Source organism: Mustela nivalis (genome assembly GCF_964662115.1).
Source record: "Mustela nivalis genome assembly, chromosome: 2".
NCBI lineage: Eukaryota > Metazoa > Chordata > Mammalia > Carnivora > Mustelidae > Mustela > Mustela nivalis.
The window spans coordinates 1,801,644-1,941,945 of record NC_139021.1 but is presented as its reverse complement, the minus strand read 5'-3'; the positions used below and the strand labels follow the sequence as shown (position 1 = coordinate 1,941,945).

At 63.2% G+C, this 140,302-nt stretch overlaps 1 protein-coding gene across 1 annotated transcript; it reads right to left on the bottom strand.

Annotated features, from left to right (window-relative positions):
* Positions 1–53,651: 53,651 nt before the first annotated feature.
* TSNARE1 (t-SNARE domain containing 1) lies at positions 53,652–140,005 on the bottom strand. Its single transcript, XM_082720614.1, has 14 exons — positions 139,706–140,005; positions 131,881–132,069; positions 112,146–112,259; positions 105,908–106,057; positions 104,404–104,898; positions 95,143–95,220; positions 94,357–94,426; positions 83,809–83,899; positions 81,549–81,623; positions 81,071–81,130; positions 71,958–72,116; positions 62,929–63,001; positions 60,980–61,438; positions 53,652–54,825 (listed from the first exon to the last, which is right to left on the bottom strand). Exons 1-14 carry the CDS (start codon positions 139,971–139,973, stop codon positions 54,227–54,229), a joined length of 2,880 nt encoding a protein of 959 aa, XP_082576740.1. The 5' UTR covers positions 139,974–140,005; the 3' UTR covers positions 53,652–54,226.
* Positions 140,006–140,302: the final 297 nt, after the last annotated feature.

Genomic DNA, 140,302 nt, shown 5'->3' with positions numbered 1-140,302 from the left:
CGACGGCCCCCTCAGCCTCCGCCCTGCTCTCCCTCTCCCCGCGGGCTTCTGCCCCATTCCCGGGGCTCCCTGGTGCCCTCAGCGGCTCTGGGCAGTGGGGCCGTTCTCAGGAAGGGCGGGAGGAGGGCGCCGGGCCTCTGGGGCCTGAGCCATTTGCCCACGGGCAGCTGCTAAGCGGGAGGCCTAGATGGGAACCCACAGGTTCCACAGCAGGAGGCGCCCCGGATTGATTCTGGAGGAGGCCAGCCTCCTCCGTCCGCGCGGTTCCGGCCGTCCCCTCCCTGCTCCCCTGGGGCCTTTCTTTGCAGCAGGACGGAGCGTCCCTGTTATTTAATAAAGTTGTCAGAACAACCGATCTGTGCCGTGTACACAGCTCCTTCCCCGTCTCTTACCAGATTCAATAACCCCTGGGAGTGTTCCACAAAGACAGGAGAGTGAGAGGAAGCCGCAGTCTTGTGGGAGCCGCGACGCCCTGCGTCGGCAGCACCTCAGGCCAGCAGGGAAGAGCTCCCCTGGGGAAGCTGGGACAGCTGCTCTGGGGCCAGGGGAACTGGCCAGGGGCAAGGGCAGGAGCTCACAGGGAGCCCGTGCAGGTGGGACGGATGCAATCAAGAGAGACTTCCTGGAGGAAGCAACACCACAACTGGGTCTCGAAGCATGAACAGGAGCTTACCTGTAGAAAGCGGGTGTGAGGGCCTTGCACACCAAAGAACACTGCGTGTGTGTGGCCACAGGCCAGACAGCAGGGGCTGTGGGAGAACCCTCGGTGACTGAGTGAGGTACGTGGGGAACAGTCAAGGTCACAGGCCAGATGCCCGGGTGAGGTCCTCGATGTCACTCTGAGGTCACTCAAGAGCCACAGGATTTCACGAGGGGGGTCACTTTCCACGACAGGCTCTGGGCCCCGCACCCCACAAGGCGGGAGGCAAGTCTAGAAGCCCTGGGGCCTCCCGCTCACTGAAGAAGGCAGTGGGGGTGTGCATGCCCTGAGGGGGTCCCTCCGCACCCACAGGGCTGCCGGGTGTCAGCCTGATGGGAGGCCACATGCCAAGGCATGCAGGTGCTCCAGAAGCCAGGAGGGGCGGGCGCAGCTTCTGCCAGAGCCTCTCAGAGATGCCGACCAGGATGCTGGCCGCTGACGCTCACATCGTGCTTCTGAGCCTGGGAACTGGGGCGGCAAGCACGAGCTGCCCCAGGCCTGGGCCGGAGCGGGGCGGACACAGGGACCTGAGAACACGAATCAGCAGGGGCTCGCTCCCAACACGCCCTCCACCCCACTTCTTCCCATCGGACTTCTCATGATCAGACTCTGCTGCCCCAGGACTGCGGGGCGGCGGGGGGGGGGGTTCCCACCCCGGTGGACACGGGCCCAAGGGCCAGGATGCCTTCCTGCCACGCTGAACAGGGCCTGGGGCTCCTGTCAAAGCCTCAGGGGCCATATCAGCAGCCATGGCTGGGTGTTTTATGCTGAACATTAAAGATATTTTACACGGGAGATTTAATACGGAACATTAAGAACCATTGAGATCACTCATATCAATTGAAGATACAGTAATTGAACCCCATAAAGATTACTGAGAAGCTGGGGGAGCGCTGAGGAGAGGCAAGTGGCGATAAACGGGCCCTCCCCCGCTCCCACCCCCAGATCGTTCACTGCAGACGCGCACCGGTCTCTCTCGGAGACAGAGGGAGACGGGGACCCACAGCACGGCAGGTGGGCTGCAGGGTGCCCCTCTCGGAGGGCCTGGAGCTTTTGTGCTTTTCTTGGGTTTCTTGATCAAATATTTGACAAACACAGCAAAGGCCCAAAGATGCTGCAATTTCCTCTGAAGAGCCTGGATATCTCACTCTGTCTCACTGTACTCTGAGCCCTGGTCTCACTCTGGCCGTCTGAGCCCGGACCCCGGTCCCATGCTGAGCCCTGACCTCCGTCCCACTCTGAGGCCTGACCCTGCTCACACTGAGCCCTGATCCCAGTCACACTCTGAGCCCTGTGTGTCCTCATCCCAGGGATGGAGAATCTTCCTAAGGTCACCCACCGGTGCTCTCGGCCCCTCCCAAGTAGGCTCCCTGACCTCAGAGAGTCTGACTGGCGGGGGGAGGAACAGGAGCCATGGAGAGGCAAGGAGCAGGAGAGACAGGGGCGGGGAGCAGGAGAGACAGCTCTCAAACAGCTGCCACGTGTAGAGCGCTGCACCCCCGTCACCTCCCAAGCCCAGGGCCACCAGCTCTGACCCTGGGTTTCATCACTACCTGTCTGAGGCCCTTAAGCACAGCCAAGTTCTGTTCTCAGATGTCTCTCCAGGGACCCTCGGTGCAGGATCTCTGCCCTAATCGGAGTGTGTACAAGCCAAGGCCATTGAGACCAAGCCCTGCGACTGGGTCCAGTCCCTCCAAGGACCCTCGCTCGGCTGCCCCTGACCCTAGTTCAGAAAAGCTAAGAGGAAGGAAAGCGCATGGCCTGTCTGGTTTTGAAACCCTGTCTGTCCCCGCTCTGCGAGACACGGGGCATGTCACTTACCCTCCCCGGGCCTGCTTCCCCCCAAACATGGGATGATGATGCCCTCAGGTTCCTGGAGGTGAGGGTCATCACAGGGGACCCCGTCAGCTCTGGACAAGTCCCTGGAGCAGGCAGCTCTCACAGGTGGGTTTTCCCAGCTCTCCAGGCCTGCGTGCCGCCCAGCGGCAGGGACCACGGCAGGCGAACGGCCCGAGCCCCGGCCACCCTGCCTGAAAGACGTCCTCCCGGGCTCGCAGCTCTGCCCCACTCCCCCCGGGCCCACCCCCAGCCTGGCTGCCTGCACAATCTCATCTATTTCATTTACAAGCTGGTCTATTGCCTGATTCATCACTGATCCGTCACCCGGAGGGATCGATGCGTCGTGGGGCACCACATACATAACACCTGGTGTGTAATTGAATTCGGGCTCCCTGGCATCTCCCCGCTCGCCAGCCGGCTCGGGAGCCACTGCACCCCTCCCCGCACAGGGGACAGGAACGCAGGGATGGTTCCTCCTGGCTGCAGCCTCCCAGAATGAGGTTCGATCTCAAGGAGGACCTACAGGGTCAGGGTGGGTCAAGGGGCAGGTGACTCGGGTCCCCGGGTGTCCCTGCCGTTCTGCTCTGACCCTCGCTTGGAAGAGCTCCAGAGGCCAGGTCCCCAGACCCGCAGCCTGGCGAGTAAGGGCAGAGGGCGCTGTGCTCATCAAGAGTGAACCTAATCGTCTCATGCCATCTGCTCAGAACGCCGAGGGAAAGCCATTACTGCCCCATTTTATGGATAAGGAACCCGGAGTTGGAGCACGAACTTCCCCAAGGTTGCCGTGCTAAGGAAACGGCAGAGCCTGCTGTGAGCCGGGGTTCAGGGTCCCAGGACCAGGCTCTCGCCCCCATGGAAATGAACCTGACCCCTGCCCACACCCGCAGCAGGGCATCCGGGCAAGGGCCAAGGGCAGGAGCCCGGCAAAGCAAGGCTGTTAGGTCTCCATTGGGGTGCAAGTGCGATGGGGCACTGTGTCCTCTGGCGGGCATCTCTGTGACTGGCCCAGGGCCTGCCCCTTGCTTGGCCGCAGCCCCACACCTCCCAGCCCAGGGTCCCCAGCTTCCCCGCCGGCCTTGCTTGCCGCAACGTGATGAGGCCCGAGCAGGCCGGAGGACGCCCTCCCCTCCCCCAGGTCTTTCTGGAAGCACACAGGGCTGACCTCCCAGTGCCGGGCTCGGCATGGGGCTCCCTCTCAGGCCCCCTCCTTCCTCACATCCCGTTATTGATTCTCTTCCGCACAGACCTGGCACACGCGATGATAATGGCATCTTGGCTGCTGTGAAGATCTATACCCCAAAATAGCAAAACAATCCCCATCACGCAAGAATTTTTCAGGCAGAGGCAACGCAGGACGGTGTTCTCAACTGCTCCTCCACAGGAACCTCATTTACGGACCCGGCTATTCCTGGGGCCGCCCAGCAAATCTGCTCGGGGCCCTGGGAAGCTGTTCCTCCCCCAGGACAGGCCCAGGCCAGGGTCGGGGGCGGGCGGAGCACGGCGACCGGAGGGACCAGACTCTGCGCCGGCTCGGCCGCTGCCCCCGGCTCTGGATCTTCATCTGCCAGGCGAAGGGGACCGACCCCTCGCCCCACACGTGTGTATGGGTCAGACCACACCCCACATCACAAGAGAGGCAGGGACACGAGCTGCCCAGGTCTCCCAGGGTGGGCCAGATGGAGCCAGGAGGCCTTTCCCGCAGGCTTTGAGAACGGCTTTCGTCACACATGTGCACGCACCCAGAAAACAGTTTCGTGTCACATTTAGGTGAATGGCCGAGGAGTCATGGCCTCTTGTCACCTGGTGGCCCGCCCGCAGGGTCGCCGCTGGCTGTCTGGGGGCCTGGCTCCCCATCCCTCCCACCAGACGTGCTGGGACAGAGCGCAGGGCTCGGCGGGAGAGCGATCTGCACACGCACCCCAGTCTGGGCCCCAACCTCCGCTCCAGGGCCTCCCAGCTGTCGGCACTGGGCAAGTTCCCATGCCATCCGGTCCCTCTGCCCCTCTGTCCCTCCGTGTCCTGTCTGGAAACGAGGGCTGGAGATAACGCCTGCCTGCAACCCAGGTGGCCTGTGCCTGGCACAGAGTCCGCCCCCAGGCGCGGACCCCAGAGCAGACAGTCCGCAGGAGGGGACAGCGGGAGGGGGGGAGCAGAGGGAGCGGATGCATGGGAGCGGGAAGGGCTCTCCGGACACGACCCCATGGGCGGGGGGACCCAGAAGGCCGTTCCAGCGCCACGCGTGGCCCACTCACAGATTATCCCAGCTGCGAGCCCCCGAGACCTCAGGCCCACCTTGCAGATGCAGAAACTGAGGCCCAGAGAGAAGAGCTCCCTGCAGGCGTACGGCCTCCCGCCCACCTCCCTCCCAGGTGGGGACCCCCGAGCGGCACCCGCAGGCCAGGGTTCCCGCCTCCCCTGGCGCCCTGGCCGCCCCCCACCAACCCCGCAGGCAGGGTCGGAGGGCGATGGTGGCGCCTGCTGGAGGAGACGGGGGACGGGATCAGGGGCGGAGGGACCTGGAAGGGAGGACCGAGGGAAGCGGAGCCCGAGGCCGCAGCTCCCGGCACAGCCTCTGCGAACGGCAGCAACTCATTACCCTCCTCCCCTTGATGGGATGATCTCGAGGACAATTAGTCTCAGAATTACTGACGGAGGAGAATGTTGAGAGAAAAATAAATTAAAAAGAAATGCAATCGAGCTGTAATTGTAATACAGTGTATCATAGTCTATGGAATCACAGATACAAGCTGGTCCCTTGTCAATTGATTTCAGCAAGTAAACAATTTGGGTATTTAAATCGGAAAGTCACAGGGGAAGGGAGCAGGGGTTTGGCTAAAGGGAGAGCGGACAACTCCAGGCCCAAAGTTGGCTCTGGGCCTCCGAGGCTACTGGGCCGAGTCAAGCACTCGGCCGGAACGAGGTCCCGTGCTGCTGCCCTGCCTGCAGTTCGCGGGTTGCCTCCCCCAGGTGCCCTCGGAGACCCCAGCCGCCTGCTCCGTGACACCCCGGCCCCCCCGTGTTTCCCCTGCGCCTCCCACAAGTTCTGGCTTGTCTGTTTACAAGGACGGATCTGCCACCGCCCAGGAGAAGGCAGGGGTCCCGGTTCACTGCTGGAGACAAGCGTAGGCGGGAAGACACACGGCTGTCCCGGGGACAAGCGGATGGATGAGTGGGTGGCGGGGGCGCAGGGGCAGATGGGGGTGGGCTGGATGGCTGGGTGGGCGGCTGGGCGGGCGGGCGGGGAGACAGGCAGGTGGATGGACAGATGGGTGCGCGGACAGACACCCGCACAGATGAGAGGCTGGTGAGTGTTTTCTGAGCAATCGATACCGTGGCCCCTTCTCGTCTGTAAGATTCTGCGCAGACTCTGGAGCCTTCCTTAGCTTCCGACCAAGAAACCCTTTCCAAAGCCGAGAGGGGCAAAGCCACGCCTGATGCTCACGGGACCCACGGGTCTCCACGTCACCTGCAGCAGCGGGGCCTTGAGCGCGGCGGAGGCCCGACAGGACCCCCAGCGTGCCCGGGACCCGAACGGCCTGCAGCAGGGGTGTGTGCTGGAGCGTCTGCTCCCGCCCTCCGAGCCCAGGGACGCCGTCCCCCAACCGTACGCCCTCCAACCCAGGGACCCGCCGCGTCCGTGCCTGAGGGAAGACTATTCCCGCTTGCAGTGGCAGCACCGGCTCTGGGCCGAGAGAGCCGAGACGGCCACCTGCCCAGTGCCATCCAGGGATGCGATCATGCCCAGGTGACCGGCCCTGTCAAGGGCATGGCAAGGATGGAGGGAGCCCAGAGCCGGTCCCGGAGCAGCGCGGGTTCAGGCGGTCGCACCGAGGCCCTCAGAATGAGGCCCGGAGTCCCACCACGGAGGAAACACCTCCAGCTGGCTGAGGCTGAATAAAGGGGTGTTGAGGCCGATTGTATGTTCCCAAAGCGGTGCCCTTGCCCCTCCAAGCCATGGACCGGGTCTCCTTGCCCTCCCCGGGACCGGACAGCCCCAGGAGCACTGCGGGGCAGGGCTGCCGAGACGGTCGTGTTTTCTGCTCTCGCTCCCTCCGGGCTCTCCCTGGACGCTTGCCCAGCCAGGGCGCCGGGCTGAGAGAAAGCCCTGACCGCGGGAGGAGCCCTGGGAGGGTGTCCCGCGGCCACAGCACCAACCGCCCGCATGCGACCCGGCCTGGCTTCGGGGGACCCAGTGCGGCCCCACAGGGCCTGTCCCCCTGCAGATTCGGTCCCTGCCTGACTCAGGCAGGAGAGGAATGCCTGGCACCCGCCGTGAGTGCCGGGATGGGAGCGGGCTGTGTCCCTTCCTTCCTGGGCCCCTCCCTGCCCCACCCCAGCACCCAGGGCCCAGCTGGGGGGCTAGTGTGCTCTCAGCCCTGAACCACAGGGTGTTGTGAACACAGGGCCGGGGAGTTCGCTGATGGCTGGCAAAGAGCACATCCCGGGGGAGAGGCAGGTGCGCTTGGTCTCCTGGGTCAGATTCCTCAGCTTGTTGGCCTGAGCTGTAGAGGAAAGGTCGGTGGGGTGTATGTCTCTCACTGTGTGCAGCCTGAGCTGAAGGGACCCCTTCCTGCGGCCCCCAGGAGTCTGGCTCAGCTGGGGGCTCTTCCAGACCCGTGGCCCCTAGCCAGAGGGGCTGGATGCACCCGGAGCCAGGCCCTGGGCAGAGGGTCCCCACGGCATGGTCCTTGTGGGCTCCCGGATCAAGGACAGTGCCAGGCCCAGCCAGGCTGGGAAGAGTCTGAGCTGGACCCTCCTCACTCAGCAGGCCTGCCCTGCACCCCCACAACCCCTACCCTCTCGCCCCCCCACCCCACAGAGGTGCTAATAGCCCTGCTTTGCAGAAGAAGAGCCAGAGGCCCTGGGGGGGGGGCGTGCAGGATGGGGACCCAAGGGGCGGCCAGGTATGGGCTGATGAGAAATGGGAGAGGGGCTGCCAGGGGTTCCTTGAGATGTGACCCCAGCACCTCACGTCCTCCCGCTCTGGGCTGAAGCCCCTCCCCCAGCCCCTCGCTCCCCCAGAGGCAAGTGTGACAATTCCACCCACCATGGGGCTCCCATAAATCCTGTCTGGCCGGGGAAGGGGAGTGAGACAGACCCCAGTCCTGGCTCTGCCGGTGTCCCTCTGTGGGCCTTGGGCTGGGTTCTGGGAGGTGCGTCTGCAGGCGGCCTCCCTCGGGCTGGGGCTCCTCCGTCGGCCAGTTCTGCTCCCGGCCTCCCTGCCGCGCCGGACCCAGATGCTGGGGGCTGACACCTCGCCCTTGAGTGGGGAGGCCCCGAGTCCCGCCCGCTGGTGGCAGCGGCCCCTCCATCAGCACCGCCCCGGGTGCCCTCTCCCTGGCCCTTGCTGCCCTGGCCCGCCCACCTGAAGTCCTCACCCCAGGACACTTGCTCCCTTCAGGGTGCCCCAGGAGAGCGACCGAGCTGCGGGGGCTGCCTGGGACCCTGTGTACCCCACGGGGACGCTGGCCGGCCCCCCACGCCCATTCCCGGAGGCAGGCATCCAGGAGGGAGGCCCAGCCTGTCTCCTCCCCAGCAGTCAGGTTCACTCCCCACCTCCCCGCAAGCAGCTCATGGGGGGGGGGGGCAGGGTGGAACCTCAGCGCAGGGCCTCACCTTGCAGCACCTGAGGGGGGGCCGCCCACCAGGATCTCCTGGTCCCTCTAGCCCCCAACCCAGGCTTCCCCTGCCCCCAAGGCCCAGCCAGCAGCTGGGCTGAAGTCCCAGCCTGGGCTGAGCTGCTGGCCGGTGTCTGGCAGCTGCCCTGAGACCAGCTCCCCACGCCTGGAGCTGGAGGTGCAAATTCAATTTGCTCCTGACACCCCCCCGCGGAACTCCCCTGGGGCCGGGCAGCCGGCCAGGCCCCAGGCCGCTGCTGCAGGGCGGAGGAGGAGTCCATGGTACTGGCTGGGGTGGGGGGGTCTGTCCACTCCCGCCTGTCCCCACCGCTGTCACTGCTGCCCACACCTCTGTGCTACTGCGTTCCTCAGCCCCTGGAGGAGGAAGAGCTGAGAAATGCAGAGCTTCACAGAACGGTTAAAATCCCTGAAGCCGTCTTTGGAACAAAGCACCCTGGATCCCGGAGGCTTTGGACCCTCTTCTGTGGAGGATGGGGGCTGGGGGGGGCAAGTGGGGAGGGGCGGGGCCCTCTGCCCCTGGCCCCCTGCTCCCCGCAGGCCTTTCCAGAATGCCTCTCCCAGGCGAGGGGCACCTGGGGGGCAGCCACACCCCTCGGAGTCCTACTGGGGCCTGGGAAGGGTGCTGCTGACCCAGTGCTGTGCCCTGGGGGCCTCAGCCTGCTCCCCCCACCCCCACCCCGCACCTGCCTGGCACCCACTCCCCGTACCATGAGAGCAGCTGCCTCTTGCCTTCTCCCGCCCACAGGGGCCAGGCCATGCGCCAGGCCTAAAGGCCTCTTTGACTCTGGTCCCTCCCATCTGGGGGTGCCTCCCCCGCTCGCTGGCCCCTGGTCCATGCCCCCTCAGCTGGGCGTCAGGAGCCCAGGAAGCACCTCTCTCCCAGAGCTGCGTCCAGCCACACCCCCACCCAGCCACTGTTTCCAGAGTGGGGACACCAAGGTCCTGGGAGGGCTCGTGCTGGGTCCTCAGGGAGAGAGGCCCAGGGCCCTGCTGTGGTGAGAGGTCAAGGCTCCGACTGGGAGAGCCCCAAGGGAGGGGCAGCACTGGAAGGAGAGGCAGCCCTGGACCACCCCATCTGTGTTTCACACCCGCGTCACCACACCGCCTGGCACACACACTCATCGTGCGTGCACACTCACTCACACATGCTTGTGCACGCATGCACACTCACACACGTGCACACTCACGTTTGTGATACACTCATGCATGCACACACACATTTGTGCCATGCACACGCACTCACTCTCACACTCACACCGCTGCCGCGGCCTCTGCCCCCCACTGCAGATCAGGCTCCAGGGATCCCAGAGCCGGAAAGTTGCCTCCCACTTGATGGACAGAGGCCAGAGAAGCAGGGAGTTTATTAGGGATGGGGGGGCAGCCAGAGGTCAATGTCACAGTGGCGGGGTCAGCGTGCTGGTGGGAGGCAGACCAGTGGGAGACTCTCCTGGGTTGGTGTGGGCCAGGTAAGGGCATTAACCTGCAAAAAAAACAGGTTCCATCAGCTCCCACCTGGGCGCATCCCTGTAGGGGGGAGGCGTGGCTGCCGTAAGGTGGGAGGGGGCCGGCTCTGACTCCCACCTGGCTCTCTCCACCATGCCCCGCTTTTTGGGGGGAGCTGACAGCTGTCCCGCAAGGCAGAGTGGGGTCTCTGATCCCAGGGCGTACAGCAGACGGCACTTGCCTGGAATGTTCTGAGCGCCTGGCATACACCTGGGGTTCTACCTGAATTATCTCATTTGTCCCTAAAAAGAGCCCTGTGGGGTGGGGACCCAGTCTGTGGGGAGGGCGGGAGCTGGGACCCAGCTGGACCCAAGCTCTGACCTGCTCGGATGCTCCGAGGGAAGAGAAAGTGGGAGTGGAGGGAGTTAGGCTCCGAGAGCCCCACCCCTGCCCCCACCCCTGCCCCTGCCCCCAGCACGCCTCTTTCCTGCGCCTCACCCCTTCTCCCTGGCCTCCCAGCTCCAAGCCTGGGCTCTTGTTGAAACCTGGCCCAGCTGGAGGGCCTCCGAGCAGGGCTCCAGCGATGACTTCTCGTCCTGCCAGGTATCTGGGACACCAGCTGCCAGGGGAGCCCCGGGAGGGGCGGGCGGCATCCACAGGCAAAGCACAGGCCACCAGCTTCCATCTCACAGAGGCAGCGAATGACGGTTTCAGTGTGAGATTCCCCAGATACTGCCCGGGATGCTCTCACACTAGATCACTAGTTCACTGTGTAAGTTCACCGTCCACTGGGCTCTGCTGGGCCTTGCTCAGGCCGGCACTTACGGCAGGGGTGTCCACCAGGCTGGGCTGTGCCTGGAGCCCCTCAGAACCCACTGTGCCCTGCCCCTACCACATGCAGTCACGGAACCCCGGCACTGAATTCCGGGGAAGAGCCAGCTGGGCCGAGCAGAAGGCCAAGTGGCCGAGTGGGATCCGAGCCCGAGTCAGTAATGCTCGCGGCCAGCCGTCACCAAGAGCACAGAGCCTGGCTCCAGCACAGCCTGCACCCACCCCATGCAGACCTTCTTGGGGGCCCACACCGCTCTGCGCCTGCCCCTCAACTCCCCTGCCCTAAGTTCCCTCCCACTCTGTGCTAGTCTCTCAGCAGGGGTCACGGTCACAGGGCCAGCACATCCACACACCACGCCAGCCATGGCCATGCCCGGCTCCAAACAGCCCACTGCCCCGCTGATACTGGACTGAGACTAGACCCTTAACCTGCATTCAGCCCCCCTAAAATGTGGCCCTGGCCTGCCTACTTTCTCCACCATGATCAACTGCTCGCTGCAGCCAAACATAACTTTCATGGCTCGTGCTCTCTTGTCTCTTAAGGAGGGTCAGATTCCGGATCAGCTTCATCTTGTGACCAGGGTCAGGGCTCAGTGTGTGACCAGGGTCAGGCCTCAGAGTGTGACTAGGATCAGGGCTCAGTATGTGATCAAGGTCAGGGCTCAGTGTGTGACCACGATCAGAGTTCAGCATGGGGCCAGGGTTAGGGCTCAGTGTGGGACCAGGGTCAGGGCTCAGAGTGGGACCAGGGTTAGGGCTCAGTGTGGGACCAGGATCAGGGCTCAGTATGTGACCAGGGTCAGGGCTCAGTTTGTGACCAGGGTCAGGGCTCAGAGTGTGACTAGGATCAGGCTTCAGTATGTGACCAAGGTCAGGGCTCAGTGTGTGACCACGATCAGGGTTCAGCATGGGGCCAGGGTCAGGGCTCAGTGTGGGACCAAGGTCAGGGCTCAGTTTGTGACCAGGGTCAGGGCTCAGAGTGTGACCAAAGTCAGGGCTCAGTGTGTGACCAGGGTCAGGGTTCAGTGTGCGACCAGGATCAGGGCTCAGAGTGTGATCAGTGTCAGAGCTCAGAGTGTGACCAGGGTCCCGGCTCAGTATGTGACCAGGATCAGGGCTCATTTTTTGACCAGGGTCAGGGCTCAGTGTGTGACCAGGGCCAGGGCTCAGTGTGTGACCAGGGTCAGGGCTCAGAGTGTGACCAAGATCAGGACTCAACATGTGGCCAGGTCATACTCAGTGTCCACCCTGGAACATTGCCTTCTGATTGCCTGGGGCCAGTCCCCCCAGGAACCCACCTGGCTGCACAGAGGTGACTGAGAGATTTTTTGGAGCACCGGTGCCACACGGACCCCGGGGGCCCGAGAGGGAGAGTCCCCACCTCTCAGGTCACTCACTGCCAATGTCCTTCAGACATGTCATTCTTCATCCACTAACCAGTCCGCTACCCTCCCATGATGAGGGGGACCCCAGCTACTGGGGAGATGGGGGCCCAGATCCCGCAGGTGCCCTGCTCTGGTGATGTGCCTGATCCCAGACTCGTGGGCCTGCTGGCCTCCTGACAGAGTGACCAGGCCTGACAATGCCTCCGAGGCCTGGCCCTCCAACCGTCCCCCTCCCAGACTGAGGCTGGTACAAGTCAGTCCTGTCCCAGGAGGAGGGGTCTGGGGGCCTGGCAGGGGGACACCCGGGCCCATACAAATTCTGCGGATCCTTGCCCGTGACACTCTCTGAATAGCTTATTAGAAATTAATATTTAATTCTCTTATGTGGATTTAGCTTAATTATTCAATTTATTATTGCAATTACTGAGAAGCGCCCAGAAGCAAAACCGCTTGCTTTGAGCAGGGAGACAGCAGAAGGGGAGGCCTTGCCACGTGCAACCTAATTCGCAGACTTTGCCCTGGGGGGTTCCTCCTGGTTCCTACCCAAGGGTCCTTCTCTTCAAAAAACACTCTCTCCTCTGGCAGCATTGAGTGGGGCTGCCCCCTTCCAAGTGTCCTCCCTTTGGTGGGCAGGACCCCAGCCTCTACAGGGGTCCTGAAGGCCGAAGCCCATCTCCTTCTGCTTCGATCCAGAGGCCACAGCCTGGAGAAGCCAGATGAGGAAGAGCGGGAGGAGGAGAGCCTGAGCCCCGCCCAAGTGGTCACAGCCATAAGGGAGGGACTGTCCCACGGACAGAGCTGACACCCACGCTCTGCGAAGCTCCATGGCTAGAAACAGCAGGGCAGGGACCCAAGCGGTCCCACCATCACAGACAAGGTCTCTCCTCAAGCAGCGCCACGGGCAGGAGGCTCACACTGCTCCAGTGAAGCCCCAGGGCCTCTCCCTCATGCTTCTGCTGCGGCATGTTCCCTGGGGAAGAGCAGGGGTCCTGGGGTGGGCAAGCTCGGGCCTCCTGCTCCCTGGTGAATAAGGGCCACTGTGAGGCCAGTGTGGCTGGGAAGTGTGACCCTGAACCCTCCCCAAGGCCGAGGTGGGCTTGGCGGTCAGGCCTGCCTCTAACCTTCCCACCTGGGAGGAGCCCCTCAGAGCCTCAGCCAGCAGCCATGGCTACAAGCCCCCATCTCCCGTCCTGCTGGCCCCTGGGGGTCCGGTGTCCTGGTACAGTCCCTGGGCTGCTATGTGTTCTAGTGACTGTGGTCACTGAGAGGACCACACAGTCCACTTGGACAGGGACGGGCCCAGAACCACGAGTCATGGGCACCAAACCTGAGGCCCATGGGAGCTGAGGGAGGAAGGAGGGGGGCCATAGAGAGATGGCAGGAGCAGGGTGCCCCAGGGACAGGGAGGTGCAAGGACCCTCCCTCCAGGAGTGGGCCCGGAGTCACCCACAGGCCTCATGCGTCCCTCCCTGTGACAGGGACAAAGGCCTGGAGGCTCCGACGTGGGGGATGGTATCCAGGCCTGGACATCGGGGTCAGCAGGGGAACTCAAACCCCCACTTCTGGGGAGATCCATGGGGCGGGCAGCTCAGGGCCAGTCTGGGGACAGTTCTTAGGAGATGGGTAGGGTCAGCTAAAAGGAGAAGAATTAGAAAAACCAAGACTGGGCTGGGGGAGGGGGAAGAGGGAGGAAGCGCACAAACTCGGTGCTCCGGAGGCCGCACCAAGGGCACGCACGGCCTCATCGCACCCCAGCTAGGTCTTGGCGTCCCGAGCCCACGGAGGATGAAACGGAGACTCCACGCACGACCTACCCAAGGCCACAAGGTTAGAAACCAAAGTTAGAAAGCCAGCGGGAGTTCGGCCCAGGTCCTTTGACTCCAGCCCCGCCCCCAGCCCCGCCCACCAATCCTGTCCCACCATCGCCCCAGCCCCACCCAATCCCCGCCCCCCGCCCCGCCCCGCCCACCAGCCCAGTCCCGTCCGCCCCAGACCCACCCTTGGCTCCAACCCCGCCCACCAGCCCCGCCCCGCCCACCAGCCCCGCCCCGCCGGCCGGCCGAGTCCCACCCAGGCACCACGGGGCGGGGGGTAGATCCCGGCTGGGACCGGGGAGACGCGACGCCCTCGCCACGCCGGCTGCCAACTCCGTCCTGTCCATCAACGCCGCCCGCGCCACGCACACCCGTGCCGCCTTCCGTGCTGCCCACCGGCGCTTCCGTGCTTCCTCCTGGGGGAGCCGCTTCAGCGCGGCCCTCCTCATAGGGCCCCCGTGCAAGCAAGGGGCGAGGCGACCGCACGCAGAGGGAGGGGTCTGAACACTGGTTCCGGCTCCCTCGGGCCCACCAGAAAGAACTGCTCCAGACAAGGGCCCCAGAAGCCTCCAGCCTCTCGGCCCCTTCGCCGGCCCCTCCCCTCCCACTCAAGACCCTGCACACCCAGCCCCAGCCAGCTCTTGCCCGGGTCCGCCACCCACCGTGCCCTCACACCTTTGCCTAGGCCGAGCCCTGGGCCTGCAGTGCCCTCCTTGTCCCACAGAGGAGCCTATACCCACCTCTCAATACTCGGCTCCTCCAGGAAGCCCTCTGGGCAGAGCTGGCCATCCAGTGGCTTCCACTCTGCCCTGGCAGTTTAGCACCTGAAGGGCCTCCCTCTCCCCGAGGGTGGGAGCTGCTCAGGGCGGTGCTGGATCTGACCACACCTGCAGCCGGCAGCATCCAGGGGCTGGAGTATTGGCGGAATCACATGGCCAGATTACTGACCTCAAGCCAGCTCGGAGCTGGGCACGTGTGCCCTACCCTAAGCAGTGGGGAGGACAAGACACAGCCCTGCTGGCTGGAGGGCCACATGGGACCCTTGGCGTGAAAAGGCCAACTGTGTGTCATCTCCGTCCGCCAGAGCAGGTACACGGTAACAGGAACACAACTGCGGGAGTGCTCACAGGGACAGCAGAACAGTCAGTATCACCGAGAACAGCCCCCCACCCTGGACCCCGCCAGGCGCCTAGCAGGAGCTCTGGACGCAGGACCTGGGCCCCAGGGGACAGACTTCCACGGGTCAACTCCTAAGGAGCCCCTGGACCCCGGGGAAGCCTCCAGCATCGCAGGCTGGCTACAATCTCAGCAGGCATGCTCGCAGGCTAGGGGAGGGCCGGCAGGGCTGCCCAAAGTCACCAGATCCCAGGGGTCAGGACCGTCAGGTCTTTGATCAGCTCAGCACAGAGAGGTCATCCAATTCCTCCCCCAAACGTTGCCACCATGAATGACGGTGCCCCGACAATGGGCACCCCTTACCCATCTGGAGCCACAGACCTGGCAGACCTCTGCCGGCAGACCTGGCATCCGGTGTCAGGTCACACTGAGCCGGGAGCCTGGCTGTGGTGTTCCCCGCTGTGTGACCCGGGCAGCCACCTATCCTCTGCACTGGGGTCCCCTCACAGCCCCAGCTCTGGAGGGCTCACCCCGCCATGTTGCCCACTTTTGAGCATGGCCCATCATGGTTCTGCAGGCCAGTTTACCCATCGGAGAAATGGGGACACACTCCATCTCCTTCACGGGGCTGTGGAGAGGATGCAGGGAGGTGGTCCCCAGGCAAGGCTCTGACCCAGTGCTCGATGTGGAGACACCCCCTCCCAGGGTGACACACTTGGGTCCCGATTCCAATTACAGCCTGCGGGAAGGGGAGCGGGCCACCAAAGGTCTTTCCTGACTGCACACGGAGACACATGCATGTACATGCAGACACACGCATGGAGACACGCCCACACACATAGAGACGCATGTGAAAGGCACATGGGTGTGCACTGCAGAGAAGCGTGGGTGCAGACCACATCCCCCCACACGCACTTTCCAAATGGAAATCGATGCCTTCAGCTCAATACTTCACAGCTTTCAGAAAACATTAAAAATATGGTTTGCTATAAAGCTCCATTTAGCCCCTTACGTTTTTTGTGCGCAAGAAAAATACCTCATTGATTGTTGCCTAGATACTGTAATCATCTATGTCTTGGAGCCCAGCCTGTGGCTCCAGCAGGGAGCCTGGAACCCAGGACAGGCACCTGCTAGCCCTCCGGGGGCCTCCGACCTTCCCCCTCACACACCTCCTTCGTGTCCTGTGCGTGGCCTGGTGACCACAGACGGCTAACCCTAACCCACACACAGTCCACAGCAACCCAGGTCTGACACGGAGACAGGTCCTGGGCCCAGACACTGTGGTCGTGCGCGCTCAGGAGGACAGTGGGGAAGGGACGCCCCCAGATCCCAAGGACTCTGCTGCCTCTGCAAGGTCCCTCGACCGAGAGCTGGACGGCGGTGCGCCAGAGGCCGGTCTGCCCGGCGTGCTCTCAGGTTCCTCCTGTGTGCCAGCGGCACCCCGGGAATGAGGGACACCGGGCTCACTTGCAGCCTGGGCCCTCTGCCCCTGGGACCTGAAGGAGTCCCAGCTGGGCTGCAGGGGTGGCGCTCTCTGTCCACCACCAGACACCTCATGCTGGGACCCAGAGTTACCCCAACTTCCTCTTCCAGACCCCACATGCCGAGCTGACTCCGACCTTCACCCGGGAGAAGCCTTTTCACCAAATAACCAGGCCCGCACGTGCTTTCGGGAACAGGGCCCTTTCCTGGGTGGGGGAGGGGCTCCTACAGAGGGCAGGGCTGAGGCTGGGGCGGGTTTAAGTAGGGTGGGTGAGCTGACTTGTCCCACCTATCGTGACCTGGGCCTGCCAGGACTCAGGACACCCAGTCCTGACCACGGATTGTCCGCACGCTCACATGCTGAGCTCCGATCCTGGTCACACGCTGAGCCCTGACGCTGGTCACACACTGAGCCCCAACGCAGTCCCAGACGAGCCTTCATGCTTGCCGCACACTGAGTTCAGGGACCCTGGGGGTTGTGAGGACCCCAGGGTCGTGGGCCACACACACTTTGGAGAGACCCTAGCCTGGACCTCGGTGGCGCCTGCTGGGTGGCAGCCGCTGTCCCAGCTGAGCGAGCGCCGACCCCGACCAGGATGGAGGCCGCCCCAGAGCTCTATAGATGGGGAGCAGCTGCACTCACGGGGGTGGTCACAGCCATGGGAGCGGGTGAGGGTGCCCAGCGGGTGGCCCAGACAGTGGGTGTGCCATCGGGGGCGGCTTTGCCCCTCCGAGCTGCCGGACGGCACAGTCTCACCCCGAAACGAGCAGGTGCGCGGGGCTGTCTCAGGCTTCTTCCAAGCCCAAGAACAGGGAACGGAGCTCCTCCCTCAGAGGCTGCTTTCCTCTGAGGAAATAATCCTCCCCCACAACCCGCTTTTGAGTCAAGCCTTTTCCTTCAGGCAAGTGCTGTTTATGCTCAGCTGCCTTTGTCCTCAGAGAGGGAAAGAGGACAGCCACCCCAGCCCCACTTCTCTGGGGCTGAGCAAGGGCCCCATGCGAGACCCTGCCCCTGCCCCCGGGTTGACTGTGGGCGGACTGCGTCCGGGGCGCAGGGCCTCTCTTCTGGCCTGGCTGGCAGCCTCAGATGAGGTGTCCCTGCGTCACCCAGGACCCCTGGCCCACAGCCGCCCTTGGCTCCCTCTGGCCCAGGAAAGGGCTCCAGAGCGCCGAGCGGCGGTGTAGTCTTCACTGCTCCCCGACCAGGAAAGGGAAGGAGGGAATCTGATGGAGAGAGGCGCGCTGCAGGAGTTAGAGCCCCAGGCCCGGGGGGGGGGGGCAGCAAGGGGAAGGTCCAGCCTTTACAGCCCCTCCCTGCTCTCCAGATCCCTGGGGATCCGTCTGCTGGGCACCCAAACTAACCTTCTTCCTAGGCCCATCTGTGTGGCCCTTGCAGACCATCACCACCCTCCACCCCGCCATGCAGATGTCAGTCGTGGCTTCAAGACATCAAGATGCTCCTGGGTGCCTGCCCGGCCTCTTGTGTCCTACTTCTGACCTCAGCACAGGAGGCCGTGTGTGACCAAGGGCAAGCCCTGAGAATGGACCAGTCTCCCCTGCAGAATGGGATTGCGGGGCTGGTGGTGGCCTCCCCCCTCCCACCGAGCCCCACCTCGTTGGCTGAGGGGCACCAGCTGTGGACCCTAGCAGGAAGGGACTGGGCACAGGCTCACTGGTCCTGAGCCCCAGATGGGGAACCCCTGGAGTGGGGAGGCAGGAAGCATGGGCTCCCCAAGTGCCCTGAGGAGGCACTGTCCCCACCAGGGCAGCCCCGAGGGCCTAGTACAGAGGCCACCTGGGGCCCCGCCCTTCCCAGGGCTCAAAGGCCTCTGCCCCCTTGGGAGCTCACCCCACCTGGCCTACTGCTAGGGGCAAGCTGCTGACCTCGCCTGCAAAGCAGGCCCCGCCCACAGTCCCAGCCCCCGAGAGGCTCCTAGCACTGGGAGTTCTCTCTGCGGGTCTGAGACTTCAGCAGCAAACCCATCTGGACCCCACTGGACCCACAGCTGCTTGGGACTTCCACATGTTCCCCTTACTACGAACAGCGAAAGTTCTGTGGCAGCACGATGGAGACACCGAGTAGGGGGGTGCCAGGGGCTGTTGGTACCTGGTATGTTCCCAGGGAAAGCCAAGACCTCTGAGCCCTCCTGGCCGCAGGGTTCAGCCAGGTTGGGACCTGCCTACCTCGGGGTGCTGGGAGGACCAGTCAAGGTGACGCCGTGTGTGTCCACAGCGGGCCAACCACCAACGCGTCTCCCTTCCCCACCCCCACCCCCGATGCTCCACACAGACCGGGAGCTGGCTCCTGGTTCTCCTGGTGACATCCCAGCACAGCCTTAGGGACAGCGTGACCCAAAGAGATGCTGCCTGCCAAGGACAAGCCTCAGACTGCCGGAGCTCCCTGTCCCTGACCTGGCATCTCAGCTTTGCTAGGGTGGCTCTGGACGAGAGAGCAGGCCTGTCTAAGACAAGTCTGGATGCAGGATCCTGAGGGCCCCGGACAAGGGAACTGTCGTGGAACTTCCTGCACCCCCTCGCCTCCCCCCACAATTGCTCATGTACTGCCCGCCACAGACACCGTCACAGGCTGTGGGGGACAGTGGGTGACAGGGACTGGGAGACATCAAGGGTGGCTGCGGAGCTCAGCAGGGCCTGCCTGCCCCTCCCCGAACCCATCCCACAGCCCCCGCAGTGTCCCAGGGACAGGCCCCCGGGGGGCTGGACCACAAGGTGGCCAGAGGACACACAGGCCCCTTCCCGCCATGGCCCTCACACCGTGCGCCCCAACCTGCAGCCAAAGTCCTCCTTGTGTAGCGCTTGCCATGCTCTGGATGTGGAAGCCAGCCTCCAGGGGCCCATGGTCCTCCCTCCGTGGAGCCACACCCTGGGGGATGGCCTCTCCCACCAGTGCGGCCGGCCCTGAGGGAGTGATGCTGCATGGTGACCAGGGGTAGCTCTCAGGGACCTGCCTCCCTGTGGGCCTCACATAGGGGGAGCCAGATTTGAGCCGGATCCTCCTGCCCCTGTCGGGCCCCCGGGTCACGCGGCCCTGAGCCCACACCTGCCAGCACCTTCGGAGAGATGCTGAGCAGAACTGCTGGCCAAACCCCTTCTGAAACCTGACTCAGAGAAACTCAATGTAGGAGATGGTGATTGCTGTTTGGGCCACGAAGTTTGAGGCCTCTTTGCTGCACAGCATAGAGAACCCTGGTGCCTGCTCTGCATGTGGCAGTGGTCCCACTGCTCTGGGTCAGTCCCGGGTCGGCCCCGGTTCCTGCCCAGCACCCGCCCTAGGGCTCAACACCTCCGCTTCCCGCCCAACACCCCCCAGCAGCCTGGCTCCCCACCTTCGGCTCCAACCCCTGCCTGCTGCACGCCCCCAACACGAGCTGCTACCGACCGCCCCAGGGTAATGGTCAGGCAGGACCTGGCAGAAGTCAGTGCCTGTAGGAAGGTGAGCTCAGGGTTGGCCTCGGCCATGGGCTCCAGGAAGACAGGCCCCACCTGCCATGTCACCTGCCGGGTGGCTGGGGCCGAGCCTGTGCCTGACACAGAAGACCCTGGACAGACAGACAGATGAGCCGAAGGGCAGCAGGACAGAAGACGCAGGAGCCACTGCAGCACTCGCTGTTGGCAGCACTACTGCCAGAGAGAGGTGGCCACGATGATGATGAGCAGCAGGACCGTGACTCCAGACGACAAGAAGAGTAGCACTTGGCCCTGCGTCTCTGGAGCTGTTGTCATGGTGATGAGAGCCCCAGCCTCCCATCCCGGGGCACAGGGTGTCTGCCTGCCTGGGGCTGGGGGCCCAGGCCAAACCCATCCCCTGCAGGCGGCTTCACATTGAGCTAGTGCGTGTGCTCAGCCAACGATGGCTTGGGCTGTCAGGTGGATGTTGGTGCTGTCTATTCATCTATCCATCCATTATCCACCCACCCACCCATCCATGCCCCCGTCTACCCAACCATCCACCCACCCGTCCATCCATCCATCCATCCATCCATCCACCCACCCATCTACCTAACTCTCCATCCACACACACATACACCCACCCACCCACCATCTACTTTCTCAAAACCATTACAGGGGTGTGGGGGGAGTGAGGCACAGAAACAGCCATGAGGGAGGGAAAGGATTGGTGGGGACAGGGGGAGTCGGCAGCTTCTTAGAGTAGGTGGGACTGAAATTGGGTTTTGGTTGGGGGGTGTCCACAATGAGTTTTTGAGGGAGGATCCAGTCCCACTGCAGGGTGGCGTGGGGGACCTGCTGGGCGTTCTGCTGTTCAGCTTCCTCAAGCTGCCTCAGTGTCATCTCCGCTTTGGAAGGAACCCACACACCAGCCTGAAGACAGCCGCCATCTGAACAACCCTGCTTCCCAGCCTTGAGCTATTACTACCCTGGGTTCTAGGTCAGGACACTGGGCCAGAGAGTTAAGTGGCCTGCCCAGGACTTCCAAGATGGTGTGTACAGCTCTGAGGCTCAGGTCTCTCTGCCCCCAGCTGTTGTCACAGGTCGCAGGCCAGCTATTTCGGGGAGGGGACAGGGAGGAGCCAGGAAGCCCAGAGTGAATGAGAAGCAGACCTCCAGTTGCTCACAGCTGGGGGTGGGAGAGCAGCAGAAGCCCACCGCCCTCCCAGCAGGGAAAGGACATCTGAGCCACGGAGCAGTTCAGCACCCAGGACAGCGCCGTCTCCAGGCGCCTGGCCACGCACCCAGGTCCTTAGTGCAGACACACAAGCAGTGTCCCCAATCAGCAGGACACCTGCCCTTTTCTGAGCCTTCGCTCATGATACCCTCACCCGGAGCTGTGGGGCGGGTCCTGTCAACTCCCCAGTCTACAGATGGTTCAGAATGGGAAGTAACCTGCTCAAAGCCACCAGTTTATGAGCTGTGGGGTCAGGATTCGAACCTGGTGCCCAGCAACACAGCCAGCTTTTAGCCACCCCAGGCACTGCGCAGAAGGGCTGACATCAGAGATGTGCCCTGAGGTCGGTCTGACTCTCTGCACATGTCTGGTCTGCTAAAGGAAGCTTGGAACACGTGGGACCAGTTACACACTTCATCACAAGCCACCTGCACGGATCTGGTGCCTCCAAGGGAGGTGATGGGCTGTACAGAGCACAGCAGCTGGGGTCAGACAAGTCTCCCAACACAGCCCAACCATGTGACCTGGGGCACGGCGCTGGCCTCCCCGAAGCTCCAGGGCCTGGCTATCCCATCTGTGCAGCCCAGGCAGAGCCCAGCCAACCGGACCCTGCTCTGGCCTCACATTCACCATCTGCCAGAGTTGTGTTCACACCTCCCCTGCCCGGGCTCAGACCAGCCTTCCTGGACAGCAGCCAAGTGCCCCCTTAGATGCGATCAGCACTCGGGCCTGTCCCTCCACATCTACCCTCCATCCCTGCACCTCGTTGCGGAGGGGAGGAGAGGCAGGGAAGCTGGGAGCCACCGGAGCAGCTGCAGGGACTGGGCTGGGGTGGAGCACGATCCCAACATGACCCTCCAAACCTGCGCTCAACTTCCACCAAGCGTGCCTCTTTCTACCCCAGCAGCAAGCCGCTGGGCCTCTCCACGGACGTCAAGAGGAAGAGACAGGTGGGCTGACAGGCAGGGCCCAGGAGCCAGCAGACACATAGGCTAGGACATATGATAGAGGCGGAGGCAGTCTTTGATGGGGAGCTCTGCGGACCCAGCCTGTGGCTCCCCTCCTGGCACAAGGCATAGCCCCACCCCTACCACCCCTGCTCCAGCCCCCCAGCACCTGCTGCCTCCCCAGCAGTGAGGGAGCCAATGCAGAGATACCGGCTCCTGCCGGCAGCCGGGGGCCGGCTGTCCAGGAGCAGCAGACCTCACTCAGTTCAGCGTCCAGTAACAGGACGAGCAGCAGAGGGTAGGTCAAGAGTCACCTGAGGGGTTGACCTCTCGGCTCCCCAGACACCTTCTGGTAAAGCCCAGACAGACTTCCTTAAGGAGAGGAGATGGTTTTCCCATTGGGCATCACTCCCTCTGAGAAGGGAGGGGACATCCAAGGCCACACGAGGCTCGAAGAGCAATGGAGCGGGGCGATCTGGAAAGGCAGGAGGGCCCAGGACCCAGGCGGGGCTGCCAGGTGGGTAGATGGTTGGGGCCCCAGAGCAGCCCCCCATGAGCCCTCCACGGCCCATGCTGGGGAGGCACCCTTGTCCATATCAAGCCCTCATGAACCACACGGTGATCACTGCCCTGTTCCAGTGGTCAGAGGGCAAGTGCCGATGGGGAGGCCACAGCACTGACCTGGGCAATGTGGTGGCATGGGCTGAATTGTGTCCCCTAAATTCACACGCTGAGGTCCTAGCCCCCAGGACCCCGGGGTGGAGCCTTCGCGGAGGAGATGGTGTCGGCGAGCTCGCATGTGTGAGTGCGAAACCACGATGACCAGCCTCCTCCGAAGATGGGACGTGTGGACGCAGATATGCAGGCAGAGTGCTGTGCGGACATGGGGACGGCGGTCTGTCCACTAGCCAAGGAGAGGAGCAGGTCCTCCCTCACGGCCCTCGGAATGAGCCATTGGGGCTGCACCTTGACCTTGGACTTCCGGCCTCCAGAGGGTGGAACAGTAAACAGTGGGCGTTGTGGCCACTCGGTCTGTGGTAATTAACAGATCCAGGGCCGGGTCCAGCTCCTCGCTGACCCTAGAGAGTGGCCTCCTGATGGAGAGCTCAGGGACTGAGCCAATTCTCAGCCTCGTCCAGGCCAGAGAATTGGCCTGAGCAGAGCTGTCCCTTCCTCCTCTCCCAGCCTGCCCTGAAGCCCTCACTGTCCCGGGAACCCACGGGCCCCACCCCTCCTCTCCTGGGCCTCCCAAGTCTGCCAGGACCAGAGGGCCTGAGGTCCCGCAGTACAGGGCCACAGGTCAGTTTCTGCAAGCGAGGCTGGAGTCCCCCAGCCTCTACCCAGGTCCCGTTCCCAAGACACAGAGTCCACCCATCCCGATGGCTGCCTCCCTCGGTCCTGCCGGGGACGGTGCTGGGCACTACGCACCGACCGTGACCCTTGGGACAGCCGGTGTCAGAGAGCAAATCCCGAGGCCGGGCAATCCCAGCCGCTCTACCAGACCCAGTGTGGCGCTGGGACAAAGCGGCTTGGGGACCAGGCAGGAAGGAAAGGGCAGGGACCCCAGCCCCACCTACCACCCAGGTGTGGTCTCTGGCCAGCCTCCACCTGCTCCCCCAGCTCTGGGTGCTCTGGGCACCTCCGTCCCTCCAGACAGCCGCTGGGATTAATCACTCTTAAATGACAGCCACGCACCGAAGGAGCTGCCGGGGCTGGCGGTGGGGGGCCAATTAACCCGACTTACGCTCTTGACTGGGCCCAATTACTGTGGGCTGTACGGGTCAACAGTGTCCCTGGCTGTAATTGTGGAATTAATTCATGGCCTGGGGAGGAGCTCCACCTTCCTGTCCCCGGGCCGGGTTCACTTCCCGCCACTCCGCAGTGGTCCCTCCCAGGCTGCTCCTGGGTCCAGTGCAGGAGGGGTGGCTGTGGAGACAAGTCTGAGTCACAGGCACCATCTGGGAAGGGGGCTTGCTGCCAATGTGCCCTTCACTTGGAGAACGCCCGCTCACTCTCCAGAACCCAGCTCGGGCACTGCCACCACCTCCGGGAGGCCTTCACCCAGCTCGTGCTTCCTTCCGCACATAGCCTGGGGCCGCTGTGGCCGGCTCAGCCCCTTCCTCCCAGTAGGACCCAGGAGGGGGTGTGGCCAACTGCTGCCTGAACTAGGCAAGGCTTCGTGGAAAGGAGAGGGCCAAGGGCTTGAAACCCGCGGTGTCTGCCGTGGGTCCTGCGACCCTCAGGCCTCCACAGGTCCCGTGTCCACCATGAAGGACGGGTGCTTGGCCATCGGCCCAGTGGGCACGCACCCAGGTGCCACCCTCTGCCGGCTCCCCTTCCACTAAAAAGAGGGTAGTGGGTGGACCCCCAGCACAGCCTGCAGGGGTGCAGTGGCCTGGCTGAGCAGAGTGGGGGAGTGCCCCCCACCCCGGGCCCATACAGTGGTGCTCAGGTGAGAAGTGAGGCCCCAGCTCCTCCCAGCCTGGGTGAGGGGACGGCAGGAGGGAGAGGGCTTTAGGCTCCCACCCCACCCCTGTAATTCTCTGGGACTGGAGGGCAGCTGAAGCTGGGGTCAGAGCAGGGGCGGGGTGGCCAGGAGGAGGGTGCCCCACGGCAGGCCCGGAACCTGGGAGAGCTCTCTTCAAAGACAGGCAGGCCGGCCGGGGGGGGGACACCGTGTCCCCAACACCGCTGCGTGCCCCAGGGAAGGTCGCAGGGGTTCACACCTGGGGAAGCCCCCAACATGCGCCCACATCCTTCCAGACAGCATTTTGATGCCGCAGCCTCAGAGGCAGCGCGACGCAGGGACCCCACACAGTGGGGTGTGCCTTCCCCACAACAGACAGAAAACAAAGCAAACCAAGAGAAATTCAAAGAACCAGCGTCAGTGCAGGAGAAGGAAACTCACAAGGGCGAACACAATCCTCAAAGAGCAGAGATGCCGCCCCCAGGGACAATATGGAGGGGGAAGGCCTGGGCAGCAGAGGGTAGCGGGGGGGGGGGAGCGGTGGTGACCCCCAGAGCCCTCTGGGCCCCGCCCCAGCCCTCCGGCCCCGCCCTGAGTCCTCTGGGCCCACCCTTCGCACCAGCTCACAAGGTGGGTGCTGGCCCCAGGACGTGAGGGCGGAGTTGCTGCCCCAGGACAGGATCCGTCCCTGAGCCCCGCCCCACCGCGCCCTCCGCTCATGCCCCGCCTGGTGGGAGTGTGGGGTGCGCAGGCCCAGAGCAGCTCGGGCAGGAAGGCCAGGATGGGCCTGGTGCTTTGCCTACTTCCCAGCAGCCTGACCAGCACCGGGGCAGGGCCTGGGGGCCAGAAAGGTCACAGGTCCAGCAGGCAGGGGCGGGCAGTGAGCCAGTGACAACCGAGGCTCCGCAGGCACGCTGCACACACTCGCCTGGACCCCCACCGAGAGACGGAGGGGCTTGCCCAAGGAACTGCACACTAAGTGTGGCATCAGGCCTTGAGCCCGAGGTCAGGGCTCCCAGCCTCCCTCCTGGGCCTGTGCACGGGGCCGGCACCTTGTCTCCCTCCAAGGGACGGGAGCCCCAGGTTGCTGGCTCTTCAGTCCCTGCTGGCCGCTGGAAGCTGTCTGGGGCAGTCACTCCCCGCTTCCTGAGACTCAGTACCCTCCTGTGACAGTTGGGGGTGTCCCCGCCCCTCACGGCTTCTCTGAAGGTGGACGCTCGCGTGGACCCACAGGGCACTTATCCCCTCAGCCTCGGGCTGTTGGGGACCTGGAGTCCCAGGCCAGCAGCGCCCGCAGACAGTGGGTGCTCCCTGAAGCCAGAGCCTTCTCAGGGGTCCGGGCAGCTGGAGGCCTGTGTGCTGGACCCGAGGTGGGCCCCCACCCCTGGGCTCTGCTGTCTCGTGGTGCAGGGATCCAGAAGGGCTCAATGGGGGCGTGGGGGGGTGTCCTGGAACCCTGGCTCCTGCAGCCGGAGACTCCTCAGGGAAAATGTAGTGAAGGGAAGGGAGGGAGGGGTTGGCAGGAGTGACGGGCGACGGGTGACGGGCATTTGGGCATCAAGTGCTGGCTCTGGACTCAGTGGGCCAAGGGCACCCCCCCTTGTCTGCAGGGATCTGGTCCTGGTGCCTGTCCCGGTGGTCCTGGAGAGGATGCCCAGGTGTTCGTGGCCCGGGGGCTGGGCCGGCGGCACCTGCACGCGACTCCTGGGCCAGCCTCCATGCCCCCCGCTACACTGCTCTGTGCCCGCTCTCAGCCGGGCGCTCGGGCCCTCTGCCCCCTGGGCCCCTTCCCTCTGACCCACCGGCCCCCTCATTCTGTACCCCCACCCCCGAGGCTGCCCAGCCCCCACCCCACTCCTCTGAAGCCGCTTCCCATGCAAATGTGTTCAGAATACATGACATTTCAGAAACATCTATTTGTATATATTTAGACTCCATTTCAAAAGAATTATTCAAAATCGGAGCCATTTGGATAGATGGGTGTGGAACGGATTGTTTCTTAAGTGTTCACGTTAAAAATACCATGTTTTCTAAGTGGATCACAAATGCTGTAATTATTGAAATGGGCACATTCTGCTGGGGAAAATTACCGAATCATGACTTGATTTACGGATTCTGTGTCCCGAGGACACGGCACCGGGGCACCCGCCCCAGGCAGCGCTCTGAGGCTGCGGACAGCGCTCCGGGGCAACCACGCTAAAGGGGCGTGGGGAGCCACTGACAGCTGGTGGCTTCGCCAGCAGCTCCACTGAGACCCCGAGCACCTGCTCCCAGCGGGGGCCTGCCCTGGGGGACGGAGAAGTCCTGGTGTGAGGACACAGGTGGAGGCCAGTGACTGAGGCCGAAGTGGGAGCTGGAAGTTCTGAGGTCGGGCAAGGGCCTCGCTCTCCAGGGGCCCGGGACATGGAGGGGCTGGAGTCGGGGTGACCTGGGCTCCCGCCCAGCCCTAACACGCGTGTGCTTGCTCAGCTGCAGACTGGCCACAGTGACCCCACTCTCACAAGGAAGGAGTGGGGAAGGGTCTGGAATGGCACCTAGAATGCCCCGTGATTGCCGTGGGGCTCAGCTGCAGGGGGGCGGGCCTCAGCCAGGCCTCATCCTCGCTCTCCTGGCCCCTCACCCCAACCCCTCCCACCCCCACAAAAAGCTCCGCCTGTACTCCTGCTTCTCTGAGCCTCATGCAAGGCCTCACCAGACTGAGTCCTCTTCCCTCAATAGGGAGCCCAGCCCTGGCCCCAGGGCCTTTGCATGGGCTACTCCAGCTGTGTGAACCACCCTAGACCCCTCTCCCGTCTGTGCATGTCCTGCACTTTGGGGGATGACCCCTCAACCCCTGCTGCTGCCCTCTGGGATCAGGAAAGCTGGGGCTGGTCTCGGCTCTCTTCGGAGCCCCTGACATCTGGTGGGTAGGGCTCAGTCATGCCACGCAGCGTCACTGGCGGGGACCGATGTAGACCAGGGAGCCAGACGCCACATACTGCAGACCTCACTCGCTGGCTGCAGAGAGCAGGCTAGGGGACCACCCTCCGTGCATGCGTACAGGAGTGAGGCCAGCATCCCTTTGAGGGGTGCCCGAGGCTGCCAGCGAGCGGCGTGTGTGCCACATGCCAGACCTAAAACGGGTGCCCTATCAGGGCCGGTCCCTCCGGTGGAAGGTCTTGCTGGTGAATGAAACCCAACCCGTGTTTTCATGCCACCCACTGGCTTTGTCTGGACCCCTCCCATCTGGGGAGGGCCCACGGGTGGGCCCTCCCCTGGCCTCAGGGGAGCGAGGTTGGAAGGCTTCAAACAGACTCCCCGCCGCTGCCCCACCCCACCACTTGGGGGGTCACTCAGGGGACAGACACGCCCAGCCTGTCCCCAAGGCCCCTCCAGGCTTCCGAAGGCCACCGACTGGGTGCCATGAGTAGGTAAGGACGTGCGGGCCCTGTCGCATAGCGAGCCCCCTGTGGCATCAGAAGGGGGTGCACCAGCTGAGTGCGCCATGGGGAGACACGCAAGTGGGAAGGTGACTGCAAGACAGGCCCCAGGAAGCCGTCGGGGCCACAGGGGGTGATCGTTGCCTGGAGACACGACACCATTGTGCCACTGTCAGCACCACGTCTGGGGGGGGGATTACGGGGAGCTCACATTCTGTTTGATTTTTGTTTTTGTGTTTTGGCTACAAAGAGCTTCTGTAATGAAGACAAAAGTCTGGGCAGGGAAGGCTTTCGGGAGTCACTGCTGCTCTTCCCAGCTGCCCCAGGAGAGTGGGGCAGGGAGTGTCCCGGCTGGGACCCGTGCCCCCAGGAGGTCAGGGCGGGGACCAGCCCCCAGGCCCCACCCTGACCTCAATCCCTCACGTCCGCCCTGAGTCTCCCGGGGCAGCCTCCTGCGGGCACTAGGCAACCTCTGAGCGTGTCAGACACGGAAACCCACCGATTAGCCCCCTGCCCCTGCCCTATCCCTGTGACTCAGTCCCCAGGGCCCCTCCTGCTAGAGGCTCCAGGACAGGGGAACAAACGAAGATCCCCACAGACATCCAGCTCCCTAGCCCCCAGCCTCCACACGGGTGTCCCCTGTGTCCCCTGATGAACGGCCACTCCTCCCCCGAGAGCTCCAGACAACCCCTGACTCTGGGCAGAGTCGCACCGATACCCGATTGCCCCAAGCTCCTCCCTCATTTCCAGAGTTCATAACAAATACGCACTGCCCGAGTGCCGGACGATCAGTGCGGAGGCCGCAGCCCTGGTAGAAGGACCCAGGTAAAAAGTGGACTTTCAGGGAAAACCCACAGGGTACAGCACTGCGATGGAGACTAGGAGAAGAAGAGGCAGTGGTCAGGGTTGGTCAGCAAAGGCATCACTACGAAGCTGACTTTTCCGTCCAGACCAGAAAACAGAAGGGGAGGGAGCCAGCAGATTTGTGAGAACGGTCCAGGCAGGAGGGCAGCACATGCGAAGGTCCTGGGGCACAGGGCACCTGGGTATCCCTGAAATGAGGGGGCAGCACTGGTGTGGTCTGAACAATGGAGAGCAGAGGTGAGGCCTCGGTGCCTCAGGACCTTGGCATGTACTGTCCACACCACCTGGGGTGCTCATCCCCGAATACCAGCCTAAGCCACACTCACCTCCCATAGGTCTTCACTCATTTGGCAGCAAGACCTGCCTGTCCTCGGGGGATGCGTCCCTCTTCATGCCGTGCCCTCCGCTACTCGTCCCTCTCTGCTCAGTCATCCGTGTGCGGTACTAGTGTCTCTGGGACTCCTGCTCACATGCAGCTCCCCCGACTGGACCGTCCACTCTGCGATGACAGGACAGTGGCTCAGAGAGGGGCTTGTGTTTTTGTGGTTGCTCTGGTAACCGTCACCCTGTCAGGGGTCCGCGGCCTTCCACGAGCTACTCCAGCTAAAGGGCCCCTAGGAAGGCAGCTCCCACGGCACACACAGGTCTCCCAGCTCTGCCCCGCCGTTCGAGCTGGTACTGGACCCCCGGGTTCTCAGTGTCCTTATCTACAAAACATGGTAACGCCGGGTATCGTGGACTCAAGGGAGGTGGCACATGTGGTCCCTGGTGACTTCAAGCCATAGACACGCACACTCTCCTCCTTGCTAAGAACCTCCCGCACGGGCATCCTTCGGCGTCCTGGGGAACCCCCCGCATGACCCCAAGTAGCAGCGGGAGGAAACGCCGCCTCTTGGCCGAGAGTTGGCCTCTCCCCCAGCAGCGTGCACGTGACGATGCCACGGGGGCAACCGCGGTGCTCCCAGCGCCTTCCTGGGCAGGGGTCAGAATCGGGGTACAGGCGGGTCTGAGACGATCAGCTGTCGCTCGTCCTCGCCTCCCAACCTGCGCCGCGGGCCTGGACCTGTGCATCCTCACCTGGGGTGGCGGCCAGCCCGGCCCGTCTGAGGGAGCCCAGCCACTTTATCCAAAGGGGGGTTCTAGAACCCCCTTGCCCACTGCGTGAGGCCCCCTGCCCCCCACCAGCCTCTTCTCTGGGAGGAGGGCCCGAGAACCCGGGTCTCCATTACCCCAGCCCCCTCCAGGCTGCACGGGAAGTGCTCGGCTCCCCTAGACCCTGCGCCCCCCATTACCACCATCGGGCAGCTCCGGACTTCTGCTGGCTGAGCTCCGCCCTGAGGGGCGTCCAGCTGGGCTACGGAGGTCCCACCTGCTGCTCAGCCCACTGGCCACTGGCATTCCCCAGAAGCGCGCCCTCCAGCAGAGGCCTCTGTGGGACACAGCCCTTCCCCGCCCCCCAGGTCCACCCCCCACTCCTCCCGCCTCCTGCAGACCCCACCCAAGTTGGCGCAGCGCAGACACAGATTCGCCAGGCACTAGCAGGGCCTGGGGACTGGAGGAGAGGCGCGGGTCAGGGCAAGGCTCCCAGGGGAGGTCCTGGGGGCGAGGGCAGGTGGAAAGAGAGAAGATCCACACTCTGAGGTCAAGGTCGGGCTGAGTGCCCTTGGTAGCCCAGCCATAGTCCTCGGTAGCCATATCCCCCTGCCAGCCCCGAGCCTGTAAGGACAGGGCCTCCTGGGGCCACCGGGAGCCCCTGCCTGAACACCAGAGGCCACAGCAGCTGCCCAGGAGCCGACGGGGGGGCAGGGGTCAGACAAGGACAGTCAACACAGTACACAGCTCCACCAGACGGAAAACAGGCGAAACCGCCATGGAGGGCGGACCACGAGCCGTGGGGGCAGGGGCGAGGCGAGGGCGAGCAGGGAAGTCAAGGCCTCAGGGTGGGGCTCCCCGGGGGGTACTTGAGTCGAGTGGGGCTGCGGAGGGGTGCATCTGGGCGGAGGGAACAGCCAGAGCAAAGGCCCCGAGGCAGGAACGTGTGGGTGTGGGTGAGGAACTGCGTGGCTGGTCCCAGTCCATGCCTACACCACGCGCTGAGTTCTCAGAGACATGGCAGCCCGGGCCTCAGGACCCCCGCCCAGGGGGGACCCCAAAGACGTAAGCAGGAGAGATGCCTGGGGAAGCCACGTGGGGAGGGCAGTGAGCTTGCTGCCCCCAACGCCTCCTCCAGGGTGACCCCCTGGGATTCCCCCTCCTGTGCCGGAACAGGTCTGCTGGTGAGGACACCCCGACTTACGCCCCGACCTTACCCCTGACTACCCTCACAAGCCATTAACGAGTCGGCGCCTCAGGGTCCTCTTCTGGAAAGGCCGAGCCCACCTTCCTGGGCTGGAGGGGGAGGACCAAGGTCACCCATGGTGCGTGCAGAGCTTGGAGCGTAGGACAGGGTCCCTGAGCAGAAATGACAAGTGTCCGGCTGTCGCAGAGGCTGCGGCCACCATCGTCATCACCCCCGACGAGAGGCCAGAGAGGAGGGGAGGAGCCGCGGCCTGGAGGGGCTCGCCTGTCCCGTCAGCGCCAGACCCTCCCCGCCGCCCCCCACGTAAGGCAGCGCTGGCAGGAGGCTCCCCACCCCCGAGACTGCTGTCCCCACCCCAAGCCTGTGCCTCAGAATTAGAAAGACACCGTTTGATGTTGTTTCCTTTGGTTTCTGGTGAAAAGACCCAGACCGCATTGGAACAGCCGGAGTCTACGGGGAGACGCGACACACGGAACACTCCTCAGCACAGTGTCACTCCTGGTGCCCCCTCTGGGGAGGGGTGCCTGCAGGCTTCCCCAGCTGTTCCCACCCCCGGATTCCTGGCTCGGGAGGGGCCGCGCCAGCACACCTGTCCCGTGCAGGCAGACCCCGACCGTGGACTCCAGTTCCGCGGCCGACCCCACGCCCCGGGGAATCCTGCCACCCCGAGACCCCACAGGGAGAGCTCTTGGGGTGTGGCCAGTCCCGTTCGAGGTGGGCATGGTCCCCGGGGACACCCCTGCCTCAGAGGGCAATCCCGGAAGGCTGGCCGGGGACTCCGGGGAGCGGGCTGGGCTGGAGCCAGCAGTAGGGCAGCCTGCTGGGCAGGGGGGACGCCCGAGGACCAGCCAGCTGGACGGTGACTGCCACCTCCCGCAGGGGGCCGGGAAGCCAGACCCCGAGGCCATGGCCCCGGAGGCTGGGAGAGCAGAATTCAACGCTCTCCAGAAGAGAGTCCTGATTCCAGCTGAAGCCGAGACCCGGACGTCAAGCAAGACCAAGGTCGTCAAGCAAGGAGGAGAGCAGCCCGGAGAGAACAGGCAGACGACCGAGGAGCACGAACACGAGCAGGACGGGCCGGTGTCCGGAGAACGCAGGATACGGCCGTGGGAAGGCAGCAAGAGGCCGCTAAGAATGAGCAGACATATCTAAAAAAGAAATAAGCTTTTAGAAATGAAAACCGTAATTTTTGAAGACCACCGGCACCACGGATGGAGACAGCGTGTGAGGAAGGACCGTCGGCGCTGGTGGAACCAATGGCGACGAGAGTGCACCGGTCTGAAAAGCACAAACGCAGAAGTTTGGAAAATCCACACCCGGTGCCTGGGACTCAGTCAGTTGAGCGTTCCACTCTTGACCTCAGGTCTTGATCTCGGGGTTGTGAGATCCAGCTCTGTGGTGGGCTCCACACTCAGTGTGGAGTCCGCTTAAAAAAAAAAAAAAAAAATCCAGACCCGGAAACATCATGGAAACATTGCAGAACCTAAATGCGGAGACAAGATGTTAAATTAGCCAAAGGAAGACAGATCCCGAAGCAATCAAGGTAGACAGACTGCAGGCCCCATGGCGATGGGGCCCGGGAGGCCCTGGGTTAAATCGCGCTCCAACTAGAGGTGCTCCCTGAGCCACTCTGTGGCCTCACAGACACCAGCCATCAGAGGGGTCAGCAGGGAACCACGCGATGGAGACACCAGGACGGAGGAGAAAATCCCAGAAGACATGAGATAAAGGAGCGTCCCTGGAGGGTCCACACGACCTCCAGCTGTGCAAGCCCTGAGGGGCGCTGGCCACGCGAGCACCAGGGCCCGGGGCCCGGGGGCAGGAAGACAGCACGACCGAGGCAAGCAGAGGCGCTCGTTCGCTTGGCCGGAGGGAGGCCCCCGGGCTCACAGACCCCCAGGCGCGAGCCTTGCTCAGGAAGGGGCCACGGCCTGAGACCGGGTCACAGGGGGGACACCTGGCAACAGTGTAAGGAAAACACAAAGTAGAAACGGAACACTTCTTAAATAAAAGAAAAACATGAACTAATTTTTTGAAAATGCAGCTGATTATAGACCCGTGACAACGACGTTGGGTGAGATCAGCGGTTCGATCCTGGACTTCTGGACACGGTGCTGGGATCCCCCGCGCAGGGTCCGTGCTCCGCCCGGAGCTCCGTGAGCGCAGGTTTGCGGACGGCGGAGCGTCCAGCACGGAGCGCCGCGCCCCGAGGGTGACGGCATAACAGGCGTCGAGGGACGGATCCGCGGGCGGCCAAGGGGCAGCGACCGCCGGGGGGTGCGGCCGAAGCCCGCAGTCACTCCGCACTCTTTCCGACACGCTTGTGTACATCAGCACCGGTTTTCAAAATAACAGTTAAAAACCAATTCTAAGAAAGGAGCGTCCGCAAACAAAGACAAATACAATCCAACGACGCGGGAGAAACTCGAGATGAGGCGGCTAGCACGATCGAACCCACCGGCGGAGAGACAGGGTCACGGCCCAGTTCTTAACTCCAGGCAGAACCGATGTGTCCGAGGCCTCGAGGCTCGGAAATACTGACGCCGAGAGAATGGAAAACCGTGAAGACATGAATCCCACGGACGCCACGGGGAACGGAAAGGCTGCTCCGTGGGTGGAGAGCTCCCCTGGGCCAAGACGAGACAGAGTCCCTCCTCGTACGGAGCCTGAGACTTCCCGCCGCAGCACGCGGAACGCCACAGAGCCACGGCGGGATGGCCCCGATCCCACACCCCGCACAAGCGTTCAGCTGGTCACAGGTCGGGTGGACCACGGAGGCCACAGACACGGAGATCTCAGTTAGCAAGTGACGAGTGATGAGCTCCCCGCGCCCTCTTCTCACACGCACGTGGGGCTCACAGTCGATTCTCTAAGCTGTAAAGCAAGTTCACGCATCTCAAGGAACCAGCATCGCAAAGGAGACATTCCCCGAGCAAGATGCAACCCTTGGAAGGTCACATAGCAGGGGCGCATTTCAAACGCCCCCGCGTCCCCGCGTGTCACAATCCGCTTCCTACTAACCCACAGGGCACGGCAAACGCCCTGCGGACAGCGCGCATTAAGCTGAGCCAAGAGGACGGTCCAGGGCGTCCCGTGTGGGGCGCAGGGAGCGCAGCCCACAGGCGGGGGATAGAGAGAGCGGGGTGCGAGTGTCGGGCCGTGGCAACAAGAAGGAGGGGTGCAGGACGCACCCGAGGGAGGGGAGGGGAGAGGCGGCGGAGAAAACGGCCCACAAGCCGGAGTCAGCACAGAGCACGGAGGCCCGACACGAGCGATGGAGACCAGCTCCAGGGAGGCTGACGAGGGCGCGACGATTGTGGACGAGCCAGGCCGGCGGGGCAGGTGCAGGGTAGGGACAGGGCCGAGGGTGCGCGGGGACAGCAGGGACACGGGGGTGCCAGCATAGGGGCACAAATCCTGAAGGAAGCACGGGCACGTGACAGCCTTCCATGACACCGTGACAGTGGATTATTGTCACGGCTACTTGCTGTGGCCACGTCGGAGATGCCCCAGAGATGCAGGAGGCTTCGGTCCGGACGTCTGCTTCCGCCCCCACCCCCGGCCAGGCTCCCCGGCGGCGGCAGAGGCTGAGGACCCGTCTCACAGGACACGAGCGTGTTGACACTGCGAAGCGCCCATCGCCCGTGCAGGACTTGACGCCAGCGACCACCCCACACCGTCCTCCAGCCCTTCGCGAACGTCCTCGGTCTGACAACAAACATGCCCCTTTCCCGACAGGGCGGTGCCGGGCGCGTCCCTGTCACAGCCAGCCCAGACACCACCAGGGCTGCCACCACCGGCCCCAGCGCCGTGGGGAAGCTGGCGTCGGAAGGACACCCGGGAGAGACACATGGGAGGGAAAGCCGAGGGCTGAGCAGAGTCGGCAGACACACGTCCTCCATCCACGGGACGGCACGCGTGTGCACGCCAGCAACGGGCTGGCCCGTGCACCGTTCCCATGAGCAGACAGAAACACGCGTTTAGGGACAAACCTCTGAAAAGATAAGAAAGCTACAGGCGGAGGAAATCATGGCTTTAATGTTTCGGCAGCATCGAAGTCGGCAGAAACGCGGAGAGCGACGCGGCGTTCGCAGACGGGAGGACCCGGCGTCGTGAAGACCGGCTCTCCCCAGACAATCTCGAGCCCGTCGAACTGCCAGCGGCGGCCCCGACGGAACCTGGAGTCGGGATCGGGATATGCGTGGGGGGAGCCAAGGGCCGGGAAGGAGCCGTGTGGCGAGGCCGGTAGGCATCTCTGAGCAGAGCCGTGGGCCCCACTCCGGGAGGCGGGAGGCGGGGGAGGGACTCAAGGAGGGGGACGAGGGCGCGGCACCGTGGAGCGCTGGAGCCCGGCACGCCCCCGGGGTTGGGGCAGGTGGACGGGGGAGGCTTCTCCCCGCACCGCGGGGGCAACTGTGTGTGTCGAGGAGGAGTGAGTGTGAGCAGCAAACGACCGGCAGCGTCTTTCAGACGAGTGTGCACAGCGCCCGGGAGTCACCGAGAGACCCCACGGGGACGGGCAAGAAAAGCTGTAGCCGGGCGGGGTGTCTGGCGCGGACCCGCAGAGCCCCGGCGTCTACGCGGGAAACCCGTGCCCATATGTGTGTGTCTACATTCCAGAAACCATTAGGAAGGAAAAAAACAAACAATCCAATTTTTAAAATGGGCAAAAGGCATGAACAGACTTTTCGCAGCTCAGGAAACACAAACATAAACATATGAAAAATTCCAGCCTCGTTAGTGATCAGGGAAATGCAAATGAAGACCACGATTAGATACTATTTAACACCCAACACACTGGCAAAAATCAAAGAATCTGACATTGTCAAATAGCGGGTAGGCAGAGCTCTCCCACGGCCACGGAGAGCGTGGCGGCCGGCAGCGCGGGGCAAACCGGGACCGGCCCGCGCTGCCCCGTGAGGCCGACGCGGAGTCGGAGCAGGGCCGTGCGTGTGACCCGAGCGCCGGAAGCACGCCACGTCCCGCTGGGAGTCGCTGTCTCGCCGCTCTAGGTCGCTCTGCGTCCCGTGAGACCCTCGCGGCCCAGCCCAGCGCAGGCCCGCGGACGACTGCTGGGAACGAAGCTCAATGAAACGGGCGAAGCCCTGGACGCAAACGGCCTCATCATTACGCACCTAAAGCGAAACGAGAGAAGCCGTGGTCTGGCCATCAACACCTTCTACCAACACCGTCTGTTTAAAGTAACACGAAACCGAGGTAGGTAAGGGCCGGGGGGATCACAAACAGGAACTTTAGGGAGAGCTTCTGGGGACCAAGCGGAGGGCGGGGCCGAGCCCACGGACGCGCGGGTGTGATGTGGGGCACGGGACCGCAGGTGCCGCCCGCAAGCACCGACGTCGCGCCCCGCGGCTGCCCTGCGATGTGTGCCGCGTAGTGGGTCAAACAGCTGCTCGGAAAAGAGCATGAACGCCGACACAGACGGCTGCACGACTGTGACCACACAGCAGCCCTCCCTGTCTGGGAACACAGGTCAGGGTCCCCGGCCCCATGATCCTGATGTGCCAGGTTCATGCTTCTCGCCGTCCAGTGGTGCCGTCCGCGAGCCCAGCGTTAGGATCCTGACATCCCAGCAGGAGAGTCCCCGACTCTCACGTCCTGAAGACACACCCCATAAAGGTCCCGGAAGGCATGTCGATGGCCAAGGCCACGTGGGGCCGTGCTCGCTGGCTGGGCCTCCCTCCCCCACAGCCCCTACCCCGCACTCCCCGCCAAGGCGGCCCCTAAGACAGTGGGGCTCTGGTCCCCACGAGAGGCTCTCACCGTGCAGATGGCTCAGGGTCCCTTTCTCTTGGGCTGAGCCCAAGACTCCCCAGCTGCCGGGTCCCTCCGCCCAGCCCCAGCCCAGCCCCGAGCAGGGGCCAAGAGCCAGTTTCCCAACCCCTGCCCAGTCCCTGGCCCGCAGACCGCTTCCTGCCTCTGCCTCCCCCAGACGTCTCTGGGCATGGCCCTGGCTTCCACCCGAGGAGGGAGGCAGCCGGACCAGGCTCTCAGCCTGGAGTCCAGCGGACAGATTTGGAATTTGGGGGAGGCCCTGAGCCTGCTTAGGGTTGGCCCTGTCCCCACCCAGACTGGGACATCCCAGGGCCCCCCGAGCACCCGGTGGGAAGTGTCCACACGAGGCAGAAGCTGGTTGGTCGTGAACCCTCCCCCGCTACCCGCCGGCACAGCCTGGGCTCTGCACACAGGGCGAGCCAAGAGGGCGAGCCAGGAGGGCACGGGCTGCTGCCCAAGGCGGCCGCACCATGCCCTCTTCCCTCCGCCCACGGAGCCCGCGTGATCTCCACAGTCGCACACCTGTGTGCGCAGGTGCCGGCGGCAGCCGGACAGCACCTTGCACCTGCGGCTCTCTGCTCCTCGGCCAGCATGGACGTCAGTCCTGGCCCCCGTGCATCCACGGAGCCTGGAGCCCGGGAGCCCACGGGGCTGGAGGGAGGGACAGGCAGGAGGTGAGGGCTCGTCCGGGGGCCTGAGGATGCGGCGATGGTGCTGACACCTGCCCAGGGGGTGGGGGACAGAGTACAAGGAGAGCCCGGGAGAAGTCCTGGGAAAGAAAATCCTGGACACCTAGGACTGGGGGCAGTGGGCGGAGCCCCGTCGGGGCGGGACTGAGCCGCTGGGGAGAGCTAGGATGGCAGGCCCGGCAGGGGTGTCCGAACCTGAAGGGTCACGGAGGCTAGCCGGGGGCGGGGCGGGACTGCGGCCCCTCCCTGGAGCTGGAAAAGCCTTCACCCCCCAGCAGAACCGAGTCCAGGGAACGGAGGCACGGGCTGGCGGCTTCTCAGACCCCCCAAGACGGGCAGGGCCTGGAAGAGGCCAGGAGACGAGGGAAGATGACAGCCGGGGTGGGTGGAGGGTCGCGGCGGACACAGGCGGCGACCGTGGGGATGCGGGTGTTCCACACTGTTCAGGACGCCGCGGCCCTTCTGCTCCCGCCCCCCGCAGCAGGTCTGGCTTCTGGATCGCGTCATCCCAACAGGAGAGCAGGAGTGTCTCACCGCTTCCACACAGACCCTGGCAAAGCTCACGTGAGTGTCGCCGGCCACCCCACTCCCCCTGCCCGGAGCCCGGCGGTGTCTGGGGTGCTGCCCGGCCAGTTTGCGCCCTGGAGTCAGAGCACAGGGGCAAAGCCACTACTATCCTGCTGTGGACACGAACACAGACCCAGCCTTGAGCCAGCAGGGTGGGGGGTGGTTCTGATACTACAGCCACACAGCCTGACAGACAGACGCAGGGACACAGCCTGACAGACAGGTGCAGGGAGGTGCGGGACGAGCTCCAATTCACAGAACAAAGGCCGGCAAGTCCGGCCACCGACCCGCTGTATGGGGTTCTTAGGATCCCGGCTCCCTCGTTCAGAGCAGACAAGCAAGGCTCTGGGCCGTGGGAGACACGGGGTCTCAGGATGGGGGGGCGGGGGCCAGTCACAGAGGCAGGTGGCCCCGGGCTCCCAGAATCCACGGCTCCGCTCCCGTTCACAGCCCAGCGCCTCCCTCGGAGCTTCACATCTGTCCTCGCCGCACCGTGGAAAGCGCATTCGGAGGGGAGGTGCACGCTGGGGGCTCACTGGGGCTCCTGACCAGGCCAGCACGGGGCTGTGGCACCTCCACTCCCTGCAGAGCAGAAGCCAGGTAAGCCCCGGCTGGTGGGTGCTCCGTGGCAATCCCGGACGAGGCCAGATCCCAGGCCCCTCCCCCGAGCAGGCAGCCGGCGGGCTGGAGCAAAGGGGCGCGGCGGTCCATCCCCGCCTGGTCGGCCAACCCGCCGCGCCACTCCCCCTGCAAAGGCCCGTGGGCTGCAACTGTCCTGGGAACACAGGCATCCCTGGGCTTTGGTTTTTCCTTGAGAACCTTTCTGTCTGTCCTGCTGACAGCATCATTAACAAGCCCTCGTGGGCGTCCTGGAAGCAGATAAGAACCAGGTGCAGAACACAGTCGACGTGGTCCAGGAACACACAGACGTGAGCTGGGCAGAGCCGGACGGGACGGCCACCTGGTGCTCCCGACTTCCCCACGGGCAGGGGGTCACTCGGGAAAGGGCAGAGCCCCACACCGACAGCCTGACTGACCTTCCCGCCGGTGCCCCTCGCAGAGGGCGAGGGGGAACCGCTGCTCCCCCAGGCCCGGGGTCTGCACCCGGCCAAAGAGGACACAGGGACCCTGGAGGGTGACTCGGTGCCTCTGGAGGGAAGGCGGGCTCTCCCGAAACCCTTCCTTAGACCAGAGCGCATTTCCGGGACGGGAGTACTGAGCCCCATGAACGCACAGGACTGGGGGAGGAGCCCGAGTCAGGGTCATCGGATCCAGGCTTCCCAAACCCCGCCTTTGGGCAGGCCTGACCCCCCTGTTCTCAGGGACCTCATCCCACGACACCTGCTCCGGGGGCTTCTCTCTCTGTGGTTCCAGCACCCAAGGCTGAAGGGGGGCACCAGACCCCCAAAAGGCCACGATCATGAGTCGAGAGCTCATCCTCCCTGACTGGGGGATCAGGAGGGGGCACACTATGAGCCCCCCCCCCGTCCACGTCCCTGCCCTGTCCACGCCCCCACACGCCCCACGACGGGGCCCACCGGCAGCTTCAGCACCCGCGGTTCGTCCACTTAGGGCGCACCACACTCCTGCCTGTCCCGTGGCGAGGCCGCAGGACGGCTCTCTAGGGAGTCAGGCAGGCCCAGGAGCGCTCCCGTCCTGGAGACGCACCCCTGGCTCGTTCGGGGAGCAGGTCACATCCTCCGCGGGCCTCACATGCCTTCTGTCTGCAGAGGACGCGCTGGGAGAGGCGGCTTGTTTGACGTCCGGGCCGTGCGCTTGGCTCAAGTCTGTTGTTCTCCGTTCCTGCTGTCTAGAGATAAACAGACACCGATCCGTCTTCCCAAGGAGGCCAGACAGATGACCCATTAGGAGGAGCCAGGGTGGGCACTCGCGGCCATGGACCCCCAGGTCTGCCTCCAAACCACTGCATACAGGAGTGACGAGGGTGGTGACGACCATCGGGAAGCCAGCGCGCCAGAGCAGGCAGGAGGAAGGGCTGGGCTGTGCCTCCAACCAGCTGTGTGACCCAGGCCAAGTGGCTGTGCCTCTCTGGGCCTCTGCTCCTGGGGTGTCTTTGGGGCCGCGATCCTGCCCCACTCCGAGCCCGAGGAGGTGCCTGCGGCAGTTGTGTTCGGGGCAAGAGAAGGCGCCCATGTGCACTCAGCCCCCGACCGGCTGCTGCCTGCCCGAGTCACTTCACAGCCGAAACCTGGGAGGGAGGCGTTTCCAGATGAGGCAGCACGGCTCAGAGATGGGACTTAGTTTCATCAAAGTCTGGGAGCAGGTAACCAACCTGCTGGGAAGAGCCAGGACTCAGGCCAGGCCATTTCCAAGCTTTGCTCCTTCTCTGGCCACGAGCTCGCGGGGACACTGGGGCGCGCTGGCTTCCCGATGGTCGTCACCACCCTCGTCACTCCTGTATGCAGTGGTTTGGAGGCAGACCTGGGGGTCCATGGCCGCGAGTGCCCACCCTGGCTCCTCCTTGCACTGGGCGGGTCTCCCACCCTCCCTGCCCCTTGGCTGCTTTATCTGCAGGATGGACACGTCACTTCTGCCCTGCGTCCTGCCCAGGACAGGTGTAAGGCTCGGCTGAGCCACGCAGGGACAGGCTTGCTCTCCATCAGGCCCTGCCCAAGTACAAGGACCACGAGGACGTGCAGAGTTGCACACCAGGCCCCCTCCTCCCTGGCCCATGCCCTTCCCACCCGAAGCACGGCACTCAGTGGCTCACACCAACTGGCCTCAGACCCGGTGCAGCTCCCCCGAGTGCGGGAGGCATATTAGGTCGCTGGACTGGGCCGACGTGGCTGGTCGGAAGGAGCAGCCTCCGTCGCAGGAGGGGCTCCGGAGCCGCACAACTGGGCAGCCTCCCGGCCAGGCCTGGGTGTCACCTTGCGTGGGGACGCAGCAGGTGCACTCACAGCCGTGGGGACGCAGCGGGCGCACTCACAGTGGGGCCGGGACGCGGCCTGCCCCTCCTTCCTGCCACCTCCTGCCCTTTAGACCCAGGGCTGCCCTGGGAAGAGCCCAGCCTTTTCCAGAAGACGGGAATGATTTCACGCAGATATTCCTGGCTTTTTGCTGCGCGAGCAACACAGTTCTGTGTCTCCTTTCCCTCCTTTCTTGGCAGAAAGGGCAGCAGAGCCGTGGGCCCTGGTCCCATAGGCCTGGCAGCACTGAGGTATTTCAATGAAACCCAACCTGCGTCTGTCTGCAGACGGCGGGGCTCAGCCAGCTGGACCGAGAGGCTCCCTGCCCCGAGGCACTGCCTTGCCCAGCACCGCTACACCTTCCCCTTCCCGCCCATCCTACCCCACAGCCTAGCTGACCAGCCAACCCCCGTCAGCCCCAGAACAAGCTGCCGTGCCCCAGCGGGCCCACCGCCCCTCTCCAGCCTGCCTCTACCAGCTCGAGGCAACATGCAGCTTGAATACTCCCCGAGCTTCCAGAAAGCTCCAAATCCCCATCTGTGCACAGTGGGTGGGAGCGGGGCTGCCCCGGGGGGCTGTCTGCGCCATTGCTCCCTGGCCATCTTCTCTGGGTCTTCCCAGCTGCTTGCAGAACACCAGCTGTTTCCTGACCATCTGGCTCCCTGGGGAATTCAGAGAGCACGGGGGAGCCTGGCCTTCGGAGACCTGGGCTCAGAGTCTTCTCCTCCACTTGCCAGGCCCGTGATCTCAGGCAAATGCAAGCCTTTCCTGAGTTTCTGTTCCACATCTACAAACGGGTGGACAGCAACACATTGTGAGGGGTGCGTTGGCCCAAGAGTGTGGTAAGGAAGTGGGCCACACTCCCGGAGCTCCTGGTGCTGTGCTAGGTGCCCTGTGCCCTCCATCGCCGGGCGCTGCCCCATGGGAAGCTCTGAGGAGACCACGCAGGGCCCTCTGGCAGGCCCTCCACCCTCACTCTGTGCTCAGCCCTCGGCCGACCCCCAGAATGGCCGGGAGGGGCAGGACTGTGTCTTCCCTCAGGGAGCTGGAGGCCAGCGGGGAGGGGTGGGGCTCTGACGTCCAGAGGAAGCCACTGGACATCATCCAAGGGGAGAACAGGACAGGGTGTGGTCCTGCATGCGAGGCCACGTGGCCAAGGACGGTGGCACTTCCAGAGCCAGGACCACATCTCAGCCTCCCCGTGTTGCCCACCCGCCTAGGGTGGCCTTCTTGGCAAGGCAGGAGCTCTGGAAAAGGCAGCCACTGTCCCCACTGACAGGAGAGCTGACCGTGGAGGGAGGCTGAACAATGGACCATGCCCTCCAGTGCTTGCAGGGGAGGGACATGGGTTGAGACAATGCCCTCACACCGAGGAGGCCTCTGAATAAGGTGTGAACATCTCAGCATGGAGATTTTTATTCCATTTTTCCAATGCTTTTCACCATGCCTGGTATAGAAGCCTCATAGTGACCACCATCATCGCCACCACCATCGCCACCACCACCACCACCATCACAATTATCTCCATCACCACCATCACCATCATCACCATCACCACCATCACCTCCATCACCATCACCACCATCACCATCACCACCATCACCATCACCACCATCATCACCACCATCACCATCACCACCATCATCACCACCATCACCATCACCTCCATCACTATCACCATCACCAACACCTCCATCACTATCACCATCACCAACACCTCCATCACCATCATCACCACCATCATCATCACCACCATCACTATCACCTCCATCACCACCATCACCACCATCACCACCACCATTACCACCACCTCCATTAGAATGAGTCACGGTGCCACGTGCTTCGCATGCATCCCTGAGAGCTGTTACTGATACATATTTTACAGAAAAGGAGAACGAGAAGCAGAGAGCTTATGCGATGCGCTCAAGGTCACACTCAAGGAGTCATTTACAGAATTGGGTTTGGAACTGTCTGACCCAAGGGACCATCTTCATTTGTTTAATAAGTAGCAGCGGCTGCCCCTACTCTGTACAGCTCCTGGAGAAGGGGGTGCTTGCTGGGAAGGAGACAAGATGCTGGGCCGACTCTGGGCCTCGAGAACATGGTTGCTCTGGGCCACAGGTACTGGAAAGAAAATAGGCTCATTTGCATGTAATTTGCATACAGCTGCTGAAAATAAGCCCAGATTCCCCATCACTTAAAAACTGCATTGTTTCTGTCTTGAATGGGACCTTCCCACGCGCACACCACCCCCAGTCACCCTACTATGGGGTTATGTCCCCTTGTCACCCTTCTGAAGGAGGCAATTCCCCACTCGGGGGTGACCGTAGACAGGGAACCTCCTCTCTCTCAAGGAGCTAAGTCTTCCCACGGCCCTCCCGGCTGAAGCATGCAAAGTTGGATGGAGGCAGGGTGGGAGGCTGCGTTCTCCTGCAGGGGAGAGGCTGAGGGGGACCACCTTGCCTGGGTAGGTGTTTTGTGAGCCGATGACTTCCTTGACAGCAGACCTAATGCCTCTAAACACCTGGGCTGGGCAGGATGCCAGGGGCTGCTTCCACGGGCAGGCTGGCTGCCGTCTGCCTGGCCCAAGAGCCTCTCGGGGCCTCCTGCCTACTCCGGGCCAACATCTTCCAGCCCCGACCCTCCCACCTGCCTGCCCCTGGGCCAGGGCTCAGGAACGCTGGGCAACTTCCCTGCTGCTACAGCTCTCCCAAACGCAATCTGGGACTCAAGGCTGTTGGGCTTGGAAGAAGCTGGGCTAGTCGGGGCCCCTGGAGGCTGCCCCCCTGGGTGAGATTACAGAAACGCTTGTGAACAGGTTCTGGGTCTCTCTGGAGATCCACCTGAGACCCGGGTCTGTCTGGGAGATTGGGAGGTGCGGCCACGCCCCTCCCTCTATGGCGGCCCGGGTGGGGGCAGCTCAGAGGCTGCAGGTTGGGCCCGGGGCATGCCGCTCTTCTGTCCGCGGGCCGGCTCCCTCCATCGCTCCCAGCCCCCATCGGCTCATGGCAGAGCCAGCCACCTCCTGGAGCGGCCCTCCTGGCCACTTGGCTGGTGCCACGCCCAGAAAATGGACCAGTTCCGCCTCCGTGCTCCGAACGCTGCCCCAGGAGGCCGACAAGTGCTCAGGGGCACACACCATGCACCCACACACGACACGTGCACCATGCCTGGGCGTACACATCCGCCCCCACACAGACAAGCATGCACACACCCCCCCGCACAGACAGACGTGCACAGACAAGCATGCACACCCCCCCCCCGCACAGACAGACGTGCACACCCACCCCCTCACGCCCTCCTCCGCACAGACAGGTGTGCACAGGCTCACCGCCACCCCCAGGGCGTGCCTGTGCCTCCAGGCTGGGTGCAGGTGCTCCTGGTACCTTGCACAAGTCTCTCCCTCACTGTGCAGGGATCACAGGCATCTCAGCTCAAGGGGCTGCTGTAAGGACCGCATAGGGAGGCTCCCCCACCCTAGGGGGCAGACCTTTCCTGCTCTAAGATCCCTCCTTTGGGAGGCTTTTCCAAATCTATCGGAGCCATGCTGATTTATCCGCAGTCCTTGTCTGGCTCACGTGCTGGCACTTAATTAGCCACTCTCTCTGGCCCCTTCTTCCGGGCCTCAAGGGCACGCCCTGACCCTGGCCCATGAGACAGGAACACAGTGGCCAGGCCAACCGGCCGCCCCAAGCCACCCCTCCCAAAGCCCGGTTGCCAGCACCTGCTGGCCCTCCCAGAGCGCAAGGTGGGCGCCCATTTGCTGGAAGAGCGCAGCAAGTCCACAGGGAGGAGGCAGCACCCAGGGCTCACGAGGTCCGGTCCTTCTGAGCAGGACTTCTTCAAGGATCAAGAAAGGGTGACGCAGCCTGTGCCTGGGGGGGCCGGAGGGCCACACACCTATCGCTGCCTCCCTCCGTCAGCTTTGGGGGCACCGCCTGCGGGAGTTCACTCTCACCTGGAGCGGCCGAAGCCACCAAGAGCCTGGCCCCAAGGCCCGCACACCTTCCTGCAGGCTCCCCAGGTCCCGACCTGAGGACGCTCGCACTGCCGGCCCAGAGACCAGGCGTGTCACCCCAGGTCCCTGACATCCTGGACGCAGCACGGCAGACACAGAGGAGCGGGACCACCCCCAAAGTCGGGATGAGCCCAGGCCTCAGACGGCTCCGAGTAGCCAAGGACACTGTGGGGCAGGTAGGCGGGGGGGCTGCGGGGGGCGCGGGGGGGGCTGGGCCACATCCCCCCTCCTTCCTCGGGAGGACACCGGTGGCTCTGGCCCACAGCACAGGGTGTTATCAAACCCTAAATGGATAGATTTTAATCTCCACCTAGGGCTATTTTTCTGCCCGGTGCTCTCGCCTGGAGGAGGACTGGGGGGCCAGTAATGCTGCGGCCGGGAAAGGGCAAGGCTCTGGGGCCCTCGGCCTGAGGCCCAAGTGCACACAGGGTCACCCCTCCCCACCCCCCCACGTCCCCGCCAGCTGTCACCCAGAACACAGCTCACATCTACATCGCTCAGCAGATGGAGGAGAGAATCTGTAACAATCTGATCAGGAGAATGAGATTGTCCCGTGTTCTCTGCGCCCGGGGAGTCACACGCTCTCAGGCCTCCGCGAAATCCAATTGCTGCTTATTTAACCTGCTCAGCCTCCAAATTAAAAGGCAGCCTCCCCTCCCTGTCCCCTGCCCCCACCTCTCCCCTCCCCCCGCAGCAGGCTTCAACGGCCCACTGGGCTGCCGTGGTAAGAACACCCTGTCCCCACGAATGCCAGGAAGAGGCCCCCACCGCCTCCCCTGGGGCACCGTGGAGCTGAGTCACGGGGAGGGCAGGGGCAGCCGGCCTTCAGGGACAGGGCACGCGGCTCCAAGCCGGCCAGACCCCGCACCCGCAGGCCTTGGAAGGCTAAGTCTCCCTCCTCCCCGCACCCGGGCTGGGGATGACTCCTGGGCCCTGACAGCCGGCAGGCACCCAGCAGAAGTCTCTGCGATTGTAACCAGATCCAAACCCCGAATTTTACAGAGAAAATGGGAAAGGTCAAGGCATGGTCATGGGAAAACCAGCCCAGAGCCTGAGCCCCTGGGAAGCTCAACAGACTTGTGAAGGGAGAGGAGGGGAGGGGAGGAGGGGGAGGGGAGGAGGGGGCGGAAGGGGGCAGGCGGAAGGAAGGGAGGGGAGGGAGGGAAAAATTAAGGAGCCGCTGGCTGAGCAAGCCGGTGCCAGCTGGGGCTGGGGCTGGGCCACCCTCCCTGGACAGTCCCGCCCCTCCCTGGAGGCGCATGAGCGGGGGCTGGGCCAGGTGGCCCGAGGGGTCCTGGGCCAGGCCTACCCTTTGCTCGATGTGGATGAGCTCAGGAGCCCCAGCTGCACCGGCTGTGTTAGTCACCTGCCCAGGGGGCCGGCCCCAGCCGTGCCTCCCAAGGCCCTTCAACTCCCGCCCTCCCCACTGCCCAGACGAAGTACGGGAGGACTTTTATTGAGCACCGACTGCATGCTGAGCTCTGTCAGAGGCGCCAGGTGGGGACCACCGCCATAACCCTGCCCGTGGAGCCTGCATCCCACTTGGCAGAGACAAGTCCCCACGGCGGCATCAGCCGCAGGGGGCACGCATCGGGGAGTCCTCTCTATAAAGGGCAGCAGTGGGCAGGCAAGGGCTGGGCGGCAGGGAAGGCGGCCGCACTGACGGAGGGTCCGTGACGGGCAGGCTTGCTGGGCTCGTGGGGAGGGGCCGGGCAAGGGGCCGCCGCCGAGCTCGTGCTCCACGACGCGGCTCCTGGCGTCCGTCGGATCCTCGTGGCAAACGCGAGGCTCCGGCAAGGCAGGTCCCCTGGTGCAGCGTGGCTACGGCTCTGCCGGGGTTACTGCCTCTGCGGTCCTGGGACACGTACGCAGTCCCAGGAAAGGCGCGTCCATGGTGCCCCTTTGCAGCAGGCCCATCTCTGAGGATCAGGAATCTGTGAACCCCCCTCTTTTCCTGGCCTCTAGAAGAGTCTGTAGAGGCTGGACCTCTTCCTTGAAGGTCGGGGGATGGGGGCACCTGAGGGTGTGCACGGGCTGCCCGTGCCCCGTGACCCGCGTGCCTCTCCAGGAACCTGTGTGTTTTCTACGTTGAAACGGTGCTGGCATCAAACCTTCATAGAATGCTCCTGTTCTGGGATCTCGGCTCTTCCTTCCTGGGTCCATCTCACGAGTGGCTGGTCTACGGTCCCGCTCTCTCCGGCGTCCAGGAGACTCGGCCGTCACTCCCTCGGTGTGCCCTCGTCGCCTCGTCGCCAGCGTCCCCCCCGCCGGCTCGCGGGTTTGTGCGTCCTCCTTCCTCCGGCTCTAACCTCTGCCTCCCGTCTGCACGCGGTCCTCCGGCCGCCTGCCTGGTTGTGGCCGAAGCGTCTAAGGCCACAGACTTCTTCCGCAGGTCCCCAGAGGTCCCCACATCGACGAGTCCTTCCTCGACCTCTGAGCTACGTAGAAGTCTTTTTAAACTTCCCAACATACAAAAAACGTATTTTTCTTTTACTACTTACACCGTCAGTTGCATTTCTCCAGCTGCGTGTTCTAAGCATCGGGGTGTGTTTTGTTCTTTATGGACGCCCTGAAGTCTGCCGACACCTGGCACCAGGGGGTGAGCACGTCCGGCACACTGGGTGCGGGGGAGGGAGCTGCTCTGGGGCGGTCCGGGCTCCGCGGGTCGGGGGACCCCGGGCTCACTCCCCGTTCCTGAGCCCCCCGCAGAGCCTCCCCCATGAGGCGGGGCTCCCCCTGGCGGAGGGAGAACCTGGAACTTTCTCATCACAGGCTCAGAACCCACAGGCACGGAACCCACGGAACCCACGGAACCCACGGTCCTCCCTGGGCGTGGCCCCCTTTCCCGTCTGCCGGATGCTTTTCCTTCCACGTTACTCTTGTTTTCTCTTTTTTATTTAATCTTTGCCTTTTTTGCTCAATAAGAACTTGTGTTTGCTCAATTGTGTTCTCATTCCGTTCTCACTGGTTGGAAAGCCCAATCCCCTCTGAGTCCTGCTTCCAAGGGGACCCCTGCCTCAGACCTCACTGTGCTTTTCACTGATCCCGTGAGATCCCGAGATCTCGTCACGTGCGCTCTGGCCAGCGCCACCAAGACCCGCACACCACGGCCCCGTGGTCCCCCTGCAGCTGCGCCTTGGCCACCACGGCATTCATCCTGCCACCATCGCCACAGGGCCGCGGCTCTGACCACGTTCTATGTGGGGACTCACATGGCAGGGACCCCGAGCCCGGCCGGTCTGCTCAGAGCCCTCGCGCCGCACCACACCGCATGGAGACACTGTGCTTCCACGGCGAACCAGGAAGGACATTCGGCGCTTCCAGTCGGGGACTCCTACAAACACAGATGCTGCGGACGTCTGAGTACAGGTTTTTGGTGAACGGGACTTTTTACTTGCCTTGGATAAGTGCCCAGGAGTGCGGTTGCTGCGCGGTGTATTTAAGAAACTACCTAACCAGCTTTCAGAGTGGCCTCCCTGCAGGCAGTGCACGGACAGCCCAGGCTCCCCGTGTCCCCACGTCTCGCCTTCTGCCTCTGGGGCAGGTGTGCGGCAGGACCCCATTACAGTTTTACGCCGCATTTCTCTAACAGCTGGTGGTGCTGAATGTCTTCTCAGGTGCTCACGGGACCATCGAAAATCTTTGGTAAATATCTGCTCAAATCTTCTGCCATTTTCTCACTGAATTGTTTGTTTTCTTACTGTTGAATTTAGAGAACTCTTTACATATACAGGATACAGGCCCTCTGCTTCTCTCCCTGAATAGTTTGTCTTCCCAGCATCTTCATAGGGCGTAAGTTTTTAATTTTGATGAAGGAGTTTTTACCGTGTGTAATTATTAACAGAAGCCAAAATTAATCCATATTTAACTTCCCTACGAACAACATGAGATGAGAAAACTTCAGCAGCTCTTCCCATCGGTTACACTACCTGTCTGGGTGTCGGTCTGAGCTCTCCAAAAACATCGCCCCACGAATTAGACACTATAATCATCGTTACTACCTTATTACAAAGTAACTTCACTATTTCACAGTCATTTGTGGTCCTTGTGTCCCAGGCCGCCTCCGTCCTTCAGACGTCGCGCTGGGGAGCGCCTCCTCCTGGTGAGCCCACCAGGCTTTCACCGGCGCGGACGCTCCTGCGTTAGTCTTCGTCCTCGGCGGGCGTTGTTGCTGGCAACAGAACTAACGCTCACGGTTATTTTCCGAACGCTTCGCAGACGGCCATGCCGGGCTCCGGGCTCTGGTTGTGGCCGTGATGTGGGCGGCAAGTATACCAGTCACACTCGTCCGTTCCACACGGACGGGATCCCCTGCCGTGGTGCTCCGCGGCTTCTCCCCGCGCGGCTGGGACAGCAGTTGCCTCATTTCTGCTGCGGGGTGTCCCCGCGCCCACCCTGTGCCTGCCTGGCCCACGCCCGACTCCGGCCCTCTAGGCCCCGGTGACCACACTCTGCCGGGTTCCGCGCTCTGCAACACGCCAGCCACTCCGGGTGTCCCCTGGTCGCCGTTTGTCACGTCCTCTGCCACCAGATGCCCAGGCTCGTGGCCGTCCACGGAGCTCTTCATTCTAGAAGTTGGAGGTGATCTTTTTCAGGCACACGTGGTCACTTTTGATAATCTCTTATCGCCCATTGTTGTGATTTCATCTTATTTTAAAGCATTTCACAGCAACCACCTGCGGCACAGCCGGCTAATTCCTGCAGCTAATTTTCGGCGCCGACGGGCTCGGCGCCCCAGTGGACACAGGCCGGGCACCCGGGACAGCGGGAACCACTCTCCTCCCGGCCCCAGCGGCTGCAAGTCCGAGCCCAGGACCCGGGCACGGGTGGGGCTGGTGCCCGAGGCCCCTCTGCCGGCGCGTGGACGGCATCTCCTCCCCGTGTCCTCACACGGTCGTCCCCCAGTGCATGTCTGCGTCCTGCTCTCCCCTCATAAGGACACTGGTCAGCGTGGATAAGGGCTGTCATCCTCTGAGGGCCCGGGGTGAGGACTCAGCACGTGCAACTGGGGACAGAGCTGGACCCATTTGGGGCCTGTTTTGTTATCTCTGCAACTGGTCCTGCCTGCCTGGCTTTCTGCTCTGCTGCCCCATCACATACAGAGTGGCCTCCAGCCGTGGGGTCACACAGGCCCCTCATTCTGTGGGCCTCCCACAGGCCTCACTGGCCGCTCCTGCCATGAAAGGCTTTGCAGGTCTGGGGTCTCAGATCAGTCCTGAACTTGCTCCCCACGCCGCACGGTCTGGGGTCTCAGATCAGTCCTGAACTTGCTCCCCACGCCGCGCGGTCTGGGGTCTCAGATCAGTCCTGAACTTGCTCCCCACGCCGCGCTTCCCATTAGGGCTGTTTCCTTGTCGCTTCCTGGCAAGGCGGCAAAGCACCGGAGCTGGGGGTTTCCAGGTCGGACTGTTCTAGCAGGAGGGCCGCTGGGATGGCTAGCCCCGTCGTCCGAGGGCAGATGTGCCCAGCTGCCCGCACACCCCGCAGCTGCTCCAGGAGACGCCGAGGCTCCCTCACCTGGGAAGGCAGCGCAGCGAGGGAATGGGGCGAGAGCCTGCGGTCCTGACCCGGGCTCCAGGCGTCACCCCTGCACCCCAGACTCCTGCAGGAGGGTGCACACAGGTGACCTGCAGCGTCTTCCCGATCCCGGCCTATCTGACCTCTGTGCAGTCGAGCCGCAGACCGGCTCCTGTCGCGGCCACTGACCCCTTCTACATGCCCCACACTGGGACCGTTTCTTCTCTACCCCACCGGCCCCTCCGGATCCCTCCCCTGGCATCTGTCAGGGCAGCCTTCCCGCTCTCCTCCGTGGGACTGCTCCTGCCTTCTCTCACGGCCCTGTCCCCCTCCTCTCGCACAGGGTCCTCAGAACCCTGTCCCCTCCACGCCCCTTCCCTCCTCAGGCCCCACAGCCCCAGCGACCCCCGTGCTGCTGGGACAGCCCACTCATGCACCTGCTCCCGAGCACCCCACTGCTGGGCCCAGGGTCACCTGGGACGGCCCCAACCCTGGCTTCACCCCCCACCTGCTCGCTTCCATCCTGAGTCTGTGCTGCTGGGGAGCGTGCGAGCAGGGTGTGCTGCTGGGGAGCGTGCGAGCAGGGCAGGCTCGAGGCCGGTGGCCGAGCTCAGACCACTGCAGTCCCACCTGGGAGGGGGGCCGTCCTTTCACTGCCTCCTTCCCACGCTCCCCAAGATTTCTCTTCCCGGGACACTCTGACAGCTCCTGTCTAATCCGAGATCACAGCTTTTTCCGAGAGGCCCTTCAGGCTCCCCTGATGCATCCCTGAGAGGAGGTTCCAGAGCCGCAGGGGTGAGGGCGGCACCCCTCCATGCACGGCCAGCCTATTCTCCCTGGGCCGTGGCCCGGCCTCCTCGTGCGCACTGACCCGTGGCCTGCTGACAGGCCTCCCGCGGTGGTGGTGGTGGTGGGGGTTCCTGCAGCCAGCCTGGGCCACGGGCATGCGACTGAGCAGCGCCCGCAGGCCGCATGAGCCCGAGGACCGCAGAGCCGCCCGCGGCGTCGACTCACCAAGCACGGACTGCTTCTAAGTAAACGTCATCCCGCCCGTGTTCTCCAAAACAAGCCATCTGGGCTTTCTGTCAGATGCAGCCAAATCTAGTCTAACTTAAACTCAGGAAACACTTACCCGGAATGTATTTACTTCTAAGTATTGTTTTCTACGGCCGACCGTGAGCTCCGCAAGCACAGGCTTCTGGTCTGCCTGGTCACTCCTGCATCTTCAGCACCTAGCACGGGGCCCGGGCCAGAGGAGGCTCGTGGTAGGTGTTACAGAAATAACAGGGTCAGGGCTCAGGGTAACCTAGGTTAGGGTCAAGAATATAACTAGGATGAAGGCTCATAGTGTGACCAGGGTCAGTGCTCAGTGTGGGACCAGGGTCAGGGCCCAGAGTGGGACCAGGGTCAGGGCCCAGAGTGGGACCAGGGTCAGGGCTCAGTGCGGGACCAGGGTCAGGGCCCAGAGTGGGACCAGGGTCAGGGCTCAGTGTGTGACCAGGCTCAGGGCTCACTGTGTGACCAGGGTCAGGGCTCAGAGTGGGACCAGGGTCAGGGCTCAGAGTGGACCAGGATCAGGGCTCAGAGTGGGACCAGAGTCAGGGCTCAATGTGGGACCAGGGTCAGGGCCCAGAGCAGGACCAGGGTCAGGGCTCAGTGTGTGACCAGGCTCAGGGCTCGGTGTGTGACCAGGATCAGGGCTCAGAGTGGACCAGGATCAGGGCTCAGAGTGGGACCAGAGTCAGGGCTCAGAGTGGGACCAGGGTCAGGGCTCAGTGTGGGACCAGGGTCAGGGCTCAGTGTGGGACCAGGGTCAGGGCTCAGTGTGTGACCAGGCTCAGGGCTCGGTGTGTGACCAGGATCAGGGCTCAGAGTGGACCAGGATCAGGGCTCAGAGTGGGACCAGAGTCAGGGCTCAGAGTGGGACCAGGGTCAGGGCTCAGTGTGGGACCAGGGTCAGGGCTCAGTGTGTGACCAGGCTCAGGGCTCGGTGTGTGACCAGGATCAGGGCTCAGAGTGGACCAGGATCAGGGCTCAGAGTGGGACCAGAGTCAGGGCTCAGAGTGGGACCAGGGTCAGGGCTCAGTGTGGGACCAGGGTCAGGGCTCAGTGTGTGACCAGGCTCAGGGCTCGGTGTGTGACCAGGATCAGGGCTCAGAGTGGACCAGGATCAGGGCTCAGAGTGGGACCAGAGTCAGGGCTCAGAGTGGGACCAGGGTCAGGGCTCAGTGTGGGACCAGGGTCAGGGCTCACTGCATGACCAGGGTCAGGGCTCAGTGTGGGACCAGGGTCAGGGCTCACTGCATGACCAGGGTCAGGGCTCAGAGCGGGACCAGGGTCAGGGCTCAGTGTGGGACCAGGGTCAGGGCCCAGAGTGGGACCAGGGTCAGCATCTAGAGGGTGACCAGGCACAGGGCTCAGCGAGTGACCGTGATCAGAGCTCGGTCTGAGACTGAAGGTGTCAGCCTGCATCACAGAGGAGCAGCGCTCACAGCCAGTAGGGAGGTGAACGACCACCTGGGGGGCATCTTTTAGCGGACGGAACATCCATCCCCTCCATCCAGAGCGAAGATGAACGAGGCTTCAGAGCCGGCATGAAGACGGACCTGAGGTTTTAGCAGAAAGAAGGCTTCCCGGGGGGGGGCCGTCAGAGTGAGGCTGCCGTGGGCAGCCGATGGCATCATAAGCCCCACGGGGGGGGGGGGGACGGCGGCTGGGCCACGCCGCAGGGAGCAGAGAAGAGATGGCGCACTCTTCTGAGACGAAGTTACTGGCGTGCTGCTGCGCCGCGGCGAACACAGGAAACCAGAGCAGGGTCCCGCCCAATGTGCTGGTGACACTAGTCTTGGCCCTGCTCGATGCTGGGCTTCCCTGAGGCCCGGGAGCCGGCACACCGTCCCGTCCACGCCAACACTTGAGGCTGCCACTTCTGGAGAAGACTTTTGCCCACAGCGGTCAGGAGAAGGAAGCCGAGGGGAGAGGGGCAAAGGGCACGCGGCCCAGGACCAGCGAGGACCTGGGGTTCGGGGAGCCCTGCCCTCTCCTGCTGGCCCCTGCGGAGCTGTGTGGCTGCAGCCGTGTGACAGGGGTGGACACCAGCTCCCTGAGGGACCCTAGCACGGGTGCGGCAGGTCGCCCATGGAGCAGATCTGAACACCCCGCCAGCGCTCGGGGCTCCCTGCCGGGGCTGAGCACAGCAGCGGGTTGGCGGGCATCATCAGCACGGCTACTGCCTTTTTTTTTTTTTTTTTGGTTATTTTATGCTTATGTAAGAAAAATAACTTCTTTGTGAGAAAATCAGGAGGTACAAAACAGCATCCCACCCAATACAGTACCAAGTCCCACATACGTGTCCGTGTGTCTCTCACACCACAGATCTAAAACCAGGAGAAATGACAGCAGGCCTGCAAGACGTGGTTCCCTTGGCAGGATCGTGGAAAGCGTTGGAGCGCGGCCCACAGAGCCCGTACAAGCAGGAGGAGGAGGCGGCTTGCAGGGGGGCTATCCAGGTCGGGGGACGCTGTACCCCTGCGGCTGTCCTCCAAGGCACGCAGCCCAGCCGGTGAGAGCGCGGGACGGGAGTGGGGGCTGGGCTCAGCCCCGCCCCTCTGCCTCCTCCAGCCATAAGGTCCCTGAGTAGATGTCTGCCCAGGACCCACGGGCCGGCCCCAGAGCCTTTCCCTGCACATCATTGAGCCCCACAGACAACGCCCATGAAGGTGTCCTTCGTCCTCGCTGGCTCCATGGAGGCCCAGCTAAGCCCAGCTGCCCCCAAGCCCACCTCCCAGAAGGGCTGCAGTCCCTGCTGTGGCCCTCGGGGGGTCAGACCTCCTCCTCCACCTTCAGGATCATCCCTGAGAAGACCTCCAGGCCCGGGTGGGGGCGCTGGGGGCTGCCCCGGGAGCCTCCGCTGGGCCCGCAGGCCGCTCTGCCAGCAGGGGTGCCGTCCCTGACGGGGGGTGAGGCTCCCGGCATGGGGCAGGCCTCCACCAGCTTCTCAAGGGTGCGGTTGAGGGCCTCCATGCCGTCAGCCAGCCGCTGGTTCTGCTCCGCCAGCCTCTGCAGCAGCCGGTTCTGCTGGGCCATCAGCACGCTCTGCTGCTGGGACCAGTGGGACAGCAGGGCCCCCTGTCGCCGCTGCGAGTCCAGCAGCCGCTGCTCAAACTCGGAGGCCTCCCCCGCGGGCCTCCAGGGGGGTGGGGGTGGTGCGGTGGGGGTTGGGAAGGGCCCGAGGGCCCCTGGGAACGCAGCCGCAGGGGGCACGGAAGCTGGGGAGGCCGGAGAGGCCGGCGGGGAGGGCGAGGACGTAGGCGCGGGGATGGTCCCTCGACGGTCCGAGGGCTCGGGTTCCGGCAGGCTCGGCCCCTCCAGGGTCCGCAGGGGTAGCCACAGGCCGCTGGGGGCGTCATCGTCCTCGTCGGCTGGCGGAGGGAGACAGGAAACGTCAGCCGCAGCAGCCATGATGGGGCGACACATCGGAGGGGCGGAGAGGTGACAGAAGGGGCCTCTGCACACAGAGCTGCTTGGGTCTGCAGTGGCCTTCGGTGGTGGGCAGCAGCACCCACACGAGGAAACTAGGGGGACTCACGGGGTGAGTCTTCATCCAGCAACACTGAGGTCCTAACCTCAGCCTGGAACTGCGAAGCCTCGGTGCCCTGCTGCTTGTCCATCGCCCAGCCGGCTGGCCGCTGTCTGTGCCCCCGCCGCCCGCCCACCTGTTCCGCGGCAATACCACCCACTCATCTACCTGCCGGTTTCTTCCTCCAACATCCAACCGTCTTCTTCCCTTCCTCTCCTCCTTCCGTACACTCATCTGTCCGCGCGCCCAGCCACCGGCCGCCCGCCCACCGCCCACCCAACATCCTTCCGTTCACCACACCTCTGTGCACCCACACATCCAACCTTCCACCCATCCAGGCCCCCACCCATCGATCTCCGGGTCCTCCGACGAGTGGGTGTTCCGGGAGGAGGGGAAGGTGCACCAGAGCTTCCCCAGGGCAGCAGGACCAGTCCCGGACAGGAATCCGAGAGCCTCGGCGGCAACATGGCGCCGCCTCTTGAGAGCTGGGAAGCCCTGCTCGTCCCGGAACCGCCGGCCCCAACGCGTGCATGTAGGGACATCACCTCTCTCTCGTCAGGTGGGGTGGGGTAGGGGGCACACTGGCCAACTTCTCAGGGAAAACCTGGACCTGAGGCCTGGGCCCGGGCCCCGTGCTGGCGATGAGCAGGACCTTCCCATGCAGCAGCCATATGGCCGCACCTCCCGTCAGGGCCTGCCTCGCCTCACGTGTGGCACAGGTGTTACCGCTCCGCAGCGGAAATGGCGTAGGGATCGGGTCACCAGAGGGTCCAGTGGGCTTCCCGGGAACGGGACGGGGGTGGGGCTTGGGCCCGATGAGGACCCCCCGCGCCGCCTCCACGTCCTCCTGCCGCTCCTCCTCCTCACGGCCCCGTCTTCGCGTGTGGTCCTGGCACCCGCCGATCCCGCCGACGGCCAGCCCCGGCGGTTCCCAGAGGCAGCCACCAGCCGGCTCAGTGCTTCCCTCTCAAGCTGCCGCGGTAGGGAGGGCGCCCGCAGGCCCCACCGTTGGAAGAGCTCCCATCCGAGGGACGCCAGGCCCTGAGCTTCGGGCAAGTCTGCCCTGCATGTCATCTGCGACCTGCACCTTCCACTCCAGGAGGGCCCCGGAAGGACCAGACCTGGTGGAGAGGCCCCAGCTGGAGGGCCTGGCTGCCCTCCGTGTGCTGCAAGCTGCGGGGCCGTGGGCCAGGCGGTGAGCCCCGAGCTGACGTCAACCTGCCTCCACTCCCATCCTGCGGACGAGACCTTGGCCCAGCCTGGTTCTTCCCCGCTCTCAGGGGCCGCTGTCCGTCAGCCCGACTTCTCTTTCCAGGGCCGCCGATGCAGGAGACGGGAAGCCAACACCAGCTGTGACTTCCCGGAGACCCCAGGCAATGAGGGCATCATGGGCCTCGCTCTCCCCAGGGTGCTGTGTGCTGCTCCCACCCTCCGCGGCCAGCGCACAGGGCTCGCACTCCAGCCCCCGGATCCTGAGCGGGCCTGGGTGGCTCCGCCTTCCGCCTCTGAGCGCGCCGCCCCCTCCACCAGGACAATCACTACTTGGCCTTCAAGATGGAGCGCGCGCCCTCCCGGGAAAGTCAGCCTGCCCCAGCGGCCCAGAGCCCTCCTCTCACTGGACTGGCCCGTCCACTCCACCCTCCCCCTGCGATGCCCCCTCGCGGAGAGACAGGCTCTACAGTGTCCATCCCTGAGTGTCAGAGCCCAGCGCGGAGCAAAGGGCCAGTGAGCGGTGAGGAGGGAGTGGGCACAGCTGCCCCGCCCTCCACCCACCTGATGGGGCCGAAGCCTACCAGGCCCCATCACGCGCTTACACGGCAGCAGCGGGTCACACAGAGGCCTGGCCATCAGCCCCCGGGACTTCGAGCGAAGCCCCATCGCAAAAAGATGCAGGCCTGATGTTTGCTGTCACTCCCTCTGAGCAGCCAACTTGCCCCAAGCCGGGCTCTGATGGCTCTAAGAAGGGGCCGCCCATCCCAGCCTCCAGACCAGAGCCCGGCCAGAGGCAGCCCCGAGCCACACAGGGGCCTGGGCGGCTGGTGCAGGCAGGAGGGTCAGAGGAGGGTCAGAGGAAGGGGACAGACCCAGCTTGCCCATCTGGGCACAAGAGACGCCACAGAGCTTTCTGGAGAGGCAGCCTGGCGATCACGCTCCTGAGCGCCCACAGCAGTTAGATCCCCCACACGCGCCCTGTTCACATTCACGACCAGTTCCCTGCCCTCCGACTGCCACTAAGCCAGCTGGGCCAAGGCCAGGGCCACCTGCCTCGGCAGGTGCAGACCCTGCAGCCCTACCTTTCCCTCCGCAGCACCAGTCCCCCTTGGCTCTGAGAAGATCCTGTGGGCGCGCCCTCCCAAGTACAGGGCGGGGCCTAGGCCTCCCAGGGAAACGGGACGGAGGGGGCCATGGGCCAGCCAGGCCTGTCCCTTCATACTGACTTACTTGATGCCGGCTGGCTCCTGCCAGGAGCTCGCTGGCCACCTCTGTGTGCGAGGACGCAGCCTCAAGGCTGGCTTCAATACTATCTGCAAATCAAGACAACAGAAGGAATTACAGATTGTGACCCTGAGGACACCCCAAGGGCAAGCCCTGGGGAGCCCAGGCCCAGAGATGGGGTAGGCTGGAGGGCTGCTGCCCCACCCCGGGCTCACGGAGGCCCCATGCTGGCGTTACTGGAGACCAGGCGAGGAGGCCAGCCTCCAGAGCCGGGAAGAGCGCTGGGCCACCTGGCTGGCATAGCCACTGGCCACCAGAGCCATCAGGAGGTGCACCTAGGGACAGGGGCAGCTCGCTCAGGAGAAGACAGAGGCCAGCCCAGAAAGAGGCCTGGCCTGTGACTCTTCTGTGCCCTGGGCCCGTCCTCCTGCTCCTGACCGCGGCCCCTGCCTCGAAGAAAGGAGCAGGGGCCTGTCTCTGTGGGTGTCGTGGAGCCGTGGGGAGGACCCCTGCCTGGGCTGGCAGCAAAGGCGCAGGGGACCGGCAGCACTGCGCCGGCCCAAGGTCTCCGGACCGTGGCCGACCGGCTCCGTCTTCAGTGTGGGGCCTCAGGCACACGCCGGGTAGGGCGGTCAGTGTGGCGCTGAGCTGTCCCCCCGGCGGCACAGTCGAGCCACCCCCACGCGCCCCAGGTCAGCCCCAGGAAACTGGAGCACTCCACGCCGTGATGCCACGGTGAAATCACGCGCCAAATTCATAACTGGACCCGCTCGGAGCTCAAGGCCAGGCCACGCAGACACAGAGCGATGGTGAGTGAAGACGGCGACATCCTCCTCGGCAGGAGCTGAGTGTGATCCCGACGAAGGACGGGTCTACACCGTGCCCTCCTCTACCCCCAGGGACCCGGTTGCAGAGACGGAGCGAGAAGGTGGCCGCAGCAGGGGGCACTCTCCTCGCAGACCAGCGGCCGCGACGCCGGCTGCCGCCAACACGCAGCTCCTTCTCCGAGGAGGAGGTGACAGGACTCCAGGCTCCAAGGACGTCGGGGGGCAGAAACAGCCCGATTGCTCTCTTCCATCTCCCTGGACCGCGACACGTCCAGTCCGGAGCGGAGCGCGGTGGCAGGGGACACCCAGCCTCTGCCCGCGACGGCTCTGAGGGGCGGCTGTCTCCTCCGGGGTCCCTTCCCCAGGCCCTCCACGCGGAGCCCCACCGGGAGGAGAGCAAGGAGGGATTTACCCCTTCTCGCGCTGGGGCAGCCCTGCTTCTCCCCCACCTGCAGCACTGGCAGCGCATCGGCCACCCAGGCCCCTGGTCCTGCCTCGGCCCCGCGGACGTGCCAAGGAGCCAGCTCGCACCCCGAGGCCTTGGGCAGCGGCAACCCCGCCCTCCCCCTGCGGAGGTTAGAGACGGACGCCCAAGACAGGAGTGATGACCTCCACGCACAGACAGACTGCAGTGTTGGGGACAGAGCCTGGGCCGCCCTGCACCCTGCTCTCAGGCTCCAAGAAAGCCCGAGTCTGGTCAGCCTCCAGCACAGGCCCTGGGGACACTGGGAACCAGCTCTGACGGCAAGAGACGGCCTGGAGACACGAGCGAGCCCACGGCCAAGCCCACCTCGGACCAAGAACAAACATACCCAGCCCACAGAGCGCTCCCCAGATCGGACTCGGCTCTGCCCTGGGCTGCCACACTAAGCAGACCCGCCCCCCACAGCCGGCTCCTTCCCCAAGGGGCTACTGGGCAGCCCCCCACCACCTGGCCTGCTCGCTCTGATGCTTCATCTGCCCTGAACCACTTCTGCTCCCTCCTAAAGACCCCTGGTTGTTCGGGGCAGATCTACAGGCGCCCCCTGCTCACCCCCACTCCCACGCAGGGGCTCTGCTCCGGAGACCACAGGGTGCCCAGACTCTGGGCCAGGCCTGTGGGGGAGAGAACCTCCCGCCAGCACCACCTCCAAACATTCAGAGATAGCAGGGGTGCACCCCAAAGCACAGAGAGCTGCCCGCTCAGCCCCCCGCGGAGGCCCCCAACTCTGCCAACGGGCTACCCATAGCCCCTGTGGCCGCGAGGAGCCCCTGCAGGCCTCCCCCTGCCCAGGCACCAGGCCACCGCTGACCCAGACAGAAGAACTGGTGTGCCGCGCCGCAGTCATCTCTGCCACCGCCTCCTGCCCCGAATCAGGGTCTGCAGCCGCCTCCCTGACCCACACTCAGCCCTTCCAGGGAGATCCGGCCCCAGGCCACTCCCTCGCCCTCGGTCGCTCGCGACAGTCAGCCCAGGATGCACAACCCCAGGAGGGGCTCCCATCACTAAGGGACCAGTCAGCCGCCACTGTGACGGAGGCGAGCCCGGAGCCTGCAGGGTCTAGGGAAGGGGGCTCCCGGCCCAGCCGCGCAGGCAGGGACATCTGTGCTGGACTGGACCCCACCATCAGCCAGTTTGCTGAGCCAGCACCAGCGACCTTCAGGAACAACACGATCACCAAGTTCGGGCCGGGCTGCAGGGCTAGGGACTCGTGGGGTGGGCCCAGGCACTCCAGTGTGCACCCCAAAACCGGGTCTGGCTCTGTCTCTAGCAGAATGTGGCAGCCTCCCCTGGCCTGAGAGGCTGGACGCATCCCGCGCCGTCCCCCAGGCCCACGAGCAAGGCCAGTGCCAGGGAACGGTGTGTCCACCCACGTCTTCCGCCGGGCCCGTACAAGCCGCGCCGTGGCCAACTGCCGGCGTGCCTGCGTGCAGGCTGAGTCCTGTGCTGCAGTGTGTGGCCTTCAGGAGAGCTGGGCCTGCTCCAAGCTTCATCCCCAAGGTGCGTCCAACAGCTCCTCAGGAAGCAGAGTCTGTGTCGGCCGAGAGCAGGGGTGCAGCTGCCGCGAGCAGCCTGACTGGGACATTCCGAGGCATCTCGAGGAGGCGGAGCGGCAGGAGGCATGGAAGGTGGTGGTGAGCAGAAGTCCAAGCCAGCACCTCTGGGAGCCGGAGGGGGCTGTGCGTGGCAGGGAAGACCCCATCACACCCCCTAGGCCTTCCTTACCAGGTACAGAAACTTCCAGCAAAGGGGGGCCCTACAGACGGGCACATGGGCTCAGAGTCAGAGGGTCCGTGTACCCTGGGAAGCAGGGAGCCACTGGAGACTGCCCTGGTCAGGGGGCTGAGTGACCCCAGGGAGAAGAGCCCCCATAATGAGAGCATGGGAAGGGGCGGTCCCCTCCCCCACACCGGGAGAGTGGCCCCAGGTGGGGATAGGGAGGGAAGCATGGCCCCTTGTCCTCCGCTCCCTGAGCCTCTGGGGGCCCTCGGCTGTGCTAGGTCATGGTGGGGGGACCCCCAGCAGGGCTCCCAGCTTGGGGCCAGGAGGAGCCTGGCTCTGATCCTCAGCTCCTCAGCTGCCCAGGCGGACGGGCCCCTCTCTGACCCCAGGCTCAGTTCCCCAGCTGGAAGCAGAGAGCTACCACGCGGGCGGTGGGCAGACCCACAGGCCCCAGCCCTCCCGAGGGTCCCGCTCCCTGGGGCCCTTCACCGTACCGCCAGCACGGGGGCAGGTCCAGGGGGCTCACTTACTTGGCAGGGGCTCGGCAGCCTGGCCCTCGCCTGGGGGGGCTGGGGCTGAGAAGGTCTCGGCCACCATGCGCTCGACAGGGGTGAGCAGGAGGCCGGGGGCCGGCGGGCGCTCGGCCAGCTTCTTGCGTACCGCCCCGCGCAGGTCCCGCCACTTGTGCTTCAGGTCGCCCAGGTCGCGCCGGCAATGGCCCAGCGCGTTCACCGCCTGCAGGATCTTGTTCCACGTTCGGTGCTTCCGGGAGGGCGGGCCCCGCAGCGCCCCAAACAGCAGCGGGTAGTGGCGCGTCACCCTCCGTACCAGCACTTCCGTCTCCTGGGGGCTGAAGTTGGGCTTGCGTGTCTTGGTACGGGAGTGGAGGCCCTGCCGCAGGGACACACAGCCCAGCCCGGGCAGCGGGGCTGCCGCGGCGGGCTCAGGGCTGGAGCTCTGCTGGCATGTGGCCTTGCTGCTGCCGGACCCTGGAAAGGCACCAGAGGCTGAAGGGGCAGGCAGAGGCCAGTGGCCAGCTAGGGGGACGGGGGGCAGGCGGGCTGGGGCCGGGCCCAGCCAAGCAACACCAAGCTCACGGCCTCCACTGTCCCTGCAGAGGAGCACACGGGCCCCTGCCCATCACCAAGCTCACGGCCTCCACTGTCCCTGCAGAGGAGCGCACGGGCCCCTGCCCATCACCAAGCTCACGGCCTCCACTGTCTCTGCAAAGGCGCACGGGCCCCTGCCCATCCCCCAGCACAGTAAGACCGCCCACAGCAGCACACGGTGGGGTCCTCAGGTCTCAGCAGCACTCGGCCCCTGGTGCCCCACTCCAGGTGCCCCAAGGTCCCCAGGCCCTGATCACAGTGGCTGCGACTCAGCCCACTCTGCACGTGCCCCTCTCAACTAGTCTGTCCCTGGGACTGAATGACCACCTGGGTGACATCTGGAGTGGACAGAACACTCAGCACACCCCGCCCAGAGGTAGTCAGAGGAGGCAGGAACAGCGGCCACAGCCACGCTGAGGCCAACAGGGCTGCGAGGCAGGAAGACATGCAGCCCAGGCAGGCAGGGGCCTGGGGGGAGCGGTGCGAGGGCTGCCAGGGCACCCACTGCACACCCCAGAGCACGGCTCTACTGCGCAGCCCAGGCTGGGAGGAGTGAAAGGCCCACGTGCTGGGCAGAAGGCCCCGCCCTCCTGGCAGCAGGCCCCGCCCTCCCCAGTCCCTTCCTCTCCTGCCCATGCAGCAGGGGATGGCTGGGCTGCCCAGCGGGGAGCAGGGCACACACAGACTTCAGAACCTGGGAACAGAGCGGGTGACAGAGGCTGGCTGGGAGCTGGCGGTGCTAGCCAGTGGCTCTAGTGCCAAGAGTCGGCCCCATGCTTCTGGGCCAGGGACCCACGGTTCCTATTACATGCCCCCCACCCCCTGGCCTCCCAGGCACTCAGGGCTGCAGCCGAAGAACCACGTGGCCACCTGGGTAGAGAGGACAGGCTAGGTGGGGCCAACGTCCTCACATGGAGGGAACACAGAGACCAGGGCCAGGTCCCCCCTGATGCAGCCCTGCCCCCACCACACCCATTTCCTGAGGCATGGAAACCCCAAGGCAGCTCTGGGCTCCGCGTGTCCAGCACTCTCTGCTGGGTCACAAGCTGCAGCCTTGACCCCTCCCCGACCTAGCGCAGTCTGTCCTCAACCTGGAGAGTCCTCGAGTGGGAGGAAGACCCAGGGCGGGAGGCATGGAGGCCCAGACTCCTCAATGAGCAGAAAGGGTGGGCCGCCCTCTTGCAAGAGCCTCCCCAAACCCAGCCTTCCTGAGGGGCTGGGGACACCGGGGACACAGAGAGGGAAGCAGAGGCTCAGACCTCCAGAACCGCCCTGGCTCTCGTTCGTCTGGGAGGCAGCCTGCCCACACCTAGGGGGAAGGGCATGTGGCCATGGGGGGCAGGTGCTTAGAGGGTAGCACGGGTACCCACCGATGGCATCTCTTTGCTCTGCCACCATGGAAGCCAAGTCCTTGATGATCTGATTGACATCCAACAAGTCACTCTGTGGAAACAAGAGGATGGCCATTAGGTGCAGTGGTCAAGGGCACAGTCGTCAGGGAGTGCTGGGTGAAAGCCAAGAACCAGGAGCAAGCCTGGGCCACCACCCCCGAGACAAGGCAGAGATAGGTCTGGGATCTGAATATTCTTTCCTGGTCTCAAGGCCAAACCCCGAGGTCCCTGGGTATCCCTGGCTGTAAGGCACCACACTGGGTAGAGATGACCAGCGCTGGCCCCTGGGGCTACAGTCAAGTGCAGAGCAGTGCTGCCAACACCATCTGCAGCTCCTACAGGCCTGTCAGCCCTGGGGACACCTCGCTCCCCGTACTTGCTCTCAGGCTCCTCGAGTAAAGGAGGGGCTCTCTCCCTCTCCACAAACACACAGCCCCTGGCACAAGCCAGCACCCAAGTGCTGCTCAATATATCCTGGAGGGGTTGGGTGGATGGTGGGTGGACGGGGGATGGAGAACGGACGGGTGGAGAGATGATGGATGGACACATGGATGGATGAGTGGGTGGATGGCGGATGGATGGATGGACGGATGGGTGGGTGGACAGATGGATGGATGGATAGTGAATGGGTGGACGGATGGATGGATGGGTGGATGGGTTGATGGGTGGGTGGACGGACGGACGGATGGATGGTAGACAGATGGCAGATGGATGGGTGGGTGGATGGCGGATGGGTGGATGGATGGATGGAGAGATGGTTGTAGGGATAGAGATGACGGATGGACGGGTGGAGGGGTGGGTGGATGGGTGGCAGATGGATGGGTGGTGGAAGGTGGACAGACAACGGACATATGGATGGATAAACAGCAAATTAAAGGGTGGACAGGTAGATACAAAGATGGATGCTGGATGGTGGATGGTGGGCGGTGGACGGACGCCAGTCCCATGGAAAGACTGAGTGGCTTCATGAAGCCATGAACATGGTAAGGAGTAGAGATTTGCACCAGGAAGGTTTGGGGCATCCCACGTAAGCATGTCTCACGTCTTCCGTGTGGCCCAACTGTCTTATCTGCATTTGCCAGCGAAGTAGCAGGGCCGCTTGTGAGGGATGTGGCCACACCCCTGGAGCAGTGTTGGGGGCACGTTGCACAACACTGTCGTACTCGGCAGCACCCCTCAGGCCAGGTCCCAACGGCCGACAGTAAAGGTTGTGTACACTCAAGGGGGTCCGTGACCTGCGGGGCCTCTGAGAGAGAGAGATAGCTGGGACTGGCACCTGTGCCCACTGGCTCCAAGGCCACACTTTCCCTGAAGGCCACTTTGCAGGGCACAGCTCCTCCACCCGCTGGCCAGGTGACTGTGCACAAGACCATTCACCTCAGGGCCAGATTTCCTCATCTATCGTGTAAGCAAAACCAAAGCTTCCTCCCCAGGAGCCCGGCCCATGGCCAGGGCCGAGCATGACTCAGGGAAGAGTCCTTCAGGCCAGTGAGAGCAGCAGGGAAGGCAGGAGTGGGAACCTGACCCCAGGCCCACCCTCTCTGCAGCTCATTCTGGAACCTCAATCGATTTCCACAAGGGTCATCAAGACAGGACGGGGAAACTCATTTCTTTTTAGGAGTGTTCTGGGAAATGAAGCAATTAGCACGATCTTAACCCTGTATGTACTGTCGCTCACAATTCAATTACGGGTTTAGCCACAGTGCAGGCAGACAGCTGCTCGGTAGAAACAGCCCGTGGCTGGGAAGGTGGCGGCCCACTGGCAAGCCTGTGGGTCTCGGCTCTGCAGGATGGCAGCATCCATCCACCCATCCATCCGTCCATCCATCCATCCATCCATCTACCATCGGAGGGTGCTAGGTGGCCCTGAGCCTGGGCCCTCTTCTAAGCTTCCCGTCATCACAGCCTTCTGAGCGAGGCTATCAGCCGGGGAGCCCAAACCTAGGCTCTACCCTAAAGCCGAGACGTCAAGGTCACGAAACCAAGACTGCAGGCTCTGAGGGCCTCAGTCACCCTGCTTCCCTGCCCAGATTTCCAGGTTTCCACCTAAGCCCTGTCAAAGGCCCGGCACAGGCCATCACATCCAACCTCCAGCTTGGTCACCAAGGCCTCCCTCATAGGAGGCTTGTTAGGGGGCCCTGAGCCTGGCCCTGGGTGCACCTGGACTCTGGGACTCCTAGGAGCCTTTCTAAGGGGACTCGGTCTCCCCACGCTGTATGTGAGCATGCCTGCCGGTAACCGCACTTGGAGGACTGGGGAGACAGGGAGGCCAAGTCACCAAGAGGTCAAGGATCTCTCCCGAGGACACGAGACTAATCAACGTTGGCGCCAAGTCTGGGCTGGCCTGCCCCAGGCCACTACAAAGCCAGACCTCACTGCTTTGGGGCACCCTGGCAGTCACGACACCTGGAAGTCCGTACACGGGGGTGTCACCCACATGGGCAGGACTCACGGACATGCACTCCATCACTCCATCTTCTCCCACGCAGGATCACGGCTGGCCTAGGGACCCAGTCTCCCTCAGCAAAGGAGCGGGCAGGGAGGGTGCTGTGGAGCAAGTGTTCCATGGCCCCACGTGCTTCTGCTGGTGTCTGCCAGGTCCGAGGGCTGCATGAACCCGGCAGACAACAGGGATGCTGCGAGGGGCCGCCCTCAGGAGGGAAACAGACTATGGGGAAGGGCTGGTGAGCTTGGGGCTGCAGACCCCTCCCGGACCCCCAGGCAGCAGCCCCCTGCAAGCCCCTGCCTACGGGCCCCCCAACAGCTCCAGGGACGAGTGGGGAGGTGGGGCCCTATGGACGGCTCTCCACCCAGGGTGCCTGGCTCCGGGGTGTGTGCCTCCTGCAAGACACTCCCGTCACTGGGGCCTCCTGAGGTGTCTGCACCGTCTGCAGCATCGCTGGGGTAACTAGACAAGGCCGGCTCTGGGGACAGAGCTGCTAATTTGCCACGAGGGAGGGCCTGACAGAAGAGGTGTGGACGGGTGGCCTCAAGCCGGAGGGAGCATGCAGAACGGCAACATCTGGGCCCAGGCCACTGGCAGGGACGATGTCCCTCTGGTCACTGTGCCTGGACCCCTGGGCACGCCTTGGTTCCTGGAGAACAAGGCCAAGGGCAAGTGGGACCCAACTCCTGGGCTCCCCTGGAGGTTACGCCAAACATGTGGGCCTGGAGCCCCGGTGGGAGCCACATTCCAGCAGAAGCCCAGTCCTCGTTCTGGGGTGGGGGGCTCGGAGCCAGGCTGGTCACGGGCCTGAGGGGTGGTGGGCCCGCACTGGGGGCCCAGAAGTCCCCCAGAGCTGCCCCAGGAGGGCGCCCTCCAGGGACGGCAGGCGGCGCCAGCGGCGGCCCAGGAGAGCGGGAGAGTGGGCGACATGGAAAAACGCAAAACACCTTCACTTAGTAAACGTTTAAATCATGCAATTATTTTCCTGATTTCTTCTAAAACTAGAACTCATTAAAAGCTCTCACAGAATCTTCTTTCTCCTCTTCTCCTGGCACCGCGGAGTAACAGCCTTGCACGGGGCGCGGGAAAACCGCGAGGCGCGTGTGCAAGTGCACCTGCGCGCTCCCTCGCCGTCAGGAATGAGAAGCAAGAAAACACCGCAGCACTTTTTCCATTACACCAGCTCTTCTTATAATTAGGATCTTGGCAACTGCCAGCCTATGAGCACGACTGTTCCAGGTAGCGGAACGCCCAGTTTCACTGACTTATTCACGGATTCATAGTCATCAGCCCCGTCAAACCCCCGCCCCTGCGTTCCGGTTGCACCGTGCCGACCTCCAGGAGGGCACCCCGGGGCTCTGCCCTGCAGAGACCCCTCGTCCTGAGCCCCCTCCCTCCTGGGCCTGCCACGTAGCAGTGGCGACAGAGCAGTTCCTGGGCTGGGTCAGGTGACGCCGCCCCAGAGGGAGTGGGCAGCGCCGCCTGCACAGGAGAGATCAGGTGAGGCTCGGCAGGGGGAGCCCGGGGCACAGCCGGCGGTCAGGCCCGATGGGCTGCCCAGGACAGGAGTGGATGGACACGCGACTCGAGTCCCAGCTCCATTAGCCAGACCCGAGCCCGGCAAGCTTGCTAGGTGCTGGCCTTGGCGGGAGGCGCGGCCCATCCCGCTGGACCTCCGCGGCCCTGGGAGGGGACAGGCTGCCCCACCCTTCGGACAGAAGGCGGGGTCTCAGCCAGAGTTAGGCAGCGGCCCCTGGGCCCTGCACACCTCGGGGACCGCCTGCACACTTCCCCCGCCCCAGGGAGGCCAACAGAGGGGCGGGGATCGGACCGTGCTGCCACCAGCACACCCTGCGCCTGAGTCACGCAGCCCGGGCTCAAGGCCCCGCCCTGCCACACTGGTGCTGCGCCGGGCCAAGTGAGGCGGCTTCTCTCAGCCTCCGCATCGTCTCGGATAAAATTGGAACACAGGAGCGCTCACTCTCGCGGGGCTGCTGTGAGGGCTGATAAAGCAGCGTATAAACAGGCAACGGAGCCTCCTCGTTAAGTCCCAGCCCCACTCGGGAGGCCCGCCACGTAAACCTCGCTCACGCCCCCACCGGCCCCCGCGCAGCTGCCCGCGCGCCATCCGTCCCTCCGCCCCCCACCCGTCTCCACCCAGCCATTTGTCTGCACGACAGTCATCATGTCATGCGTCCTCTGTGGTTAGGACACCGCGACGACCACGGGCTCGGTTCTCGCAGAGAAAAATCACAAGACGGTCCGTGACACAGTACACTCAACGACGCACAGGGGAGCCCAGAATTTCAGACGGACAACACCTGCACCAAGACTGGAAGGTACAGAGCAGGAGGAAGGTGCTGGAGCGTCTACAGGAACAGGGTCCGGGCAGGAAGGCGCCAGCGGGTTCAGAGAGCCAGGGCAGCTGGCGGAAAGGGCCAAGGGAAGTGTGTGTGCTCCCGGGTCGGTGCCGGAGGGCCAGGGGGACCCCCAACCCACCTGCCATGCTGTTCCTAGCGGCACCCCACACGTCTGCACCGCCGTAACCACCTTGACCACCAGAGCCCAGGTGAGGCTGTGGGCTGCCTGCTGCTGGGTCACAGAAGCACCCCCAAGCCTCCTGCTGGGGTGAACCCCTAGTCAGTTCACACCTTCCCCAGGCCCGGCAGGGTGTGAACTAGGGCACGGCCCTCCAGGAGCTCCCAGGGAGGGGTGAGTAGGGGCTGGGGGACTTGGGGGGCCAGCTGTGAGCTGCACCCTGCCCACCCCCACCCCCCACTGCCAGATCTGGCTCTGCCCAGGTGAGACCCCTGGAGGCAGCCCAGCTCTGCGGTGCACGGTCACCTGTGGGCTCACAAAGGTCCTTTGGGTTCCCTTAAGCCTTTCAACAACTCCCAAGACCACAGTCCCGTCTTACAGAGAAACCGAAGCTCCCAGGAGACCCCTAGGCGCTCTCATGGCCAGGCAGCGGCATGGCTAGGACTCGAACCTGGGCCAGACCTTCACTTCCCCTCTGCCATTAAGAGCTGACAGAGGCCAGACGGCCCCTCCCTACATGGGGACGAGGAATTTCCGGCTACCACCACAGCAGCCCCCCAGGCTCCGCAGCGAGACTTCCCTTTGTGCCAGGACGGCCCTGGTGGCGGCAGGCCACGCTGGACCACGGGTGGGCTTGGCCGCTGCTGTGAGGACACCGGACTAGCCGCCCTCCCCGGCAGCCTCATTCCCAGGAGAAAGGAATGAGGGGCCTCCTGGCCTGCCGCCTTGGAGCACAAGTCCCTGGACACATACCTTCTGCTCTTCTGGACAAGGGGCTCAGTCGAGGCTTTCAGAGGCAGCTGCCCACAGCCCATTTTCGGAGGGGGTCCCCAGCGCTAGGGAATGGGCTCAGAGAGGGGACCTAAGGCTGAAAGGGATGTGAGAAGCTGCGGCCTGAGGAGCCAGCTCTGCCCAGACCGGCCACGGCCTTGCGGGGCGCAATCCGCTGGGGAGAGCACAGGACGAGGGTCCACGGTCAATGGGAACGGGAAGTGGGGCCTCAGCCCCACAGGCCGGACTCCCAGGAGGCGGCACTGAGGCCACAGAGAAGAAGGAGCCGGCCGCTGGTGGGGCTCCAGCACAGCTGTGGTGGACGGACAGACCACCAAGGGCCGGCACACAGGCCTGGGGGCAAAGCTGCCCACCGCCAGTCACCAGCCAGCCCACGGTGTTGGGGGGCTGGCAGCTCTGGAGGCAGCTTAATGGGGAGCCTCTGCGGTCCTGCTTCCTCCCACCCACGCCCAGTTAAAGCCTGCGCTCCGAGTGGAACGGAAGCGGCCCTTCCCGCTTTACAGCAGCCGTGATACCGAGCCCCTCAGGGCCACGGGAGGTTTGGGGTCACCCAGGTCACAGCCCACTGAGGACCAGTGTCAGGAAGGGACCCTAGGCTCAGTCCAGAGACCAGCTGCTTCCAAATCAGAGGTGAGAATAAGCAGCCCCAGAAAGTCCCGGAACTAGCCTGGCAGAAGGGGGGCCGTGCCTCAAGCCCCCCGCACTCCTCGTCGGAGGGGCCCATCCTCTGACTCCTGCCCAGGGCTGGACACGCCCCTCCAGATGCACCTTTCCCAGGACGAGCCAGGGCTCAGGCCCCGTGGGCCCCAGGAGTTGGCCTCCCCCTTCAGGAAGGGGGTGACGTGGCCTGAGAGCCTGGCCGGCCCCCTCTGCAGGAGCACAGTCGCCCCTGGGGCAGCTGCCAGGCACTGCTCTCCACGGGTGGTGTCCCCAGAGCTCCCCCTGCCCACGGGCGCCTTCCTTCCCAGCTCTAGTCACCAGCCCAAACTGCAGATAGTCTAGGGCAGGGGTGTCTCAGGCGGGCCGCACTGCGTGGCCCCGCCGCCCTCCTCCCAACCCTCCACGCGCTCCGGCAGCCCTCATGGGAGTGGCCCGGCACTTCCCACAGGAGGGAAGCTGAGGCCCACGGGGGGCCTGGGTCTGCCCTAGGCCACTCTGCTAGCACTTGGGGAAGGGGGGATAAGCCTGCAGCGTCCAGGCCCACGAAGCCAGGGATCAGGACGGAGGACGGTGAGGCCAGGCGGGGGTCAGCTGTGCCAACGCAGCCTGTAAGCGGCCAAGCCGCCTGGGGGGTGGAGGGTTAGTAGGAGTGGGGGGGCCACAGAGCAGGGCGGGGTGGGGCAGGGCTGAGCTGGGTAGAGCCGGGCTGAGGGGGGCGGGTCGGGCCGGGGCAGAGCAGAGTCACCGTCCACAGGTCCCAGCGGCTCCGCGGGAGGAGCATGAGCCCCAGAGCAGGACGGAAGCGAGGGGTGGAGGGACGGTGCGTCCAGCTCTGCGGCCCGGGCTTTGGGCACGGGCACAGACACCCGCGTGGGGGCCCGGCTCCGGTGGACAGACAGCACTGCAGCAGCCAGAGGAAGGGGAGGCGCGGAACTGACAGGGACGGAGGGAAGGAGGTGGGGGCAGACCGCGCCGGTGGTAAGCAGCCTGCTCGGTGGCACGGGGAGGCCGTGTGAGCCGCCCACAGACATCCCCAAGCGGCAGCCACACCTCTCTGCTGTCCTCTGTAGCTCTGGACAGACGGCCCCGCAGACCCTGAGCAGCTGGGCTTTGGGCCAGCCCTGTGGGGGCCTGGGGCAGCCCACCTGTCCCCCGGGGTCCAGCCTGTCCCGGCTGGCACTGCGGGCCCCTCCCTCCCTGTATGCTCTGCGAGCCTCCGTCACCAGGGCCAGCAGTGCAGTCTGGGAGACAGACCCACAGACAAGGGCTGGCCATGCGTCCACGGCCCCTTGTGCCACACGTGGAGACCCTAGCTCCCGCAAGCCTAGCCACAGTGGTCCCCCCTGCTGACCACGCCGGGGCTCTGAGGGCCACAAAGGGACTGGCTGAATTCAGGCAACTCCCACACTACCCCAGTTCCTGGGGGGCCCGGGCCCCAGGCCCCTCCCACTCAGCTAAGGTGGGCTGATCAGCCCTGGTAAAACCCACCCTCTGCCTAGTGACCATACAGAGAACTAGAGCAGGGCACAGGCCTGGGCTGCCCAGTGCAGGAGGTACCCTACCCACCTCCTCGGAACCCCAGCCTGGAGGCCCCCACTTCATGTTTGCTCTCAGAGGTGGGTGCTCACCTACTCAGGGGGTCCTGGCCTCTCCCCGGGCCAGCCCTCACCCCGCCCATGTCCTTATGCCCAGGGCCCTGCCCTCAGCTTCCAGCACCCGGACAAGACCCCTTCCTCAAGCACAGCATGGCCCCCCGCCCTCACCCGGCTGCCCAGCCTCCCAACCTCTGCCCCTTCTCCCCACTACCCACAGACAGTGCGCCAGAGGGGCCGCTGGGCCCTTCCTACAGGGACCGGAGTTCTCGAGCCAAAGAGGAGCCAAGTAAGTCTCCCCGCCTCTCAGGACCCCAGCACCCCGTGTCTTCAGGGGCAATCGTGCTCGGATCCCTCGCTCAGCTGCTGGTGGAAAGCCGGTCTTGCTGTGCCAGCAGACAGGGCTCCCCGTGTGTGTGTGCTTGGTCCTTCTCTGGATGTCTCAGCAGAGCGAAGCTTCGTGTCCCCGTGCCACCTCCTGCCCGGGCCACAAGCCGGTGGACTTTCCCCTCTGGGAAGCAGGACAGTGTGAAGGGACGGGTCCTCACGGAGGCAGCGGCTGAAGTGGGGAGGGGGCCCAGAAGTAAGGGGGCTGAGCTCCGCCTCCCTGGGGGGGTATCTTCCGTCTCTCATGGTGGACAGCAAACACAGCCACAAGTTCTGTGCCACTGACTCAGTTTACCAACTTGCCCAGGTTCTCATTTTTCTAGAAGAAGCTACTTTCAGAGAATATGCATCCAGAAACGGAGCCTCTGGAAGCAGCTCCAACGTCCCAGGCAGAGGAAGAGACGGAGGCCGGCGGGGGGCAGAGAACGCACCCACATCTGCACGCAGGGGCTTGGGGGGTCAGCCCCACTGTCCGCGGAGCCAGCGTCCCTGCTGCGCTCCCGATGCACTTCCAGCACCCGGGACAAGAGGCCAGTGGCACGGTCACTCACACAGTCCCGCTGCCCACGCACGCTCTGCAGGCCGGTCCTCACCTCGATCCGCAGGACGGCTTCCTCGCGCAGCCGGACGGCCTCCAGGTCCTCCTCCGGGGTCTCCGGAAGTAGCGCCTGCTCCTGGCCCTGCCACATGCCATCAGTCCCGTTAAAGGTCTTTTCATCATCAGGCAGTTCAGCAAAAGGGGCCCGGGGACTCTGCCGGCAACAGAGACAGACCAGTTAATGCGGGTGCGCCGGACTGCCCACCAGGCTGAGGACACAGCTGCTGCCCGGGCTCACGGCTTTGGGCACCGGGGCCTCCAGGGATCTGCAGAGCCCCCAGCCCGCACTCTCGGAGGGGAGAGGACCCACAGCCACGGGGCCTTGCCACGTGGGGCCACTACAGGGACCAGGGTCCAACAGACGTCCCGAGCCCACCTCGGGCCACCCCAGGTCTGGCCACCAGACGCACTCAGCAGCCCCCTGCTCCCCACCACAGCCCTGCTGGAGTTCAGACTCCTCGTGTCCCCAGCTGCTGTGACACCCAAGAAATGCCCCCTCACACATGGACACAAACCCAGCTTCTTACAGGGCTGTGAGCCCACCGCAAGTCCACTCTGGGGGCGGCCGCAGGTCATGGTCAGGGTCTAGCCGCCAGGCAGGGGCTGTGGAAACGGAGGTGTGGCCACCCACACAGCAGGGCACGCACGCCACGGGGGACGGTGCGTCCCGCACACACCTTCACGGAGACTGGACCCGGGGGAGGGTGCCAGGAGACTGGACCCGGGGGAGGGTGCCAGGGGCCTTTCATGTCTTTCCGTTCTGTGTTGACTGCTTTAATTTACCTGATCTTGGAATTCAATAAAATGTGGCTTTTTCCTTCAATTAACGATCTGCTCTCTGATAGGACTCCGAGTACAAGTGAGTGGATGTGCAGGGCTGCCTGTGGAGAGCCGTCTCCGCGCTGCGCACCCCACAGGGCTGAGGGGGGCGGGCGGGCCCGGGTCCCACTCTGGAGCCGTGGCTTCCCACGGAAAACGTGCAACAGCAAAGACGACCGCCATGCCCGCCTCTGCCCCTCCTCCCCCATCAGAAAGCCAAAGCCCGCTCACAGCCGCTCCCCACCCCCAGGTCAGCTGAGCTCGGCTTTACATGGGGGCTGGGTGTGTGTGGGTGTGTAGCTACACGTGTGTACATGTGTGAGTGTGTGTGCGTCTGTGAGAGACGGGGATCGGCATCACGGAAGGCTGCAGGATGCGCTGAGCCAGCGGAAGACCCCAGGCTCCGTGCCTCCCACCTGCTGTCTCTGACACCTCTGACCGCCCTGCAAAGAGCCCTGAGCCCATTTTACAGATAAGGACATTGAGGCCAAGAGGCCAAGGAACCCAGAACAGGCAGGATGTGAAGCTGGGGCTTCAGCTCCAACACAGAGGAGCCCCGGAGCAAGAAGCCACAAGGACAGTCCGCCTGAGACCAGGGGTGTGGGAGGGGCTGCCCCGGCCCCCGGGTTGGAGCAGCTTCCTCCCCAGCTGACCCTGTCCCCCGAGCTGCACCCGGGCCTCCTCGGCAACTCTCCTGCCCTCACTCCCGCCCCAGGTGCTGGCTCTGAGCACAACACCCTTCCCCTGTCCAGAGACCATGCTGGCACAGGGACAGAGGGCAGGGTACAGCAGGCCCCCGGTCTCCCAATGCCAGCCCGAACCCTGGTCGAGCCCCCTCTGCGCGTCCGGGCAATGGGCCTGGACTGAAATGCGGGACTGGCCCTCCGCTCCCTCACGGAGCCTCCCTCTGCAGGCTCCGTGTCTCTAGGACACTCCGCACTGGGCAGTCCGAAAGGAGGCTCTGGAGACGACCACCGGCCTGTCCACTCTCTTCCCTTCGTGACAAGACCAGCTTCCCACCCCGCCCCTATGCCTCTCGGGGCCACAGGGAAGGGCGCTGGCCAGGGCAGGGGCCAGCACGGGGCCCCCGCCAGGCAGCCGTCACAGGGCCTCGGCAGCTGGGAGAGCACCACCCCCCACCCACCGTCCCGGCCCCCCTGGCCCACCCTGCGCCAGCCCCGGGGTACAGCCGGCGGACGGCGAGAGCCCCGCGTACCGACAGGCTTGGCCGGGCACAGAAACCAACATGTCACAAAGACAACGAATTCAGCCCAGTTTGGACAAAGGCCTGCAGAAGGCCCTGTGCCCATGCGAGGGCCAGCCCCGGGAGCCACGGCAGGGACAAGGCAGGAGGCCAGCGCTCCTCTCTCCAGTGGGGCTCACGACCTGCAAGGCAGGCATGCTCACACTGGGGTAAAGAGGGGGCGGTGCGGGGGCCCCAGGGGCACAGAGAGGCCCCCACTCACCCAGCTCTGCTTCCAAAGCCAACGTTCTGCCCCCACCCCACGCTACGGCGGGCGGAGCCTCTTCCCCCCAGCGTCGGCAGAGGCCTTTACAGAAATCAATACGTGGAGAAATGAACATAAAATAAAAGATCTACAAAATCTGTTGACAAGCGCTAGGGTCCAAGGTGGCAATTACCGCCTCCCCTTCCGCTGTGGGCGGGCGGCAGCAGGGGGCGGGCACGGGAGCTGAGCCATGGCTTCCGGCCCGGCACAGCAGGCTCGGGGCCTCAGTGTCCTGGGGACAAGCGCCCCAGAGCCCCAGGTGCTTAGCACACCGCTGTGCCACCGGCCAGACCTGTCCCACGTCCCTTCTGGGCGCTGCCGGGCACCCTCGCTCGCGCCAAAAGGGACCGAGTGGGGGTCTCCTCGCTGAGCACTCACTCACACCCCGGCCCAGGCGGCAAGGCCCAGGGCGCACGCTGGCTGTGCCACCTGGCAGGTTCCCGGCCTCCCTCTGCCCCCGGCACCCTGGCGCAGAGTCAGGGAAAGGAGCGAGAGGAGGAACCACCTCGCTGTGTCAGCAGGTGCACGTGAAGATGACGCGTCAGCAGAAGCCAGAGGGGACGCCGAGGGACCGTGCTGCCCCCAGAGAGGGGTGTGAGGGCCACCTCTCCCAGGGGCCTGGCCCGGCCCATCGGCTCCAGTGGGAATGCCGCCTGGGCACGGCGTTCGGAAAGCCTCCCCGGTCTGCCCAACAGTCCCCGAGGGCCCCTCATCTGTGGACCCGGGGCCCAAGATAGAGGAAGGCTCCCTGCAAGCCTGGGAGAAGGGGCTGGAAAAACCACCATGACGCCTACAGACCGACCGGCAGAAGCACTCAGATGTGCCTGACACCACAGCCACCTTCCCTGGATGCGGCCCGCAGAGGCAGCCCGGCAGCTGGGGACAGAGAGGCCTGCATGTCCTCACCTGCACAGGTACGGCCCGCCCCTCCTCCAGCAGCGCACAGCAAGACAGAAGGCAGGGCAGCAAGAAATGGCTGGGACACCTGATCTCCCGAGAGCACCAGAAAGCGCCCCTTTATTCTCCTCACAAAGGCCCCGTTTGGGGATCAGGGATTTGCTGGCAAGGCGCTGGGCCGGTGTGGAGGAGACAGCCCTGTGATGGCTTTCCAGCACAAGAGGCCGCCAACAAAGACGGCTTTCTCCTCCCTCCAAGGCCGATGGTTTGGGTCCCACTCTGTGCGGAAGAAATGCACAAACCAACGTGACCGCTGGGCCGCGGCGCTGAGAGCGCTTTCCCGTGAGAAGAGCCAGGCGGGCGGAGGCACACAGGCTCCCTGGGTTCTCGGGGACTCTGGGAAAGGGGCCCCTTTCCCGCGCACTCCGACCCCGGGCTCTGCGCAGGAACGTCCATGACCCTGGTGGGAGGGCAGGGGTCAGGGCGTGAGCCGTCACAGGCTTGGGAAAACTGCTTTTGTTCAGCGGCCCAAGGCTGGCCATCCATCTCCCCAAGCAATAAATGACGCCGTTTGTTAGCAGGTGGAAGTGCCTGGAGATGCGTCAAAGCCCAGAATGTCAGAACTGGCGCGACCACAGCAATCCTTCCCCCGGACACCCACCCGACAAGGCGGCACTGGGGCCCAGAGGCCAGGGGCACCCGCCCTGTGCAAGCACAAGAGGATTTCCAGCCAACACACGGTGCTCTGGCGGAAACGTGCGCCAAGCCGGCTGACGGCAGCACAGACCGTGGACCGTCCCCAGCGAGGGCCAGGAGCCAGCCCAGACACACCCAGCGCCCCCACTGGCTCCGCTTGACCAGGTCTGAGATGGACCGTGGACCCGACCCGGAGAGCGGATGCTCGTCGGCTGACCTGCAGCCAGCACTTGGCTCAGACGGGAGAAGGTGGCCGGTGGGCACCCCTCACTCCGGCCAGGACCACCGGGCCTGCAGACGGCGCCCCAGAGTCTGCGAGATCAGGGTCGCAGCCACGCCCATGTTAAAGAGGATAGTGTGTCATCTCCCTGTTCGCGGTTTGCAGAATTCCTGGAAATAATCTCATCTCTCATAGTTTCTCAGAAACACTGCTGACCGTTCTCTTCCTTTTTTAAAAAAAAATGTGGCTGAAAGACAGCACATCTGCAGTCCAGAAATCAGACCCTGTCTGATCCTCATATATTACGAACATCATGCACAGTCTGAATTCTTACAGAAGAAAGTCCTCAGGCATGACACGGAACTCACCAGGACCCTGCCACGCCCCTCCAGCCCCTGGCCATCACGCTGCCTCCGACCAAGGGGAATGTTCTAGCTTCTAACGTGCCCATCCCCGTGGCCTGGCTTTGACCTCCCTCTGCTCTGGTTTCGGGCTTCTCTGGCTCGACACTCTGAGATCACACGGCGGGCCCCACTGGCGACAGCTGGCTTTTCCTGGCGCTACAGCCTCCATGCGGGAATCCAGCACGAGGGATCTGGCCGCTGCCCCGTGGGCTGGCTGTCTTCCCAGCACTATGAGACGCCTTCAGCGTGACTTCGGGAGAACACACAGGTGCCTCGCCACGGGCTGTGCACTTGGGGGAGGACTGCAAGGTCACAGGAAAAAGAAGGCGTGAACCCAGGAAGCATTTCAGGGTCCAGAGGGGCAGCATCTGTACGCCTCCGACGGCACAGCCTCCCGGCCCTTGCGAGGCTGACCATGTGAGTGCGTTGGTGGGTGTGAGGGGAGGGGCCGGGATTGAGCTCCATGGGCTCCCTCGGCCCGCTTCTGAGGACACCCACTGAGCACACATCCGTGCACTCTGACCATGTGGACGTCCCCTTTTGTGACACGTCTATGCGCTACCGGCCACGTCGATGTCCCCGTTTGTGACATGCCTAAGGATTCTACCCTTCCATGATTTTGAAATGGGTTGTCTGCCTCTTTCTTATTGATTTCTCAGAGATCTTCATATATTACGGACATCAGGGCTTCCCAAACACACATACGTGAACACTGTCTCTTGCACTGAAGGGTATGTTGATTTAAGGACGTCAAGTTGATCTGCTCTATACGTGGTACCTTCTCATCTGTGCAAGAAATGTTCGCTCACCATGAAGACGTGCAGACAGACTCCCATGGTGTCTTCTAGAAGCGTCACTGCTTTCTCTCTCACACGTAGATCCATGTTCTAACTCAAATCCTTCTTGCACACGGGGGGGCGGGTTTCGGGAAAGGATCTGCTGGCAAAGGCAGCCTTGTGCCTGTGCCCTCCCGGCCCCTCTCAGCCACATAAGAACGGACCACGGCCTGGAGCACTTCCCCACCAAGAGACAGAGCCTTCCCAGCTGTGCTGCACTTGCTGGCTCGTGAGACAACGTCTTTCCCTGTTTCGGAGGAGATGCAGACTCTTTTGTTCTGTGAAAGCACGTGCATCCTGTGGCACCTGGCCAAGCCCACTGCTGCGTCTGTCCCCTGCGGGGGGTGGGGGAGAGACGGGGTCCCTCTACGGCCACATGGGGATGCGTGCAAGCCAGTCAACGGTCAGGAGGGGCCTGCTAGCTGCAGGGGACCACACCCACCGCGGAGGCTGACCCTGCTGGCTCTTCTCTGCACAGGCAATACCAAGATGCAAGGCCAGGGGTGTCTGGACGTGGACTTGCCTGTTGCCCAACAGGATCCCTTCTCCCGGCTCAAAACCCCAGCAGCCCGGCATCAAACCCCAAACCGACCTCCATTCCCTACCACACGGCAGCACCCTTGCTCCAACGGCTGGGGAAGGCCTCTCCCGGGTCTGGTGCTCTCACAAGTGAGGCCACTGTTCACATTTCTTCGTGCGCTGTGCTGCTGGCACGGTGTCCCCTCAGACACAGACCCTGTCACAGTCGCTTCTCAGCTCAGTTCACCGCAGGCTCGCCCACCTTTTCCAGCAACGCAGTTGCGCTGTCTCTGCGGGGCCTGCTTCCTCCCCGGTTCCTCTTACACCTGTCGCTTCTGCTTCACGTCTCAGTGCAGCAGACACACTCTCCAGCGCGGTGGGGGGGGGGGGGGGGAACAGGACCAGACCCTGTGTCTCGCCCTCGGTCTCAGGAGGGACGCTTTTCATGTCTCAGCAGCCCGTGTGGCACTAACCGCAGGGCTTTGGAAGCCGCCCACCGTGAGATTAAAGGCTCTTCCGTCCCCAGCCCACTGAGAGCTCTGCCCCCACCCGCAGGGGTGCACACGCTCACCAAGGACTCGTCCCTCCCCACCGCAGTCTTGCTCCAAGGACATGGCGGCCTATGTGGGTTATTCCTGAAAATAAACCAGCTCCACGCCCCAGAGTAAGGCCCGCTTTAGGACAATGGTATCACCCTTTTACATACTGTCAGATCACGCCCGCTGGTGGTGTGGTTAGGGTCTTTGCTCTTATGCTCCTGAGAGAACGTTCCCTTCCTTTTTGTGACGCCGTCGTAGGAATCCGGCAACACAGCTCGCTGCCTCGCCAAGCTAGGAGACACGTGTCCGCCTCTTAATTTTACTTAAGAGTCTATGAGAACTAGTAATGTTTATTCCTCAAACATCTGGAAAAACTCACCAATAAAATCACTGAGGTCTTGAATTTTCTTGGTAGCATTTTAACCAATGGAAATTGCAGAATTGCTTATTTCATTTCTGTAACAAATACCGGACTTTCCAGACTTTCGGTACGTCTTGGTAACTTACATTTTTTTCTTAAAAAAAAAATAATAATCTAGGTGTCCCGCCTGAGCAGCCAGTTTATTGACATAAAGTCGTGTCACGGCATCTTCACACCTCTATCGGCCGAGTGCGTGGGGTCCCCGATCTAGCTGCTGTCACTCCTGGCGCCCGTAATCTGCGTGCTCTGCTTCATGACTGATGTTCCAGGTTCACTATGAACCTCCCAAACACAGCGAGCGCCGGCTCCGCCGGAGCGGAACAACACGCACCGGTTTCCTACTCCAGGGATCTCTGCTTCTTCCCGTGGATTTTCTCAGAACTCAGTTCGGTGCTGCTTTTCCAGCTTCTTGAGACGGAGACCGACCTCGCGATGTTCAGCTTCTTCTCCAGAGGGAGGCACCCAGAGCTCTCCTCCAGCCGCACCCCAAGGCCGGGTGTGCCCCCGCTCTGCTGTTCCCGTCACGAGGGCAACGGTCTCCACTGCGATTTCTTCTCTGGTTCGCGGGTTCCTTCGAATCTTCTCAGTCCCACGCTGGGAAACTGCCTCTTTGGTACCAGTGGGAGCTGAACGGCGCTGACCCGAGAACTTGCTGGGGGTCGCACCCACCCCCTGGGGCCCGCGGAGGCCGGCGTCCGAGTCTGACGCGCACTGCACCCAGGCGGGGACGCCCGCTCTCCCGTGGCCGCTCACCGTGCTGCGAGCCGCCGTCCGGCAGGAGCGCGTTCATCAGGCCGAGTCTCTTGGACCCTCCCGCACTTTCCCGTTGCTTCCTCCGCCATCTCCGCGGGTGTGTCCCCGTCTCCGGCCGCAGGTTTGCCGTTTCTCCTTTTATCACCGTCGGTTCTGTCCCGCGTCCTCTGAGGCTCCGTGGTCAGCCCGCAGGCAGCCCTGCATCTCGAGTCCAGACAATCACACTGTCCCGTGAGCCGGGGATGGCTTCCCCGCAGACTTGCGTGCTCGGGCTCGGCCGTGGGCACCAATCTTCCTCGGGGCTGGCCTCACGGCATGTCTCTGTCCAACCTCTAACTCCCGTCACATTTCTGGATTTCTATTTAACCGAGTCTGACGGTCTGTGCCTTTCCATCGGAGGGGTCAGGCCATGCTCATGGAGTCACAAACAATCTGGTATAAATCTGCCTCTTACAACTTGTTTCCTGTTTTCTGTCCTTCCATTTTTCCTTTTATTTTGTGGGGGGGGAGGGGGCTCTCTTTGAAATTAGTCAGGTTTGATTTATTCTTTCGCGTATGCATTAGCTTACTGTGTAACTGACATTCTCCTGTTGTCCCTCAGTGTCCCCTGCACGAGATGAGATGCCCCGCGGCTCCCGTCACCTCCCGAGGACGCGGCAGGCTCCCACGCGGCTCACTCCTGAGCTTCCGCCGGTCGGGCTCTCGGACCCGCCCCGGCATCCAGGCCCCACAGGGCGGGAGCAGCGTTCAACGGCCACCTGAAGTCAGACGTGTCCCCACATCAGCGTTTCCGGAGCGCAGCCCCTTCCCGCGCTCCCATCAGAGTTCCCTTGCTTTACACTTCTCTAAAAATGTTTTTCTTCCAGCCTCACTTCTGAAAAGTGTTCTCAGCAGGCGGAGGACACCACGGGAGCAGCGCCCTCTCAGTGTTTTAAAGACGCCTCTAGGTTGCCGTCCGGCGCCCACGGGCCCACCTCAGATGCCAGGTGTGAGTCTCCTCACTCCTCGAAAAATGACGTGACGTCTCCTCTTGGGTTTTAATCTGCTTTTAGGCCTTTTTGTCTTTGGTTTTCAAAATTGTATTACAAGGTGAGCTGGTAACAGAAGTCTTCGAGCTGGGGCCTGAGCTGCCCGGACAGCCCTGGAACCCTCAGCTGTTGCACCGCCGGACGCTGTCTCCGCCCCTCTCTGCCCTGCTCGTGCAGGAGTCCGGGCGTGCTCGCGGCCCCACCGTTTCTACCACTTTCTGCTCCCAGGAGGGCCAGTCAGGTCCAAGTCAGTCCATGGGGCACGCGAAACTGTCTGCACTCAGGACCGTCTTGGCCCATGCCGGGGAACGAAGGTCCAAATGCCGGTTTGGGGGAAAGTCCTTCACCGAGTAAGACCCCCTTGGATGGGGCCCTCCGTGCGTCCCACTCCCCCACAGGCACAAAGGGTCCCGGGCGCCGTGTCATCGTCACCTCACGCCCGGACCACAGCAATCACTCGGCACTTACCTGCTGCTCGCTGACCCGCTGCGCCGTGGGAAGCAGGGCTCGGGACTTCTCGGCGATTTTCTGTGGAAGAATGGAGGGAGACAGAAGAACAGAGGTGGGGAGGAGGGAAGGAGGAGTCAGGTAAGCTCAAGGCCGTGGACAAGGCCTGGCAGCAGAGGCCACCTTCAGCTCCGGGGCACGTCGGCCCCCTCCCCCCATGGAAGCCCTGGGTCTCAGTGTCCTCACCTGTCAGACAGGGGGTGCCCGCTCCCCACCCCGCCAGGGGCCCCTGAGCAGCACCCACAGGTGAGTCTCCCTCCAGCACATGCCCTGAGGCTGTGGCAACTGGCGATGGGCGGCCGTCCACAGGCCCAGCCTGCCCTCTGCTCTCGAGGACAGGACCCCCACCAGGCCAACCCAGACCAACCCAGGGGTGAGACAGTTGGCGAGGGAACCACAGTGGCCCGGCTGGCCCACACGCCCTCCTGGGCAGCCGCACCTTCTGCACCCTGCCATAGCGCTGCACGGCGTCGGACAGCTGAGTCTTCAGACGGTCCAGCTGGAGGCACTCCTGCTGCAAAGAGAGAAGGTGGGCTGTGTAGACAGCCGAGGCCCCGTCCCACCCCATGGCCTCCCCCGTCCCTGGGGCGCTCCAGTCCCCCACACTCCCCATCCTCCCCAGCCCCCAGGGAACGACCCCTCCTCCCCCGGTCATGGCCACATGGGGGTGGAGCCAGGCCACCAAGCCAGGCTGCTGACTCCGGGGCCATACGGCCAATCCAGCGCCAGGCTGGGTCTCACCCCCAGGGTCGGAACCATGCTTGTCAAACCTTCCTCCTACAGCCAGGCACTCTGCAGCGCACTGCCCCAGCCTGCACGTCTTGCTCGCCAACGCACCCCGGTGCCCCAGATCACACCGGGCACAGACCTGCCACGCAAGGGGACGAACGAGCAAACCAGGAAACCCAGGGCTGCCTGCTTGGGGTAGTGTGAGCACCAGCAGGCCGCCGGGACTCACCGCTCCTGTGTCTCCACACCGCACCAGCCACACAAAGACACGCCAAAGCCCTGTGGCCTTGCACGAGGACCATGACGGGGACTCCTGGCCCCTCCTGCCCCATAAGCCCCAGGAAAGGCAGACCCTGAATCCCAAGTCACAGACAGCTACCCTTGCAGGGGGCTCCTCTCGACCTCCAACCAGACCCCGGACCTAAGCTTGGCGCCTGCCCTGCCACCACCGCCACGCAGCATGGGAGCCCACGCAGGAGAGTAAGCTAGCCACGGTTTGGAGGCCCCAGCTTTCCGATGGGCACTTTTCAGAGGGAATCAACATGGTCCCTGCCAGACTGTAGGTCTGAGGAGCCCGTTTTACTGTCCAGGCAGACTCTTTTGAGGGGCACACACAGGGTGCCCCAGGACGGAGCCAAGAAGCCACAGACTCCTCAGTAGTCTCCAGCTGTGCAATCCGGCGTCAGCCCCGTGTGACGGGCACAGCCTTTCTTCCGAGGAAACAGGGAGCAACGCCAGCCCCTCCCAGCCAGGCTGTCTGACCACGGCACCATGAGAGCCTCATCCGCGTCCTTCCCCAGCATCTGGCACGCCGTAGGCATTCAGTGTTTGCTGGGTTCTTAGATGGGTGATGGTTGGGCAGGTGAATGGCCCCGTGGGCAGGCGGACAGACAAAAGGACACATTAGGCTAAAGGTGATCCCCCCACCTGCCAGGAACTCAAGCTTGGGGTCTCAGCCTTCGTGGTGCACACAGGTGACAATGTGGACTGTGGACCCAGAGAAACCAGAGCGGCCATCTAGCCGAGACCCCTGCCCGGAGCAGATGCTTGGCACAGGACACTCTCCGGGCCTCAGCGTTCCTCCAGATGAAAGGCCTGAGGACGCCCACAGGCAGGATGGCCAGGAGTCCCCAGCGTGAACAATGTGCACAGGGCCGCCGGCGGGACGTGCCTGACATGCGCTCTAGAACGAGCGTGGTGTGGAGAGTTCCAGAGAGCCCCCACGGAGCCCAAGAGCACGGAGCACGGCCATGCGCGAGAAGCCGGCACGCCTGCACTGACCCCGCCGAGCAGTGTGGACGCTGGTGTGGGGAGCCACCATGATTTCCAGCAGCGTCCATGACCAGGCCCTGGCACGTCGTCCCGAACCACTGGGGGCCGTGCCTAAGTCGGGCTGAGCAGAGCGCCGCAGGCCCTGTAGCCAGAGATGGCCGGCACATGCTGCCCACCCCGCCAAGGACGGTGGACCCTCGCTCCCTAAACGTGCCTCGGTACCGAAGCCCAGCTCGCCCTTTGTCTCTGGGCCTCCGTTTCTGTGAGAGGCTGACTTAAACTCTCGTAAAAAAAATGCACTCATTTTAACTCAAAGCTCTGTAACTGCTCGTTGTGCCGTGACCACCAGCTGGTTTTGGAACACGTCCACCACCCCGAAAAGTTGTCGGGACACCCTGCAGCCCATCCCAGCTCCCCCCACCAGCCACACAAGCCTCGGCCCCGCCGTCAGCACTTGCCTGCGTTTCCTAGACACCCCAGATGTATGGGGCCACACGGCACAGGCGTCAGCAGCAGCCTCTCGCCCAGTGGACTGCTGTGGTTGCTGGGTGGCAGCCACAGCAGCTTCTCAGGCCCATCACGGAGGCTGCCGGGCACCCTCCACACGACAGCTGGGCCGCTGTCTGCATCCCAGGCATCTGCATCCCCCGATCTCCCTAGGGGCCCCCCAGCCCCCCACAGCCTCCATGGCCACATACCCGGGAGCAGCCCCGCAGGAGCTCCATCATCTGCCTCACGGTGCCGGCGCCGGCCGCGATGCTCTTGTTCGCCTCCTGCTGCGTCACGTGCCTGAGGCCGGGGGTGGGGGGGCCAGAGGAGACAGCGTGACAGCGTGGACGGAGAGGGCAGAGTGGGCGGCCGCGAGGTGACCGGACAGACGTCAGCAGGCGCAGGGCGTCAGGTGAGGCCGCACATGGCGGCGGAGGAAGCAGGAGCAGGGGAACCAGCGCAGAGAGCAGAGCCGGAGACACGGGAAGGGACGAAGGCCAGAGGCGCAGACGCGGAGAAGGCAGCGGCAGGGGCGAGGGAGGAGGGAGAGAATGACAGGGGGGAGCTCAGATCGGGAGGACGGCCCGCCGCGCCCTTCACACCCAAGCCGCCGTGGTCAGGACCCCCGCCCCGCACACAAACCGTGTGTGCGCTGCCGCGGCCTGGGCCTCTGGTCTGGGGGTCAGCGCGGCACCTCCTCGGGAGCCCAGACCCCCTGGCGTCAGCAAGCAACCGGCACCACAGCCCCCGAGGGTTGGAAGGACGGTCCCACCTCCAGACCCAAGAGCCCCAGGGGCCACGCCCACGTGTGCAGTCTGTGGTTCTGCGTGTGACCTCGAAGGGACTGAAAAGACCAGATCCTCACCTGCTTGGGGACGACGACAGCCCCCCGGAGGGAGTGACACCGGGAGCAAACCCTGCCCTCGGGCCTTAGAAAAGCGGTCGGATGCCCCCTTCTCTCCCTGTAGGGCCCCAAGTGGCAGGGGTGGGGGCACCGTCTGACCTGGGCCTGGGTCCGACACCCGCCTGGGCCACACGGAGTGTGCAGCATGGAGCCGGGGCTGGCGGGGCGCGGGGTGGCAGGACGGAAAGGACCCGCAGGCCAGCCGGGGAGAGCACCCCTGGGACAGCAGCACGAGTGACCTTCCCAGCAGGCCGCCAACAGATCCCGGGAGCCCGGGGACCATGGCTTCTCCCCTCGACTCGCCCACCTCGCTGCACACCACGGAGCACTGAGCCCCCCCCCCCCACTTCTCCCTGCTGCAACCTCCCACGCCGTGGCCCAGAGTCTGCCCTCCTGGCGTCTCCACCTCCAGCTTAGGACCACGCTGCTCAGGGGCTTGCGGGACCCTCTCCTTCCTGACCTGCCCTGTCTGTGTCCAGAGCTCAGGCCCTGGAACCCCTGCGGCACCCCATGCTCACCTCCTGGGTGCTCTCCTTTAGTCCCGTGGCCTGAAGTCACCTGTGTGCCACTGTCCCCACACACGTTCGCAGCTGGGCCTGAACAGGGGCCCGGCCCTGCCAGCAGCCCACTAGGCACCTCCACCTGGATGTCCGGGGCCTCTCCAACTCCACATGCCCAGGCCGCCTGCCCCTCTGTGGTTCAGTCCCTCTAGTCCCTCCAGCTAAAGCCCCAGGGGCGCCCCTCCCACAGCCTCTCTCCTTTCATCCTTGAGAGCAACGCGAGTCTCAGGCGCTGACCCAGACTCGGGCCGCCTTTCCCCCACTGCTCCCATGTGCCCCCAACCAAGCCCCCGCCAGCTGCCCCATGCCCAGTGTGGCATCACACCCCACAGTACCCCGCAGCTGGGAGGTCCCGTTCTAGGACCTCTAGGCTGCGTGGGTCCCATGGAAGCACAGCCCCCACCTATCACCTCGTCTCCCTGTCCTCAGGAGAGACCCCTGCCTCACTGCCCACATCCCTCCCCCACCACCTCTGCAGCCACCCAGACGGACAGCGGGTACAGGCAGCCACAGCCAGGGCTGGTGACCAGCAGCAGCCACCCACACAGAGGACACTGGACGGACGAGGGGCAGCAGGCCAAGTGCCTCCCGTTTGCGCAGGCCACCTCCCTGGGGTCAGGCTCACCCCCACCCCACACTCGTCCCTCTCCACTTCTGCTCTGATGCCACCCCAACTCCCAGCAGGGAACGCATCACAGAGGGCTCGCACTGCCACCCGCTGCGCCCACGGCTTAGCACAGCCTGTAGACAGAACACAGGAGCAGCGAGCGAACGCAGCCCCTTTCACGGGCCGGGAGAGCCACAATCTCACGTCTTGCTGGGGCCCCTGCTGCTGTGTCTACGAGGGACATGCAGCGCTTTTCCTTCTGGAGTCCTTGCTTCGCAGTGGTGTAGACACAGTGGCAGGAAGGCGAGCGGCCTGTCCGCATCTGGGGGCACACAGTGTTGCTCTGCACTCTGCTCTGGGTGTCGGTGGGAATGTTCTCAAGGTCACACCTATGTCCTCCAAGAGATGTGGAGCTATTTAGGCTTTCCCTTTCTTCCGGAGTCAGTTCTGAAAATTCACGTCTTTTGAGAAATTTTTCTGGCTCATCTTGGTTATAAAGTCTCAATTTATTGTCTTAAGAGCCACAATATTTCCTAATTAGCATTTTCCTATTGGATCTGGAGGCCTGGTTTCTCTCTTTTTCCTCTTTTGTTTCTATTACTAGTTCATGTTTTATTAATGAATGAATTTCCTCTTCTCTGTACACTCGCTCTCTCCTTCCTTCATGGCTGGCTTCTTAGGCACCCTGTAAGGTGCTGTGAGGTGGCCCTGCTTCCTCTTCCAGGGCCACTCTCACTGGACCTGCGGCCCTCCTTCTCGTTCCATTTTCCGCCGGTCCCTCCTGTTTATGGTGGCACAGGCACTCTGCGCCAGCTTCCCCGTCATGCTGTGACTGTGTCTCTCCGTGAGGCTCTTGATCGCAAGGAGCAGTGTGGAGATGGCCTTTCTCCAGGCGTCTGACCTTGCCCTGACCAATAGGCACCCCTCAGCCCCCCAAAAAAGGGATAATAGATCACAACCAAGAGGATTTCATCCCAGGAGCCCAGGGTGGCCTAACACTCAAAAAACAATGAATGAAATTCCTGTATTAACAGAGTAAATTTTGAAAGGAGAAAACAATCTCCGTAAACTTCACAGAAAAAGCATTTAATAAAATTTTACGGGTATTGATCACAAAAACTCCAGGAAAACCAGAACAAAGAAGGGAACATGTTCAGCTGGACAGAGACTCTAATGGACCCAGGACTCAAGGCAGAGTCACCGGTGTCTCTGCGTCATCGCAGCCAACACCAGAGTGAAATGTGAGCGAAGGCACTTTGTGTAACTGTACAAACGCACAGGGTGGGTAATGATGAACTGAGTACAACACACACAAGACCCACACACCAACCGCACAGGGAGCTGTGGGGAGAAACGGAAGAACATATGAACCAGAGAAATCCTGCCCATATTCACGGGTTGGAAAACTCAAGATTGTCAAGAGGTCAGTTCTCCTTAAGTTGGTCTACAGAGTCACTGCAACCTCAATTCAAGTTAAACTGGATGTGAAAACTGCAGAAATCAACAAGCTATTCTAAAATTGATACTGAGATGTACAGCAGCGGAAGTCTGCAAAAGAGCTTCACAGAAAGATGGAAAAGCCGGAGGCGTCCACAGTGGAGGTCAGGACTTACTGCAGAACATCAGTGATCAAGAAAACCGGAGCGGGGCGGGGGCCTTCAGGAAGACAGGCACACGGGCTGTGAAACAGAGTAACCCAGAAGGCAGCCACACATACATGATCGGGGAATTTCGGGAGAAGATGCCAAGGTCCTCACAACAGGGAAAGGACAGTCCTTCCGACAGTGTTGGAATAAGTGGAAAATCATGCCAAAATAAAAAAAACTAGCCTGGACTCCTGCGCCATGCTGCATTTCCAGGGGCTCAGGCGGGACACACGGCAGGCGGCCAGCAAGACCCAGGCGGCCCCCATCCCCCGGTGCTCAGGCAAGCCTGCGGAAGGGGAGCTGCTCGGACAGGCGGGGTCGGGAGGCCACGTGAGGGGCAGCGTCACACTCGTGTGACCGGGGCGGGCAGTCCGTGGTCAAAGGAGGGCTGGAGGCTCAGGCCCAAGAGCGGGGAGGAGACACATTTGGGCAGGAAGGCCCCAGGTAAGGTAAGGTGAGGGGTGCCCACGGCCAGCAGCCGTGTCTCTGTGGGGGACAACGGGCCACGGGAACCCCACGGATGGGAGCTCCCCCAACGTGGGAAGGAAGCTAGAGAAGGAAGGAGGCCAGAACAAGGAGGAGTCAGAGGGGCAGAGTGACTCGTGAGCCACACCAGGGAAGACAAAAGCCCCAGAGAGCCCAGTCTGCACAGGCCAAAAGCTTCTAGAAATACGGAGTATCTCAACAATAAAAGACAAAATAAAAAGACAAAAAGCCCAATTCGAAAATGGGCAAAGGATCCAAACAGACACACCTCTGAAGAGACAGAAACGGTCAACATGACCGTGAAAAGACACTCACTCAACGTCGTTACTGGGAAACACAAGTCAGCTTCCCAAGCGAGACGGCGTCTCGTCCCCACCAGACCTATGGTCACAGCCGGGTAACAAGTGTCGTGGGGCCTGGAGCACTCGAAACCTCACGCACTGCTTGGGGGAAGGCGGGGCGGTGCAGTCACCGTGGAAGACAGCCTGGCGGAGTCCCAGCGTCAGACGCCGCTCAGGCCACAACCCCACATGCAGGCATCCATGCGAGAACGCCGTCCACGTGCGAGCTCCCAGCAGCCTTCCTCAGGACGACCGAGAAGGGACAATGCCAAGGCCATCCGTGAGGAACAGCGCATCTTTGCCCGCTCGGGCTGCCGTAACAAACACCACGAGCTGGACGCCTTGGGAGACAGCAGACGTGTCTGCTTCCAGGCGGGAGTCTGGGCGTCCGGGATCGGGGCGCTGGCGGCTTCCACGTGTGACGAGGGCCACCTTCCAGTCCACAGGCGGCACCTCCCCACGGCTGCCTCGCAAGAAGGGGTCACGGAGCTCTCCGGGTCCTTCCACAAGAGCGCTCGTCCCATTGCGAGGGCTGCACCCGCAGGACCCGCCGCCCTCCTGAGGCTCCGGGCCCCGCCCCCAGGGGTTAGGTCTCCGCCTACGGATTTGGAGGAACATCCACACGGGGAGACTACTCTGCCGCACACAGGAGTGAAGGGCAGGTCCAGGCCACAACGGGGAGCACCACGATGGGCCTGGTGTCCTGCAGAGTCACTGGTCCCTCCCTTCAGCCAGCACGCTGTGACAGAGCAGAAATGGGTCCCCTTCCACAGCCCCTCGGTCCTTCTCAGGTTCCTTCAAAGATCCCTGCCCTGTGCCCGCTCGGCAGGAGGCAATCCCAGAGCCTTAGAAGGCCCCGCTGGAAGAGGACCGGGCCAGAGGGGGCTCTGCCACCCCGGAGCCGCGTCCAGGGTAGGTCCCAGGAAACCAGGAGGCAACTGCCCGGTGCCCGCCTGAGCTCACCGGCCCCTGAGCCCTCGGGGGCAACCCCCCGGGCCAACCCTTTCCCAGTCCCACAGGCACGGGCGAGGCTATCCCCCAGCCCGGCAGGGTGGTCCCTGGGGGTGCTCAGGAGTCTCCGCTGCCTGCAGTCGGGGGGGTCCTGGTCAGGCAGGGGCTCAGCCCCCAGCCCACCAGGCCGAGGGGCAGCCGTCCAGGCCCTACACAGCCATCCCCCGCCTCTCCTGCACTCCTCCGCCCACGGCGACGGCCCGCTCCTCCGACTTGTCTTCACGGCCGTCCACCAGCCCACTGCGCTCTAGAACCCTCCATGGCTTCCTACTACTTTGGAAATAAAGCCTGAGCCATGTTCCAGGCCCAGAAGGCCCATAGGGCCGGGCCTGCGCCCACCTTGCTGAAACGCCTCCCCTCAGGGCTGCAGGCCCCTCCTGCGGGGGCTCCGCCAACACACCCACTGCCTCGTGGAAGCTTAGAGCAGTCTTAAGCGTGGCCACGGTTTCTGACCGCTCCCCCCAGGGGTGGCGTTGAGTCCCTTCTCCTTGAACCTGGACAGGCTCGCTCCTCCCTCCTCCGCTAGCGCTTGCACCAGAGCCCTGAGCTGACCAAGGTCAGCACCACGAGGCTGCCGTGCCCCAGGGAGCCCCAGCCGCAGGAGAGCCCGCGTGTGGACACCGCAAGGGACCTCCCAGCTGAACTCCGCACATCTGCTGACCGGGAGTGGAGAAGAAGGCTCCAGGTCCTCCAGCCACAGCGGCAGAGGACTCCCACGCACTGAGTGCTCCCAGCTGAGCCCCAGGCATCTGGAGCCAACACAAACCTCCAACGCCGGCCCAATGGCCCACCAGCTCTGCGCTTCAAGCCCACGGGCCTCCAGGCCTACAGGCTGGCCCCAGGGCTGCTATCAGCTAGCCCCTGGGGACGGAGCTGAGCATCACGTCCAAGTCCTGGAGGCCCGCCCAGGTCACAATGTCAGGTACACAGCTCCTGCACCTCCCGGGGAGCAGTCCTCCACGGCCCCCGGGAAGGCCTCCTTCCCCGCCTGACTTCTGACATGCTTGAGGAGGTCCCAGCTCGGAGAAGTGGTCAGCCCAGGTGATGGGGCCAACGCCACTGCCGACAACCCGTAACAGCAGAGGACAGAGCACTGGATACACGCCTGCCCCCGAGCCCTAGCTCTTGAACAAGCCTTGCCCCGTCTCCGCAGATGCGCGCACTCATGACTGTGACCATGACCAGGCTGGAAGGAGCAGCTCACGGGGCTCAGGGCCCTGCTAGGCTGAGGAAGACGGGGCCAGCCCAGGGCCCCTGCATCAGCCCTGAACCACCCCCACTAAGACCTGCCAGGAGCCCTGGACCCATACGACCCTAGATTAGCGGGACCCAGGACTCCCTGATCCGCTTGGAGCTGGTCCAGACACAGAAATCCTGCCAAGGCGGGGGAACTGCTACCCACCTGGAGCCGGGGGCTCCCCAGGGCCCCATCCCCCTGCCGCGGCCTCTGCCCTGTCGCCCCACCGGCAGTGGACAGATCCCAAGCAGACACCTCTTGCACACATACCCACGTGGGCGCCCTCGACCACCACAGGGTCACGCGAGAGCACACGCACACACCGGCCCCCCCAGACCTGAGACGACCGGTCAGGAGACTGTCCCCTCTGTCACACACGAGTAGTGGGACACCAGGCGGTCACCTCCCTCCCCCAGGCACACCTGCCCCATCCAGTCCAGTCCCCGGCACAGGCCCCACAACACACACCCGGTGCATCAGTGAGTGTCCCACAGAGGCATCCGGTCAGAGCCCTGGATCAGTCAGCCCCCCAGCCCCAGCCAGGCCGACCACCAGCAACATGGGGTGGGGTCTCGGAGCTCTGGGGTCCCCAGCGGTCGCCATACCCCCCAGGAAGCACTGCGACCCTCTGAGGCCATTCGCCATCCCCCTCCGGCTCCCTGCACCACACCCCTGCTCTGGGCCGTCCTCGGGATCAGTCAGCCCCCCAGCCCCAGCCAGGCCGACCACCAGCAACATGGGGTGGGGTCTCGGAGCTCTGGGGTCCCCAGCGGTCGCCATACCCCCCAGGAAGCACTGCGACCCTCTGAGGCCATTCGCCATCCCCCTCCGGCTCCCTGCACCACACCCCTGCTCTGGGCCGTCCTCCCTCTGCGGCGAGGTCAGTCAGACGGGATCTCTGCAGGCTGAGCCCGGCACCACGCACGGACGCCATCACTGTCTCCTTCCCAAGGAACACCCCCAACAGGGTCTGGGTCCACACGTCAAAGACCAAGACACCCAGGTCACCCTGAACGTCACACGGTCAGAGGGTGACGGGCTGGCCCCCGGGACCCCGCTGCTACAGCCTGTCAGCACGGGGCTCACCGGCTGAGCCAGCCCAGGGAACCAGGCTACAGACACGCGGGGCGCCAGGGAGTGCAGTGGGGGAGGGGGCACTGGGGGTGGGAACCGGGAAAGGCGGGCTTGGAGGAGAAAAGGCAGGCCATGCTGGACCCAGGGGCCCTGGAGCTGGGGGCTCACCCCATCCAGTCACACACCTGCTGGGAGGAGCTGGGGCCACTGGGGTCCCAGCGCTGGGGAGCCCTCCGCGTCAGCCCAGAAAGAGCCTCCCTGCCTGTTGTGAATACAAGCTAACCCCAGCACCCTGATTCTGTGCCCAGGGACCTACAGACTGGAACCAGGGCTGTCCCACAGCGTGCCCACGAGGCTGCAGGGACAGGCCCCTTTCCGTAGCCACAAGGCTCTTGGAACGCCCACCCATCCCTCCACAGCAGCCTGGGTGACGCCCCCACAAGAAAGACAGACAGACAAGGTCCCCTGGCCACTGAGCTTCACACCACAGGGGAGAGAGATGTCCATCCCGGCCACCTCAGCCGGCTGGGGAGCCTACAGCAGTGTGCCCAAGGCGGGGTCCCCTCTTAGTCCTGACACAAGTGGCAAAGCCACACGTCTCATGCAAGGTGAGAAAGTCACGGTCAACTCTGTGTGGCTCTCTGGTCACTAGACTTACTCTTCTCGAAGGAACGTCCCCTCCCGAGATCAGAGCCCGCCGTGTCGCACTGAAGCCTTCTCTCCTCTACCCTCTAGAAAACACGGGCAGTGACGGATGGTGGTGACGTTTTTTTAGTCCTACGTCACAGAATAAAAGCCCACTGACTGTCAACGTGGAGAACACACAGAGCTGGGACTTACACCGGCCTCAGTCACTTCCAGATGCTGCCAGTCCACCAGCAGCACCAGTTCCGGCACGAAAGGGGGCCTGGGAGGCTCCGGCCCGCAGCCAGTGTGGAGCTACCCTGCAGGCAGAGGGGCTCCAGGGGGGTGTGGGGTTCTGGCTGGGGGGAGACAGGAAGGTGCTAAAGCCAGAGTTCCTGGGTCTAAAAGCTGAGGTCAACGGGGCAGGGCAGGGGATGGCCCCAGCCACATATCACACGGGCAGGGGCAGGAGCAGGAGCCGGCTGTCCTCTCCAACCCATGCCGGTGACATTGGCCTTCGGCCAGCTGGGCAAGGCAGCCCAGGAAACACGCTCAAGGGCCCGGGCCCTGAAAATGCCCGCCGCTCAACCCCGGGGACACGGCTCCAGGGACTGACCCTGGAAACGGGCGCGAACAGGATCCACCACAGCATGGCTCCTGGGAACTCTGGTCACAGGACCGAGAAAGAGGAAGGGCTGGACGAGCCGGCCCGAGTGTCCGCTCGCTAATGACCCAGATCCAACCGCGCCCGCCACACTGAAGAGCTGCGCCCCGTGTGTGATAAGGGCACACGCTCCAGGTTCCTAACAGTGAAAACCGGGATCCGGAACATTATTCACTGAAATCCAATTCTGCAAAATGCATAAGGACTCGAGAAGAGGCTGGCAGGAAATACCGAAATGTTAACTCAGACATCCTGCGTGGCCACGTTTCCCGTAACGAACATATGCTACTTTCACAATCAGAAAACAATACGTTATTTTTAAGAAAAGAAACAAAACGAATAATTAAAGACAAAATTGTACGTAAAATCTGCAAAGGGCCCCTGGTTGCCTTAAGCTCGGGACCCCCACACTGGGCAGAAGTGGTCCCAGCTAGTCTGTGTGGACGGACAGGAGGAAAGTCGGAGGGACGGGGAGCTGGGTGAGACGGACGGGTGAACCAGCCCCTGGGTGCGTGGGTGGGTGGGTGGCTGCGCCAGTGGGGGCGTGGCTGGACGGTGGGTGGGCACGCCCGTGGGTGGGCACACGGACGGACAGCGGGGTGGGCACAGGGGAGGGAATGAATGCACGGGCGGGCGGCTGGATGGGCGGACACACAGACGGACTGGGTGACGGACAGAGAGACGGAGAGAGGCTGTGGCCTCTCCAACAGACACCAATGCCAAGAGGAGACACGTGGTCTCGGCCACAGCCCACACCCCTCGGAGCCCATGAGGTCCACCGGCCCACACTAGCATCCTTCCCACGGGGGAGGCTCGAGCTCAGCCAACGCAGGGTCCCCTGGCCCGGAGGTGGCGCAGGGAAGGAGCGCATAAATGCTAGTCCCCAGCCCCGGCTCAGGAACCCCCACCGGGCCGTGCTGGGATCACGTGGCATTCTCATCACGTGTCACCAGGCCCTGGGTGACGGAGCCTAAACAGAGCGACCCCCTGCCTGGTGCCAGCCAGCCCAGCCCCCTGGCAGAGATCTCCCTTCTCTCTCCCCAGAGATGCAGCCCCTGAGAAGCCTTCCTGCGGGGAGCGCAGCCTCGCCCCGGGCTGGCTCTGTACCCGATCCAACCCGGGCTGGGCCACTGGGCAAGCAGACAGGAAAGCCCAACAAGACGCCCACAGGGAGAACCACAGCCACAAAAACACAGGCCCAGCTGGGTGTCCACAGCGGCAAGCTGCCTGTGCTCCGGCAGCCCCGTGGCAGCCAGCATGCCCACACATGTGCTCACAAGGGTGCAGGGCCTGCCCGTGAGCTCTGCTGTGTGACACACACGTCTGTGCACACAAGTGGAAGCTGCTTCACCACTGAGTACACGCCAGCATGCACGGGTGTGTCTGCACAGGTGTGGCAGGCACAGCCGGGCTTCCACACGCATGGATGGAGGGGACGCTGCTGTGAGCTCGGCCTCCAGTTCCAAGCACAGGCTCGGCTGGCCCTTAGGCGTGTGGGGTGGACGTGGGGCCCCAGCAGGTGTGGGGCTGGTCTGCAGACAGGCAGGCCTACGAGTGGGTGTAGGGCACACCTGGGCACGCTGATGCCCACGGTCACACTCACAGGCTCTCCCTCAGCTCCTGCGTGTCATTCGGCGTCCCCAGGGACCGGAGACTCTGCTCCAAGGAGGTCACTGCCCAGAGAAAGGAACATGCATCAGGAGCAGAAGGACCCCCGCCCGGGTGATCCCCAGACTCCGGGCTGCATCCCCCACCCCCAGGAGAGGCAGGACAGGGAGCCCCAGGACATGGGGGCCAAGGCCACAGAGACCACACAGTGACCGTGGGCACAGAACCAGGACAGCCAGTGCTACAGCCCAGCCCCAGCCCCACACTTGGCTAGTCATACCCCCGTGAGGTCCCCCAGGCACAGTCCTCCCCCGCCCTTCAGGTACAGCCCATGGTCTCCAAGCTCTAGGAAACTGCCCCTGGGGGCCTCACCCCAGGTCTGGAGAGGGGTCTTCTCTCCCCTCCCGGTCAGCACTCCCCTGCTGACCTGCCAGAGCTCAGGGTTCAGGGACAAACACAAGCCCTTGCCCACAGGGGGCAGCGAGCCACCCCATCTCCCAGGTCTACAGGAACTAAGGATGGGGCGAGCTAGGACTCTCACTCCTGATCCCAGGGAGCTGTGAGGCGGCCCGTGCTACCAGGCAGAGGGAGGCTCTGAGGCACCCCCTCCAGGGGGACAGGACGGGTCCACACTGCAGGGAGCAGTGGACACACGGGCTGCACCCACCCTGCCCTGAGACTGCAGCACTCTCCTAGGACCAACAACAGGGCCTGGGCTGCAGGGCCGAGTCAAGGGACAGCTGGGTCAGCTGAGGGGGAGACGGGCCCGGCACAGACTCACCATGGGAGCTGATTTGGAAGATGCTGGCCGACGTCTGCTGGAACAGCTCCTGGAGGTCACCTGGGTCCACCCGGGCAGCTAGGAGAGAGCAGAGGGGAGCACGCGCGCTCACGGGGCTGCCTGGTCGGGACGGTCTCACCCTCCCGGCCTGGGGTCACCTAGAGCCTCGGGGATGGAATGCCACGCCCACCCTGGGGCGCACAAGCCACAGCAAAGGGAGGAAAGCAGGCGGCAGCCCCTCAGAGAGGCCCCAGCGACCCCGCGCCCCCGTGCTGGTGCACTGGAGAGAAACAGGAACCCAGGCCCTCGGGAGTTCCTGCACACGCGCGCCAGGTCACTGCACACATAGGAGACCCAGGACGGAAACAACCCAACGCCCGGCAACGGAGGCTGAAGCAGGGGCCGTGCCGACGACACACCACACAGCTGAACCTCTCACACGCGCCGGAACCAAGTGTCCAGATCCACGGCAGCCGGGGGCTGGGCGGGACGGGATGGGGCTAATGGCTATGCGGTTTCTTCGTGGATAAAAGAAGGTTCTGGATGATTCGTGGTGACGGCTGCACACGCCATTGGAGATACTAAAAACCACTGAAGCGCACGTTTAAAGACGGTGAATTTCATCTAGTTTAAGTTTTAACTCAATTTTAAAGACTCTATCGAACGTAATGTGGACACCACCAAGTCCTGGGGGCCCAGGCCACACACTGTGGCACGAAGGCAAGGTCTGCCTCCCTTAAAGGACAAGGCCCCTGCCTGCCCCGTGGTCCAGCCATGGCCCCCCGAGATTCACACAAAGAAACACTAACAGGCCCGTAAGACGCTCACGGTGGCTTCATTCTCAGAACCTGGAAAGGATGCCACTGGCCACCAACAGAACAGGCAGGGCTCTTTGCATGATGGAGCCACAGAGAGGAAGGACTCACACGGGTGTCTATGCTGCCCACCCCCAGCCACAGGGAAGCTGGGACCTCCGCCTGGATGGGGCAGACTGGGGCAGGTCTCCCGGCAATCGACAGGGACTTATCCGTGATGACAAGGGTGGGCGGGGAGAGGGGGCGGTGGCCTGGCTGGGAATGGGGCGCCGTGGCCTCTGGACCCCCACCCCAGATTGAGCAGCCTCAAGGCCCTCGCCTGTGCAGCGGCGAGGCTGGTGGGAGTTTTTCTACGGGACAGACACATGCAGGGACTCAGGCAACACTGGTTCCCTCGCCACGGTACGAAATGAGAGGAGAAGGCGTGTGGCTCTGAAAGCCTTTCCTGTCCTCCAAGTCTGCGTGGAGATGATTCCAGAAGCCATTACACCGGGGCAGGGGTGGCCCATCCCCCTTCTCGAAGCTGTCTTCCTCTGGACAACACCTACCAACCATGGGCTCGCCAGCGACCACCCAGCCCAGTCTACTCCTGACGCCATGGGCTCCGCATCTCTCCAGATGACAGATGACACTGGCTTACAGGCTTTGAGACATTCTGTCTCGGACCTGGGGCCAAAGCAGCTGAGCTCAGAGAGGAGAAGGAAGTAGCCCAGGAACGGGCAGAGGCGGGCGGGGAGAGCACACCCCACGGCGATGGCTGACGGGTCTCCGCAGGGGGACCCAGATGCAGCCGCCAGCACGGCCCCTTCCTGGCCGGGGTGCAGGGAGCCGGGGCCTGCGAGCCACCTGGGAGGCCGCCCACGCAGCGGCCGTGGGTGCGCTAGCAGTCTCCGACGCCACGCCCCCAGCCCCGGGGGGGTTCGTGCGCACTGAGCATGCCGTGCGCACGCCTGGAAAGCGTGGTGGGAAGGGGAGGCGGGCTGTCAGCGGGCTGCCTTGGGAACTACTGCAGACCCATGGGGCGCGGGGAAGTGCACACGTCCCAGCCCAGCACCCAGACAGCCTTCCGCCCCCACGGAGGTCTGGGGGAGGCCTGGGGGCTTCTATCGCACCAGAGCGCGCCCGGGAGTGCTGGCTGAGGCCTGTTCCCCGGGAGCCAGGCTCCTCTCGGTCCTCGCACCCGGCCACGCAGCTCGGACACTCCCCGGCAGCCAAGAGGGCCCGTGGGACAGTCCTCAGCCTGGAGCGGGAGCGTCCAAGAGCAGCTTCCCCTTGTGCTCTTACAAGGAAGCTGCTGGCCCGGACGGCCCCTCGCCCCTCTTCCCTGCTGGGATCTCACGGAGCATGACCTCTGACCTTGGCTAGAGCTTGACCTCTTGACTCCTGGTGGTGGTGCGGGGAGACTGAGGCTTAACCTCTTTCCTCTGACACAGACACGGCAGCACAGGGCCTACGGCCCCAAACACACTGCTGGGGCTGCTGGGGTGGGGGGGATAGGCTCACAGGGACTGTGCACCCAGCCCCCACAGCCAGGGGCCCACCCGTCAGACAGGGCAGGCAGCGAGACGGTGACCGCGCGACAGCAGCAGGGCCGCCGCATGCAGCCAGGGGACTGACGCAGGCCTAGGGTCCAGGCCAGGTGAGGGCAGGATGACAGGGTCCGGGCCTCAGGGAAGAGGCGGCAGGGCTGCGGGAGGCTGAACTTGAGGAGCGGAGGGACAGGGAGGACATCATGCCCCTTGGGCCCAGATGTCCCGTAGGCGTGACTGGGGTGGGAAGGGGCCAGCCACCGGCACGGCAAACACAGAGAAGAACCAGGCAAGGAAGGACGCAAAGAGGTCGCTGCGATCGGCGTAGGTCAGCAACGCGGGGCGACTCTTGGCTCAGAGGTACATGCCCGCCGACGAAATCCAGAAATTAAGACCCCAAAATATCAGCCGGCTTCTCCCAGAATCACAACGCAGCACAGCTTCTGTCATAAGGGAACGGGGCCTGGGATCACCGCGCCCTGAAAACAGCTAAAACTGCATGAAAGACAGGAAGCGACGTTCTGATCCTGGACAGGCTCCAGCACCGCCCCAGGAGAGCAGCGCCCGCCCATTCCCTGAGCCAGGCCAGACCACGGGCCTGAGGAGCCAGAGGGGAGACTGAGGCAGACCCGGTCCCCTGGCTTCCGGCCAAAGCCATGTCCTGTGCCTCCACAGGGAAGGACACCCCTCGGCCGCAGGGCACAGGGGTTACGAGGGAGCTGCAGGCCGTCTCCTTCCCCAGCGCGGTCGGTGTGTGTCAGGGAAGTCTCCCAGGAGAAGGACAGCAGTTCTGGGCCCCGCGGCATCCGGCAGTGACCGCCCAGGCCGCACCTCCGGAGCAGCAGGTAAAGTCAGTCACAGCGTGACGGCGACTTCAGAAATGCCCAGAGACAGCACAGTGACCCACAAGTCACCTGCCCCAGAACCGAAATCTAATCTTCCTCAAGTGAGACAACCAAACCCAGCACAAAAGCACTCAAAACTCACAATTAGAATTCCAGGACACATGAAGCAGCAGGCGCACATACGGGGCCCTTAACCGTAAGAAAAATCGGCCAACAGAGAATCAGATGCAGAAATGACAGAGACAACACCAGTAGTGGAGAAAATCACTCCTCCCGGCTGCAACAGTGCTGAAGGACACGGGCGCATCCACCCGGCAAGGAGGGACCGGAGACGCGGAAAAGCCGCAGGGGCACTTCTGAAGACCCCACGGAGGACATCGCCGTGCGCCTCCCCTGCATGGGGTCGGCAGCAGACAGCGTGCAGGGCACAGGGGAGTGGGTTCGAGGACAGCACGTCGGCTGAGCCACAGGGGACCTCAGGGCAACACCCAGCAGCCCAGCACCCGCGGAGCCACAGGCAGGCAACAAGCAAACAGGGAGAAGTTCAAGAAATAAGGACCAAAAGTACCGAAATTTAACACAATTAAAAACTGAGAGTTCCATGAAGAATTTAATAAAGCCCCAAGCAGAATAAATATTAAAAGTTCAGAGCCCAAGGCACAGTAGTCAAAACCACAGGAGACATCAAAACCGTGGTGACGAGGACACTTCCGAAGGGGCCGGAGGAGCATGCCCGCCGCCACGACGGGGACACGGGGAGCGCTTCGCCCAAACACGCCACGGGGACAGGGCAAGGTGCAAAAGAAGGAAAAAAATCTTTGAGCCAGAATTTTATACCCAGCAGAAATATATTCCAAATATAGAAGAAAAAGAAAGACTTCTTTAAGACAAAAAGGCCGAGAGACTCCATCCCGGCCGGACGTGCAGCCCGGGAAGCGTCAAACAAAATCTCTCAGGTCAGAAGATACAGTAAAAGGAAACAGCGTCTACATGAGAAGCCGGAGTGTGGGAGGCGGGCGTAAGGGCGAAGGAAAGACACCTTGTCCCATTTGAGGTGATCTCACAGAGCAGGGATTACTAAGGTAGAGGCAGGAACAAGACGCCGTTCCGAAGGGCGGCAGGGGTCGGCCGCGTGAGCCTCCCGCGTCACACGCAGTGACCGAGCGGGACCGGGGGGCACACACAGGCAGCAGCTCGGCGGACACCAGACTCCGAAGCGGCCACTGAAACACAGAGCGGGCAGGTACCGCTGATGAGCCATGAGCGGGGGCCAAAATGGAATAAACACGCAGTTCCTCCAAAACGCCCCCGAAGCAAGAAAGAAGAAAGGGCAATGGGAGAGCAAACACCAAGACGGCAGCACACTGGCTTGAAGCGCGCGACCGAGCGCAGTCCACGTGCGGCCACGCTGCAGGGCGCAGACCACGGAACCCGTCGTCAGCAAAGCCCCCGTGGACGGCACCAAGGCAGCCGCTCCGGTCGAGGCGGGGGTGGTGAGACAGGGTCAGGAGCAAACCCCACGGACGCGGAGCTCAGGAAAAGCACTTCATACGGACATCCAGACGTAAGCCGAAGGCGGGACTGGAGAACACATTTTGTAAGACCGTGACCCTGAGAAAGCTGGGCCGGCGAGGCCGGCATGGAGAATTCAGAGCCACGTGCGTGAGCAGAGACAAAGGAACGTTTTACGGTGACAAAGGGGTCAGCTGGTGAAGACGACACACCAGTCCCAGGCGGGCGCGGTCCCCATACCGCAGCGTGAGAATGTCTGAAGCAGAGACGAACAGGACTGAAAGGAGGAACAGACAAATTCACAGTTCCAGGGACAGCCCCCACCGCGGGCAGCGAGCGGGCGGCAGACGGGAAATCCAAGAGGACACGAGGACCTGAGCAACACCGTCGATCGACCGGACCCGAGAGACGTTTACAGGACGCCCCACCCAACAGAAGCCGGATACACTCCCGGCAAACACGCGGTACACACACCAGGATACGCTCTACTTCAGAAAATACGGCGGCTGACATCACACGACAGAGTCTCCGAGCACCACGGAATTAAACTAGAAGTCAGACAGACAGACATCTGGGAACAGAAAGACTTATCTGAAAATTTAACATGCTTCTGAACAACCATTCATTAAAGAAAAAATTACAAAGGAATCAGAAAATATTTCAAATGAATGAACGAAAACATAGTATGTGCAAAACTGTTTAAGTGAAGCAACGCGCAGAGGAAAACTTACAGCAAAAAACACTCACGTTCGGAAAAAAAAGGCTCCAGTCAACGATGCAGCAGGAGCTCGTTAACCCCAGAGCGAGGAAAGGAAGGAAATAACAAAGATGAGCAAAAATCAATTAACTCAACGGTGGATAAACAGAGAAGATTGACGAAATCGAAATCTGGTCCTTTTAAACAATCCATAAAATTGATAGACGTGCAGTCGGACCAGTCAAGTACGAAACAGAGAAAACACAATTAGAAATGTCAGCAGTGGGAGAGGCAGCCTCCGTGCCGACCGGACAGCAGGCCAGCACCGCGCAGGGGGTCCCGCGGACGAGAGCCCGCAGCGAGCGCCACAGCCTGGACGCAGTGGGCAGGTTCCGTGAAAGCACCCGTGACCCAAGGTCTTATGAGACGCGGCAGAAGGCCGGGCAGCACCGAACACGTAACACGCAGCACGTAACACGTGGCACTGCGACACACGACACGCGATACGGAACACTAACGCACGACGCTGTGTGTGACACACGACACGTGACACGGTGACACTGTAGCAATCACGTGACACTGGGACGCTGAAGAAACTGGAGTTTCCGATCTTGCCACAGTGAAAATCCCAGCTCAGAGGCCCCTCCGGTGAGACCCGCCGGAGAGCTCAGGGAAGAACAGCCTCAATTCTACCCAAATTCTCTCAGGAAACAGGCGGAGAAACCCCTTCCCCGCCTGCCTCAAGACCTGCTCTGCGGCTACCGATGGGCGCGGGGCCTGGCATTGCGAGAAGCAGGGACCCAGATCGCCAGGGACAGGACGACCTCCCGGTGGCGTCGTGACGTGTCAAGGTGACTCAGTCTCTTCAAGCAGCGGCGGCCGACGGCTGGATGTCCGCCGATCCCCAGTCCCAAAGCAACAAAACCCAAATCAACTCTGCACGCATCAGTCGGACACAAAAGCTAAAACTTCAAAACACAGGGCCCCCGGGTGGCTCAGTCGGTCAAGCGTCTGTCTGCCTTTAGCTCGGCTCGTGACCTCGGGGTCCCAGGAGCGAGCCCCACGTCGGGCTCCCCGCTCAGCCGGAGTCTGCTTCTTCCTCAGCCCCTCCCCCCACCCATGCTCTTCCCCACCCTCAAAAGAATAAATAAAGTCTTCAAAAAAAAAAAAAACCTTCAAAAAACAATACTCCTGGGACTTTGGAGCAGGTGAGGACTTTGTAGGTGCGGTACAAAGAGCAGAAAGCCCAGAAGAAAACACTGATAACATCAAAACCTAAAAAGCTTCAAAAAGACCATCAAGGAAAGCAGAGGCAGCACAGAGCCCGCGGACGGTCTTCAACGCAGCTGCTGTCCCACGACCCGGGAACCCAGGAACCAGGATGGGCGGAGCAGGCCCGAGCCCCAGGCGAGCGCCAACCACCGCAGGGGAAATGCACACACGGCCCACGAGCACAGGGGCGTCCCCACCAGGGACGGGCACGCTGCCGCTGCAGGGACACCCCTACCCGCACTGCCGGGCACCGGCCAGAGTCACACCCACGGCAGGAGCTCGTGGGGCTGCCGTGGGGACGGAGCAAGACAGCACTGCGGAGACTAGTCTGGTGGTTTCGGAGACGGGGAAGCGTTGTCTGCCCAGCCCCCCAAAACGGTGACCGCGTCTGCCGCGGCAGAAGAGAGCGATTGTGGACCTTCACTCAGCCACAAGCCGCCAAGCACGGAACTGCGCATCAAGGTGACGGGACACGAACTGGGAGATGCCCAGTCCTGAGCGACGAGAGGACATGCCACAGGACCCCGACCCTGGAGTCCATGTGCCGCGGGTCCAAGAGGCCCACCCCGTGGCGGCACAAAGCACGCCAGCAGCTGCCCTGGGCCGGGGCAGGCAAAGGGAGGGGGCCCCTCGCCAAAGTCCGCCCCGGGGAGAACTGGTAGCGGAGGGACCCGGTGGGGGTGCGCTCGGGCCACGCCTCACATGCGGACGCGCCGCAGGCTCACAAGCTCCTCCCCGTGAAGCCGGGTCCCAGGCCCCACCTGCGGCGCGGATAAAGTAAAATAAAAAAAGGAAAATCGGCAGAACTTATCCGGCTTTTCTCGGGAGTCCTCCTCCCCGCCCTCTGCTTCTACTATGGGCAGAAATGATGGGACGCGGCTGAACCACCAACTCAGGGTTCCTGCCCCGGTGGCATCTCTGGGCAGGTGCGCAGCGCGATCTGCCCGCAGCACAAAGGGGACCTGAGGCCGCCGACGCACACTTGCCAAAGCCTTGCAGCCACCAAGGGGCCCGGCCGCGCGTCAGCTCCAGCCCCTGCCCTTCCTCTCCCGGGCCCCCAGGCAGCTGCCGCAGCAGCCCCACCAGTGATACTGGAGGAGGGGGTAGGAGCACAGAGACCCCCTTGGAACCCAACACTGCCCCCACCTGCCCTGCCGCATGCGCCAAGCGGACAGCAGGCTCTGCCCCTCCACAGCGGCTCCCGGGTGTGACAAACGGCTGGCGTCAGCTCGGGCTGGGCAGAAGAAGGCCAAGTGCAATACAGAGCCCCAGACGTGGGATGGGCAAGGGAAGCCAGGGGACCTCTCAGCTGCAGGGCGGACAAGCCTGGGCGAAACCCAGCACCGCAGCGCCCCGGCACCCCAGTGCACAGGTGCTGCTGCTGGGGGGGTGGGGCCAGGTCCACGTGTGGGCGGGCTGCAGGGACCCCAGTGAGCAGGAGCACACGCGCCGGGGCCCGTAACAGGGCAGCACCCCAAGGCGCTCAACAGCCCCCGAAACTACAGTCAACAGCCGCTCCCCCTGCGAGGGCTGGCTGACCCTCCAGGGCAGGAAACGTCTGGAAAGCAATTGCAAAGCCGTGCGAGCCAGGAGCTGGGGGCTTGCTCCTGCTTTGTTCTTGACGCCCCAGGTGTATTTTCCAGCCCCGGTTCAAAGTCAAAGACCAGGTGAGGACGGAGAAGCGGTCCTCAGAACCTACCGCCCACCTACGACGGAGCAAGCACGCACAAAGGACAGGCCCGCCTCCCTCCCCGGCCCCAACTGCCGGAATCTGGGCTCAGCCTCCATGCTCCCCGCTCCCTGCCCGTGGCTGCAGCTGCCCCCACGCGTCTCTGTGCCCCGTGGGCCCCACAGGGACTGCGCATGTCCATGTGGCGGGCCTGTCTGGGACCCAGCCCGCTGGGCTCTCGGACACTGGGCTGATGCCCATCGGCCCCCCTGACCCACCGTGCCAGACGAGAAGTCACAGCCCACAGAGAAACTCTCCCTGGAAAATAGCCACAGAAGAACCTCACGGGCTCCAGGCGACCTGCCCCCCAGCCACCCGTCCTGACATGGCAGGGCTGGCCCAGCCTGGACAGAGGCCTGTCCTGCAGGTTAAGCCGGCAACAGAGCCCGGCCCTCCAGACCACAGCTCTGCCACCCGGTCACTCACTCAGCGGACAGTAGGAGCCGGGCTGGAGCGGGGCAGAGGCGACAAACATCAGGGTGTGGAGGACAAGGCGGAGGAACCTGGGCCTTGGAAAGCTCGTAGCTCGGGTGTGAGCGCCTAGTGGGAGCGCACGAGAAAACGCGTTCCTTCCCGTAGGTGCCAGTGCAGAGGCAGGAAGCAGACCTCCGCGTCTTGTGGACGCCCAGGTCCCCACCCCACAGCTGGGCGCAAGCGGGCAGAGGCAAAGCCCAGGGGAAGCAAGCGCAGCCGCCACGCCTCAATGTCCCCGCGCAGCCACACGAGTGCCACGCAAGTGCGGGCGCGAAGGAGCAGGAACCGCCCAAGAGCAGTGGCAGGAAGCCCCCGGGGGGAGGGATGTGGAGCAGCCACGGCGGGTCTCTGCTTCCTGCCCGCTGGCCCGCGCGGCCAAGGGACTCACCTCGGGGCGGCTCCGGGCAGAAGCCCTCAGGGCACAGGGCCTGGCAGGAGAAGGTCTTGGCCACCGCCTGCTCCACGGGTGTGAGGGCCAGGGCCTGGGGCCCCCCAGGGCCGACGGCCGCACGTCGGAGGTCAGCCAGCTTGCGCCGCACGACAGCGCGCAGGTCCCGCCACTTGTGCTTGAGGTCCACGAGGTCGCGGCGGCAGTAGCCCAGCGCGTTCACGGCCTGCAGGATGCGGCTCCACACGCGGTACCGGCGGGCCGGCCTGGCCTTCAGCAGCCCCGAGCCGAACAGCAGCTGGTGGTGTTTGCTGACCTTGGACACCAGGACTTCCGTCTCCTGCGGGCAGAAGTTGGGCTTCCTCTTCTTAGCCCGCGCGGCACTGGGCCCCGCCAGCCGGCTGTGGATGCTGCCGGCGGAGTCCTTCCTCGGGCCAGCCGTGGGTGGCGAGGGCAGCTCCGGCGTCCCACTGCCGTCAGGGGTGACCCCTGGCCCTGGAAAGGCACCAAAAGGTGGGTGTTTAAGGCCAGGGGCTGGTGGGGGTGGCGGCCGTGGCTCCCAGGGCGCCACCTCCTCCTCTGTGGCTTCGGCTTCAGGCACGGCTGCCTGCACCCAGCACCACCCCCTCCCTGCGGGGTGTCCAGAGGCCCGGGTCTGAGTCCCAGCCCTGAGACTGCCTCGGAAACCATCCAACTTCCTGCCGAGCCATGAGCGCACAGCAAGTGGACAGCGGCAGCAGAAGGGCAGGCGGGTCGCCGTGGCTGCGGCCTCCACTCCCTCTGTGCCCCCACAGCCCCCCTCTCCTGCGCTCCTGGGGGTCCCTGGGCTGGGCAGACACAGAGCACCCAGCCTGCAGGTCTTTGCCCACTGGGGGGGCCTCATCAGCAGCCAGCCTGTGCTTGCCAGGGGGCAGGGGGACCCTCTATAAAAGCAGAAGAGGCAGCCCGCATGAAACCAAGCGTCTCCCAGTTGCAAGGAAGGAGGGAGCCCCCGACACTGAGAGCCCCTGAGCGCAGAGGGACATGTGAGCCCCTGGGGAGCACTCAGAGGGCAGCCTGTCTCCCCCAGGCCCCTATCAACTGAAAGACCACCTCCTCAGAGGCCCACACATCCTCCCCTCCCTAATGCACATCTCAAGGACCCTGACGCACCCTCCCCTCCTCCCCCTACAAGCAGCAGCCGGGCTCTGGAGTGAAGGGGCCGCGTGAACTCGCCCCACAGGCTGAGCCTCCTCCCTGGAGCCCAGGGGCCCTTACAAGCACCAGCCATCACACGACAGCCCTCACACCACTGGCCCAGCCACATCACGCCGTCTGCCATCCTTGGGGGAGGGGAAGGTGAGTGGGGGTGAGGGGCGGGCCACCCAGAATCCGTGCTGCACCTTGCCCCCTGCTCCACATGCCTGTGCCCCTCCAGCGGACACACCCAGCCCCCGCCCCGCACCTGGCATCTCCGGGTGGTCTTTCCCAGGCCCCCCCAGACCCAGCACCCTCATGGAAGTACCTCGCTTCCTGGCCCTTGGGTCTCTGGGCGTGCCCGCCGACCCCAGATCACCTTCCCCATCCTTGCCCACACAGGGGTCCTGCGGGCTGCTCTCTGGCGACGGGCAGGGGAAATGGCGGATCCCGTACTCGGTCCAACATTTAGCGCACTCTACAGACAGCAAGGGACATCACAGTTACACCCCGCCGCCCTCAGAGCAGCTCAGGGTGCTGCTGGCAAAGCAAGGCCCCACACGGGACAGCAGGTGCCCTGACCCCTCCAAGCATCCACGGTGAGAAGCTCCACTCAGGCCAGCCTCTTCCAAGAAACCCTCCCAGATGGCCACACCTTGTGCAACAGCCGCTTTGGCTGAAGACCAGCGGCAAATCCAGGACTTGACATGTTCCCAATCTCGAAACCATGATCATTCTTAAAAGCCCAGACAAGGTCAAAATCCCCGAGAGCAGGGCTGCAGGTGTGGCCCACAGACCAGACCAAGCCTTCCACGGTGTCACCTGTCAGCGACAAAAAACATACAAAACCGGGGGGTGAGGACGTCGGGGTTTTGGCGACGACGTGAAATCAGCACGGCACCGTCCCGTTCATAAAACCCGGTTCCAGGGCACAGTGAGTGAAAGTACAAACCAACACTCGTCCTTCCTGGAGCTCGACTGCAGGGCTGAGGGGCAGGGCCAGCACCGGGCGGCCTCCTCCCCACACGCACCCCCAAACAGCCCGCACAGGGTCGGACCCCAAGGACATTCTCATTGATTCAGAAACACGTCCTAGACCCGTTCTGCCAGAATTCCTCAACCATAAGACACACCTCATGAAAACATCTCACCACCTCTGGGAGACGAGCCTCTCGGCCCGTGGCCCCGGGGCCATCTCTGTGACCTTGTCTGCTCTGGAGCTCTCTGAAGGGCAGTTTCTGCAGAGTGAGCTCTAGGAGGTCACGGCTGGGCTGTCCGAGCACACCCACAGCTGCCCTGGAGCCCAAGGGACATGGCCTGTCCCGGCCAGCCCCAGCACCCAGCTCCCGAGGCAGCTGCTTCTCGGAAAAGACCCTGCACTCGCATCTCCCAAGAGAATGGAGAGCAAAGAACACCCGTGCAGCTCATGCATGACAGGGACAGAAGGACTGCCCCAAGGGATCCCCCCTGCACCCCAAGTGGGGTGGGAGAGGCCTCAAAACGCCACTTCGGCCATCCTCTGCCTGCAGACAGCAGGGACTCAAAGTGCACAGGCTGTCCACGGGGCTCCCGGCCTACCTGGGGGAGAAGGAAGGGCAGGGCGGCCAGTCACCTTATTGGGGAGGGAGGTCCCCACACAGCCAACCGCAGAAAAGTGGGTTTCTGACTCCGAAGACAAGAACTCTTCTAGACATCCAGGGAGGCAGGCACAGACCTGGACAGTCACAGTCCGGGAGAGAGAGGCCATGGCCGAGGCCCTATGTCCAGATGTCTCCGTGGGTCTGAGGGTCTGACCATGAGCTTTCAGGACAGGAACCATCTCCCAACAGGGCAAATCAGAGCAAATCACTTGCCCAAATCACTGTCACTTGCCTCTTCCCGAAGGGCTTGGTGGGGAGCCTGTGGGATGGGTCCTCCTCACAGACAGCCGCCGCCAGGCTCTCCTGCAGGCCCGGGAACGTGCCTAGACCAGTGTGAGAAGAGGCACAGCTGTCTGGGCACCTGGTGACCAGGGTCACCATCTGCTTCGGAGCCCCCAGAGCCCCTCCTGTGGGGAGCAGAGAGAAAGGGGACCAGCTGGCAGTGGCCACATCACTGCCCACATCACCATGTGATGACGTCCCCGTGCTGGCATCCGGTCACGGAAGCCCAGGCCCCGCCCACCTCCTCCTGGTTACCCCATGTGGTCCAGACACCTGTGAAGGGGCCCAGCCGGGCCCCCCTCCAGAATCCCATGACCCTTAAACTTTGGGGTGGGGGGCTAAGTCAACACTCCTGATTATTAGAATAGACACAGTTACGGGGGAAGGTCCAACAGACAGTTAGAAACGATAAAGACCGTTTGCAGAGGTGGACACTGACCGCGGGGCGGGGTCTCGCACAGGCAGAAGACCGCAGACGCAGCTTCCCCTCCCTCCGTTCCGCGCACCTGTCTCCGTGTCCCGACGTGTGCAGAAGCACCCAGCGACCTTCTGCAGCTCCAGCTGACGCCCACGTCACAGCCACCTCCCTCAGCACAGTGGTGACCGCAAGCCCGCGTTCTCGGCCCACGCCACCTTGATGACATCCTAGTGGCGCAGGAGGAAGCAGGGCCCGGGAAGGGGTGGCGAAGGGGTCCGGGAGCAGCCGACCCCTGCGCCCTCTCCTCCAGAGCAAACCGGCTCCGCGGGCACATGGCCACCTTCAAGTCCGTCTGTCTGGGCAGCGGGTAGGCTCAGTCGGCTTTCCTATCTCTTCACAGGGCTGGCCCATTTGGAGGAATATTTTTAAGGTTTCCTTTGATTTATGTGAGTTCTTTATGTGTTAGTAATCTACCAGTTGGCTTTTTGCCGGTTTTTGCCGTGATCCTACCGCAAGGGATCACCCCAAGCTCCACGTAATCACCTGCAGGCTCGCGTGTACCCCGCGGTGCTTGGCACACGGCAGGTCCCGAGTGATGGCAGCGGCAGACGGGGGTCTCCGCCTGGCCCCAGCGTCCTGCCTGGAGCACCAGCCCAACCATGAGAGCCTTCCCGCGTCCCCACGCAGAGGAGAGGGGGGGGTGCCAACAACAGCCGGGCCTTGACAACGGTCAACAAATCAGGACCACGTAGGTCCTTTCCTGACGAAAATGCAATTAAGTAGACCTCGTTTTTAAGAAACAACTAGGAAAAAAAAAAAAAAAACGGTTGGAAACAATGAACTATGGTTCTAAATAAATCCGAGGGGGGAAAAAACAGTAAAATAAATAAATAAAAAACAAACAATTCCTGAGTCAGAGAACAGATCATAATGCAAATAAGAAAACACAACTGAACCTTAATTTAAAAGCACTGCACACCCCTGAAGGTCTGACAGCTACCAGTGACCACCCGCACACTCACAACCTCAAGAGTTTTTACTACAAAAGAACAAAAACTGAAGATGAGTGACGTAAGATAAACATCCAACTTAGGAGTCAGAAAAATAAAACAGCTTCAACTCAAAGACAGAAGGAAGACGATACAAGTGCGAGCGGAGAGCGACCCACAGTAGAAGATCCCGGAGTCAGTTCTTGGAGAGACTGTAACGGCCAAGCCTCAGTCAACACTGATTATAAGAAAAAGGAAATAGGGAAAGTACAAATTTCCCTTTGAGAAATAAAACGGAGGGTGTGATGCGGATACCGGGACCGTTAACAAAACAGCGGCACCACAACGGCGGGCCGTGTGCAGCCCTCGGCCTTCGCGACCGCCCGTGCTCTGGCAGGAGCCGCGAGGAGGGGCAGGCAGAGCCCGGCCGGGCCCGCGGCCACACCGCAGCGCTGCCCCATCGACACCAGCGGCTACTGTCCACAGTCAAGTTCTCTAAATCTGCGCATTTTAGTGAAGCAGACGTGTCTCAGAAAACGCAGTTTAGCAAAACTGACCCAAGAAGAAATGGACAGCCGGACGGTGCGGACGACGGGAGAAGTGCTGGTCCAACAGCGCGCCGCGAGGGAAGCGCGGTTTTATGAGCCTGGACGGTTTCAGAGCAAAACCCCAGAAACACTTCAGGACCGTGCAGTCGCATTCTTCCAGACACCACGCGGGACAGGAGCACGTCGCCCAGCGCCACAGAGGCTCGGGGAAGCTCGGAAAGGCGGAGAGAACGGGCACGTTGGGGGAAGAAAGAAATGCTGCCACTTCCACACGACCCCATCCAAACACAACACCTGAGAGTCCCCAAATTCTTACAGTCGACAGGAGCGCAGCAAAACGGCACAACATGAAGCCAGCAGACAAAAACCAATGACACTCCCCAAGAAAACCGTGGTTCCTTCCAGAAATTAACTTCTACAGAAAGAGAAACAAACGTCAAAACACTGGAGGCAAATCTCGAGCGTCAGAAAGACTTGAAGGGCCGGTCAGTCGACTGCTGCACGCGGGTCTTCCACGGCCCTGCCATGCACCACGGAGCCACCAAGCCCTCAGAGATGCCCAGGTGCGTGGGATGCTCTGGTTATGTGCACACGGAGCCCCCCCCCCCAGAGGCACGGGCACGGGTCGACGGGAGGTGTGCTGCATCTGGGACTTGCCATGGAATGACACGATGGCTGCCTGAGGTCACAGCGGCCGGACCGGCCACAGCGGACTCTGGATGAGGTAGAGGGGGCAGCACTGGGGACCGCTGCCTCCTCACGTCTGCTTCCCCGTGTTGGAAACTGTCCATATTTAGGAAGTTTGAAAACAAGGCATTTAAAAATCAAAATCTCTGGACTAAGCTTTTTTTAAAAAACCAATCGTCGCACACATGTGCCAGCCACGAAGATTTGGAACGTGTAATGCTCGAGCGGTACCTCTTCTAATAGCAAGAAATGTGGCGGGGTTTTTTGTTAAACTCAATAAAGGATATATAAAGTCTTTATAATGAAAGTTATAAACCTTGACTGAAAACCGTGACAGAAGATTCGAGAAAGAGACACATGTGCTCGTGGACTGGGAGCCCGCGAACAGGACGGACGCTGGTCCCCGCCACGTTCACGCCGCGGACGCACGGCGGCCGCAGCCCAAACTCCACGCCTGACACGGGATGCTGAAATGCGTGTTCTGAGCAAACACCCGAGCCCTGTCCGAGGGAAGACAAGTAGAGCCGCCTGCTGTGAAAATCATCAGAAACGCTGACTCGGAAAATTAAGGCGGGATTTTGCACAGGAAAAACGGACCGGGAGAACCCACACGGAAACGCCCGTCAATGCAGAGCTCCGACCCTGCGGCTCTGTAGGAAGGGGACGGCACTTTGAATAAACAGTCCCAGGACCACGTGTGGATGAGAGAGAGACATGGGGTCCTGGTTCCGCCTCCCCACACACCACCCCGCAAAGATCAAAGCCCGGGGACAGTGAGGACAGGCCCACAGACGGACACAGTCCCATCAGCGTCTGAGGAGAGTACACGAGACACCAGGGTCCTCCCCTGTAGGATGCATCACACCGGACAGGGTCGCAGACCAGTCAGAAGAGATGGACTCACTCAAGCGAGCCCCAAAGGAGAACTCCGCGCCCCAGGAACGCACACTCCCCAGCAGGTGCCACACCGAGAAGCCAACTGAAGAGACGCAGGGCGAGCAGACAAGGGTTGTTCTTCCAGAGCATGTAAGGAAACCTGGCGAGTCAGTAAGATGATGGCAAACGGGAGTCCGCTGGAGGACCAAGGGGTCCACGCCAGTGGTCGCCACAGAAATGTAGATGAAAGCCCGAGGAGACCACGCCGGCCCTCGGACTGCACACACTCACCCTCCAACACCGGCCCCCACTCCACGGGTGAGCCCGGGACGCCAAGGGCATCCCAGGCAGTGCCAACAGCCCCCCCCCCACTGCCACGGGCCACCCACGCTCAGTGGCCCTCACACGTGGACCAGAACGGGTGCCACGCAGCCACGGAGAAGGAAAACAGAAGGGAACAGCGACTCACAGCATCAGGCACTCGGGAGCCGAACTAGCAAACAGCCGATAAGACAAATCCTGGGGTTCCATAAACAAAGTTCTGAGATGCACAAAGCCAGCAAGGTGTGGTGTGGGGACAGAGCCGGGTCAGCTAAACCCAAGAAAACAGCAAGGAAGCCCCCAACACGGCCCTCGGGGCAAGGGCATCTGGGGAGAGGGCAGGCAACTTAGTGCTATTCTGTCCTGTGCCAGAAGCATGGTGCCTCCCCGGTCCCACAAGCCTCGGTTTCCTCCTCTGGATTTGCAAAATTAAGGCCTGCACCCCACGGTCATTAGGGAGACCAGGCCAAGCCGTCCATCCGCTCTGCCAGCGGCCAAACCCCTGGGCACCTCTAGAGCAGCTCAGTACCCCCATGGAGGGCTGGCTTGGTGCCAGGAGGACCTCAGACACCAAGTCTGCCCCCCTCGGCAGGGCAGCCGTACCCAGAAAAGCCTCCCATGCTGCTGACCCAGCCCAACACGCATAACCCCACCCCAGCCAAGGCTGGGGTCGCTCACCCCTAGCCACAGGCAATGTGAGTGCGAAAGAACCCACCTACCCCTGCTGCCGTCCCGCCAACAGAGACCCGCCCACTGCCACCTGCCCCCCCCACCCGCCGCCAGCACTGCGAGCCGCTGTCATTACCTAGGGGTTGATAGCCTTGTCTGGAGGGTCCCCCGAAAGGGCTCCCCGGGCCACCACTGCCAGCGACGGATCGGTAGGACATCTTCTCACCGAGAGCAGGGCCTTCCCGCAGAGCTGGAGGAGACAAACCCGGGTCGGGACGGAGGACAGCAGTTAGTGCTCAGGTTCAGGGAGCACTCGGGCCCCTGCCCGCCCACCCACCAGCCCGCGCCACCTCCTCCTCACCCCAGGCGGCCCCAGGCCCACATCTCAGCTCAGCTGGGCTCCTCCCGGGCCCAGGCAGTGGCCCCACTGAGCCCCTTCAAGGTGCCTCCTTGTCCCACAGTCCCGTGTGGGGACAGCACTGGGAATAACCTCTCGAAGACTGTGGTGGTCCCAAGCAGAGCCCCAGGGCCCCGTGCTCTCCCCTGCAGATGCCCACCCCCACCGAGCTGAGAACCCAGGGCTTGAGCACCTGCCCCCCACCGCTCCAGCTCAGTGCTTCTGAGCCACACAAGACAGCAGACGGCCAGGGACAGGCTGCCGGGGCTGAAATCACCTTGACACAGTCCCTACGGAGCTGCGACAAGACAATGACATCCCCGGCCTCAAGGTCCTCATCCACAAAGCCAGGGTACTGAGAGGACCTGCCCCCAGGCCGGCCGTACAGAGCGGGTGACACACACTGATGGTGGGCACAGAAACCACCGCCTGTCCCGGCGCCTGAGCACGACCCCAGCCGTCCCTGCCGGAGACGGCTCGCATCCCACACACGGGATCGCCTCCGCCAGCGAACTGTGGCTCCAGGATGGCGGAGAAGGGACGTCTCCAGCCTGACAAGGACCCCTGGGGCCCTCCAGGGTCACTGGTTTTCTGGGTGTCTGCACGGAGGCCACTAAAAGCACAGGGACTCGCCCAGTGTCTGCCTGACAGGCCACACGTTCCCGACGCCACGCGGCTCACACAGCGCTCCCAGCGGGCTGGGCAGGGCTCTCCGCACCTGCAAGCCGCGGTTCCACTCAGCCGGACCCCGGTGAGCTCGGGGGCGGCGGGAAGCAGGCCCAAGTCCCCGGGGTCGGTGGGAGCCTGCACCTCCACGGCTAGGACTCACCCAGAACCCCAGAGAGCTATGGCTTACATGGGTAACATCTGCCAACATTTACTACATGAGAAATTAAAAAGAAGTTTTTAAGATATATTACTCTGCTTCAAAGTGACAAGAAACCCATTACACATTAAATTGACGTCTTTACGGAACAGAGCCGCATTCTCCCGGACAAAACCATTCGGTGTGAAGAGCCAGAGCGTCTGATTCTTGGCGACTCTCTCAGCGGCTTGACAGACGCGCTGGTTCTCATACCTGCTTCCGGTCAGCTGTGACGCGACACTGGCCCGAGCGTAGGACAGAATCTGGCCGCACAGAGGGGAGTTGTCTGCAGGGGCTGCTGCGGACCCGACAGGGACTCGGGGACCCGCAGGGATGCCCAGAGTCTGCACACTCTGGGGACCCCTCGGGAAAGCACGTGGTGTTCCTTCCACGGGTCCCAGGCCCCCGCCTGCCGGGCCGCACAGGGAACACATCAGATGAGGAGACGGAGCCCAGGACTCGGGGACGCAACGTGGAGAAAGCGTCCGGGAGTAAAGGGGTAGCCTGCAGCGGGCACCAGGAGCCCCGGGCACAGGCCCTCACGTCCCCACACGCCTTACACAGGCTCACACCCCGTCCGCACGGAGACGGAAAGGAGGCCCCGCTGCTGCCTCACACGCAGACGAGGACACTGGGGCACGAGGGATAGGGCACCCAAGGCCATGCGGCTGGCGGCCGGCAGAGAAGGGCTTGGGATCCGGCAGGGCGACCCCGGTGCCCGTGATCTCAGGGCACGGCCCCTCGCCCCCATCCCCGGAGACAGGAGGCGCTGCCCAACACCCAGCAGGCTGCTGTCGGCGCCCAGAAAACACACAGCCAGGCTCTGAGCAAGGGCGTGGTGGGCGCGGAAGTGCGGAGCTCAGTGGGAGGGGCTGGGACTGCGTGGGGGACGCCACCCGCCGAGGGAGCGGAAAGACCAACCGGCCAGGACCAACTGGGCCGCCACGTCCGGGGGACAGCAACCGTGGGGACACAAACACGCCCAGGGAAGGGGACGCACGACCCAGAGCTCATGGCCGCGGAGTGGAGCGCTGGGAGGGGCCTGCCCTGCAGGGCACACGGCCCACAAAGACAGCACCAAAACCTCGGCGGCCCCAAGCGGCACAGAAGACGCTTCCAGACAGGGATCGGCCCTTCCCTGTCCTTCCGGGGGAGGACGCAGGCCGTGCCCCGCCCGGCACAGGTGATCCAGGAAACAGCTGGGGCCGCCTGCAGCAGGAGCAAGGGGAGAGCCCGGGGCAGACGCTGTGCCCGAGCTGGGGGAGGGACCGGCTGGCGCGGTGGCTGAAGGTTCCAGAGAGACTCCCTCGGGGAGAGAGGAAGACGGTGGCGACCAGGCTCCAGGGAATCGCAGTGAGCGGGAAGGGAGGACGATCCAGGTTCACCACGCGGTCCGGCCCCCAGCGGTGCTGTCGTTAGGGAAGGCCTCCTCCACCTGCCACGGACGGTGCAGCCCAGAGGGGGTCCGGGGGAGCGAGGGGCAGCGGACGAACGTGCGTGTGCTCAGGTGTGCGTGCGCAAGTGCTCCAGCATGTGGGGACATGTGGGCTCAGGAGCTGTGTGTGTGCGGGTCTGCACGTGCGTGTGTGTGTGGAAGCGTGAGTGCGAGTGCGTGCATGTGCGTAAACGCGTGTGTGCGAGCACGTGCGTGTGTGTGCGGGTCTGCACGTGCACGTGTGTGTGAGAGAGCGTGTGTGCAAGCGCGTGCGTGAACACACACGTGAGTCCTCACCCTGCACTCCGACAGGCCAGGTGGGCAACAGCAGTGACGGACGGAGCCCGGGACTGAGGGCAGCACCTGCCATCCACAGGTCTGCGGGCTCAGACGCAGCTAACTCGGGAAGGAGAAAGGAACGACTCCTTTGTGTCAAACGACCGTGAAGGGTTCGTTTTTCCTCCAAACTTCAGACGTGATTCATCTTGACACACCAAAGCTTCATTCTAAAACTCCAGTGAGACTATCATCCAGAAAGAGGAGTCTGGAAACAGCAGCAGGCTGTGGGGGGGTCCGCCTTGACCACTTGCCCAGACGGGGACCCAGCACCCTCCTCTGATGTCGGCCGGGCGGCCCCAGAGAGGCCGTGTTGTCCTGGAGGGGCGACGAGGAGCCCAGGCAGGCACCTGGGAGGCCGGGGCACAACTCGGCAGGTACACCCTGTGTCCACCGTGTCCAGTGTGAACGCGGTGGCCTGGTCCTGGCCTTGAGGACGTGAACGTTAGTTGGGAGTCAACCAGAGTATCCCATGATGAGGGCTCCAACAGGAGGGCGCAGGGGCCGGGGGACCTGGGGGCAAGAACCCGCACAGGGCGGGTCTGGTAGCCCCCGAGGAAGCAGCTCAAGCCACATCCGCGCGGAAGCAGGAAGGAGCTGGCCACCCGGCTTTGAAGGGAGATGCACGGCACAGCCCAAGGACGGGAGGGCGGCACACACACCGCAGGACCAGCACCGACCGCAGGAAGTGACAGAGGCCGGGTGCACAGCGCTAGGGGCTCTCGCAGCCCAAGAGGTCTCCATGCGCCCAGCACAGGAGGGCGGGCAGAAGAGAGGGACAGAGGGGCCGAGGACGGCTGCCCTCAGCGGCGTCCGGGCACGGGAAGGGCAATGAGTGGCTGGTCTATGGAGGCAGGAGGGACAGAAGACTTCCAGCCGCCACCCGTCTGACCTGCGATCCATTTTGCTGTGCCCAGAGCCCATGTCCACGCTGTGTGGGAGATAGAGGTGGCCCACGGCCCGAGCCACGGAGAGGCACCCCAACTTGGGGAACAGAAACACGAAATGCCAGCACCCAGCCCCTGCCTGCCGCCTGCCCGGCCCAGCCGGCCCCTTGGCGCCCCGAGCCCCTGGGGGGCCCGGCACCGGCAGAGAGCGAGGGGCCACAGGCTCGCCCCAAGGCTCCCCAGGTGCCCCATGCCTGGGCTGTGCCAGCCGCTTCCTCCACGCCGCTCCCGCCCACCCAGCCACAGCCAGTTCACGGCCCGGCTCCCCTGCGAGCGAGGGCGGGCTGCGGGCAGAGCCAGATGAGAAGGGAGGGGGCAGCTGGACAAAGGAAGTTGGAGCCACTGGTGGCCCGGCTGGGCGGAAGCGGCATGAGGGCCCGGCCGGAGGGCGGGACAGATGCCGCCGGGCTGCAGTGCCCAGGAATAGCCCTGGACCGCCCCAGAGGGGTAGGCCGGAGGCCACAGGAACAAGGTCAGCTCCCAAGGAGGCCTCCCACTGGGCAGCTTCCTTGAGCCAGGCCGGCCAGCCTCCTCCGGCCCTGTGCCCCCGGGGCTGGCGCCACGCTCTTCCCCGGCCACCTCCCCGCGCCCCCTGCCAGCAGCAGCCTGGAGGGGGCCAACAGTCCTGGCACGGCCCAAATCCTGCTCTTTGGGCAGCAGAGGAAGCGAAGGTGCCAGGGAACGCCCCAGCAACGCGGCCCTGCCCCCAGAACAAAGCCCCTTGGCCCAGGAGGAAGTCAGACGGACAGCAGGACGTCACTGGACCCCGGTCAGGAGGAAGCACCCGGATACAGCTCTAGGCTGAGCTCCAGTGACCTGGACTCCGGGGCCAGCGCTGAGACAGGGCCGCTTCTGCCCCAGACAGGCTCCCAAGCAGGACACGCCCCTGCCTGCAGCTTTCCTCCATCGGCCTGGGGCGCTCGGAGGCAGTGAATTCCGGAGACTACGGATGAACCTCCTGGCAGCAGACACAGAACAGTACTTTCTAGACCGGGGTGCCCTAGAATCGACCCTGCTTCCCGCAAGCTGAAGGGGACCCCAAAGATGGAAAGCAGGTCCTTCCCGGGGGGGTCCGTTTCTCATCTGTAACATGGGCGCTGCCCGGCCCTCAGAGGACCAGAGTGAGGAATGAATCAGTTCATCTCGGCCTTGGTCCAGTGGACCTGACCTGCACCGTGAAGGAGACACAGCAAAATCACCATCACACAGTGCCCTCAGGGACCTCCTGCTCCAGCTGGGCACAGACAAGGAGGGGTGACACGCCATCATGTGGACCTTCACCCCAAGCACCCGGCCACACAGACCTTGCCCTGCCAGCAGCCCTGGCGACCTGGCCCTCCGGCCTGTGCTCTGGCCTGGGCTGCTGTCCTTCACCCGAGTCCTCCCTCCTCTCTGCCCGGCACCAACCCCAGGGCTCCCCCTGCTCCCCCTGCCCTGCCTTTCCTCCCCACCCTTGCACAACCACACCCCTGGTTATCCCTGCTTTCAGGCAAGACCTCGCCAGCTCCCTCCCACCATCCCGGCCCGCCCTAGACACACGGTGAGCCCCCTCGGGCCACACCGCCAGGCCACAGCCCCGACCACAGGCTTGTTCTGCTGCTCTGCAGCTCAGTGCCCTTTCTGTCTCACCCACCCAACCAGAGCGAGCAGAGCCGGCTCGGAGCAGAGTCAGGACGCAGCCCACACCCGGAGAAGCGCCGACACAGAGAGCGGCCAACAGACGCCCGCGCTCCTCGGCGCCTCCCGTGTGCGGAGTGTCAGCAGGGGGAGACACACGCGGTGCTCCAGAAGGAAAGCTGGCCGCCCCCACTCCCGGAGCCCCTGCTGGGAACCACCGTCTGCTCACCTGGGGGCCCGCGGAGAGGAAACCTGCAGCTCGCACCGCCCGGCACGGCTCCCCCCGGGCCCAGCCGCCAACCCCGGGAGGCCCAGGGCTGCGTTGCTTAGAGACCACAGCGCTGCCCCACGGAGGGCACGGTGAGCCCACGGGGATGCCCAGCCCCGCCCGCGCAGCTCCGGGCGGCCCAGCGGCCCAGGCTGCCTGATGATGGGAGGGCCGCGCGGACGCCATGAGTCAGCCTTGCGAAAGCCGCCGGGGGACTGCCGCCATCGGGACCCACACCTCCCTCCAAGGGCTGCGGCCCACGGACAGGCCCACGGACACGCGTCAGCCACGTGGGGTGCTCGAAAGCCAAACCAGCCTGAGAGCCCGGATGAAGGCCTCGACGTCACCAGACCTGGGGCCAAGGCTGGTCACACCGGACAGCAAGACAGGACCGACACATGGAAGACATCTGGGCTGCGTGTGTGGTTGCGGGGCCGCGAAGAAGGCCGGACGGCGATCACGGGCTCGCGGAGGGGTGGAATCCCCCGGGCTGGGGACGCCCAGATCTAATCAAACATTTTTAATATAAGAAAACCAAACTCAGAGAGAGAAAGTGACTTCTTCCAAATCACAGGCACAGGCAGGATCTCAGAGCGGCCACTGCCCATCAACCCCGGTCGCCGCAGCAGCTCCCGCCCACCCCTCCCAGCCCTCTCTCGGCAGCAGGCTCTGGGCTCAGGTCCACCTCACGGGGGTCTTCCTGCCGGACCGCGAGCCTTGCCTCACCCCTCCCTCACCCCAGCATCACCTCTGCCCCAACGGGAGCTTGGAGGCGCACGTGAACTCCGTGCTCAGCAGCCTGCGCGTGTGTGACATTCGTGACCTGCCAGCTTGGCCCCTGCACGGCCGCTCACAAGCTCTGCCCCGTGGACACGAACACGACCCTGAGACGAGAGTGTCGCATCCGTGTTACCTTCCCGACGGCATCCCCGTGCTGTGCCTGTGTGAGAGGCCACCGAGCCCGGGACCCGGGAGCATCGCGGCTGCAGCTCCCGGTCAAGCCGTGCAGAAGGAAACACGTGCGTGTGCACACGGACGCGCGGAAGGACGAGCCACTGCGGGGAAGGGGGCTGTGGCACGCGCAGCGTGCCCGCTAATCTGGGGACTCTTGTTTAATCTAAAATTACTGTGTCCAAAAATATTAAGTTAAAAATAAAATTAAAACTCACTGCAGACTTTTTTAAACTCTAGAAGTAAGTCTGTCCGGAAGGTACAGGATCTGAACACAGAAGACTGAGCGTGTCTTGAACAAAAGGCAAGCAAAGGCACCCGTGTCCGCGGACGGGCGCTCGGGACGTGGGGATGAAGGTCCCGCGTCAGCACGGGCACAGTTTAAATGCTTCCTAAAACTAAGAAGTCCCTCCCATTTTAAGCACAAGCCACTAAACAACTCTTAGGGGAAAAAAGAAAAAAAATACTAAAATTAAGAGAATTCTAAAAAAAAAAAAATAAAAACCCCAAAAGTGAAAACCCTGCGTAAGAATGGTGACCAGGTATCCTGAAAGCAGCGATCAGAGGAAATTCGTAACGCTACGTGTCTCGTGACAAAAGGTGAAAGCAAACACATTTCTCAGCTGGAAGCTGTAGGAAAAGGCACGCGGCACCGTCTTCTGAGAGCAGCTCGCTCAACACCTGCCCCACAGGGGCTCTGAGCGCGGAGGGCAGCGCCTGGGAACGGCGTCTGCTTGGGTGGCCGTCACCCATGCGCCCTCGGCTGGGAGCAGCCGTGGCCCTGCCGTCTGTCATCACAGCCCGGGAGCCCGAAGCAGCTCGCACGCCAGGAGGCCATGCCGAGGGGGCTGTGCGGGAACACGGCCATTCCCAAGACCCGCCGCATCCCCCACATGCCCCTTCCCACGAGCTCAGTCCGGTTTTCCGTCACTCACAGCCCAAGATTCTTTAATGAATATACCTATGCTTTAAAAAAGTTCAAGAGAAACAACACACTAATCCAAGGGCAACCAAAGAAAAGAAACAACACAAATAAACGTAAGCATTAACATGGCAGAAGACAGAAAGCAGCAGCCCTAACTTACAAAGCAAAATCCAGTTTCCTAAAACACACTCACGAAGACGACGGCCCGGGAGCGAGCGCACTCAAGCAGAGAGAGTGGAAACACGCGTGTGCGACCTGGAACGTTCCAAGGGAAGAGTCGCCCAGAGCCAGAGCTCAGGTTAAGGCAGCCTAAGGCCCCACTTGCAAATCCCTGTGCAAATCAGTTGTCAAACCCCGAGGAAAGGGGTTCCGTCTTAGGAAAGCGCAGTCTGCCGAAAGCGACCACGGGAGGGAGGCAGCCTAAACAGACGAACCCGGAGAGAAGAAACAGAAACAGTTACCGCGAAGCCACCCGCAGCGACACCAGGGCCAGACGGCGGTGCGGGGGTCCCGCCACGTCCCCAGCACTCCGACGAGCATTCCGGGTTGCCGGTGGTGAGGGAGGCATCCTGACGCTTTGTAACGAAGCGTGTGTAGCACCGGTCCCCAAGCCCAAGAAGCGCCGTCCAAACACAAATGGCAAACAGCTTCGGCATGGACGCAAGAGCACCAAACAGAACCCTAAAAGACAAAACTCAGAACCCCGCTCCGTATTGTCCCAGGAACGTGAGGCATGTCTGCTGTCCAGAAGTCCACCAGCCCAACAGACCACACAACTAACGGACCAAAGGCAAAGACTTACAGGCCCCCCACAGGCGCCAACCACATTTCTGATGCAAGCGCTGAAGAACTTTCTAGAAATGATGAAATCAATACCAGTTAGATAAAAGGTCCAGAAGGTGGCCTGGGCACCTCCACACCCAGCACCGCCCAACTCTGCTCTGGAGGCAGCGGCCAGGGCCACTGGACAGCAGGGGTCATCGCAAGACGACAGAGGGCTGGAAGCAACGGTCTCTCGTGGCCACTGGCTCAACGGCACACTCGCCAAATGCACACGGGACGCCGTGAGTCCGAGCTGTGGGCAGAGCAGCCGGCGAGGGGCTCACAGAGAGCAGCAGCCTCTGCACACACCGACGCCCGGCAGGAGGCCAGGCGGGCAGAGAAACCCCATTCGCAGCGGCAACGACGAAGCCCGCACACGTGGGAACCGACTTCCACGCACGTGGAGGCAGACTGGAAGCACCGGTCACGGGAAACCTTAGAACGCCCCACGACGACAAAGAGCCAGCCCCAGCTCTCGGACCTCATGAAGACGTGCCTCCTCCACCCCGAGAACACCACCAGCGAGCATCCTTCCAGAGCGGCGCAGGCTGGCGGGGAGGCCCCGCGGGAAACCACAGGACTGGCGAGAGCCAGGCGAGGGCAAACAGACCCGCAGAAGGAACCCCTCTCCCCAGACCCGCGACGTCCCCGGGAAGGGAGCGCTGGCCCCGGCGGCGACACGCGCGGGTCTGGGGCACATCCTGTGGACCGAGGGGGTCTGACACCGAAACGACGCATGTGCGATTCCACTTTCCAGGCACGTCCCGAAGAAGCAGATCCGCGCGAACAGAGAGCAGACAGGAGGCTGCCAGAGGCTAGGGGCAGAGGGGTCTGGGGACGGACCACTCGGGGTGTGCCGTTTCTTTTAGGCTGGCGGGAATGTTCTGGAACTGGAGAGTGACGGTGGACACACAACTCTGTGCACAGACCGAAAACCACAGAACGCTCATTCCAGACCGAACTTCCAGGCATGCGAAATCTCTCCCCACAACCACCGGAAATCTTCTACAGCTGAAACTCTGTGCACGAAAACATACACCAGTGGAATGAGGACGTCTGAAGACAGAGCGGCCAGGTAAGGAATGGGGCGTCTCCAACCAAAGCAGAACTGTCTGATAAGCAGCGCTGGGACATCTGGTTGCCGTGGGGGACGACAGAGCGGTCCAGGCCCACCCCAGTAAAAAGAACACGTTCCTAACGGCCCGTGGCTATCTGGGTGCAAGATCAAAGGGTCTGCGGAAATGAAACGGTCAGCTCCTCTAGCCGCGTGCGGAGAGTTTCCCAAGCAGGACACAACATCCAAAGGTCGAGGGCAGCTGCGGGGACACAACCCAGCCCCGCTGGCTGGGGCTCCGAAGATGGACGACCTGGGCTGACCCGCTGCTGAGGGAGCCCAGCAGGCACTGTGGCCCCAGCAGGCAGACAGACAGGGAGGGAGGGAGGAGTCACGCAGGCAGGAGAGGGCAACCAGCAGGATCAAACGGCCTTGCAGTCTGCAGCGGCGAATGGGCAGCTCAGCGCAGCAAAGCAGGGCGTTAGCTCCAAATCCATGGACAGGGACACGTTAGAAGACCACAGCCCGGCCGCCGGGAACCCGGCTTCCAAGCACAGCCCTTCAGAAGTGGGAAACCCCTGACCCCCAGGTCCCTCAGTGAAAACAGTTTGCAGCGGGAAAGAGGCACGAGTGGGCACGGAGAGGCCAGACCACAAGGGGACCCCCCTGGGGCCTCGCGCCCTGCCCTCAGGGGGGCCTGGGAAGGTGTCCTCCCCCACCAGACTGCTGCGGCCCACACATCCACGCCAGACAGAACCTGCGGGACAGACACCAGGCAGGTGCCCCAACACCGGGAGCTCGGGGTCCCCTTGGCCCAGGGAGGCAGCAGCCTGAGTGGAGAACAGGGCCCGGACTTGCCTGCACAGGCTCCGCGCGAGCTCCCCCGAGGGCGGCCCCATCAGCAGACCACACGCCCAGAGCCACCCAACACCAGGCCCTGTTCCAGGTGCTGTAACACACCACTTGGGGCTCCTGGGCACCCACAGAGGTCTCTGGATCCAGGGGCCCCAGGAAGACACGGGCAAGTCTCGCAGCTGTGCCCTGGAGGGACCTGGCCTAGCCTGTGCCCGCAGGGCAGGGGGCAGGGGAGGGCCACCACAGTGCACGTATGGGTGGCAGTAGGCCTGCCCCCGCCCCCGGGCCGCTAAGTGCCTGCGAGAAAGAGGAAGGTGGGCTGGCGGAGGAGGAGACGGGCACCCGGCAGGCCCTGGGGTGGGCAGCAGCTGGCTCTGCCCCTCAGGATGTGCCTGGTAGCTGCCGGCCGCAGGGCCAGCCCACTGGGCAGTCCTGGCCATGCCTCCTGGCCAAGCCCACTGCCCAGTCTGTGATAGTGTACTTGGCAGCCGCGCAAAGCCGTGGTCCTTAAAGGAACAAGTCAAGTCATTCCCGCTAAAAACAGCACCGCGCCTGCCCGTCCACATCCCGGGAGGAGCAGCAGGGCCTTAAAAGCAAGTGCCTGCTCCCCACCCACACACGGGGTCCCCACGCAGGAGACGCAGCTCGGTCCCCCTCAGGCCCGGCTGCAGACAGCAACTGGAGCACGGCGTGGACAGAGGAAGGGAGGAGGGACACCCAGCGCGACGCTTGGGACCTGCTCCCTCTACCGGATGGGGGGGCAGGAAATGGCAGGTGCCACCAGGTCTGAGTCCCCAGTCCCCAGTCTGCCCACAAGGAAGGCCTGCTCTGTGCAGGGAGCCCTGAGAACCCTGCGGGTGGCCCAGGCGAATGGCAGGGTGAGGGGAGAAGCCAAGGACCAAGGGCTGCCAGATTCAGGACCCCCGGGGCCACAGCCTTGGGGCAACGAGCTTCCGATCCAAAGGAAGACTTAGGAACCCACCCCCGACACCCATGGCAGAAAGCCCACCTCCCCCCGGGAAGCAGCAGCTTCCGGCCGCCCCCGTCGGGACCTGGGCTGGGCAGGGACACAGCCGAGGACAGGGGTCAAGGACAAGTGGGCTTCAAGGAGCTCACCCAGGTGGCCACCGCACGGGGCCTCGCCCAAGTCACAGCCCTCAGCAAGGACCTGGCGCACGAGGCGGGTGGAAGCCTCACCTGAGCTCACACAGGCTCTAAGGAAGGAGCCCTCCCACCCAGAGCCCATCCCCACCCCTTCCAGGAGCCGGTGCTCGGACAGACCTACCAGCGGGTTCCCCAGCTCGCAGCCTCGACCAGAACGGTCCAGGTGGACGGGAGGCTGAGATTGAAAAACAAGTCAGAAGTAAGACAGCAACGCAACGTCACATACACACAGAGAAAGCACATTTGGCAGCACATCAGACAAACAAACAAAAAGCTTTAGTAAATTAAAACGCAACACGGACAGAACCAGGAGACAACCAGCACGTAGAAACCGGCGCCACAAACAGGACAAAGGCTGCTCCCGTTCGCATGCGACGCACTCGTACAACATGAATTTTAAACACATTCGAGGTGCCGTGAACACGCGAGGACGGCGCAGTCGCTGCGAGGAAGACACGGGCACGGCCCGCCTGCGGGAGGAGCCATGTAAGAGCAGCCCGGGGCGCCCGGGTGCAGCGGGAAGGCCGGGACAGCGCGCTGGGATGCTGGCGGCAGGACGCAGCCCGCACCCCGCCTGCACGCCCGCCGGTCGGACGGGAGCTGCTCGGAAACATGCAAAATAAACAACACAACCCAGAAACAGCCAAGACACCCAACGGCGAAGAGCCACATGTGTACGGGCCCCCTAAGGCCAAGGACGACATCGTGACCCTCAACAGCCTTGACGGTACACGTTCAGCCACCGGGGAGACAGGCCAGCTGGAGAGAGAACCGAGCCGGACGTGCTCCCTTCAGTCACCCCGAGGTGTGGGCGGAGTGCGGGCTGCTTGCGGGAGCCCCTGCCGGGGACACCTGCTGCATGGTTCTGTGGAAAGACACCCCCGCTCCCGGTCGTCACTCCCACGCACAGAACAGCCCAGACTCAGCCCAAAAGAAAGGACAACCCCCTGCCCGTCCGTCCCCCCAAGGGACACAGGGCCTGCCGAGACGCGACACACAGGGACGCCGGGTCACGCACAGGAAGCCAGCCCACGAGGAGGTCACGTTGGACAACACCACACACCCGAGAGTCTAGAACACACGACACGCACGTCTGCTGCTGGGGTCACAAGGGGGCACAGGGGCCAGAAGGGGCGGGGAGACCTTCCGGGGAGCCCGTGCTCAATCTGGCTGGCAGCGGCCACTTCACGGGTGAACACGGCAGCCGAAAGGCTCCAAACTGAACCCTGCCTGCGCGTGCCGGGGCCTCAGCTCCAGCACCCCAAACCCCATCGCTGTGCCGATGACTGACTGGGAGGGGCAGCTCCACCTGCTGAGTGTCATCCCGGGAGACACCCCGAGACGGGCCGCCGGTGCCGCCGGCAGAGATGGGCCCCTGCACGGCGGACTCCGTTTGCACGAAATGTCCAAGGCCCAGAACACCTTCTCCCTTAGGAAAGGAGGATACGGGGCGCTGGGGCACTCAGCCCCACGCAGGCGAGCGTAGGAGACACGGGCCTGAGCGCTCCTCCCGCAGACACCATCACTCACAGCACCAACACATCGACGTGGCAGGAATCCGGGTGTGGCTTCACCCCCATGTCTGCTGCGCTGGGAGCAGCACCAACAGCAGGGTGACCCTACCAAGGCTGCCACACATCCGACCACCAGGAAGCCTCCCCTGGCCCTGCCACCTGCCGTCACCCCAGCCACAGGAACCTGCCCTCCAGGAGTCAGTCGTCACCGGGCCACCACCCAGACCACAAACACCCGCTCCTCCCTCGCAGCAGGGGTGCGGTGGCGCTCAGGGCGGGGAGGCTGGGCGCAGCTGGAGTGACACCAGCAGGTTAGCAGCTTGGGAGAGAGGACCCTCACCACAGGACAGGGGCAAGAGCAGCAGCAGGGTCTCAGGGAAGGTGCGGGGGGGGGGACCAAAGCAGAGCTAAATCACAGAGAGGCGCCACCTGGCAGGGGCGGCAGGGTGGCCGGGGGCAGGCCATAGCACAGCCCAGGGCCCCAAAGCCTACTGCTCCCCACAGCACCGGGAAACGCAGAGCCACCGCAGAGGGGTCACCTGGTGAGAGAGCTCTCCCTCAGCCCCGCCCACAGCGGTACCCCTGACTGCACACCCCGCCTGCCAGTGATGAGTACCAGGACAGCCCTGGCCCCTGGGGTCATCAGGGAGGAGACATCCCTGTGGGGGGACAGGCTGCCGGGGATGGAGGCCCCGTGAGGGTGAGGGGCTCCTGTGGGATGCCCTGGAGCTGTCCGCGGTGCTGAACGCACCAGTCCCAGTCCTCTCCCCCAGCCTGGGCCCGGCCCTGCAGGGCAGGAGGGGGCAGGGGCGTGGAGGAGCCCTCACCAACCCCAGGCCCAGAGCAGGCACGGGACCACACTGCCCTGCTGCCCTTTCTCACAGTCCCACGTCACAGAATACGTGCTTTTTCTACTTCCTTCTAGAAATCACATTAAGATGATGAGAAGAATGACCCCCCAAAGTAATCAAACAAGAAATTTAAAAGCTCAGACTTTGTATTCAGAGGAAGTAGGAAACATGTACAGTCTGCAGGCCCCACGACACAGGCACAGGCTCCCGAGAGCAGGTGAAGCCAGCGGGGTCCTCGCAGAAGGAGGCACCAGCGTGCCGAGAGCAGCAGCCGGTCTCAGAGAGCACCTGCAAAATACGTTCCCTGTGTGCTCCAGACTGACCCTGCGTCACCGAGGACAGAGCTGCACAAGCAGGGCTGGTGTCAGAAGGCTCGAGAGGTCAGTCAGGCTGCAGGAAAGAAGCCGCTGACAGAAAGCTGCCCAGACAGGCTCTCCCTCGGGATGGGCTCTCCCGCAGGACAGACTCTCGGGAGGACGGGCTCTCTGGGGGATGGGAATGCCTGCAGGATGGGCTGTCCATGGGACAGGAGGATGGGCTCTCTGGGGACGGCCTCTCAGGAGGACGGGCTCCCTGCGGGACAGGCTCTCAGGAGGACTGGGGCCGGGCTCCCCCGCAGGACAGGCTCTCCCACGGACAACCGTCTGTGCCCACAAGCTGCTCACGGCTAGCTCCCCACACCCTGCGTCTCTGAGAAGGGGGCAGGGAGGACCCTTACAAAGAGCTGATCCAGGGAAAAAAATTTCATTCCAAAATGAACAATAAATTCTCAATTGCCAAAATAATACTGAAAAATAGCAAAATTGGAGATATCACATTCCTGATTTTAGAACTTACAGTAAAGCTATAGCCATTGAGATACTGTGGTGTTGGCATAAAGACGGACACACGGACCGTGGGGCGGACAGAGAGCCCAGAGACAGCCCGTCACGTATGTGGCCGAATGATTCCAAGTAGGGCCCCAGGACCATGCAGCAGGGAAAGGAGAACGTCTCCAACAAGTGGTGCTGGGACCCCAGACACCCACGTGCAGAGAAACGAAGGTGACGCTTACCTAACAGCACACACAAAATCAACGCAAAAAGAGGTCGAGGACCTAACTGTAGGAGCTAGAACTATGAACCCCCAGACACAGGCACAGAGCAACAGCTTCGCGGCACTGGGTGTGACTGTGGTTGCTCGGGTCTGGCACCAAAAACAAAAGGAGAGGGACGCTCACCGCCCAACAGAAGCAGGGCAGGAGGGTGTACCCGGAAACGCACATGTAGCAAGTGTCCCCACACAGGAAGTCATCCAAGCAGAGCTACGAGACCTCGCTCAGAGAGGGAACCCTGAGCGGGCAGAACTCAGAGAACAAAGAAAAAGAGAAGGAGCATTGAGGACAGAAATGGAGCAATGCCACCCGGAGGAAGAGCAGGTCTGCGGCTCCCGCACAGCGACACCCTGAGTCAGGATGATGAGGGAGCAGGAGGCTGGCTGAGGACAGAGCAGAAGCTGGCGCCTCGCACCCCCTCTCCACCCGCTCCCCTCCGTAATCTGTGTGGCCTTCCTCAGGCGCCCCTGACTGCCATAAAACGATAAATAGTTGACTTGCAGGGATCACAATCCTGCAGGACAGGAATCTCCCTTGCTCTGCAGATGTCCTGGAGATCTACAAACAGGGAGGTTCCCTTATCAATAGCACAGATTTCTGGAGGCAAATAACTCTCAGTTCCTGAAGCCCTAATGTCTCCCTCCCACCATAAACGAAACTGGAGGAGGCTGAGGTAGAAGGGAATGTAAGTGACAGCAGGATCATAACACCCACCAAGGATCTCCCAACTATCTTGATGTTAATGGCTGACCTAAAGACGACATTGATCAAGCCACAAGGGCAAGCCCCCCGCCCCGCACCTCCCAACCGCAAGGTATATAACCTGCCATCCCTCACAACCCCGGGGCAGCTGCATCTCCGCCTGCCCACGGGTCCTGTCCCTGTGCTTTAATAAACCACCTTTTTGCACCAGCGACGAAGAAAGAATTCTTCCTTTAGCCGTCGGCTCCGAACCTCACCCCACCGAACCTGACCTAGGTTCTGGGACTTCATCAAGGAGACAGTGCAGGGGCCGCTGCAGGACCCGCAGGAGTGGAGGTCAAGGATTCCTGCCACGGGCGCCCAGCCCCCCACGCCCAGAACATGAAGGCCCCGGCCCAGAAGCCATTCTGAGAAAGCATCCGCAGGGCATACCGCAGCCTGTCCGAGGCCAGCAGGGGAACTGGATCTAACAGGTGGGAGCATTTAGCACACGCCCCTGTGGGTGCAAAACAGACAGGCAGAAACAGGGCTGGACTGAATGAGCCCAGGTAACATGCTGACTCTGGAGAAACGACCGACTGGTGAACACGGAGGGAGGGGAGAGGAGGAACAGCCAGCCCACTGCCCACCGCCCATCAGTGAGAATGCCCAAAGCCCGTGATTGACAGCGGACATCCGTCACAAAACAAGTATTAGCAGGACAAAGATAAACAGGGAGAAAGGGAAGGAACCACAGGGACTGCAGCGGAGTGATGGGAAGAATGCAGAGCACAGCAAGGCCACCAGCGCCCGCAGAAGGAGCCTGTGTTTCTTCCGGCAGCCGAGCGGATGACCATGAATTTGGCAGCAAAAGCACACAGATGTGCCGTCACCCAGTTTCTGTAGGTGAGGAGTCAGGCTGGGCTGCAGGGGCTCTGGGGAATCCGAGAGCCCTAGCTAAACCAGGTCCCCATGGCCAGAGGGCTGAGGTCACGCCTCCCGTGCTGGCAGTCAGCTGGTCAGCCCGGGGCCAGAAGCTCCGCTCCAGTCATCGCACACGGCCCCCTGCTCAAATCCTTCCCACACTCGGAATCTCTCTCATGTCTCGCTGGAGAAAGTTCCCTGCTTCTAAGGGCTCAAATAATCACTTTGAGCCCACCCAGATAATCCAAGATAAACTCTTTTAAGGACCACACAACCTTAATTACACCTGCAAATTCCCTTCCTGCCATGTACTAGAACGCACTCACAGTTTTCAGGGGTGAGAACAGTGACAGTGGCTCTGGGGGGCTTCGGAGGGACAAGGGCAGGGGTGATAATGTGCTGCCTGGCACAGAGGGTCCTTATCAGCGGTCCCCACAAACAGGGAGCTAAGGGCATTACGTGAGGGAGCATGACTTAAGACAGAAACTCTCCTAAATGTCAGAAACTTAGAAACTTTTTAAAAAAGAAAACGCACCAGAGAGTAAGAGACAATAAACATACGCAATGGAACTAAAACCAAATACACATGACCTGCCAACTCCTGTAAAGCACTTTAACTTCTCTAGCGAAATTTTAAAAATTGAAAAATTCTCCGGTGGGATCTCAAAGCTAAACCTGACTTCCAGCGGCAGATGAGACGCAGCTGAGGTCACTCAGAAGGGGCGGGAAGAGAAGGACCAGAGTGAGCAGCACGAGTCACGACCCAAAGCAGACGACGCAGGAACGAGACAATGGCGGCAGGATGACACCAACAGACGCAATCCAGAATAAAAATAAAATCGTTTCGAACAGCTGCGTATCAGGTCCCACAGCAGCCAACACTCAGGGGAGACACGAAGAGAAAGAGACAGAGACGTACCCACGGCAGGGCACACAGCAGAGCAGGCGGACAGAGACCAGAGACACGCGTGACCCACACAGCAGCACTGAGGGGGCACAACTGACGGACACCCACATCAACATCTCCACGTCCAAGTCAGGACACAGACCATCTTTTCAAGATCCTGGGACGCGGTGATGAAAACCGGCTCCGTGTCGGGGTCACGAGGAAAACCACATAAAACCCAGAAAGAAGACAGTCCATGTTCTTCCCTAAAAAGGCAGTTACACCTACCAAAATAAGAAGACCAATAAATCAAAACACACTTCGCTTGGAAATTTTAAAACTTGCGCTGAAGCAACTCTTGGACCAAAAATGAAAATAGAAACCAAAATTATAGACCCTCCAGACCGCGATGTTATGGAAAATACCCCGGATCCGAAAGTAAGGAAAAGCTCTCAAATGCTAACCACATTTTGGAAAAGAGCCAATGAACGGCGCACACAAATCACACACCTAAGAAAAAGGACAAACTGAGAAAAAACAAAAGAAGTTAATTGTAAGCAAAACGCGATGAACTAAACAGCAGAAAAACAGGGGCGCCTGGGTGGCTCATTTTGCTTAACAACAGAACAGAGAACCTGGGAGTAAACCCACACGCATTCGGGCAACCGATCTCCAACCAGGCGCCATAGACACACACAGGGAAGAACAGGCTCTTCTGCAAAGGATGATGTGTATGAAAAAATGACATCGAGCCCAGCTTGCACTGCGCACAAAATCAACTCAAAATCAAATCTCAAACATCTGCAAGACCCAAACTGTAAGACCTAGAAGAAAACCTCAGGGCAAAGCCTCTGACGTCCGTCTTGGCAATGACTTCCTGGAGCACAAGACAACAAAACCAGAAACAGAGAAGTGGGACAACATCAAACTAAAAAAAGTTTCTGCGAAGCCAAGGGAACCATCGCCAAAGGCACGTGAGGAACAGGAGGAAACGCAGAGGAACCACAGATCTGATGAGGGGTCCGCCTCCAGACCCACACGCCACTGTTACCACACGACGGTAAAAACGTCAAAAAAACGAAAGCCCCCAAGCACTGGGAAGGACGTGGAGAAACTGGAACCTTCGCACACTCTGCACACAAAACAGCACAGCCACTAGGCAGAACAGAATGGAGGCTCCTCAGAAAATTAAAAATAGAACTCCTGTATGATCCAGCAACTCCACTCCTCAGTTTGCATCCAAAGGATCTGAAATCAGGATCTCAGACAGGAGCTTGGCCACGTTCCCTGCAGCATCCGTCCCGAGAGCCGAGAGAGAGGAACGGGGTAATCATCCGTCAACAGCTGGACGACGAGCACAGGGGCAGCTCCAACGGGGCACGGAGCACCTCTCGGCCTCGAAAAGGACGGAAACCCCACAACACGCACCATCGCGGGTGAGCCCTGCAGACACGTGCTCCGTGACATAAGCCAGTCTCAGGAGGACACACACCGCGGATGCCACGGACCTGGCGCGTCTACAACAGCCAAGCCCAGAGTCAGGACGGCCCATGCCGGCAGGGGTTCAGGCAGTGGGCCACGGGGAGCTGCTGGTCAGCGGGCACGAAGCTGCAGTCAACCAAGTCAAGGGATGTGCTCTGCCAGCCTCAGGGCACGCCGGCAGTGAAGACAGTAGACCTCGCGCTGAGTGTTCGCATCATAAACAAACACATCTATAAAAATCCGAATACAGCGGGAACTGACAGCGTCACTCGGCTAGAACGAAAACCAGGGGCAGAAGCGGATCGTGTCAGTGCCCAGCTGGGAGCGCGAGCAAACCACGGGGAAAGAGACCCCTACCTCACACCGCTCAGCACGATGGAAGGGGAACGAGTGAGAACTCCAGAAGCGGCCGCACGCAGCCGAGGAAACGCGGGCCTTCGGGAAGGTGAGGGAAAGCTGCCCTCGCTAACTCCGCCACAGGCCCAGCCTCGACGGAGCAGCAGAGCGGAGGACGCCACCGCGTGAGAGCCTGGACGTGGCGGATCACAAACGGGAAGCAGAGCGAAGGCCGGAGACGGACTCGTCTGGCACTCAAAGAGCTGATCTCCACGATCCACGGGGAACAGATCCACAACACCGTCCGTGAACCATGAACAGAGGCACGGAAAGCTCACAAAGAAAATACAAGAGTCTCTGATATTTGAAACGACACCAACTCATTCCTCATAAAAGGAACCTGACATGTCCCTGCCGAAGCCCGACGGCTGCGGGCACGGCAGGCACGGGCCCCCCAGGAGCACCAACCTGGAGGAGGCCGGCGAGCGTGCTTCTCTGGGCCAGCCCCTGCACACGTACGAGCCACGTAAACATGTACGAAGCGACACGGGAACAAGGCGGCTCCTTCTGTAGCGGGCGGAGACCGGAAATCACGGCAGGTGCTGCCGACGGATGGCGGGACCGATGCTGGCACCACCACACCTGAAGCAGCCTCGGCTGTCAAAGAGGAAAAGAGAAGCTCTCTGTACCAAGAGAGAAAAATTTCTGGCCGTTCTATTTAGTAGGGGAGAAATAAAAACCAGGGGCACAGGCCTGAGATCACACGCCTTGCGCAAGACCAAGGACAAGTAAGAACGTGGACATTTGCAACCAGCTGACCCGGGGCTCACCGAGCCGGGAGCACGTGAGACCGCGAGACCGCGCTGCCTGCAGATGTGGAGCCGGGGCTGGCTGTAGGGGACTGCTCACTTCCGGCTGCATGCTCCCCACGTTTCACTCTCGAACCACACAAACCACTGCCAGCCCGGCACGGCACGGACACCAGCCAGCCCCAGGGCGCTCCCTCCGCCCCACACAACAGGGCTCGGCCTTGAAAAGCAGCAAGCTCCGGATCCGCGTGGCAACCTTGAGAAATCTCCAGGGAACCACAGCAGAGGACCGAGCCGGTCCCCAGACGTGACACGCTATAGGACCCCATGTATGTAACCTTCTAGAAACGCCATGAGAGCAGGAAGGACAGACGAGCTCCGGGGTGAAGGGCAGCCGGCAGGGGGCACACGGGGTCCCCTCAGGATCGAATCTACTTGGACTGCGCCCACGCCTGCATCCTGGCTGTGACCCCGGTCACCGTGAGGAAAACCGCGGGAGGGTCCCCAGGATGCTCAGAATCATTTCCTACAAGTGCACGTGAACGTACCATTGTCGTGAAATAAAATAACTGAATGATGCAGAAGTGACACCAGCCTGTCCATCTCAAAGCACGAAGTCACTAAGTGGACGGAGCAGAGGCCACACTCAACCTGACCTGCTCTCCCAAGCACCGGCCTCCTGGAGCCTGAGACCGGAAGGCAGGTGGGCAGCCACGGGGCTCAACCTCTCCGTGCACAGGGCACTCCCAGGGAAAGGGAGGAAGCCCAGGGATGAAGAGTGGTCTTCCAGACACACCAGGTTGCCTGGCCCAGCAGCATGAGCGTCCGGAAAGCTGTCCACCATCCCCAGTCCCCTCCCCCGGGAAGCAAGCCCACAGGGCACTCCTGGGTCTGGGGGAGGGTGGTCATGGGACTCCTTCTGGACTGTGAGTTGTGAACCAAAGCAACCCAGCTCCCTGCTGAGCCAAGCATTTCATTCCCAGGACAAGGCCCCAGAGTTCTTTTCCTCTGGCAGGGAGACCACACAGTCCCCACGCGGCTGCTCCATCTGCCCAGGGCTCCAACTGCCCTGAGCCAGTCCTGCCGATCCCTGGTGGACCCGCACCCATCGGCTTCAGGCGACTGACACTTGGGGAAGGACTGTGGCCACAGCAAGGCCTGGCCTGCACCGTCAGAACCTCTTCCCACCCGACCGCGCCCGGCCTCCAGCTGGATGCCAACCGGCCCTTCCCACACAAGGACAGACGCCTGCATGCTGAACCGTCTCCTACCACGGCCTCCAAACCCCCTCCTGCAGGGCGGCAGAGGCCCAGAAAAGCAGCAGGCATTCTGTCCCAACATCCCGTCAGACCAGAGGACGCAGGGCTGCGACCCCCCGTGGCGGACAGCTCTGGCCCAGACCTGCCCACACGGCAAAGGATGGCTGAACTGGCTTCAGGCGACGCCTGAAGAATCCCTTCTTCAAGCACAACGGAACTCACAGGGTCCAGGGGACCTGTGACATCAGAGCTATCCTGGGGGCAGAAAGGCGGCACGCACAGCAGGGAAGATTAGAGCCCCCATCCCGTCCCGATGAGAAGCCACAAGCCTGGTCCGGCAGCTCCCCACGGTCCAGCCTCCTCAGGGCTACAGGGCAGCACCGTCAAGCGGGGCCCAGGTCTCATGCAGGACACACTGTGTTCCAGCCCCAGCTCCGCTCTGCTCGCTGCTGGCCTTGGGATAACCAAGTCCCTCTCACAGTCCAAGAGAAAGAACCCATCCACTGCCTTGCTCCGATCGGTGGCCTGAAGACCACCAAGTGGTCTTGCAGTCACCAGCACTGACCCCCACCCCACGCCTCCACCTGCCAAATGGTCATCTGCTCACGGCGGCAGGGCTACCTACACCCTGGGAAGCAGTGAGCTACAGGGTGTGGACGACTCCACCCCTGCAGCTGTGGTCACCCCTCCCCCTGCCCTGGCTCCAAGCACGGGTCTCCTTTGGCTCTGAAGAGTGGACATCATGTCTGGGAAGCACCTGCTCACGGCTGGCCCACCCACGCTCTCGGTGTCCCTCGCCGCTTCCTCCCACCAGCCCAAGAACCAGCTTCCTCCAGCCGCCAGCTCCCGCTTGCACAAGTGTTCGTGGAGGGCCTGTCACATGCGCTTCCCGGCCCAGGGCCACAGACACAGAGAAGACACAGGTAACCTGGGGGAGCGCACTGGAGCCCAACACCACGGCAAGCGAGGACCCGCCAGGCAGGACCGGTGGCCTGCGACCACCCAACGCCCCGCCCTCCCGAGGGACTGCAGCAAACAGCAGGAGCAGACGGGCGGCTTCTAGAGACGACGCGACGCAGAGCCTTCGACACGTGGAGCAGGTCACCACACGGGGCCAACACCGGCCCTTGCAGGCAGACAGCTGCAGTGGGACACCCGAGGGCAGGCTCGGGAGGCCAAGGAGTCGGCCAGGCAGGCCGACCAGAGCCCGGAAGATCAGGTCAAACCACGAGGAGCTGCAGAAGCCGGGGGAGGGAGGCGGCCGGCCCCAGCGCGGACCAGCGCCCCGAAGGCCTTCCGGCAGAAGAGGGCCACGGGCACTGCTCCCAGCAAGGGGGGCCCCCACGTCAAGAGGAAACAAAGACGGCCCGGCTGGAGGCTGCAGACCAGCGAGAAGGACCGCCCCTGCGACTGGACATTCTCTGGGTCCCGGATCAGGAGGAACGACTGGACACCGCTCCCCAGCCCAGGCACCCTCGTTAGCACCTTCGGGGGGGGGGGCAGCGGGGGAAGGAGGTCAGACCCGATCATGAGCCCGGGCTCTCGTTAGCACTGCTTCTGAAAGCCCCTGCAGAGTGGGCAGCCAAGCCCAGGCAGGAGGCCGAGACCAGGCAGGAGGCCGAGCCCAGGCAGGAGGCTGTTGCGCTGGGTGACTTCAGCGTGGGAGAAGCCGCCGTCGGGGCCGCCGGGCTAAAACCCCGTGCCTTTCTGAAGCCTTGGCTGAAATGGATTACGGATCCCGGGGGAGGGCAGCCAAAGAGGAAGCTGGGTTGGGAAAGAGAGGGGGTTGCACCCCTCAGCCTCACCCCCCACCCCGTCTTCCCCAGATGCCATCAACCCCTCCTCCTTCACTGCCGCGCACCCCACAGCCCGGCTTCCCGGCCAGCGCAGGCTCAGTCCGCGCAGCCCGCACCCAGGGTCTGGCTCAGGTGACAGACGGCAGACGAGAAGCCGGATGCCTGGTGGCACGAGGCCCCCAAAGCCCTAAGAACGCTGACTCACTCACAGGACACACTGCACGGGTCGGGGAAAGCCAGCCACCGGTCACCTGCAAGCTCATTCTACACACGTCCGTCCAGCCTCACCGGTCACCCCGGCCTCCAGTCTCCACGTGCTGGTCAGCACTTGGATGCCCGGAGTCCCTAGAGCTCTCAGACCTCCGCCAAGCTCTCCTCTAGAATGAGCCCGACGGCAGCTCAATATGGAGGAGAAGTCCAGGAGTCGGTCTTTCTTAACACAACCACGAGGTCCTCTAACCCACAGGCATCCTTCAGGATGCACGCGCCTTACGATCAGGTCCCCCGCAAAGCAGCGGGGCAGGAGCGAGGGAAGGTGGGCCAGCTCAGGGTGAGGGGACTCTGCAGCCCGAGGGCTGGGTTCACATCTGCCCGTGCCTCTGGATAAGCCTCCCAACCCTGAGCTGAGGACATCAGGAACCCAACAGGGGCTGGGCAGACACCAGCGGTCAGCAAGCGGGGATGGCCACTGCGGTGACCACGGTCGGCTGTCCCATGTTTCCACTCAAAGGCAGCCCACACCTCGCCCTGGTCATCCAGCAGAGTGGGCGCTCCGAAGAAGGAGCCAGCCCAGCCCCTGGGCCCCACGGGGCCCTCCTCCCCCCTGCCCTGGGCTTGTGTGCCGCCCCTGCAATGGCACTGGTGCCCCGGTCCCCAGGGGGCTGCAGGACCAGAAAGGGCAGGCTCGGGGACATGCTAATGAGGGACGTCCGTCAGGATGCCAGAGCTGCAACATGGCGCGGCCGTGTCTGGACATCCCTGTTTCCCTACCAGGACGGAACTCAGTCAGGCCGGGGCCCAGTCCCTCCCTCAGGGGAAATCAGAGACGGAAAATAACACCGATTCAGTCACAGAAAACGCCAACGGTGTGTGGGGCCAGAGCTCCAGGCTGGGGCTTGCGGGGTCAGCGTGACCCCTGGGCTTGCTCTCCCACGCCTGCCTCAGGGAGGGCTGCTCTCCCACCACGAGCAGGAGCCCGGCACTGCGGGACAGCAGCACCCTGCCACCCCCCGTCCCGCAGGGAGAGACGCGGCGGTCCCCAACCACCAATCGCTCCCTGGCGGGGGCCTGTGGCCTAGCTGCCGTCACCATGGACCCAGCCACAGGATCCTGAGCCCAGGTTCCCCGGCCTGGACCCCGTGGACGGGGGTAAGGCATAGGCCTGTCACTGCCTGCGGCAGCCTCCTGCCATCTGTCCCAGACCCCCACCCCACCTCTCCCGGCTCAGGAACAAAATCCAGGCCTTGCCTGGCTCCCAGGCCTGACAGCCTGACCCTGGTCACACAGGCCCATGGGAGACGAGCACTGCTGTGCCGCCCCTCAGGCCTCTGCTGCCGAGAACACCCCCCCACACCGCATTCCATCCGCTCCCCCGACTGCTACTCGGTTTTTAAGACTCATCTCAGGTCTTGCCAGCATCCAGAACCCCTTCCCCATAGGGAAGGACCCAGACCCTCCAGCCCCACCCACAGCCGCACACACTTGGGGGAGAGGGTGGTCTCTCTAGCCCATCACCGACCCCTCCCTGTGGCCTCCCTCCATACCTTGCACGCAGGAGCCTTGGTGACAACACCAGGGATGGCTTTCGGGCAGCCCCCTGCACTCACTGCATCTCCTGACCTGCGTGCAAGACGGGACCTTCAAGAACCCTTCTGAGCACTGCTCATCTCCGTGGCACCCCTGGGCACAGAAAGACCAAGGCAGGGCCCTGCCAGAGATCCCATGCCCCAGACACTGCCCCGGTACTTTGACCCACATTGACGTGGGCAGCCTACCACCTACCACCCGGCCCCCTCCTCGCAGGGCTTCCCTGAGCCTGAGGTGGGCCTGAAAGCTGGGCAGGGCTCCATCCCGCACGGTCACCTTTACCTCACGCCTGTCCTGCCCAGGCTTCAGGCTGACGGGGACAATCCCGCAGCTGCAACAGGTTTCCGAGGACAGCCCCCGGCGGCAGAGAGCACTGAACCAATGCCCGCCAGGAGGCGTCCCTGTCAGCGCCACGGGCTCAGGCAGCTGCAAGGTACCAGGTCCGGCTCACAGGCAAGTCCTGTCTTCTCCGCCGGGACCCGGGCCAAGGCAACCAGCTCCATTCCCACAAGATGTTCTGGAGCCACGGCAGTGCTCACGGGCCCACATGGTGCATGGATGCAGTTCAGCTCTGCTCCGCTGCACCAACCTCACCACTTCGCCACACCACCGCAGGCAGCCACTGGCCCCGGGCCTGGAACCCCAGTTGGGCAGCAGAGACGCGGCTCCCAGACGCGGGTGGCCGGCGGGGGAGCGCACGGAGGCCCCGGTCGGGTGCAGGAGCAGCTCCCTCTGAGCCCCACATTCATCACCCAGAACCAGGAATGGTGATTCCCGTCGCCCGCTTCCCACCCCTGAATGGGAGACAGGTGTTCGCGGCAGGGAGCCGAAGCAGGGCGAGAACCCTCATTCCTGCTGTCAGTCGGCTCCTCTCTCACAAGCTCCGTCACCGGGACGGGATGTGGCAGCGATGGGGGAACTACCGGAGAGCCGGGCAGTGCAGGGTGCCGCGGCAGAGTAATTCCACTCGCAACACATGATGGCGTCAGATGCAGGAGCCACAGGCACACCTAAGCCGTGGCCAACTGTCCGCACAGGAGTCTGAGCGACAAAAGGCCCAGCCTCAGCAGCCTTGTGGCCAAACGGGTAATGTCTTGGGACTTCGCAGTGAAGGGACTGGGGGCAAGTCCCCTTTTCCAGCCTGGTTCTTCACCTGTTCTGAGGGGGGGGCGGTTAGTCACAGGCCCTTGTCCTGGGCTCACTGGGAGGATGAGCTGACGCCCTGGGCTCCAGCTGCTGAGGACCAGAGCCCAGCACCCGAGTGCCACGTGAGTGTGGCAGAGATGACGGGCACCTCCACCCCCAGGATGCCCCGCCCATCCTTTCTCCCAACCAAACCTTGCCCTGCTGCTTGGCCCTGCTCAAATCCCACATCCTAGGAGGTCCTCCCTTCTCTGGGGCGCTGCAGCACACATCCAGTCCTTGTCACTAATGGCTTGGGACAGGCTGGGCCACAGCGGCGGTCTTCTCCCCCAGACAGAAGGTAAGCCCCACCTCCCTGCCTCAAGCTTCCCCACATGGTGAACAAACGCCCATCATGGCTGCATTTCTCACCACGGTCTCCGTGCCGCCTCAGACTGCCCGTCCACTCTCTCTTGGCTGCCGACAAGAGTCTCTGCTGGGCACCCAAGATGCAAGGGTGACCGAGATGAAGGCCTCTGTGTGGTCACGTGCAGAACACACAGACACAGGTCATCTCAGGGTGACACAGAAGAAAAGCCAAGCACCGGGGGCTGTGGGCCACAGGTATGGGGGTGGCCCTCCCCCAGGGGAGGCAGGGAACAGGGAGGTTCTAAAGGGGACACCCAGAACACAAGGGCCTTCCAAGAAGGAGACCGAGCTGTCACAGTGGCGGAAGAGAGGTGAGTCGCACAGGCGATGGACCCTGACAGAGCTGGGGTATGTGGTAGAAGATGTGGCTGGAGCAACACGCAGGAGCCAGACCCCGACCTTCACCCTAAAGGCAGCAGGGAGCTGGGGAAGGGAGCAGGGATGCCTGCCTGCCCAGGAGCCTGTGAGCCCGCCCCAGATGGCAGTCCCTGTGCACAGGCACCCACGCCGCCGCCACAGGGAACTTGCCCGGAAACAGGGCAGCCAGGCCAGCGGAGCACAGGTGTGGAGGGGGCCCAGCTAAAGCTCCACTTCTTCCAGGAAGCCTCCTTGGACTTGCCCATCTCGGACGGCTACAGCACCACGACTTGAGTCCTGAACCTGCCGTGTCCTGGGCAGGCAGCTGCGGCACCAGATTTCTCCGGGGGACCCAGCACGCCCCAGGCTGAACCTTGAGCGTCCCCTTCCCACGGGCTGCAACACCCCCACACCGACCCGGTTCATCCGCATCCGTGCCCCAAGTCGCTGTCCCCGGGGGGCTCCGTGAAGCGCCGTCCCCACGCCGGGCTCCCGCGGGCCCCCCGAGCCAGAAAGCAGGCAGACGCGCGGCGGGGACAGAGCACGGGGCGCCGAGGGCGGGAAGCAGCGGCGGGGCAGGGCCGTCGGCGGACGCGCCGCAACAGGTGCGCGGCCAGGCCGGGGGACGGGCCGGCAGCGGGCGGCGCGAGGGAGCCGGACGGCCGCGGCCCCCGCGCGGGCGCCAGAACTTTCGGCGCCGGGGCAGGGCCCCTACCTGAGCCACGCGCGGCTGCCGCGCCACGCCGGACGGCGCCCACGGAGCGCCGGGAGCGGCCCCCGGGGGTCGCAGGGGCCAGCGCGCGGCGGGTCCCGCGCGAGCTCCGCGGCCGGGAGGCCCCAGCGCTCGGCACCGGGAGGGCCTCGCAGGCCGAACGCGAAGGCGGCGGAAAGGCGCGGACCGGACGGCCTCGAGGGCGCGGAGCTGATGGCCGCCCAGCGCGCCCCACAAGTGGGACCCGAGGCCTCGGGGCGACCGCGCGCATGCGCCCTCAGTTGGGTCCCCCCGCACCGGCGCCCCGGGGGGCGGAGCCGCAGCGCCCCCGGCCCGCCCGTCCGCCCCGCCCCACCCAACCCACCGTGACCACGCCCTCCGGCGGCCCCGCCCCCCACCGACCCCGCCCGCGGAGGCCCCACCCCCTCGCCCCGCCCCGGCTCCGACCTCGGGCCGCGCGCCCTCCCGGCCGGACCCGCGTGACCCCGCCGGCCGGACCCGGCCAGACCCCGCCGCCTCACCTGGGCCGGGGTGGCTCGCGGGCGCGCTCCGCCGGCTCTCGGCGGGAGGGGCGGTGCAGGGGGCGGAGCCGGGCCCTAC

Bases quoted from the DNA above. Each gene is read 5' to 3' on its own strand.
- TSNARE1 (XM_082720614.1), bottom strand. From the start codon at position 139,973: ATGCGCGCGGTCGCCCCGAGGCCTCGGGTCCCACTTGTGGGGCGCGCT. The intron at 132,070-139,705 runs GTAGGGGCCCTG...CCTCTTTGACAG, and splicing joins GGCAGCCGCGCGTGGCTCAG to CCGAGGCTGCTTCAGGTGTG. The intron at 61,439-62,928 runs GTGGGTACCCGT...GTGCCTTTCCAG, and splicing joins AGAGCAAAGAGATGCCATCG to GGTCCGGCAGCAGCAAGGCC.